Below are 144,179 nucleotides of genomic sequence, written 5' to 3'. Positions count from 1 at the left end.
TACGTGGGCAAAAAAATGTTGCAAAGCATCTTTATTATTCCAGTGAAGTGGAATTAAATATGTTATTAAATCTGCAGATGGTTACCTACTACAGAGGTGTCACAAACACTTTTGAGGTCCAAGAAATGATACGAGTGAATCTGCAGAGATTAGGGGAAAAAGAAAACAAAATGGGAAGAAACAAACAGAATTCGAATTTACTGAACTTATCATTAGACTGCAGAGCTGGGCGGGGTTAGCGGGCAGCGGGTCACATACTCAGTGGAAACATTCTTTAGTGGAACAAGAAGCAGAGGGGGAAGAGAGCAGTGGTTTCTGTCATTATTACCACCATCATCAATAAGTACTATTCCTTAGCCACTGAGGGACACTGAGGACACGGTTCTTGTCATCAAGAAGCTTACAGTCTATTTACTAAAACAAAACATGTATACACAGAAAGTATGACACATAACAAATTGGGCCAAATAGGTAATGTTTCATTCTTAGAAACTGCTTAGGATCTTCAAGTGACAAAAACATATCCGTCTTGCTGGACAGGAGCCACACAACAATGCTAGACTCAGAAAAATCGCTCCAAGTGGCCACATCATACAACTTACTCTAAGTCATCCAACTGTGCCGCAGGCTCACGTTTAAAGGAGAGCTGTGGTGTTAAGCTATTAGGAATTACTGCCCTAGAAGTGATTAAAGAACTGGCTTATGTGTTGTTTGGTTTAAAGTTGTCTATTTTCAGCCTTGTGCTGATTTGAGAGTTAATCGTCTGAAATGATGAGACTTTAAGTGCCTGAGCATATTTTATATTTATTTCGGAAAGCAGTATATTGGCTAAGGACTCTGTATCAGACTTCCTGGGTGAAGATCCCAGCTTTACACTTATTAGCTGTATAGCTGTGGCAAGCTCCTTAACCTCTCCAAACTTCGGTTTACTCATCTGTAAATGGGAATAATAATAGGACTTCCTGGTGCAATCTTAGTGAGATTTACATAAAATAGTCCAAAAAGTACTCAGTTTAAGGGATGACACACAGCCCTCAAAAATGTTTGCTTCCATTAACTGATATCAGGTAAGGTGGCTGAAAGCCAGAGTTGGCGTGGGACCGCCACTGTAAGGGATCAGGGTACTGCACAGGACGGTCTTCCACACTGATTGTGTTGAGCTCCATCTCCCCCATTCTCTGTGTTTAATGCAGTTGAGTGAATAGACTAAGGACAAGGAAGAGCTTCCTGACAATCTGCAGGGAGTAATATATGAAAACCCACTGCCGTCGAGTTTCCAAGGAGCACCTGGAGTAAATAATGATACATAGTAATATATGAGGAAACACTATATCTGATATGTCTGCTTAAAAATTATTTGTTTATAGGGAGTCCCTGGGTGGAGTAAATAGTTAAGCACTCAACTACTAGCTGAAAGGTTAGCAGTTCAAACCCACCCAGAGGTGCTTCAGAAGATAGGTCTGGCGATCTGCTTCCAAAAGTTCACAGCCTTGAAAACCCTATGGAGCAGTTCTGCTCTGCACACAGAGGGGTTGCCATGAGCCAGAATCGACTGGACAACAACTAACAACAACAATGGCTTCAGAAACCATCTAAACAAGTATAGAGTTGTTGTTGATGAATGAACAAATGAATGAATTGCAAAAATTACTTGTTCACACGTGCAAGAAGGGAATAAAAAGAAATTTGAAATTAGAAGCAAATAAGCACACTGGACCAAGATCAAGAATGGGTGAGACAAAGGGTAATAAAGATTAAGACAATGGGTAAGAGTGTGAGTTCAGGGAAATAATAAAATTACTTACAGAGAAAATGTTCTTAAAGATCCAGGGAGCTCAGGAAGAGCCTTTTGAGACTATGAGAATACAGCTTTATTTCTGTCTGCTACAAGACAGCTGCTTGTACGGTCTCCATTAAGCTGCTTACTAGGCTACTGTTCAGCTTTAAGGTGACTTTAGGAAGCCAGTTTCCTCAAAGATCAAAGTTGAAAAGGACACCCATGGGCAATGGATTGAGTGGGTCACCCCAACTCACAAACCCCAGCAATTAGTATTCTAGGAGAATTTAAGTGGTTTCTCATTCCAAAAAAAAAAAAGATAGCTGCTTATAGCTAAAAAATCGTGGGACCCAAAGGCAGTTAATTATGTCTATCTGAAAGAGAGTATTACAGGAGAGGAAGAGGAAGCTCTGATAAAAAGGTGTGACAGGTACAGAGGCAGGGAGGAGTTTAGAAGCCCATTCTATACAAAGCATTAATCTCCTGTCGAAGGCTAATGTGAAATGTTTGCTAAGAGCTCTCTAGTACAAAGTTCCTCTAAAGCTCTGCAGTTAACAACAAAGAATGTGTCTTCCCCAGAGGTCCCTGACTGTAGTAAAACGTTCATGGAGAGCTGGCCCCAGTCTAGGTTGTTTTCTTTGTTATGTGCCTTAAATGTGTGTTCCTTGACTGTCTCTCTCAGCAGTCTTTAAACTTCATGAGAACAGGCAATAGGTCTGTTTTTGTTCTCCATGGTACCAAAGTGCTATGTAACCAAGGTGTGAAGCACACAGTAAACCCACAATAAATATTTGTTGAATAAATGAGCAATGAACAAAAATGAGGGAGAACAGGAGTTTGACTGAGGACTGATTACTCACAGTCAACATTTCATGGAGACTTTTACCATTGGGCCTGAGTGTTGGCATTGCTTTAAATGTTTTCTTTACATTCTGCCAAATCTTTGGATCTCATAGGACTGAGAGAAGCGAGGCCCTATGAGCACCAGTCAGGAAGGAAACTTCCCTGTAAGTGCTGTTTTCAAGCTACCAACTGTCAGTCTCAGAGCACAAGGGTTAACCAAGTTAATCCTTTGAATCTTTTGCTTTCTAGAGGGAAATCAGCTAGAATAGCCTAAAAGGTATCTTCCAAATCTATTTAATAGGTAAAAATGTTTTAAACTACCTCATTAGACCAAAAAAAATAAACCTGTAGCCGTAGGGTCTATTCCGACTCATGGTGATCCCATGTGTTACAGAGTAGAACTGCTCCGTGGGTTTTTTTTTCTTGGCGGTAATCTTTATGGAAGATTGCCAGGTCCTTCTTCCAGTGTCACTGGGTAGGTTCGAACCACCATCCTTTAGGTTAGCAGCCTATCTCAAACTGTTTGGGTCATCCAAGGACACAAAAACCAAATTCACTGCCATCAAGTCAATTCTGACTCATAGCCACCCTACAGGACAGAGTAGAACTGCCCCATAGGGTTTCCAAGGAGTGGCGGGTAGATTTGAACTGCCAAGCTTTTTTAGCTCAGCAGCTGGGCTCTTAACCACCCCACCACAAGGGCTCCAACTATCTCATGAGCAAGTAATTATTACTTATGCTTTTTATTATAACAAAATTTCTTAATAATGGGAAAACCATAACAGCCTACTATATGTATGAGGAGCCCTGGTGGCACAGTGGTTAGGTGCTCAGCTGGTAACCGAAAGGGAGCCCCTCAAAGGGAGAAAGGTGTGGCAATCTGCTTCTGTAAAGATTACAGCCTTGGAACCCTATGGAGCAGTTCTACTGTGTCCTATAGGGTCTCTATGAGTCAGAATTGACTCCATGGGAATGGGTATGTAAGAGTGTACGTGTGTATATACGTATGTATGTAGTGGTAGAATTCTTGCCTTTCATGTGGGAGACCTGGATTCTATTTCTGGCCAACACATTTCATGCACAGCCACCACCATCTGTCAGTGGACGCTTGTCTATTGCTATGGTGCTGAACAGGTGTCAATGGAGCTTCCAGACTAAGAGGGACTAGGAATAAAGGCCTGGCGATCTACTTCCAAAAATCAGCCAATGGTGCATGTTCTTAGATGTGTGTTCCTTCCTCCCACAGAACTTCAGCATTCATCTTTATGACCATTTGACTGTCTCTCTCAACAGTCTTTAAACTTCATGATGGATCTTTGATGACACATGGATCTAGGATCACAACGGTCCAACCCACAACGAGTTGTGGAGATGGCGTAGGACTGGGCAGCGTTCCTTTACATTGAGCGTGGGTTGCCATGATTTGGGGGCTGACTCAATGGCACCTTACAACAAATGAGTACATACACGTGTAGACGTGTGTATGTATGTGTAGGTATATATACACATCCTATCTCAGGGTCAGTCACATTGTGGAAAGCCTAGCCTGTTGATCAACTCACTTCTAACCAGGCTCCATGATTCACCTGCTGGCAGCTACTTTTATTATTTGTATAGTGCCTTGCACATGGATGGCAGAAACATAGACCATGTGCCCCATGCCCCTGCCTTAAGTCCATATTAGATATTGCTGATCCATGATGGCACTTTCTCCTGAGTAATTCTCAATACGGTACCCCACCCGGCAACCAGCGATCAATTAAAGCTGGAATACAAGATGAAATTTCTTTGCCTTCTTGGTCTCAGAGGGAAATAATCAACCTCTGAAATATTTTAAGCTCTCTTTTCCATGACTTGCAGTGCAAAAGACATTTTGCTTCGAAACCCAGTACACACAGGTTTCACTAGATAATACTAGCTCATACATGTGTGATGTATTCTGATTTTCTCTTCTTTTCTTTTTTTAACGAATATTCATTTTTTTCTTCTTAAGAATCCTTTTTGCAATCTATTAATTTTATAACCTATCTAAAATATGGGTTACAACCCACAATTTGAGAAACCTTGCTCTGAAGGACTGTCTTTGCAAGTTCCAGATTCTAAGATCATAGCAAACATCACCAGGAACCTGTGCTAATTTTCTCAGTCGGATAGAGCATGTGCTAATGGGACCCGATCAGGGGCTGTTCCCCATGGGGACCTATTCGCTCTGATGTTGTCAGCGATCAGCAAATGCCTAGCTCTAAGTGAACATCTCACGAGGGCATGTCCCTGGCCATGGGCAGGGAGATAGGAGTGCACTTAGTCTTACCCAAGGAACAATTCAAAACACCCATCCTACCATGATGGGCCAAAAAACCACTCATACCACATAAAAGATAAACTCAATACAAGAAACTATTTTCAGTTTGCTGAAATCACATGTTCTCTTGCTCTTCTATTCCCTCTCTCTGGCTAATCCCTACTTATCACTCATCTTTGTAAGCCTTCCCTGACTGCCCCTTCACTCCATGACCCACCTTCTCCATCTTTGCCCAGGCTGAGTCAGGCATCCCTTCTCTTGACAAACCTCTAGTGTCCTGATTGCTAGGCTATATTTTGGAGTCCCTGGGTGATGCCCTGGTGGGGCGGTGGTTAAGTGTTCGCCTGCTAACCAAAAGGTCGGCAGTTCTAATCCACTAGCTTCTCCTTGGTGACCCTATGGGGCAATTCTACTCTGTCTTATAGGGTCTCTATGAGTTGCAATTGATTCGACGGCAATGGATGGGTAGTGCAAATGGTTAATGAGGTCATCTGCTAACCAAAAAGTTGGAGGTTTGTGTTTACTTAGAGGCACCTCAGAAAAAAGGCCTGGTAATCTCTCACAATCTAGTAGGCTACAAATTCAAATGCAGGGCATCAGCTCCAAGGGGAGACTTTCTCTTCTCAACTCTGAAGGAAGGTTCTCGTCATCAATTTTCCCCAGGTAGAGGAGCTTCTCAGTGCAGGGACTCCGAGTCCAAAGGACGCACGTTTCTGCCCTTCATTATTCGTGGTATGAGGTTCCCCTGACTCTCTGCTTGCTTCTCTTTTTTATATCTCAAAAGAGATTGGCTTAAGACACTATCTAATCTTGTAGACCTCATCAAGGTAAGTGCCACTAATCCATCTCATCACATCACAGTGACAGGATTTACAACACACAGGGAAATCACATCAGAAGACAAAACCGTAGACAATCATACAATACTGGGAATCATGACCTAGCCAAGGTGACATAGTTTGGGGGGACGCTACTCAATCCATGATACCCCCTAAGCAGTGACTCCCGCTTTCCCCTTCCTTCCAACTCCTAGTAACCAGTAATGAGCTTTGTTCTCTATAGATTTGCCTATTTCATGTAAGTGGGATAATACAATATTTGTCCCTTAGTAACTGGCTTATTTCACTCAGCATAATGTTTTCAAGGTTCATCCATATTGTAGCATGTATCAGGAGAAAAATATCTTCTTTATAAAACCATGGAGAGAGAAAAATATCTTTTCTCTAGATTGGAAAATACTAGAAAAACACTATTCTTTCCTAAACCATAATTGGAGGAATCCCTGAAAACAGGACAATAACAAAATTCTGGATCATGGATTTTATCATGAAATACTACCCTGGCAGACAGACCTTTTCTACAACTAAAAGAATCCTTAAATTCTGTGGGCAGGAGAATCATTACCACAAGGCCTGAAGTATTTCATCGTAATTAAACATAATTTTAAAACAGGAAAATCTGCTCACCTACAGGATTAGGACAAGCAGAAGGCCAAATGCAGGCAACATCTTGAGCCTTTTAAAAACAGCCAGCTGAAATATTCTAACCAAGAAAGGCATCATTTTACTTCCACTCCTGGGTTTTAAGGACTTGAAGGCCCGCATAAACCGAGAGCTGTCACTATAATTCAAGAATAATTGGGGCAAATGGTTGCTTAGCACGGGAACGAGACAGGACTGAGGAGACGGAAACTTCCAGCCTTGAATTGCTCTGGGATGCATGATCTTCACCTTAAATCCCAGCTGAACAGAATCTTCCCCCTCTTCTTGTCCCCTTGGCATAAATGGACCCCGAGAGGCCTACACATTTGTTGCCCTTTGATCTGCCAAACCTTAACTTTGATTAAGATTCATCTAACAGTGAACATTCACCCTGTGATGCACCCTCCACACACTCACATTTTCTCTCTCTTGCTCTTTCTCTTACACACACACACACACAAACTGCCACATCTGTTTTCCTTTTTCTTCCTTAAATAAACCTACTTCAATGCTGAAAACTGATACAAACTGAACTCTAAACCAAAAAACCAAACCCATTGCTGTAGTGTCAGTTCTGACTCAAAGCGACCCTATCATAAAATAATAAACCTATTTTAGCACTGAAAGAAGGGAAGAAAGAGGAAACAAAAAATAAAACAGATGTGGCTACTGAATTCTACCCACTAAATACTTAAACATATTTTTCCAAAAACAACATCTCTTTGCCCAGGGATGAAAGGGAGCTCATCCCAACTACCATCTTTCTTTGACTCAGTTTCTGCCCTCTCCCCACCCCCCAAAATTAATTAGGTAACTGTATAATAGCAGAATTATATAATATCAGAAAGACCAGCTGGGCCTTTGCTGCTCAGAGCATGATCTGGGGACCAGCACCATCAGCACTGCCCAGGCGCCTGTTAGAAATGCACAATCTCAGGCCCCACGGGGACCTACAAAATCAGCCTGCATTTTAACAAGATCCCACATGACTGACGCACAGGCTCCAGCTTGAGAGACATTGGTCTAGTCAGTACTTCTCAACCCTGGCTGCACAGGACAATCACCCAGGAGCTTCTAAAGCGACCCAAGTCAGGCCTCACCTGAGACCAAATTAATCAGAAATCTCTGGGAGCTGGTATTTTCTAAAAGCTCCCCAGGTGACTCTATGGTCCAGTCATAATTAGAAATGCTGCTTCTGTCAAACTCCCCTGTTTTACAGATAAAGAAATGGAATTGCAGAGAGGCTAAGTGACTTACCCAAGGTCATGCAGTTAGCCAGTGGGAGGGCTGACTTCAGTCCCTGGTGGTGCAAACGGTTAATGCACTCAGAAAGGTTGGAGGTTCGAGTCCACCCAGAAGCACACTGGAAGAAAGGCCTGGCAATCTACTTGTGAAAAATCAGCCATTAAAAACGCTATTGTCATAGATTGAATTACGTGCCCCAAGAATGTGTGTATCAACTTGGTTAGGCTATGATTCCCAGTATTCTGTGGTTGTCCTCCATTTTGAAATTGCAATTTTACGTTAAATAAGATTAGGGTGGGACTGTAACACCCTTATCAGGTCACATCCCTGATCCAATCAATGTAAAGGAAGTTTCCCTGGGATGTGACCTGCACCACCTTTCATCTCCAGAGCGATGAAAGGGAACCAAGCAGAGAGTTGGGGATCTCATACTACCAAGAAAGCACTGCCGGGAGCAGAGCTCATCCTTTGGACCTGGGGTCTCTGCGCCTGAGGAGCTCCTCGACCAGGGGAAGATTGAGGATGAGGACCTTCCTTCAGAGCCAACAGAGAGAGAAAGCCGTCCCCTGGAGCTGACACCCTGAATTTGGACTTGTAACCTACTAGACTGTGAGAAAACAAATTTTGAGAATTCACTCTTTTGTCTTTGAGCAGCTTCCTCATCCTGCCCCCACTCCCAGCTCTCATTTTTCAGGCTAGTCTTCACAAGGAACTGTACTATCTGGTGAGAGGACTCTAATGAGCAAGGATACGTTGACATTGGGGCCTTTTCATAGACTCAGTTGTCAGTGGCCTAGCCATCGTGAAACCAAGTTTTGCCTTTCTCCTGTAGCTGCAGTGCCTTGCTGTTTTTGTTACAGCTGGCAGGCCTAGGTCACCCTTGGATGTAAGCATTTTTCCATGGTTTAAAGGAAATGAAATATGTCCTGTCTTTTCATCTCTCCAAGTTATATTTTCACCTCTCCAAGTTATATTTTCACATATATTTCTATCAGGGTAGTGCATACCAAGGCTTTTATGTGGAGGAAAACTTACCCCATATTTTACAGGAGTAAGAAGGGCAAAATGGAGTGAAGGTGAATGGATACAAAAGGGGAAATCAGAATGGAAGGAGACAGGAAAGAAGAGGAAGAAGAAGAAAGGGAGACACTGTGGAGGAGAGAAATATGTGGTTATTAAAAATAAATCTAAAAACTCTGCTTTCCACTTCCTAGATTTTAATATCACGGAAACAGGGCTAAATTCTCTGAGACAGCTGCAAATGCAAGGACTAGTGTATTGGTTTCTTAGTGCTGCTGTAACAGAAATACCACAAGTGAATGGCTTTAACAGAAATTTATTTTCTCATAGTTTAAGAAGCTAAACATCCGAATTCAGGGCATCAGCTGTAGGGGAAATCTCTGCTCACTCTGGGGGAAAAGCCTTGTCTCAGCTTCTATGTTGTTCTTGTCAGGGTTCCTTGGTGGTCTCCACAGGGCACCTCTCTCCCTGAGTCATGGTTACTTCTCTGTGCCTAATCTGCTGTTTTCATATCTTAAAAGTGAATCCATTTAAGATACATTCGATAAGGAGCTCTGGTGGGGCAGTGGTTAAAGCGACTGACTGCTAAGGAAAGGTTTGAAACCATCAGTGTCTCCGTGGGAGAAAGATGTGGCACTCTACTTCTGTAGAGACTTACAGCCTTGGAAACTCTATGAGGTTGCTATGGGTCGGAATTGACTGACAGCAGGGGTATTTTTTGGCTTGCTACGCTGATATGGCCTCAAATGAGATTTGATCCCAAATGAGATTTCATCCACAGGTATAAACTGAAACCAAACCCGTTGCTGTGGAGTCAATTCCACCTCACAGTGACCTTATAAGACAGAGCAGAAATGCCCCACAGGGTTTCCAAGTCTATAATCATTACAGAAGCAGACTACCCCATCATTCTCCCTCGGAGCTGCTGGCGGGTTTGAACTGCTGACCTTCTGATTAGCATCGGAGAGCTTATCCACTGCATCACCAGGGCTCACAGGTATGGGGGTTAGGATTCCAGCACATATTTTAGGGGGGACACGACTCAGTCCATAATAGGAATGGGAAAGGTGACATTAGAGGTCCTTTTATTGAAATTGTGAGGAATCCCACTGCCAGGTCACTTGGCTGCTGTATTTGTGACAGAAGGGGCTGGCTGGGAGGTCCTGAGAGAAAGAAGGACCCCTCCCAGCCTCCACTCCAGGATCTGAGCTTCTCTAGAGAGTGGGCTTGAAGCTCTCCACCCACTCTCTACCCACAACTAGCCTTTCTCGCCCGATAGCTGGGTGGAAATAGGCTCAGTGTTTCTACTTACAATTCCATTCAGGCAGTCTTCGCATTTTGGAATGGACTCTGCCGAGGGAGATAATTTCAACTTGTCTTCTATTTTCAGCTTCCCTCTTATGTAGAAGGAAGCAAGCATCACCTAGCTCCAAAAAGTAATTTAGAAGTGGGATAGGTGGAAAAGGGGGAAGCCAGGCCAGTCCACAAACCTGCAGCGCCCAGAGGAATGAAGCTTTTATTTTTAACACTGGGATCAGTGAGGCTGACCTGTATGTCACTTCTTCCGTTGACAGAAATGACAAGCCTCGAAGGCCAAATCACAGAACTGAGCAGACGCCCTCTGAAGACTTTGCAGAGAAGAGCAGGTAGCAGTAGGTTACCCAGGTCCCCACCGTGGACAGGGATCATGTCTGGGTAAGGGTACACTTAGGCAGACTGCTAGGAAAGAACACATTCTGAGCATTACCTTCCGAACTTGGAAATTAGTCTGTCGGCAGACTAGACCATCCAGTTAACAAGAAAAATATGAGGGGGACTGCAGACTGAAGACCCCCGCAAAAGGAGAAAATTAGAAGAACATGTAGACAGAATTCAGAGGTGAGAGAGATAAAAGGACGGTCAGCACAGGGTTAAGGTTTGGGGTGTTGTATTTCAGTAGCTGTCCAACACATCACATTCCCTTGGTCGAATTGCCCAAGAGGAAGGTGATATTAAACGATGTAACCAAAAGGGATGGCTTAACATCATCATATATATTTTAAAAAATTTAGCTAGTCTCTGCTTTTTTTGATTCCATATTTTATTTCTACTACTCATTCCTCAAAACCATCAGCCCCCTAAATCATATTTGTCTGGCCAGCCTTATGATGACAAGTCTTCATATGCATAATACTACGTTAAATTTAATTTTATGCCTGAAACATTGAATGCTGGCACAGCTACATTATTATTATTATTTTGTCAAACCTTCACATTTTAATCTGCCATCTAGTCAGTGGACTGAAACACAGAGGAAACGCTTCAGATTATGACAGAGTTTAAACCCTACTCCACTAATTTTTTTTCTTATAAATGTGTCACCTAAATGTAAAACAGTGTGATGACTTATTATAGGTGAAGTAACTCCGTGGCTCAGTGATATGACGCTCCAGAGGAGCAGCTGTTCCACGGACTCCTCACACTGAGTTTACAGGCTAAGACAAACTAGGGAGACAGGCTTGATAACCTACTTCCGAAAAATTAGCTAATGAAAACCCTATGAATCACAGAGAATACTGTCCGATATAGTGCTGGAAGATAAGCCCCTTAGGTTGGAAGGCACCCAGAATACACAGCGGCTGCAACAATGGACTCAGTATACCAATGATCACAAAGATGGCACAGGATCTGGCAATGTTTTGTTCTATTGTACGTTGGATTGCAAATTAGTCAGGGTTGACTTGACAGCAACTAACAACATTCCTCAAGCCCACATCCACTCAGTCATCAGGGCCTGTCAAATTCAAAATCCTCTCCATCTGTCCTAGGCTGGATTCTCTAGAGAAGCAAAACCAGTGCAGCGTATAAATATATAGAGAGATTTATATCAAGGCAATGGCTCACGCGGTTGTAGAGGCTGGAATGTCCCAAGTCCATGGATCATGCTGAAGGCCACAGGGGCTGGCAAACCCAAGGCTGGCAGGTCAGACAGCAGGGCTCTTGCTCACATGCTGCAAAGACCAACAAATCCCAAGACTGGCAGGCAAGACTGCAGGTAAGTTGCTAGCTCAAGTCCCAGGAACTGGAGGTCCGATGAATAGGACCCAGCCGCAGGATCCAGAGTGAGCAAAAGCCCACAAGCCTTGCCAGAAAGTCCACTTATATTGTATCCAAGCTACTCCTCCAAGGAAATTCCCTTTCAACTGACTGGCTGGCTGCTCGCAAGAGATCTCATCATGGAGGTGATCACATTATATCAGATCTCATGATGGAGGTGATTACATCATTAAAAATTATCAAACTATATCATAACTGCCAAACCACTAAGGATCATGCCCCAGCCAAGTCGACACACAACCTTAACCACCACACCATTCCCATACACTTTCCTACTTGTAGCTCTCATCATCTCTCACTAGAACTAACACAACATCCTCCTTTTGGTCTCCTTACCTTTAGTCTTGCCCCCCTCAAATCCATGCTCCCCAGAACCTCCATAATATCTACCTAAAACATGAAACTAAACATTCACTCTCATTCTCAAGACCCTTCAATGTGCCTCACCCTCCACAGGCGAAAATCCAAACTTCTTAGTGTGTCACATGAGGAGTCTCCCCCATGCTGGCCCTCTCCACCTGCCCTCCATCTTCATTTCCTCTCCCATCACCACTCCAGTCACACTGCACTCCTGTTCACCCCCCATCTTGCTGTTTCAAGCTGCCATGCCTTTGTCTGTGTGATTCCTCTGTGGAAAAACCTTGGCTACAGTCCTTTAGGTCCCAATGTAGACATCCTTTCATTCAGAAAGCCTTCCAAGAATCCCAACCTTGGGCAAACTCATTACTTTGGGGTTCTCACAGCCACATTCATATCTCCTGCCCCCGACCCACTAGGTCATACTGAAACTCTGGTTCTTGAGGGCGAGACCCACTGCAAACACCTTTATACCCCCAGCACCTTGCATGAGGCCAGGCACACAGTAGGTGAGCTGCTGAAGAGAACTGAATAACCCTGTGAAGGAGGTCCTTTTAGTCTCATTTTACAGGTAAGGGAACCAAAACTCAGAGAGATGAATTAAATTGCCCCAAGTCGCATAGCTAGGAAGAAACTAAATTGGTATTCAAACCCAAATCTATTACTGTGTGGTGTGGTGGTTTAGAACATGGACTTTGGAGTCACAGTGCTGGGCTTATATACTGGCTTCAGCATTTACTACCTATACGACCTTGATCAAATCACTTGTATAGCCTCATCTGTAAAATGGGGTAATTTCAGAACCTCCATTGGAATCCCTGGGCAGCACAAATGGTTAAGCGTTCAGCTACTAACCAAAAGGTTGGTGCTTTGAACCCACTCAGAGGCACCTTTGAAGAAAGTCGTGGTGATCTGCTTCAGAAATACCACAGCCATGAAAACCGTGGAGAGCAGTTCTACAGTAGACACGTGGGGCCACCATGAGTCTGAATCTACTGGAAGGCAACTGGCGGTGGTGATCACAGAGATACTGTGCAGATTAAATAAAATGCCTACACAGCCCTTAGCTTGGTACCTGACGTAGCCTAAACACATATGTAAATTTCAAGGGAAGAAAGTTCTGACAAGTGAAAAATACCAATACAATGCAAGTTAAAAAAAAAAAAGTACGGCCACCAGCTTCAAAGCTTTTGCAGTGCAGAATTCACTAATGGCTATGCCAGAATAATCTTGGATATGATGTTTATTTGGCTGCTTCTGAGACTTCAAAAAAGTAAACAATAGAAAATAGTTAAACTGGCTGATAGGGTGATTGTGGCCAATTCTCAACACTGGGTTACTGAGAGCAACTCTAGGAGGAGCATGTGGAGACATTCTGGAAGATTCCAGAGGATGACAGTTAGTCCAGAGCAAGCTGCTCACCCCCTGCAGGAGAAGATGGGGAGCCCAGGGAGAAGGGAGCAGCAGAACCCTGGGACACCCTCCTGCCAGTCTCTACAGGAGGAGCTTGACTCCCCAGACAGAACTAAGCTTTGCCAAAACTCTTACTGACCACAGGTTATTGAACTCCACTTTGCCCAGAGGACCTGCTTAACTAATCTCAGTCTTCACGACTTCCAACAGAGCCAGCTGCTGACGATGGTAACTGGAAATGATTCTCTGCCCTTCTTGCCAGGATTTGAGTGAAAACCCACTCACAGTTCATTAAAATGCTATATAACCTTGTACATCCTGCCAGGCACCACCACAAAAACATACTTTTTTTTTTTTTTTAACTGACCTTACAAATCTAGTACCTATTCAACAGGTCATATCCAAGAGGCTCCATCACCCTTAGTAATGAGAATCCTCAGAAAAATAAATGAGCTGGGAAAGATGACACGCACATATGCTGACCACTTCTGTGAAGGGCTGAGGACTAGCCAGTCACAGTAACTACTGAAACTCTCAGAGCACTTCAGCAAAAACAATGATTTCATCAGCAGTTCTCACGTACAGGGTAGCATAGGTCAGAGGCCTGAAAGGGGCTCCACAGGTTCCTGATTTGAGGGATGTTACAGTTGCTGACCTATGCTCTGTCCCCAATGACCACTCTTGTTAAACCAGTAAACAAGCTTTGGATCAGTGAGACAGCATTTCCTGTAGGTGCGAGGGACACGGCTGTGTGAATGTGGGCCTGCAAGCAGCCGAATGCACTGCTTCTTTGGCTGTGGTGGGTCATCTGGACTGGGCTCCGTCAGCACTCACTTAACAACCAGCACTTAAGGACACGAAAAAAGAAGGGCTGACAACTTCACTCCACTAGGAGGGAGCCCCACTGGACACAAAACACGCAGAATTGCTCATGCCTGGCTTTAGCTGTCACAGCTACAAAGATGCCTCCCCACGAAACTGCAAGCACATCACTTTATAATCATGAGGTGCACACGGGGCACTTGGATTCATTCCAGAATCTGACCTGACCTTTCCTCTTAGCTTCCAACTGATGTCTCCAACCGCTTTTTAATGATTCTGCCAGTCAACCCTTCGATTCACAGCACAAGCCTCCCCACAAGATCGCCCCATCAGAGGTCACTACTCCTTTTCTCTACACTCTAAGCCCTTCCCTTGAACCTGCTTTTTACTGCTTAGCCTAATTTTGCCTTTTATTTAAGGAGGTTCTTAATTAGAATGTGCCCGTCCTGAAAACAGGGAATTGGGTCTATTGTGCTCACTCCTGTCTTCCAGTCACCACAGTAGCACCTGATGAGTAGTAGGGTCTCAGTAAATATCTTGAATGCTGGATGCCGTCTTCGGGCCATTAGATGGGCTATTCCTTCAGGGCCAGGAGCAAGACTCGTTCAGCTCTTTCTTCCTAGAGTTCCTGCCCCAGGTAGTGTCATATAAGCGGTCTCTCCACAACAATGATTGAATGAATGGGTGAGTCCCACTCAGATGTTCTGCTTTACCCCAAAACCAATTCAGAAATCAAATATGACCCTGAAAATATTTATTCCTCAATCAAGCTCCCCCTCAAGACTTGGCTCAAGATCATCTCTTAGAAACCTTTCCTGATGCCCTTTTTCTTCCCCCTCCCCAGGGGGGAGGACTACTCCTTCCTTTGAGCCTTCTATCTGAGCACCTATAATCTCGGGCTTGTCTTCTACTAGGCTATCTGCTAGTTACAGGCAGGAATTTTCTTATCTTTTTGCTTAACAGGGGGCTTGATGTGTAGTAGGTATCATTTCTTTAAAAGGTATCAGTTCTTTCCTATTGACCTGAGCTCAGACCTTACACTCTCCCTCTGCCTCTCGGCTACATCCAGTTAGTCTCTTTCTTCTCGATATCTCGTGCATCCATCCATTTCATTCTTCCATTCCATCCATGCATCCACTCATTCCTTTCTTTCCATTCTCTCAACCACCATTCTAACCCCTGAACTGCTGAAACCACTTCCTATTCAATCTTCCTACCCCTGGTGCCTCCCCCTTCAATCCATCCAATGTGCGATTACCAGGTTACTCATCCTACAGCATTATTTTGCAAAGAACATCTCCCTGCCCTAAAACTTTGATAATCCTTCACTGCCTACAGGGTAAAGTCTACACTCCCTGCCTTGGCCTTCAGAATCTGACAACCTGTGCCCTCAACCCTCCATTGCCAACTGTATCTTCCACTATCCATGCCATTAACACTTCTTAAATAATTCTGCTCCTTTCTCCCTGAATGAGCTGCCCACACTCATTCCAGTCTCAGTACTTCTTCTCCTTTCACTCTCCTCACTTACTTGTTGTCAAAATCCTCCTCCTGCCCAAGTCGTGACCTTCATTCAAGCCCAATTCAGGCCCCACCACCTCCACGAAACTCTCCCCATCACTCCAGCCTTGGAAGAAAGGGCTGCTCTTTTTAGTTACTATGAAGTTTCTTGTCTGGGCCTCTGCTTTGAAGCATATGTCATCATTTATTCTCATCATGCCACTGTTCTGTCACCCCACCTAGATTGTAAGCCTGTTGACGGGAGGGCCTGTGCCTGCTTTCATCCCTTTTTATAACTTCAACACCGAACACAGTGCCCTGAGCACAGCACACCCACCAGAGTGAGGGTCAAAAGAAGAAACTGGCAATTTGGAGGATCTGGGTTATCAGTCTTTATTTTCTTCCAATCTATCATAGGAAATGTAGATAATAGATATTCACTGTGATGGACATGCATTTCACCAGCAAGATAGATGCTTTTGGCAGAATCCAATGCTAGAGGCTCTATAAATATTTTATCAAACGAATGAATTCCAGGTTGGCAAGCATCCTCTGTTATCAAAGCCTAGAGACAGGAAGGGGAGGTGCTACAGCCATTCCAACCTAAAGAACTGCCACCATTCTCAACAACCATCAGAGCAGGCAGCTTCTCACATGGCTCCTAGTAACACGAGACCTGACACTCAGGAGAATCTTCCTACGGCCCTAGTAACTAACCAAAATCTTGTCTCTGTCCTTCTAAGGTTAGTCCAAGTGTTCTGATATAGGTCCCCCTCCTCCAACTAACACCATAAATTCTGTCCATGCAGATGGAAGATTAAGCAAATGACAGGATCAGCTGAGATGTTGCCATGGAAACATGGTGTGGTGGAGATTTCAGGAAACCCATCTGTTTTTAAATCGCTCTATAGACTTGCTCTAGAAACCCTGGTGGCATAGTGGTTAAGTGCTACAGCTACTAACCAAAGGGTCGGCAGTTCGAATCTACCAGGCACTCCTTGGAAACACTGTAGGGCAGTTCTACTCTGTCCTATAGGGTTGTTATGAGTCAGAATCGACTTGACAGCACTAGGTTTGGTTTGGTTTTGGTTTTATAGACTTGCTCTAGCTTTTACAGATCATGTAGCTCAGGTCCCCTGAAGCCTTCACTCCCACAGGACCTTCCAGCAGCCTCCCTCTCTTTCCTGCCCTCCAAATTTCAAACCTCACCCAGAAACCTTGCACCTTAGGGGCTAAAACGATGAACAGCTCTCATCTCCTAACATTTAGCGAAGTGAAGCCTGAACTAGCACCTCCATGATGAGAGCTAATGGTGCCATAGCAATAAGAGGAACCTTGTTGGGGTGGGAAGAGTTGGTGGGTTTGTGGAAGGGTAAGCATTTGCAATGGGTTCCTCTGCTGGACTTCAAAAGAAACAGCATTGTTTATTTGAACATTTCCTTTCTTTAATTCAAAAGGAAAAAAATATATAGTGATACTTCAATTAACAAAAAGGATGTATCTGAGAGGCACAATTTGTCGTCAGAAGGTTTAAGAGAAACAAAAAAAGGCAACACAGGATTCTGGGTAGACGTGGAGGTAGGCATGGATTCCCTTCTTTGCCATTCTTTCTTTGACATGACTCTCATGAGTCCCCACAACATTCTTGGCCCACTCTCTCCTCTCCTGAGTTGGCTTTTGCCTCACAGTCATCATAAAGTCTGAGAGTGCATTACTCACTCCCAAACAATTACATTGCACACTGCACCGATGAAGTCTGGAGGCACTATCCTTGGAGAATGGGCCTTGGCTTGTACTTGCAATAAATAATGTCTGTCTTAGTTACTTAATGCTGCTGTAACAGAAATACCACAAGTGGATGGCTTTAAAAAGCGGAAATTTGTTCTCTCATGGTTTAGGAGGCTAGAAGTTCAAATTCAGGGTGCAAGCTCTAGAAAAAGGCTCTCTCTCTGTCAGCTCTGGGGGAAGGTCCTTGTCTCCTTCTAACATCTGTGGGCCCAGTGTTCCTTGGAGATCTCCATGTGTCTTGGCATCAGTCTTAGCCCAGGCCCAGGCAGTTCTCAGTGCAGAGACTCTGGGTCCAAGGGACAGGCTCTGCTTCCAGCTCTTTCTTGGTTATAGAGAGGTTCTTCTCCTCTCTGGTCAATTCTCTCTCCTTTTATCTCTTGTAACATAAAAGATGTGACTCAAGCAAGGGTACTTGGGTAAGGGAGTGACTTAAATAAGGGTGTGACTTTAGTAAGGGTGTGACTCAAGATACATCCCATCCTAATCCTGCCTCATTAACATATAGAGGTTTAGGATTTACAACACATAAAATGGAAGATAACTATACAATATCACAAAATGGAGGTCAATTACATCAGATCATAAGGTGAAGGATAATTACACAATACTGGGAACCAGGGCCTAGTTAAGCTGACACATATTTGGGGGGACACAATTTAGTACAGAACAATATCCTTGCCTCTTTTTCTTTAGTTGAGCCCATCTTTAAACCTCTCTAGCCCTAATTTTTTTTTTTTTTAAATAGTCTCTTCACGGAAAATAGTCTCTTCATGGAAACTTAATATATATACCAAAAAAAAAAAACCAAACCCAGTGCTGTCAAGTCGATTCCGACTCATAGCAACCCTATAGGACCGAGTAGAACTGCCCCACAGAGTCTCCAAGGAGCACCTGGCAGATTCGAACTGCCGACCCTTTGGTTAGCAGCCGTAGTACTTAACCTCTACGCCACCAGGGTTTCCTAATATATATAACAGGAGAGAAAACTGGATTGTCTGATAAGTCTAGAGATTGGGGGCTGGAGTCTCACTCTCTCCACTCACCATCACCCTCCAGCCCTTGTCAGGTTCCAAGGGGCTTCTAGACTCCCCTCATGCACACTAGACTGGTTCTTTCTAAAGGGCCTTTCAGGTCTAGATTTAGGATCCCTGGGCTCCAATCCCAATCACTGCCCTGAGACTGTCAAGGTAATGCCTTTCTGGTTCCCAGCCTGGTTAACTACAAATCAGGGCTAGAAGCATATCTGAGACCCCTGCTAGCTCTGAAACTCTCTCCCTTAACAGGGCTCTGATGGTTAATAAATAAACAAAACGCCATTGCACTGAAGTAGACTATTAAGGGAGAATGATACTAGTCCTCTAGGATATCAGGTAGAGGGTGTCTTCCCAGGCTCAGAAATGTTTCATTACTTTATAGAGGATTCAATTTTGTTTTTTAGATTGAATCTAAATTAAATTTACGGGACTTTGCAAACAGTTCATACACTTGGCTGATAACTGAAAGGCTAGAGGTTCAGGTTAACCCAGAGGCACCTTGGAAGAAAGCGTTGGTGCCCTACTTCAGAAAAATCTGCCATTGAAAACCCTACGGAACACAGTTCCACTCTGACACACATGGGTCACCTTGAGTCAGAAGTGACTTGTTGGCAACTGGTGGTGGTGAGCCGTAACCTATGCTTCGGTGTCCCACTGGATAAAACTTGACAAATTCACCAATTCAGCCTCATTCAGCACATTTTTTTTTGCAAGTGACTTCCTGCAGTATGAAGTCGTTTGCTAATACTGCAAAACCAAATAAAAATGCTCAGAAATGATGAACTATGTTTAAGGAGGATAATGCCCTTGTTCTTAGGAAATATACATGGAAGTATTTAGTAGCAAAGGAGCTCGGTGTCTCCAATTTACTCTTGAATGGTCATAAAAATATGTACTCATATGTATACATATTTATTTTAAGAAAGGAGAAGGGAGTCAAAATGTAGACATTTGGTGAATCTGGGTAAAGGGCATACAGGAGCACCTCATACTATTCATGCCACTTTTCTCTAAGATTGAAATTAAACCAAAATAAAAATTACCCAAAAAAAAAAAAAACTTAGAAAAATACGAACTGAAATGTATTTTATTTTCCTCCCCAGCCCTTTCTGTAAACTTTCGGTCATAAACAAACAGAAAATAATATTTATGATATTAGAAACCCTGGTGGCATACTGGTTAAGATTTCAGCTACTAACGAAAAGGTCCACAGTTCAAATCCACCAGGTGCTCCTCAGAAATCCTGCGGGGCAGTTCTAGTCTGTTCCATAGGGTTGCGATGAGTCGTAATCGACTTGATGGCAACAGGTTTTTTATTTATATTTTCCTCCATGTAATTTTCTCTCCTCCTGTCCCCTCTCTCCTCCCTAATTCTGTTGTCAGAGGTACAGCTAAGAGTCTGCTTAACCACTGTTTACAGCTCTTCAGCTGCTCTTATCATACTTCCAGGAAGAAACACTACTGAATTTCTAGAGAATTTTTTTTATTTTTTCATCCATCTACAGTGACAATAGAAGCAGTCCCCTCGCATTTTATTTCACTTCTCCTTAGTCAGTGAAATATTTGCTAAGTATAAGCAATTATAAAAATTAAGAATACACTTTGCCTACGCTGTCAGTGCTCTATGCACATCCCCTTGGCTCTTAACCATTCCCATTTACACAAGAGTAAGGTAATGACTCCGACTCTCCCACCTCCCTTTTTCACTTATAAGGCCTGTGTGATTACATTGAACCCACCTGGGCAATCAGGATAAATTCCCCTATCAAGATCCTTAACTTAAGCATATCTGGTAAGTTCCTTTTACTGTGTAAGGTAACATATTTATAGGTTCCGGGGATTAAGATATGGACATCTGTGTGTGTTGTGGGGGGGGGGGGGGGAGTGGCTTTTTCTGCCTATCACAGTGATAGCCAATGCAGCCAGGAGCTGCTAAGCCATTATCAAAGCCTTAAATGATAGATAGCACTGGGTGTGGCTCAACTAGGTGTGGTTCAGACCAAGTAGAACCTACCCGCTCCTGTCTATTGTCCTCAAAGCACTGGGTGTGGCTCAAGCCAGTCAAACCCAGTTTACCATCCTTAATGCCGAAGAAAAAATATGCAATTTGTCTCAGTAAGACAGGGCTAGAGCCATTTTTCTTACAATCAAGACAGCGCCTCACCCAGCCCACTTCCCATAGTTCTTTCTTTTCCTCCTCAGAACCTCCTTAAAGAGAAACAGCTACCAGCTACCAGATGACCTTTAGTCATTAACTGCTTCATGTATGGTAAATTCTTTGCCCCTGGGTGGAGAGCTGACATGCTAACGAATGAAAATTACTAAATTGGGCCTTAGAAAACACTTACTCATTCTAAAACACTCCACATCTGCATGTGAGCCATTTTGTATTTTGAAACTGATCCTGCCTCTATTAACCAGCCTCAGCAAGTTGCTTGCAAGGCTGTCTCAGATGGCACACAGCCCCGTCCATCTCCTTGCTTGGCCAACCAATAAAGTTGTCTTTCGTTCTTCCTAACTGGGTCTCTGTCTTTTTGGCCCTGATAGAGCTATGCTGAGCAGAACCCGGAGTTCCCATCAACATTAGCGTCCTTGTGTGCCGTGAAAACCTATGTAGTCCATAATGTTTGTATGTACTTCCTTATGAGATGGTATAAAAAGTTCTGCCTCCCTTTGTTCGGGGAGCTTGATTTGAGGTATACGCCTCCTTGCTCCTTGCCTGTAAGCTTGAAATAAATGTTCTTCCTCACTTTGAGAAGCCACACTGAGCAGGACCTGCTTTGAATAACAGGAGTGGTCAAGGAGGGCCTCACTGAGAAGGTGACATTTGAGTCAAGACCTCCAAGTGGGGAAGGAGCATATCTGTGGCTATCTAGAAAAAGAGTGTTCCAGATAGAGGGAACAGCCTTAAGTGGGACTGGTGGGCTTTGCAAAACTGCAAGAGGTTCACATTGATGGAGCAGAAATGAGCTAGCTCAAAGAGGCAAAGGGGTGGGACAGGGCAAGACAGATCATGTAGGATGAGTACAAACTGGGGCTTTAATTCTGAATGTGATGGGAGTCATTGCACGGTTTCAAGCAGAGAGCTGACATGATCAGACCTACATTTTAACAGGGTCATTCTAGATGCTGTGCTGAGAATGGACTAATGGGGCCAAGTGCAGAAGCTCAGGAGCATCGATAAGAAGGAAACCAGGGTGGCCTGGACCAGGATGGTAGCAGTAAATGTGTTATATCATTCCATACACTTTTCACTACGTTGAAAATATTTCAAAAAGACAAAAAGATGAATGAAAAGGACCATGACTTTTGAAGGGATATTTAATCCAGTAGCATTCCTTCACGGAGGACCACACTGAAATGGCCTTGGGGACAGGACCTTTTGTATATCAAAGGCCTCCAGAAAAAGGCCTATCTATCTTCCCTGCTTTTGGCTAACTCCTTGCTTTAGACATCACTTCTTATAAGAAGCTTCCCTGACTCCCACCACCTCCTCCTCCTCCTCCCCGCCCCCCCCCCACATTTAGTGGGGTACTCTCACTCTGTGCTCCAACGGCATCCTGTCCCTCTTCATAGCACTGACATTGTGTTCCATGAGGGCAGAAAACGTGTCTATTTTATTGCCTGTCATGGTGTCTGGCATTTAGTAGGTGCTCAGTAAATATCTGTGTTATGAATGAACGACATTTGTAACACATTCTAAAGACGCACAAATGAAGCAGTCAGTTTCCAATGACTGTCAGAGGTTTACTTGAAAAGGAGACTTGATAGATGGGGCAGCATTCCTGAACTCACAGCACTGTAATTTTGGGGGTGGGGAGCACTGCTGTTTTTCATTCTTGATGGGGTGAGCCTTGGCCAGCACCCCAGGACACAAGACTTCACACTGCCCATGCCAGCTTCAGAGAAGACAATAGACTTTCTGATTTGCTCCCTCCTCCATTATTCTGCAACTTTAAGTTTCTTCCCTGCCTGGTGCCTCAGTGCCCAGAACTGGCCTCCAGGTCCCTGAAGAATACATACAATCCTCTTTTCATTACAACAAAGACTGCATTGTCCAGCACCACGCACACACCCATCCCTTTGCTTTCTGCTTCTCTCACTTTTCTACTTCCTCCCTTTTTTCTTTCCTGGATACCAGGGCAGCTCTAAGGAACACCCTCTTGCCCTGCTCCAGAACAGCTTGGGCATCCCAGTCCTTCTCCAGGTAGAGGGTAGGATGGGATTGGCTCAGTTTTGGCTGAGCACCAATCAGTTAAACTGAATCCATGCACCGCATAATACTCGGGCTCAGAAGCTCCAGCCCCATAACTACTGCAAAGGATAAAAATACCCATGTGTCTAGAGCAGAGTTTCTCAACCTTGATGCTATAACATTTTGGACAGGCTAATTCTTGGATGTGGGGGGCTGTCCTGTACACTGTAGAATGTTTTGTAGCATCCTGGTTTCTACTCACTAGATGCCAGCAGCAAACTGCTCCCCCGCCTCAAGTTGTGACATCCAAAACTGTCTCCAAACCAAAAAAAAAAAACCCAAACCCACTGCTGTTGAGTCAATTTTGACTCATAGAGACCCCACAGGACAGAGTAGAACTGCCCCATAGGGTTTCCAAGGAGTAAGTAGCTGGTGGATTCCAACTGCCGACCTTTTGGTTAGCAGCTGAGCTCTTAACCACTGCGACTTCAGATATTGTAAATGTCCTCTGGAAGGGGTGGGGAGGAATCACCCTTGGTTGAGAACTACTGATCTAAAGCCTTTAAAATGCACACAGAAATGTATCTATGGAACTGCATCTAGAAATTTATTCTGAGGACATTGCTGAGGATGTGCCTGAAAATTTAGCAAATGTAGAGCACTGTAGATAATCACAACTCCAACAAAATAACACCTAAATGCCCAAACCAAAACCAAGCCAGTCGCCTTCCAGTCAGTTCCAACTCATAGTGACCCCATGTGTTGCAGAGACCAGAACTGCACTCCATAGGGCTTTCAAAGCTGTGACCTTTCAGAAGCAGATCTCCAGACCTTTGTTTCAAGATGCCTACGAGTGGGTTTGAACCACTAACCTTTTTTTAGTAGTCAAATGCTTAACTGTTTGCACCAGGGACTCCCTTAACAGGTAGTTAAATACATCCAAACCTAGCAATAGTATGTTGTTCTTGATAGATGCCATGGAGTAGTCCCCCAATTCATGGTGACTCATGCACCATGGAACTAATTGCTGCCCAATCCTGCACCATCCCCGTAACTGGTTGCGAATCAGACCTTTGTGATCCATAGGGTTTCCATTGGCTGATTTTCAGAAGTAGATCACCAGGCCTTTCTTCCTAAACTAAAAAACCAAACCCACTGCTGCTGAGTTGATTCCAACTCATAGCGACCCTACAGGACCCTAGAGGAGCACCTGGAGGATTCGAACTGCCAACCTTTTGGTTAGCAGCTGTAGCTCTTAACCACTACACCACCACGGTTTCCATCCTTCTTCCTAGTCCCTCATAATCTGGAAGCTCCACTGAACTCTGTTCAGCATTATAGCAATATGCAAGCTTCCACTGCCAGACGGGCAGTGGCTGTGCCTGAGGTGCACTGGCCAGGAATCAAGCCCATGTCTCCTGCATGGAAGGTGAAAATTCTACCACTGAACCATCAGTGCCCCCCATTTAGAAGAGTGTACCCAAAACCTACTGCTCTTGAGTTGATTCCAACTCATAGTAACCCTGTAGGACAGAGTAGAACTGCCCCACAGGGTTTCAAACGTTGTAAATCTTTACAGAAGCAGACTGCCACATCTTTCTCCCGAGGAGTGGGGCGGCTGGTGGGTTCGAATCGCCAACACTTGCTTAGCAGCCAAGAGCTTAACCACTGCATCACCAGGACGCCTATGGAATCATATACCGCCTTGAAACACAATCCATGATCCATATCTATAGGAGTGAAAAGATGTCTATGATGTGTTAAGAGCTGATAAAGTAGAGTTACAGTATAATTGCACAGGGAAAAACCTGGAAGGATATAGACCAAAATATTAACAATAGTTACCTTTAAGGTGGAGAGACACAAGTAAGAATTCTTTTTTCTTTTGCTTGTTTGTATTGTCTAGGCTGTCTACCAAAATAAACAGATAAATAAACCCAGCTGCTGTCCAGTCGGCTCTGACTCAGTGACCCCATGTGTGTCAGAGTAGAACTGTGCCCCACAGGGTTTTCAGGGGCTGATGTTTAGGAAGCAGATCACCAGGCCTTTCTTCCCAGATGCCTCTGAGTAGACTTGAACCTCCGACCTTTCAGTTAGTAGCTGAGCATGTTAACCGTTTTGTACCACCCAGGAACACTGAATAAATATTACTTAATTTATAAGACCTTAAAATAAAACTCTTCAAAAAGAAAGAAAGCAGCCCCAGGTTTTGGACCAGAGTATGCTTGGTGCCCTTGTCTCAGGGACACAAAACCTCACAAACCCCTCCTCCCTGGGAGAAAAGTGGCCCCTTCTCTCCCTGCTCTTTGTTTCTCCCTGTACTTGAAAAGAATGTACTGCCTAAGAAAAACTGCCAAAAGGATGCCCTGGAGCCTTCCTATTCAGCATCTCCCCACCCTGTCTCCTTCTGCTCCGCCTACTCTATCTCACCCAGAATACAAATTAGGTTGTCGCTGTGTGCCTTTGAGTAGGTTCCAACTCACAGTGACCCCATCCAGGGGTGGATTATCCAATAGGCAAAGTAAGCATGGTGAACAATTTCACATTTTTTTTTTACTGCATCAAAGATTCTGCTTCTAGGTATGGCTGACATCTGTTACTCTCCCAACCCCACAGCACCTTCCTATAGAATCAAACCCTCTTTTCAAATTTACAATCCCTGACAAGGGTAGATGACCCAGTAAGCAAGGTAAGCATGGGCTTACTTGTGCCTAGTTACTAATTTGTAGTGAACGACTTCACATGAGTTTCTTTGAAGTGGTGAAATCCATGTGAAATTGTTCAGTACAGATGATCTGGTAAGCAGGGTAAGCACCATGCTAACCTTGCCTACCAGATAATCCACCCTTGTACAGGACAGAGGAGAATGCCCCACTTGGTGGCCTAGGCTGTAGCCTTTACAGGGACAGGCTACCACGTCTTTTTTCCCAAGGAGTGGCTGGTGGTTCAAACCACTGACCTTTCAGCTGGCAGCTGACGTTTAACCATTGTGCCACCAGGGTTCCTTATACAAATTATGGACTAATCTTCGCTTTCTACCATCTTCTCTCAGTTTGTCGTACTGCGGTGGCTTGCTATGATGCTGGAAGCTATGCAACTGGTATTTCAAATATAATTAGGTTTACCCATGGTGGACAGGTTTCAGCAGAGCTTCCAGAGTAAGACAGACTAGAAAGAAAGGCCTATCAATCTACTTCTGAAAATATACCAAGGAAAGCATTGTGATCACAATGGAATATTGTCTGACATAGTGCTGGGAGATGAGCCCCCTACATCTGAAGGCACTCAAAATACACAGGGGCCGAAACAATGCACTTGAGTATGCCAGTGATCGTGAAGATGGTGCAGGACTAGGCAATGTTTCGTTCTATTGTACATGCCCAAGTCACCACGAATTGGAGCCAATACCACTGCAACTAATAACAAATATCCATTCTGGAGAAATCTGCAATTCGACCATCAGCAATGCTTTAGAGATAGCAACAACAGGAGTGCTGAGGTCCCTAAACTCATTCCCTCTAGCTACCCCTGGCCCTACCAGGCTGCCCTTGGTTCTCCAAGAGCCTGCTCTCCACCAAAAAACAAACAAACCCATTGCCGTCAAGTCAATTCCGACTCATAGTGACCCTCTAGGACAGAGTAGAACTGTCCCCACAGAGTTTTCAAGGAGTACCTGGTGGAATTGAACTGCCAACCTTTACGGTTAGCAGCCATAGCACTTAACCACTATGCCACGAGGGTTCCCCCTGTTCTTCACAGCAGCCAATATTTCCTCTGAGCGTTCCAAATTCTCTAGGCCAAGAAGTGCAGGCTGTTGGCTCCCTCACTCCCTCACAGCCTGCCACTTCCCTGCTAATTAGCACCTGCAGCTCTGCCAGGGCGAGGTGGGAAGAAGAGATGAAGCACAAAACCATTGCTTCTGCCTCTTTCCAGCAGTGCCAGTGAAAGGGCTGCTGGGAAAGACACGGCAATCATTGGTTGGGGTGCATGTTTAGATATCCCCCCAATGCACTGGGTCACAACTGTCTGGTTTTCCTCAGGAGTAGCTTCCTTCCCGTTGACTCATTTCATTCAAGCCCTCCTTGAGAGCTGCCCGTAGGGATGGATTCTGGACAGGTGCTGCTGTGGATGCCCAGGTCGCTGGCTAGCCCAGTGGCTCTCCAGGTACTACAAAGGCAAGCACCCCCACAGGTGTACACAGGTGTGTGTGTACGTGTGTTGAGGGCAGATAAAGGAAAGTAGGAGAACAAGAGGAGTCTCTGAGTGGTGCAAAAGGTTAACATGCTCAGCTGCTATCCAAAAGCTTAGAAGTCCGAATCCACCCAGAGGTGCCTCGGAAGAAAAGCCTGGCAATCTACTTCCTAAAAATCAGCCATTAAAAACCCTATGGAGCACAGTTATGCTCTGACACACATGGGGTCACCTGGAGTTGGAATTGACTCGATGGCAACTGGTTTAGCGGGACAAGAAAGTCTTGTTAGCATATTGCACTGGGTTGGTCCTCAACTGTGTCTGTGCTCCTCTGTGGTCATCATGACCTTTACACTTCTGGGCATAAACCTGGCCCTAAAAGTAGTGATGTCTGGAGAGGTAGGAGGGTCGGGGGTCTCTGATTAACTCCAATGTGCCAGGTACAGTCTTGGCCTTCTTCTCAGAGCACCCAATCAATAAGCCTTATGTTCATCTGGGGTTGCTAACATGACCTCCATTGGACAGAACTGAGACAGAGGGCATCTGAGTTGCCTGCCCGAGGACACACAGCCAGGAAGGGGAGGCACTGAGAAGGTCCTGTTCTCCTCCTAAGCCCTCTCTTCCTTCCCTGCCCCCAGATTATGGGTTCCCCAAGAATTGAGCAAACTATCTTTCAAACAGCATCAAACATCTAACTCAATCAAGATAAGTTCTGTGATAAGAAAGTATGTCTTCAGGGCCAAGGCCCATGACTTAGGCAATTTTCTGGGAAAGAGGCCTTGAATCCCACTCATGATATCAGAGAATGCCAAGGACACATACGGAGGGTACGTTATTTCTGGGAAGGGACAATTTCATGGACCCCAAATTTAGTAGGGTCCTACTTGGTTTAATACTCTGCTGTTGGCGTCCTGAAAGTCTTAATAATTGTTGAACAAAGCGTCCTGCACTTTTACTTTGCACTAGAAAATCAGTTGCCATCGAGTTGATTCTGACTCATGGCAATCCCTTGTGTGTCAAAGTAGAATTCTCTTCTATAGGGTTTTCAGTGGCTGATTTTTTTTTTTTTTTGAAGTAGATTGCCAGGGCTTTCCTCCAAAGCACCTCCGAGTAGAGTCAAACGGTTAACCTTTTGGTTAGCAGCCAAGTGCTTTAACTGTTGTACTACCCAGGGACACCTGGGACTCCTATTTTGCACTAAAAAAAACCCAAAAACCAAAACCCATTGCCATCAAGTCAATTGATTCATGGCGACCTCATGTGTTAGAGAGTAGAACTGCTCCACAGGGCTTTCTTGCCTGTAATCTTTTATGTAAGCAGATTTCCAGGCTTTTCTTCCACGGTGTTACTGAATAGGTTCGAACTGCCAACCTTTAGTTTAATAGTCAATTATAAGCCATTTGCACCACTCAGGGACCTTGCATTTTGCACTACCAAAAAACCCACATCTATTGCCTTTTAGTTGATTCCAACTCACAATGACCCTATAAGGACAGAGTAGAACTGCCCCATAGGGTTTCCAAAGAGCGCCTGGTGGATTCGAACAGCCAACCTTTTGGTTAGCAGCTGAATGCTTAACCACTAGGCCAGCAGGGCTCCACCATTTTGCACTAAACCCTGTAAATTATGTAGCTGGTCCTGGTTCTGGGCAAGTGTCTTGGTAACCTTCTTTCTCCATTCCCCAGCCTCAATCATTTGTGTCAGGCCACAACTCCCCACAGCAGGGGGATGCTTTCCCAGCTAGTGTTTGAAACCAAAACCAAATAAACAAAAGGCCCAAATGCATGCAATTAGCCAATAAAGTCTCCTCCTCACGGAGACATGGTCCTCTCCTCCTCCCAACAAAGCTCTTGCTTCCCCCTTGTGACTCAGCTCCCCCCCAAATCCCTATCCCCAAAGTATTGCTGTCATATTTATATGACTCAGTTAAATGACCAGGGCTCTTTCCTCTCTTCCTGCTCTTGTACAATCTCTTACACTTTTCTTCTTGGTCACTGTTGGACGGTCTGTTTCCCCATCTCTGTCCTCCCATCCCCTGCTCCCGTGCTGCACACACACAGCTTTTCATTTGTGGTCCTCACGTTGCCCCACAATCTAAGGCGATCCTTTATTTGGGGTCCTCACAATGACTTACCCTATAAAGACCTACTAAACCCAGAAGCGCAATTTTTTTTTCCATCATCCTATCAAAGCTGAATGATTCTGTTTATTAAATAAAGCATGGAAGTGATGATACTGAATATAGATATACTAAGGGATAACGGATGATAACATATAAATGAATGCCCATTTACTGACCACAAACCAGTGAAAGGAATAAGATGTGGTAAGAATGAAGAATCAGGAAAAAGAGCAGCGAGAAGTGACCCATGGGTCTAGCTTTTCAACAAAGCAGTAGCACATCTCCTAGGTGGGAAGGCGCAAAATCAGCATTCCTGACTACCATCTGAACAGGACATTGGTGGTTCAGTGGTAGAATCCTCACCTTCCATGCGACAGACCTGGGTTTGATTCCCACCTGACGCACTTCACGCACAGCCAGCACCCGTGTGTCAGTGGACACTTGTGTGTTGCTATGATGCTGAACAGTTTTCAGTGGAGCTTTCAGACTAAGATGGAATAGGAAGAAAGGCCTGGCAATCTACTTGTGAAAATCAGCCAAGAAAACCCTATATAGATTACAGTGGTCTCCCTTTTTCATTCCTGAAATGTGGGTTTCCCCAAGAATTGACAAACTACCTTTCAAACAACATCAAATACCCAGTGCGATCAAGATAAGTTCTGTGATAATAAAGTAAGTCCTCGGGGCCAAGGACTTAGTTTACAACCAATCATGGGGATGGTGCAGGCCTGAGCAGCATTTTTTCCCACCGTTTATGGGGTCACCATGAGTTGTTGGGGGCCAACTCCTTGAAGGCAGCTAACAACACATCTGAGAGGATGGCTGAGCCTACGCCCCACAAGGGCCAAGGGGCGCAGATCAACACCCATATCCCTATCACTGTCACCAAGAGGGTGCGGATGTGGAAAAATCATCAGAGCTCGGCTATCAGGGCTATAACGGTCGGCAATGTCACCCAGCCACTCCAGCAGTGCCCACGGGGCTATAGCCCAAATCAATCCTCTGCCCCTTACCAGTTCTGCCACCTCAGCCTCTTCAAATACAACACATGGACAATCTTAGAACCAGTCCACAGTCCCTTATCCAAAAGCACTGGAGTCATAGATGATTCAAAATTCACAATTTTTCCAGATTTTAGCATACTCACTATCGTATATAATGCCCCTAATAATAGGTCTGTAAATGAGTATCCAGACCAAATAGGATAAATAGGTCAGATTTTTCTATCAAATGAAAGTCATTGGGTCAGGTTTTACCCCAAACTTAGTTAATAAATAATTTCATTTTCAAAGTTTTTTTGCTTGTTTTTCCCAGAGCTGTAGTTCAGACATTGTAACCCTATAAACAGGGTTGCTGTTGCATGGATTAAGAGTTAAAATACAGAAAGCACTTAGTACTATGCCTGGTACGTAGTAAGCACATAAGTGCTTGCTGTCCTAAATTACGAACATCTGTAGCCACCGATTTCCCCCATGAACTCCACCTTCCAGAACTAGATGTGCTGTTATACTTGCTTGGAATGACTTTTCCCTACTTCTGCCTGGATAACTCCCACTCATCTTTTCAAGGCAACTCAGGGTCACTCCCTCCAAGAAGGTATCCTGATCTTGCCTGTTCCTCTAGCCATGGTTGCACCTCTGGCCTACTTCTGTCCTGGCATTCACCCCACTGAGTTACCACTGGTCTGGGTCCCTCTCTTCTTCCAGATAGGGGCATCTTGTGGGTAGAAATTATAACTTGCTCACCTATGCACTCCCAGCAACTGGCACTCACTTGACACATTGCCACACATGTGTGGAAAACAGGATTTAATTAGACATTTAAATCTCTCAGCCTGCCTGTCCAAAGCAAGTGCGGAAAAGCACACCCCAAAAGGGTCCTCTTATGGCTCCTGAACCTGAGCACAGGTTTGCTGTTGTTATCAGGTGCTGCTGAGTCAGTTCCGACTCACAGCTACCCTATGTACAACAGAAGAAAACAATGCCCAGTCCTGCGCCATTCTCACAGTTGTTGCTGTATTTGAGCCCATTGTTGCAGCCACTGTGTCAATCCATCTCGTTGAGGGTCCTCCTCTTTTTCACTGACCCTCTACTTTACCAAGCTTTATGTCCGTCTCCAGGACTGGTTCCTTTCGATAACATGTCCAAAGTATGTGAGATGAAATCTCAGCATCCTCACTTCCAAGGAGTATTCTGGCTGTACTGCTTCCACAACAGATCTGTTTGTTCTTCTGGCAGTCCACGGTATATTCAATATTCTTCGCCAGCATCACAATTCAAAGGCATCAATTCTTCTTCAAGCTTCCTTATCCATTGTCCAGCTTTCACATGCTTATGAGACAACTGAAAATACCATGACTTGGGTCAGGTGCACCTTAGTCCTCAAAGTGACATCTTTACTTTCAACACTTTAAAGAAGTCTTTTGCAGCAGATTGCCCAATGCAATACTTCGTTTGATTTCTGGACTGCTGGTTTCATGGGCATTGATTGTGGATTCAAGTAAAATGAAATCCTTGAGAACTTCAATATTTTCTCCCTTTATTGATGCTACTTATTGGTCCAGTTGTGAGGGGTTTTGTTTTCTTTATGTTGAGGTGTAATCCATACTGAAGGCTGTGGTCTTTGATCTTCATCAGTAAGTGTTTCAAGTCCTCTTCACTTTCAGCAATCAAGGTTGTGTCATCTGCATAACGCAGGTTGTTAATGTCTTCCTCCAATCCTGATGCCCCATTCTTCTTCATATAAATCCAGCTTCCCAGAATGACACACACCTTTCCTGATGTTAAACTACTCAGTAGTCTCCTTTTTCCCCAAGGAGCTGGGGGCAGTTAGTAGGGGAAAGATGCTCTCCATTCTCCTCCCCCACGTTTCCTATGTGGAAGATGTGGCCAAAATTACCTCAGCCAATACTGAATACTAGGACACTTGGTGACATTTAACTGTGGGCTGTGGATCAGACAATAGCATTGTATTAAGGTCAAATTTCCTGGTTTTGATAACTGTGTTGTGGTTATACTCTTGTTCTTAGGAAATACATACTGAAGTATTTAGAGGTAAAAGGGCATGAAATCTCCAACTTATTCTCAAATGGTTCAGAAAAAAATAATACCCCCAAAACACATATACACACATATGTATGTATATATAGAGAAAATGACAAAGTAAATGGGACAAGATGTAAATTGGTCAATCTGGGTAGGTAGTATATATGTGAGTTCCTTGTACTGTTCTTACAACTGTTCTGTAAGTTTGAAATTATATATCAAAATTGAAAGTGACAATGAAAAATGTCCCCAGGGTTTAGGGATTGGTGTAGTAGAGATCTCATTCTCTTCACTTTTGTACATGTTTGAAGCTTTCTCTAATTAAAAAATAAATTACCTATACCATGCCTCAGATATAGCCAGAGTGACACTGACTTTGGGTTAACCCAGGAGGCTGTTGCTGTTGTTGGGTACCCTCAAGTTTATTCCGACTCCTAGTGGCCCCATGTGACAGAGTAGAACTGCCCGATAGGGTTTTCTAGGCTATAATCTCTACAGAAGCAGATTGCTAGGTCTTTCTCCTGCAGAGCCCCTGGGTGTGTTTGAAATGCCAACCTTGAGGCTAGTAGCTGAGTGCTTAACCACTGCACCACCTGGGCTCCCTCCCAAGAGCCTAGCCACTGTTTATAACACTATGGGAAAATGAATTGTGAGTTAGGAGCACTGCCTGAATGTGTGATGCTCTCCTCTACATCCGGTCCTCCCAGTTTCCAACACCAAAAATAAATAATAACTTTACAATTTTATTTTTATAATTTTTTTTCCTGATGATAAAATTTGTATTATTTCTTTCATGGGGGAAATCTTGCATAAAAACACAATTATAAACCAGAAATAAAAACAGTCTTCTAGACATACCTTGCCTCTATCACAAAAAGCTTCTATTAGGAGAAGTGAATTACCTCAAGCCCCAGAATTTAGATTGGGTTCTAATGTGCTTCTTTACATGATTTGGAGATAAATTTAAACAAGAATGACACACTAACTTGAAAGAAAGAAAGTTCTTATTCAATTAGAATAGGACTGTGAAGGGCTAAAAGCCAAAGACTGTATGCATTATATTGCCGTTGAGTTGATTCCGACTCACACCAACCCTATGCAGAGGTGATGTTAAAAATACTTGACAACCAAAGGGGTACCAACCAATCAAAACCAAGCAAACAGATGTAGATTTACGCCTTGCAACTGGGCCAGGCATTGACCCTTTAGCTTCTGGATGGCTGGGAATTCCAGGAGTCCCAGGAGAGGCAGCTGCTATTTGCTGTTTTAGTATTTTAACAACTTGAGAGCCACAGTGGGGCACACTGATTGAATACCAGCTCTGTACATGAGGGACTATTAGCTCTAATAACTGTGGCTTATTCTCAACCCTCAAGGGAGCTCTGCCAAGTTTAGGTTCATGTCAAGGCTATACTCAGAGGGTAGTGACTTCATTCCCCCCAGGACTCCAGATGGATTCAAGACTCTGGAGTAATTCGATATTGCTCAAAAATGCTAATGACTCACCTAATTTTCCAGTGCTGCAGAACTAAAAATAGTGAATTTGGGGGTGGGAGGTGGAAGGGGGTAGATATCCACAGTTGTTAATAAATACCTCCTTTTGCTTATAGGGACTCCAGGGCAAACAAATGCTTTCAGGGATACTAAAGTAAGTCCTAAGCTGAGAATAGAGATGAATTTCACTGTAACCATCTGCAAAAATCCCTTATGAACTTATTTACTAGAGTAGTGGATTGACAAACTACCCCACAGAATAGTTAAATTTTAGAAATTCAATCCTAATTTCATGCATGGAACTTTTATAGAAGAGTATTTTCCATTATGTAAAGGTCCCTGGGTGGCACAAATGGTTTGCTCTTGGTTACTAACCTAAAGGTTTGTGGTTCAAACTCATCCGGCAACACTGCCAGAGAAAGTCCTGGTCATCTGCTTTGGAAAGGTCACGACCTTGCAAACCATATGGAACACTTCTGCTTTGCCCACACGGGGTCCCCATGAGTCAAAACTGACGGGACAGCAACTAACAACATGCCTAGAGGACAGTACATTATGTAGTTACAGCTGGGGGCGGGACTCACAGCTCTTCTTTAGAGTTATAAAAGGCACAAGGGCAGGGACCAGGTCTTTGTTTTCTTACATGGTTCTTGGCCCAGGGCCATAAGTAATTAACGGCTTGCTCGATAACTGCTTCTTGATGGGGAGGAGGAAGATGCTATGCGAGATGGCCTTGCCCATTTGGGTCACAGGTTGTATTTCAGGGGGCCAAGTTAAAATCAACACAGTCCAAACGGCAAGTGTACGATGATATTAATATGACAGTTACACAGGAACGAAAGAAATTTAAATCTGAATTATAAACTCTTCTCGTTTCATTTCGTTTCTAAGACATTATCTGTTTCTTTTCTCCCCATTTCAGGGGCACTCTCCAGAAACTTCCATAACCCCTAAGACCTTGATTACCACATCAATATCACATACCTATAGGCAAAGTAATGACCTAGCTCCTAATCTGCCACCCAACAGCCACCCAGAGTGACATCGATCAAGCAGCCACCCTAAGTAGGTACTTTACATGCAGTATTTGCCTCAAAGGTTTTATACAATGTCTACACTGCAATCCAGCTCTACACATTCCTGATGTCTGCACTTCAAAAGAAGGTTTTCCATACTCTCTAGCCAAAAGCGATACTTTTGTTTCTCTTATAACATAGTTAACATCTTTCTCTTAAATAAGATACTTCCTTCTTAGGTTGGTTGTGCAAATAGAAGCTCCTGCTGGATGATGTTAAGTGAAGAGGCACCAGACTTTGAAATGCACTTTTCTTGAGTAAAATTTGAGGCTACAGAACAGAACCCTGGTTGTGATTTTATCACCGAGAGTCTGTGTCACCTCAATGATGAGGAAAACGACCAACTGAGAAAACTATTTATCAGTCTTTATCAGTCATGAGGCATCAGTGGTTCAGTGGTAGAATTCTCCCCTTCCACATGGGAGACCAGGTTGGATTCCTGGCCATGCACCTCAAGCGCAGTCACCACCTGTCATTCTGTGGAGATTTTCGTGTTGTTATAACGCTGAAGGGGTTTCACTGGAGCTTCTAGACTAAGACAGACCAGGAAGAAAGGCCTGATGATCTACTTCTGAAAATCAGCCAATGAAAACTCTGTGGATCACAACGGTCCAATCCACAACCAATCATGGGGATGGCACAGGGCCATGCAGGTCACCATGAGTCAGGGGCCGAAGGCCTCCATGGGGGACAGCGTGTCACCACAGAAAACCTTTGTGAGAACACATTCTAAGTCACTAGTTTTCTATCTTTTTTCTTTTTAATTCCATTCTAGGTACCTTCCCACAATGGAATTTAACAATTCCCTGTTCCCAGAATAACATTCCCCACACCCACTGCACCCCAACAAAGCCCACATAGGAAAGCAATAGAGAGCCCTGAAAACTCCCCTGTGCAGTTAGGGCGACTCGCGGGCATACGGGGTGTGCAGATTTCTGCGGCATTGAGAAAGGCATCTCTCTCCCTAGTCCTTCCCCAAAATTCACACGCAAAGTTCAATAAGAAGAAAAACATTTTCAATGTTAAGGGATAAAATGCAAACTTCCCGTAGAAAGAAAGGCCACATAGTGACTTAAACTCATTCATTCACTTGTTCTTCCATCCATTTAACCAGCACTCATGTGTTGAACATTCATCACGGAAAGGTGGGGTGCCATACCCTGGTGAGGCAGAAATGCCATCAAGGAGCTGAGAGCTTCAGGAAAAAGGCAGACTTCACAACACACTGTGGGGAGCCTTGGTGGCGCAGTGGTTAAGAGCTTGGCTGCTAACCAAAAGGTGGGCAGTTCAAATCACTAGCCACTCCTTGGAAACCCTATGGGGCAGCTCTACTCTGTCCTATAGGGTTACTATGAGTTGGAGTTGAATTGATGGCAAAGGGTTTGGTTTTTGGTTTTTTTTTTTTTGGTGGTGAGTGCAGGATTACAAACAGTGTAGGGGTTAGGAAATAGAGAGGAAGAGCCACTAAAATATAAAACAGAGACTAGAACCTTTTTGGAGTAGAAATGACACCAGAAGAGGGAAGGGCATGAGACGGACGGAAGGGCGGCCGTGGAGCAGAGTTGGCTGCCCAAGCAGCCATGCCCCCTTCTTCCTGCTTCCAGAGCCAGGGTTCTGTTTGGCTCTCTGTCCCTGCCTCATGTGGCTCAGTGGCCAGTTCTGGTTATGCCAAAGTAGCCAGGGTAACTTATTTCCTTGCCAATGATGAGTTTAAGAACACATACTTAACACAATCCTGCAAGTGAGACCTGAGAGGAAGTCAGCTTTGGGGTACCAGAAAAGATGTCCCTTCTGATAAAACAAGACTTCAGGAAGGGGTAGCCTCTCTCTTCTTCCATGGACATTGCTGTAACTCCAAGTGCTGCCTGGAACTGTAGGAACCATTTTGCAACCATGAGGAAAATTAAATGTAGACAAGGCCAATATGGCAGAAAAGAAACCTGCATTCTTAATGACATTGTTGGGTCAACCCAGAAATGCCGTATTTCAGGATTTCTTATCAGTGAGAGTAGGGATTTTCTTTATCATTTATGCCATCTGAAAGCTAAGTTTTGTGCTACTTACAGCCAAAGGCATCCTCCTAACTGATCCAGTTTGCTCCATAATATTGTAGAGGGCAGCCCTCTTCCCTGGTCCCTCCACCTTTTCTAGGTATCTATTAAACAGATAAGCTGAATTCCCAGGAGTTGTGCACAGAACCTCCTTGTTATTTTTCCCCAGCTCTATTCATGAATATAAAATTAATTTTCTAGCCCATGAATTAAACATCATTGCTGCTGGTTTAAAGATTTTAGCAACAGCCTTTTGTTGGCAAGAGAAGCAGAATCCCAGTATGTTCTAAAATAAGCTAAGAGGACTCAGAAGGTTAGGAAGGGAAGCAGAGGGGAGGAGGCCATTAAAAACAAAAATTGCAAAATCCCACTGCTGTCCAGCTTTTCTGAATTGACAGCCTACGGCTGGATTTGAGCTGGGGTGCTTCTATAACTTTAGTGTGCAGATCAATCACCTGGAGATCTTACTCACATGCAGGTACTGATTCAATAGGTCCACGGTGGGGACTGAGGTGCTGTATTTCTAACTAGCTCCCAGATGATGCTAATGTAGCTCATCTAAGTCCACACTTTGAGTGGCATGGTTGTAAGGCTCAGGTGGCTACAGCCATGGGGCTATCAATGTTTGTTCTAAGCCCCATGATGAGAGAAGTCTGTAGCCTGCTAGGACCCACAAAGTCCTCCAACCATTCCCAGTAAGCACCAGACCATGCAATGGCCCAAGCACCCACAGAAACAGAACCTGGTCAGGTTCTCTTCAAAGGACAAGAAAGAAATGGTGAGCTAGAGGTAGAAGCAGAGAGAACCAACCATTCCTAAATGTGCGCTAGTGAGAACCAGCTGTTTAAATGCAAGCTCAAGAGAGGAAGCATGTGTGCGTGCAAACACAAATGAGCCCGTGTGCACACACGTGCACTCACCTTTTAGGAATAAAAGAACATAACAGAGGAATAGAGAACAGAGGAAGAAAGGAGGAGGAGGAGGATAACACTCCGAGTCTGGGTTTACTATTAGACCCTCACGGTTTTTAGTATTTTAGCCTAAGAGGACAACAACTGTAAGTCTGTGAAATCAAATGCCTGATTAAGACATTACTCCTACCTTCCTCTCATCCCTGGCCACCCTGAGGCAAGGTGCCTGGGCCCGCTGCATAACTGCTTAGAGCAAGGGCTGGTTAGGCCAGCCGGAAGGTGTCTGCCCCAGAGTCCTCCCTTAAAAACTTCAGTCTTACTCATCCCACTAGCAAATGTCTGGTATGGCAAATGGGCTCCAGGTCATTTGGTGGGACTAGAAATCGCTGGTGTGTGATAGGCTGAGATCAGGGCCCAAGGGGAGGAGGAGGTGAGAGTCTGGTAGAGACTAAGAGTGTCCAGGGGTGGCCTCTCCACAGCCTGCACCTCCTCCAGCCTCAGCCTGGTCCTGGTGAACCTTCTGTGCCCTGGATCAGCGGCCTGCATTCCTCCCTCTTCCCAGGCTGCTCTCCAGCCACCCGGAACAATCAGTTCCTTGAACAGGCCTGTGTCTGTGTCTCTTTCACCCCTCTGGATTTTTGTTCATGCTGCTGCGTGCCTGGAACAAAGTCTCACCAAAACCCCTGTCAGCCAGCCCCGGAGCTCCTTTGGGCCTCAGTGCAGCGGCCAATCACTCTGGAGAGCCCCCCAAGTGGCGTTGCTTCTCCGGTCCCTACAGCGCTCTAGCTAATGCTGCCTTAGCAGTTACCCCCTGCTCTCTGATCTTTCAACTGGACTGTACGTGCCATGAAGTCAGGGATGGTGTCTTGTTTACTACTCTATCCAGTGCCTGGCAGATCATGGGGAAGTAATAAATATTAATTGAATAAATAAAGCAAATAATGGTGCTCAGCCCCAGCTATTAGCCAGAAACACCTAAATCAATCTCTTAACAAAGAAATTCTTTTTTTTGGCTGGAGATTCCAATTAAGGCCACTACCTGTTGTTGTTAGGTGCTGTAGTAATCCCACGTAACAGAGTTTTCTTGGCTATAATTTTTTGGAGCCCTGGTGGTACAGTGGTTAAGAACTTGGCTGCTAACCAAGAGGTTGGCAGAATGAATACATTAGCTGCTTGGAAACCCTATGGGGCAGTTCTACTCTGTCCTACAGGGTCACTATGAGTTGGATTCGACTCAACAGCAGTGTTTGGTTTGGTTTAATCTTTATGGGAGCAGATTGCTAAGTCCTTCTCCCACAGAGCCTCTGAGTGGGTTCAAACCACCAACCTTTCAGTTAGCAGCCAAGTGCTTAACCGTTTGGAACACCTAGTAAGAGCTAATCCACACTAACACGTTCTGTGCTACAATGGATGTCCTTACTTAAAGATAGATGCAAATTTGGTGCCACCTCTTCACTTGTGTGCTTAATGTCAAAGTCCTATCTTCAGAGTACAGATAGGAAACAGGTAGAGTTCTACTAAATTCACCCCAGAGGTTCAAACCTACCCTGGTCACACAGGATGTGATAGTATTAAGATCTCCCTAATCTCTGTTCAGAGCTCTGGTGGCACAGTGGTTAAAAGCTTAGCTGCCAACCAAAAGGTTAGCAGTTCAAATCCATCAGCCACTCCTCGGAAACCCTATGGGGCAGTCCTACTGTGTCCTATGCAGTCACTATAAGTTGGAATTGCCTTGAGAGCAACAGGTTTGGTGTCTTTTTGCAATCTGGGTTCCAAGTGCCTGGGTGGCACAAACTGTTAAGCACTCCACTTCTAACTGAAAGGTTAGCAGTTCAAATCCATCCAGGGGCACCTCAGAAGAAAGGCCTAGTGATCAGCTTCCAAAAGGTTACAGCCTTGAAAACCCTCTGGAACACAGTTCTACTCTGTACACCCAGGGTCACTGTGTGTAGGACTGGACTCTGTAGGAACTTTTTTTTTTTTTCAGTTTAGGGTGGGGGCCCCAGCTTTTGAAAAATTTTAAAGCTCCTCAAGTGATTGATGAGCAGCCATTTTTGAGAATCATAGCAATAAAAATAATGAATGAATTTGTGGATGAATGAATATGTGACTACATGCACAACCGTGAGTACCTCATAGCTTTCACACGTGAATTAGCAGTGGGCATTTACGAGGGAGGGCAGCCGGCACCTGTTGTTGGAGCCACCAGTCCATTGCCAGGGGAAATAAAATTGGTGACAAACTGCCTTTACCCATGACTAGGGCTCTCTGACAACCAGGGCTTTCTCCAGCCAGGCAGCTGACTGAGGCAAGACTTCCCAAAGGATGAACAAAATAGAGGACGAGTGAAGTGAAACACTAGGGGTGTGTGAACGAAGCTGGGCTCCAGGCCAAGCTCTTTACTGTGTTGTTTCTTTTAATTCTAACTGCGACCTGATGCTGGTTGTACTGTTTTTATTCCCGTTGTGCAGCTGGGAACACCAAGGTTGGGAAGCTTAACAGGTATGCCCAAGGCTATATGTGAGGGGCTGGGCTTTGAACCCAGACTCTCTGACTCCAAGCCCACACACTTAACCCTAAGGTTGTGCCACTTCCAGAGAAATCCAACATGTCACAGCAGAGGGGCATGTAAGCTCTGCATGCCAGGGACTACAGGATGGCAAAATAAGTGCTTGAGGAAGAAAATGCCACTCAAAAATGACACTGGCTTCTGTGAAACCTTTAAGAAACCACCATGGCCCTGACATTCTTTTGCAAATCTACTGATGGCTTTTTCAAGTAATTACTATAACTTTATGCAATACACAAAACTAGAAAAGGCAAGAACTAAAAGTTACGGCAAGGTCGTAGTCCAATATTTGGATTTAAAGGATGTGCCTTCTATTTGAGCCACATGAATTCAAAGTCCCAGGTCCATGACAAATCCAGTGCAAGTATCGTGACCCAGGCCCTGGCCTGGGAGGGAACGAGAGTAGATAGCACTGGGTGTCTACTCTGACAGGCGCTTTTATACAGGCCCCAATCATTACAGCAACCTGTCAGCTCAGAATTCTTGTCAATCCCATTTTACAGACAAGGAAACTGAGGCTCACAAACTATAAAGGGATGTGTCTGAGGTTGAACAACTAATCGGCAATGCCAGGATTCTAGCCCCGGTTTCTACTCTGCAGCACTGTTTCTCATTTCATGATCACAGTGCAGCTTGCAATGACCTTGACCAGTTTTTTTTTTTTAAAAAAAAACTGACTCAATAATACTAACCTCAACCTATATTTATACTTGCTGGGACTATTAAGCCAGCAAAAACACCATTTATTCTGTCTGGTTTTGCTGCACTCCACCCTTGGGTAAAGCTTTTAGGCTTTCAGTGCTTGTTCATTTATTCCAAATGTAAGAGTTGCTGCGACCCTAGGCTGCGGATGACAAGGCTTAAAAATGAACATTCATTCACGGTTTTAGTAGTCCACTTAGCACTAAAAAAAATTTTTTAAAAGATGTCCCAAAAGGGCAGGAGGGGGAATTACAAGTTGAAACTAAGACCTTAAGAGATTCAGAGAGATAATTCTATAGTAATTGCAACTGGCTGTGCTCAAAAAAAACACAAGTACTGAGGATCAGGTGAGTTGCCAGCTGAACAAAAAGATTCTTAGCTACAAAACAGTGATCTTCTTGGAGGAAGAAAATAGAAGAGGAAGAAGACAGGATGAAAGACAAAGAAAAGGACATGAGCAAGGGAGAAAGGAAAGGGGAGATGTGTTTTCTTCCATTTTTGGAGGTTTCAAGAAAGAACCCTTGTTTCCAAAGCCCAAACAAGCTTTTCCATGCCAGAGAGGGAATGAAGTCAAGTTCGATTATGCTGCGGGAGTGCCTTTTTTCCTTCTGTTAAGAAAAAGACCCAGTATTAGGACCAATAATAATGACAGCTAACAATTGCTGAACAACCAAGGGCCAGGCACTGTGCTAAGTGCTTTGCATATATTACCTAATTTAATTCTCATATCAACTTCATGAGCCAGTAGCATTAATATGTCTATTTTTGGGGGAAGAAAATGGGAGCTTAGAGATGTTCATCTGTCCAAGGCCACGGGGATGTCAAGTAAGTAGAGAGCAAGGACTCACATCCAGATCTGCCTCTCCACTGAGCTTTGGTCACCCTAGAAAACCTGGAGGCAAGACAGAAGTTCATGGCCACAAATTCTTGGGGCTTCTCAACAACCTTGGGGACTTGATGGAAAAAGAAGCACAACCCAACAAAGACATTAGGACCATCCTAAAACATGGATGGCTTATTTTTGTCTGATGCCTAACAAAAAGCAGCTCATCTTTGGGCAATTCTCAGAATTGGGCAGAATTTGACTGGTGGACACTGCCTTCCAAACCTCAGCCTCTCCTGACTCTCCAAATTGTCTGCCATCTCTTAGCTTCCTCGCCACAAGCTGAATTCCGCTCAGGATGGTCAAGATGCTCCAGCAACCAGTATGGCACCAGAGATTCCTGTACCAGCCTAAACAATGACCACATCTGCTGCCAGAAAAGATGGAAGAAGGCAGGCCAGCCCACTGAAGGGAGCACCAGGGCCGGACTGCTTTACATGCCCAGTACTGTCACTGAAGTTAATCCATGAGGAAAAAAATAAACAAAAACATGATGTCACCATGGGACATATTTTGAGAACTTGATGACATTTAGGGAGAAACCAGAAAAGTCCCTGGCATTTCTGGAAACCAACAGCCAGAACACTTGGAGGCAATCAGGAATAAACCACACTGGGAAGGAGCCGGAGACTTTTAGCTTGATTCTGTAACCACCGTTAAACACTCCCTTGCTCTACCCATCTTGGCATTCAGAGCATCGATTAACTGCTACTCTGGCCTAAGACTCTAAAAGCAGGCCCTTCTGTGAGCTCAAGCCTTCAGGTGAAGATTTTTTTTTTCTCCAGCTGGAGTCTGCTTTTTGGTCCTTGAAACTCATAAACTCCTGCCTCAAAACCTGAGGGCACCAAGAGCATTCTGTTCTGACAGCATGCCCACTCTGGAGTGGGAAGGATCAGAGGGAAAATAACGCTATAGCCCCAAGGAGAATCATAAAAAGCGGTGGGGGAGGCCAGCCAGTGGATGAGGCCAGACAGTGAACAAGTTGATGGCTCTTTCACAGATGACATTTTACTACCATGCAAATTACTCTCCACACACTGCACACCGAACACACCCTCTGCCAGGTGCACTGCATGGATGCCTCTTGTTTCTAGGGCAACCTCACCTGGGGTAGAGGGTGGCAAACAATGGATGGGCTAAGCCTATTTCCTTGACAACTCAGGTCCAGCAGGTGGATGAGCAGCCCTCTAATGCATGAACTCAGCCCTAAGCAAAACAGAGCCAATGGAGAGATAGAAGAAAAGGACATTCTGCAGAAGGGTGTGTGTGTGGGATTTGTGGGTCAAGGTATCAGGGCTTTTGAGACTGTGTCAGTGGTCCCCCTAGTCCCTCCAGTTGCCCTATATATCTTAGCCATCACTGCCACTGATCTTAGCTCATCTCCAACTGACCCTCATAGCTTTTCTCAAAAGATACCCATCAGTTAAGATCCATTTGTTTGCAATGTTTCTAAGCCACAATTTTAGACCTTAAAACTCTAACATCCACCATTGTCTGCTCCCTCTCATATATATGCTTTTCTTTCTTTCTTTAGTGGCAATGAAAGGCAAATAGGGAAAGACTCAAGATTCAGGGAACAGAGCTGATGAAGAATAGCTAAGGCATTCGGGGAGGTACAAGCATGAGATTTGGCAATTATCACAAGGGGAAACCAGATTCCTGCAGCATGTTGACTTCTCCCAGAAGGTGGGGGAGTTTGAGGCTGAGGGAGGTGTCCTTTGGCCAAAATCTTTTAGAACAAAGATTCTGTCTTCACCACCGAGGGCAGCCTGAAAAGGGCAGAAGTGACTTGGCAAACCTGGAGTGGGGGGTCTCATCCTTACTGTTCCTGGCTGGGTGCCAGGGTCAGCAGGGGTTCAGTGGCTGTAAGGAGTATAGCTTGTGGGTCCTGTGGAGCTCCAGGCACATAGGATATTTTAAGTGCTCACTCCTCCCCGAGCTCTCCCACACTGCAACATTGAAAATAAGACCTGATCCCTTAAAGACAGGTGGACTTTGAGGTCCGGCACACAGCACAGCCCCTGGAAGCTGGGGGAGAGAGGAGCTCGCTGGAGGCTCTGGGGCAATAAGGGCTTTTGTTGGCAAGGTGGGAGTGTGTCGGTTATGCCAGCGTTGAACTCTCTACAATCTAGTTGTTTGGAGATAAGAGATGGGAGGCAGACAGACTGAGAATTCAACCAATACTTAACAAAGATAGCTGGTAAAAAGGACACAGAATTGAAGAGGTACATTGAGAGGGGAAAGGATGAGGCAGGTGGTTACTGGCAGGTTTGGGGGAACTTTATAACCTTTCAATGATTCCCAAAGACCCCCTGCTGCTTTCACTATCCCTCAACTGTGCCTTCCTTCCCTCAGTCACACCCCCCTAAAAGGCACCCACGTTCTCAATGGGGTTGCTTCCTAGAGCAGGGGCTGCACGGGTTTCAAGAGAAGGCTTGGTGCCCCAGTGGCCCCATTAACTACCTAGGCATCTGAAGCTGGCATTCTACCAAATAAAAGGCTTTGTAGAAAACGGTCTCTCAATTTTCTTCCTTCCTCTTCCCCTCTGGCAATAAAAGTAGGTTGTGCTTCTCCTGCTCAGCTCCTTAGAGATCTCTGAAACCCGGGCTGAAAGGGTTTCTTGGACTACCTCGTCGAATTCTCAGCGGTGGACATCAATGCCTGCGCCTTTTGTCCTGGCTACCGCCGCTATGGAGACCCAGGTCAAAATCAGCTATTGGGAGCGGGGGTGGAGGAGGAGGAAGGTGCGAGGTGCTTCAGAGGTCTGTAACCTGGATCATGCAGGCAGGCATAGAGCCCCCCGGAGTCCTCCGTGGTGGTGGTGGGCTCCTGAGCTCCCTCCCTTGCCAGCAGGGGTGGGAGTGCAAGGAAGAAGGGTGGGGGGAGAGCCACAGGTGCGGGAAACATACCCACGTCGGCCAGAGGGGGACAAGGGCCTGGAGGGGAGCTTTGCACGGCCACAGTCGGAGCTTTCTGCTGCGTGCAAAGCGCTCTCGCTATGGGCTCGGTTTTCTGCTGGAGAAACTTCTAGGGTCGGAGAACTGGAACTAGGTATGGGAGATCACTGGCCGGGGCGAGAGGGCGGGAAGGGGCTGGGACGACGGTCTTGGAGAGGCGGGAAGGGAAGTGATTTCTTCTGTGCGAAAACGAAGACTCAATCCCTTGTCGGGTCTCTCCTCCCTCCTTCACTGCCTTTCTAGTCCTTAACTCGGCCCTAACGTCCTTGGCCGGCGGAGGAGACTAAGGAGCTGAGAGAGGCTGGGGAAGGCGGTGTTGCACGGGTGACACTACCATTCCACCTGTATTCCCTCGCTCAGAGCCGGGTTTAGATCGTGCCCAGCATCTCCCTTTGCGCGCCTCTGCGCACACCCGCGGCACCGCCAGACCCCGAGTCCTCCCCGCTCTCCATCAGGGAGCTGGCAAATGTGCTTCCTCAGGCAGACAGCCAGGGACGTAGAAGTTGAAAATACCTGGGTAGAAATACCTGCCGGTCCCAAAGGGCAGAGAACCGGATTCCCATTGGGCCAGGGTGCATGGAGGAGAGGTGAGGGGAGAGCGAGGGAGCTTCGCACCGCCCGCAGCCGAGACGCGACCAGCGACCCCGCGCGCCTCGCCGCCACCTACGCGGCGCGCCCAGGCCGCAGGGGGCGACAGCGGGACTCACCCCAGAGCAAAGTGAGCGGCTTGGCTTTGGGGATGAGCACCAGGGAGTACACGGCCCCCAGGTGGAGCAGACTCATCAGGACGACGTTCCTCCAGACGATGTTCTGGCGCTGCCCGCGGGCGTCCGGCCTCTTCTGGCCGCCGTCGCCCTCCGAGGTGTCGACCCGGGCACGAATTTCCTCCTTGGCATTGCAGAAGTGGACCTTCGTCCCGTCTGCGATAGGGCCTCGCATGGCTGGGGAGAGGTCGCCCCGGCTGCAGCGGCCGCGGTAGGCAGACACTCTCCTGCGCGGAGCTAGCCGGTGGGGGCGGGGACTTCTGCCAAAATTTTAGGGGGTTTTCTCCGCACCTCGGGTCCTTGCCTTCCCAGCCCTTCTCTGTGATTCCTTCTACCTTCAGGCTCTCAGCTTGGCCTAAAGATGCAAATCTAGGCGCCCTGCATCTGTTGCCGGCGTACCACCCATGCCACTGTCAGGGCGGAACTCAGCTGGGAGGAAGAGGTGAGTGCGAAGGGCGGGAGGGGGTAGGGGGTGGGAGGGATGAGGGAGGGGCTGTGGAAAGAGAGCGGAGAAAGCGTCGCGGGAGGGAGCACTCGGAGGGAGCCGGAGCAAAAAAAGACCTGCATAGCTACAGCCAATCAGCTTTGCCTGTGGGGCTCTTAAAGAGAAAGGCGCCCCTTGGCCTCCGCTGCCTGGGCTCCCCGGGACCAGAAGAGGGAGTCCGCTTGGTAGGCAGTTGGCAGCCTCCGCCCGGGGTGGGGTGAGGGTGGGAGGGGGGGGTGAGGGTGAGGGGTGGGTGGACGTGGTTCCTGGGCTAGGGAGCCTGCAGAGCAAGCGCACAGCACTTTTGTTTGTTTAATTGTTGTTTTCTCTACCACCCAAATACCTTTCCCCAGACTATCCCTTTTAAGAAGTCTTTTTTTTTTTTTTTCTTATGAAGCCACAGACCACCCATGTTGGGGAATTTAAAATACTTGCCCAGAGTCTCAGCACAAGGCCAGATCCGAGATGAGCATCAGAAGTCCCAGTTTCTGCCGGTTAGTAAGGCCCGCTGGACCAATTGAGGGGTGAAGGGCAACCGCTCAACTCTTAGGCATCGTGAATTATCCCCTGCTCGGGCCAGGCGCACCGTACCGGCTCAGTTTGTGCCCATTGGGTGATACATACATGATTCGGGGCCTGGTTAGTAGCCAACAGTGCCCCGTCCACTTAGCAGCCCATCAGCCGCACGCAAATTTTAAGCTTGTTAGCCGGCGCTTCTGGGAGCCTGGGAGGGCGCAAGCGGTTTGCAATCAGCTGCTTACCTAAATGTTGGCGTTGGAATCTACCCAGCGGCTCTGTGGAAGAAAGGCCTGGTGAACTGCTCCCTTAAGGAGTACAGCCAAGAAAACGCTATAGAGCAGTTCTACTCTGTAATACACGGGGTCACCATGAGTGGACTGACCTCCCTGGCAATGGGTTTTTGTTTCTAGCATGCTTCTGAAGAGCCTCCTTAGCTCTCAGTTAATGTAGCAATAATCTTAAAGTCAGCACCATTAAGAATGAGCCTAAAAAAAAAAAAAAAAAAAACTCACCCAGAACATTCTAAGGAAAACTAACCTGTGAAAATTTTGTGTCTGCCCATTTCTCCCCTCCTAGAGCAGATAATTTAGAGCTGCCCAGGGAGGGCTCTAGTTGCACAGAAAATGCAAAGATGGGTGAGCTGAACATGCCCTGGGCAGATGTGGCTGTACCTGCAGGTGGGTGACAAAAGTAAAAAAACTCAGGACTGGAAGCTGGGAGCTCTGTATCCTAGTTCCAACTCACTGTGACCCAGCTCAGCTCTCTGAGCACCCATTTCTTTACCTGGGATAGATTCCTTCCAGCTTGCAAATTCCATGAATGTGAGTTTTAAGGGGTGCCATTACATTGACATTATATGGACAAATGAAGTTGATTTTTGGATGACCCAGTGTTTTTCTCTCCAGGAGAGAGAAAAAAAAAAAAATTGCCAGGAACTGACTGCATGAAAGGGTTGTGCACGAGCAGACCTGAACCAGTGCATTCAACAGGATAAAACCGTATCTAATTTAAAACTGAATCAGGTATGTAGTTTGTAGAATTGGAGCCAGTAAGTCAGTGTTGTGGTGCTTCAGATAGAGCTGAAATTACTGAATGAAATGAAATTTACCTGGGAACCAGATAAATGTGGGTACTGTGTAATGGCTAGTGAGACAACAGAACACGAAACTGGAAGATGTGAATTACACCAGCCCGTTCAGTGCAAAATCTATAGTGAACCACTTTTTATTCTCATGTTCTCTCTGCTCCCCACTCCCATCAGACCCATGTACCCCCCCTTGACTCTTTGGCCTAGCCTGACCTTTCTCTGAGGTGGACTAGTTGCTCAGGCAAAAACATCTCTCTGAATTATTGTAAAGACTTACCCCACCCTCACTCTAACTATTCAGTCATTTGTTTGGCATTTGTTGGGCATGTGCTATGTGCCCAGACTGGTGGGCACAGGGGATACAACATCAAATATAGTCTCCGCCCTAAAGGAAATCCCTGTCTAGGAAGGAAGACCGATCAAATAAATGTAACCTCTTGGCTATGGCCTTGGAAATTTGGAAGGGCATTGGAAGATTTGGTTTATTACCAGAAAAATAATAAACTCCTCTTAGGCATCAGGCATACATACAAGTCCAGGAGAAGCAGCAAAATACTCTTTACTTATCCCTCTGTGTTTCTTTACATATTAGATAAGCTACTCTATTTGAATCTATCTTGCGTGAACATCATCCTGTCTTCCCTCCAATGAGTCATGCTGGGTGGGGCCAGTCCTTTCAGCTGGTTGTTCCCATGATGGAGGAGGGAATGTCTTAGAAGGGGCTGAAGGAAAATGACACCTTCAGATCCAGCTTCACAGTGAAGCATCTACAAGATACACTCTTCTCGCCCCATGGTGATATTCTTTATTTTATGAGCCAATCTCATAAGGTGACCTCAGGAGACAGTTTCAGTTAAAGGTTTAAAGAGTATCTCAGGGCCATAGTCTCTGGGAGACCTCTAGTCTCAGCTGGTCCAGTAAGTATGGACTTTTTAAGAATTTGAGTTCTGTTCCCTATTTTTCTCCTGTTTTTTCGGGATCCACCTATTGTGGCCCTGATCAGAATGATCGTTAGTGGTAGTGGGGCACCATCTAGTTCTTCTGGTCTCAAGGTAGATGCGGCTGCAGTTCATGTAGCCTGTTAGTCCCGTACACTCGTTTTTGGTTTCTGAGTCTTCGGTTTCCTTCTTTCTCTTTTGTTCCAGATGAGTAGAAACCGATAGTTGTATCTTAGACAGCTGCTCACAAGCTTTTAAGACCTTGGACACTACTCACCAAACTAGGATGTAGAACATAAACTTTATGAACTATATTATGCCAATTGACCGAGTTGTCCCATGAGACTATGATCAGACCATCTGCTGGGTGAGCAGAGTGGGAATTTGACAGAGAGCTAGAGAAAGGTGATGAAGGCTTCCAAGAGCTGTTGATTGGAATGAGAGAGGAAACTGACCAAGAGCAGTAGGTTGAGGTAGGGATGGGGGTTTGTAAGATGGGTTTGATGGAAGGACAAGGGAACCAGGTCATTGAGGGTGCTGGTGAGAGAGAAGCTTGAGTCCAGGCCGAGGAAGGGGGAAGGGAACGTAATCAGAAGGAAGCTAGGAACTCACAAAAAAGTAGAAGGATCAAAGGCAATTACGTTTGGAAAAGGTTGAAGAGCAGACTTCCTTCTATTTGTTAGGGAATGAGAATAAAGGAAGTAATGGGCACTGTGCTCCAAGAGTGGGATTTTAGTGTTAAGACCTACAGTGGTGGAAGAGTTTCCAGTACTCGAAGGTGAGGACAGGTGGCAGTCACTGGAGATGAGGAAGTTGCAGGATGGAGAGACTGAGGTATACTGGACAGGACTTCCACATGGGGGTTTGTCGTGGATTGAATTGTGTCCCTCCAAAATAGTGTCAACTTGGTTAGTCCATGATTCCCAGTATTGTGTGATTGTCTTCCATTTTGTGATTGCAATTTTATGTTAAAGAGGATAAGGGTGGGATTTTAACACCCTAAGGTCACATCCCTCATCCAACATAAAGGAAGTTTCCCTGGAATATGACCTCCACTACCTTTTATCTTACAAGAGATAAAAGGAGAGGGAAGGAAGTAGAGTGGGGACCTCACACCACCAAGAAAGCAGCACTGGGAGCAGAGCATGTCCTTTGAACCTGGGGTTCCTATGCAGAGATGCTCCTAGTCCAGGGGAAGACTGATGACGACCTTTCTCTAAGGCTGTCGGAGAAAGAGCAGAGCTTCCCCTGGAGCTGACAACCTGAATTTGGACTTCTAGCCTACTAGACTATGAGACTGGATTTCTCTTTGTCGACGCCATCCACTTATGGTATTTCTGTTGTAGCAGCACTAGATGACTAAGACAGGGTTGAAATAATGTAAGATGGTGTCCCTATTTAGCTAGAGAAGATCGTGAGTCAGGTACCCAAGGGATGGAAGGAGGCTTCCTAAAGAAGGACTGGCAGTAACTTCCAAATGTCAAAGGGCAGACCTTTTGGTTAGCAGCCGTAGCTCTTAAGCATTATGCTACCAGGGCTCCAAAGGACAGACGTAAGATTATAAATGTTGTTGTTGTTGTTAGGTGCTGTTGAGTTGGATACGAACTACAAAAGGGCAGCTCCAAGACGTCCCTGGAGAAAACCATCAGTCAGAATGTTTGATGGCACATTCTGGCAAGCAGTACGTACGCTGGAGTAGAAGTTGCTTCTGGTAGAGAGAATAGAAAGAAGACAGAAGATAGAAAGTGTTACTAATACCACCTACGAAAAACACGAGAGCTGCCTGGTGAGGCATGTCATCTGGCATGGTCAGGAGGGCTTCACAGACGCAGGGGCAGCAAACAAGGCCCTGAAAGATAGGGTTACTTGGCTGAGACCCCCCAAGTTGGATAATTGCATAAGGCTGAGAGATGGGAGTGTGTATGGCAAAGGAGATATGTCAGTATGTGGCATTTAGGTAAGACTGTACCCCTTCAAAGTGTGAATACCAAGATTTTTTTAAATTGTGACAAAAATATTGGTGAAGAAAATGCAGGCTTCAGAAAGGAAGTGAAGAGAAAGAAAAGATCCATTCTTGAAGTTAGTGATTTACAACAGTTGCCACCAAGTCTGTGCTCTTCTTAAGGAAATTTAGATTCTGAGTACAGGAGCTCCGTTGTTGTTGTTGTTGTTAGTTGCCATGGAGTAGATTCTGCCTGGTGAGACCCCCTGTGTGCAGAGAAGAACTGCTCCATAGGGTTTTCAGAAGCGGATCACTAGGCCTGTCTTCTGAAGCACCTCAGGATAGGTATAGTTCAGCTATAGTGTTGTAAAAATGGTTTGGGAACAATGACAGTTTCCTAGATCTCCAATTTCATCCTATGCAATATAGGTACTATACTAAGCTGTAGCTTTAAGATTTAAATGAGGTAATGTACATGAAAGAAACCCTGGTGGTGCAGTGGTTAAAGTGCTAACCAAAAAGTCAGTGATTAGTCAGTGGTTTGAATCCACCAGTGGCTCCAGAGGAGAAAGATGCGGCCGTCTGCTTCCATAAAGATTAACCTTGGAAACCCTGTGGGCCATTTCGACTCTGTCCTACAGGGTCACTGTAGGAATCAACTCGATGGCAATAGTTTTGGTTTTTTGGTTTAATGTACATGAAAGAACCTCCCTACCTGAGAAGTGGCACAGACTTGAGCAACTGTAGTTCACATGTCAGAGGTAAGTTAGTGCCGAGGAGCATGTAAACTGACTGGACTAGGCAGACCTATGCTGGGAACCCTGTCTATACAATTTACCTAATAATCTCAACATTAGTTTTTTCATGTGCAAAATGGAGATAGAACCATCTACCTCAAAGGATTTTTGTGAGAAATAAAGCGTAGCACAGTGTTTGGTATGTGGTAAGTGCTAAATAACACTTTCTGTTTCTAAATTGCTTTAGAGATGGACTGGATGCAGTTATGAAACCCACCTGGCCAGGAAGCCAGGGTGCTCCTGGTGGGTCCCAGACTGGGAGGAGAAGCATAACGGGGTGGTTTGGAGGGCTTCAGTCCTTGAAGGAATGAATTCTCACAGGACCAGGACTTGCATACTATGAGGAGAACCGTGAAATAAGATGACCTGCTCCCCCTTATCAGAGGGAATCATTTAGGTAGCATTTTTGGCACAAGAAATTGACTCAGCAGCATATGGATTTAAGGGGGAGGCGGATTTCCATTGGGTAAGGGGCATGGGCAACAACTTTAAATGAAAACACTCCTTCTTGCCCTCAAAGTACCCAAACCATTCACATGCTTTAGGATGATTCCTGGGGAGCATAAGGTTGAGGAGTTAGCCTCAAGGATTATAAGGAGTTTTAGTTTTGAGATACAGCGACACTATGGTTTAGTAGAAAATTAGTCTTCTTAGGTTTCGGTTACGGGAGGATCAGCATCCCTCTTTCTCTATTAAATGGATTAAAACAGTTTTCCCATCAAGATTTTATAGCACTGGATGAGGGGAGACATGTCCCTCTAAAATGAATACTCCTATTGCTTCGGATGTGGAGACAGTGAGAGGTTTCTTTTTAACAAAAATCCCAGCCTTGTTGCTTACGACCCTCCCCACATTTCCTGATCTCTCAATAGTGTGCTGCAGTTTGGCAGAGAAGACAGCATGCTGGAGGTAGCCAGATCAGTGTGCTGATTCGTAAGATAGACAGGAGGGTCTATTTAATGAAAAGCCCATTGAAGTACTGAAACCAACCCAAACCTAGTTCTTCTGTCAGAGATATGCTGCCTTTTGCACCTTTCCAAAGTATCTCAAGTTTCAATCAACTAAGATTCCTTCATTGAGTACATTTACTGCATCTCTTCTAGGAGCCAAGCACTGAGCACAGCTGCACTGACATAAGCATACGTGGCCCTGTGCTCGTGGAAGGCACAATGCAGTGGGAAAGGCAGAGTGAATCAAATAATGTTGAGTGCGGTCGAGTTAATTTTGACTCATAGCGACCCTATAGGACAGAGTAGAACTGCCCCATAGGGTTTCCTAGGCTGTAATCTTTACAGAAGCAGATCACCAGGTCTTTCCCATGGAGGGACTGGTGGGTTTAAACCACTGATCTTTCAGTTAGCAGCCAAGCACTTAACCATTGTGCCATCAGGGCTAAATCAACTACTTCTATAAACTATAGTGCTACGGGAGAATCACTAATCATCCTTTTAAAGAGCCAGTTATGGCATGTTATTGTTTGGCAATACCAACACCACATCCACCTTTAAGCAACACCTGGCTAGAAACAAGGTTCACAAACGGAACCACACTCCTCCCCACTCTGCCTGCTTCCTGCTCGCAAATGCCAGCTCTCTGAAATAAATTAACAGTCCCTATTATTGTGACAGAAGAAAGACAGTATTGACAAGGTTTTCCCCTCCCCAGTCTTCCAGCTCTCCAGTTCCCCTCCTCCCACCTCTCCAGTTCCCCTCCTCCCACGAACACCCACCCCATTTTCTTTTAGGATAGTTATTTTGGCTTCCAAGGACAGATAAACACAGAGAAACTCTTATTTCTAGGTATTAGCTGCTGTTATTGTTTGTTTCAATGATCTCTTTCTCTTCCTGCTGTGTCAATTATCACAGGCTGCTCTTAAAAGGTAAAGGCCCTGTTGTTCTCTAGTGGGGAGGAGTATTTGTAAAGAGAGTTCAGGAATGTCAAAAGGGTGACCCAGATTTGCAGCACCAGAGAAAAAAATAGTTCATTGTGAGAATCCTATGTAATCCCTCTGTTATGGATTGTGTCCTCCAAAAATACTGGCCATGATCCCCAGTATTGTGTGGTTGTCCTCCATTTTGTGATCTGATGTAATTATGTGTTGTAAATCCTAACCTCTTATGTTAATGAGGCAGGATTAGAGGCAGTTATATTAATAAGGCAGGACACAATCTACAGGATTAGGTTATATCTTGAATCAATGCCTTTTGAGATACAAAAGAAAGAAGACAGGAGGGACCTCCTACCACCAAGAAAGAAGAGCCAGGCGTGGACTTGGTTCCCTGTGCTTAATAACTCCTAGACCCAAAGACCTTCCCCCAGAGCTGACAGAGAGAGAAAGCCTTCCCCTGGAGCTGGGGCCCTGAATTTGGACTTCTAACCTCCTGAACTATGACAGAATAAATTTGTTTGTTAAAGCTATCCACCACCCACCATTCACTTGTGGTATTTCTGTTACAGTAGCATTAGATAACTAAGACATCGTCAAATCTAGCCTGGTCTTGATGTGGGGAAAAGGTATACAGAAAGGTTAATTTCATGGAAATGTATGTCATTAATGAGGAGGTCTGACTGCTTAAGGACCTCAAGGCCAAGCAAATCTATTTGCCTCAAGCCTTCAAATTGCAAACCATCTCTGTAATGCCTGCCCATTCATTTCGAACCAAGATTTTTTCATCTAGATTAGAAATCAAATTAAATCTGCAAGAGGGATAAAGGTATCCAAATAGACCTGAGTTTTTCTTGTTATCTTTCTTCAAAGCTTTGGTGCTTATCCAAATTTATTTTTGATTTGTTCTGTGCAATAGCACCATGGGAAAAGTAGATAATGTGTTACAGACTTCCAGAGCTAGACATGAAATTAGAGATCTCGTCCTAGCCACTCATTTGATAGATGGGAAATGAAGGCAGAAAGAAGTAACATGGTTTGACTAAATGGGAGAGGAGACACTAACACCCAGTTCCCTGGCTCCCAGCAGGGTGCTTTTCTACAACTGTCCCTCGTGAGGATATAATTTATAGCAGTTGGGATTAAGTGAGCTCCCTAGTAGCTTCTTATTGTCCCTACCTAAGTCTTCCCTCCAGAGTCCAAAACACTGGTACTGTAACTCTTCCCTGTAGTAAGCTATAGTTAGTACTTGGCTGTTTTGGCCTATTCTTTTCTCCCCTGTACCTTTTCCTTTGGAGAGCCACTCCATGTGGTCCTGGTGGGGCTTAAAACCACTGTGCTCAAACTAGGGTGACCATACTGCCTGGGCGGGCCAGTTGGAGTACTCCCCCTCCCCAGGCACAAAGCTTAGTCAGGTAGTGGGCATGGGACACAAACAACGCCAATCAGAGCTGCCTGTGAGTAGTATATGAATACTGTGAGAGGACTCTCTTTGTATACCACAAGCTGTGGAGATACAGGCTTCGGGCTGCAGGAACTGTCTTTCCCACTGTGTGAAAAGAATCTTATTGAAAAGAAGCCAACACACAATACTCAATGCTACCCATTATAATAATCACATTCCTCTTTTGTGGGAAATACCAAGTCTCTGCAGGCTTATAAAAGCAAAAAAAAAAAAAAAAACCAACAACAAACTAACAAAAAAACCCAAACCCAAAACAAAAAGCAGAAATCAAAACAAAACTCAGGATGTAGTTGCAATTACCTATCCTTACTTTGAGAAACAATATGGTTTTGTGAAAAAAGATGCGCTCACCAGACTTCCAGATTCCACTGCTTACCAGCTGCACTGGACAACTGGAATTAATCATTGAGCTCCTTGGGCAGATGTGAGGATTAAGAGAAATCTTAAACGCCTATATCAGCGCCTAGCTCAAGTAAATGTTGGATCCCTTCAATCAGTGTGTCCAAGCAGTATATACCAGGAGAGAACTCTTACTTTGTAAAGCCTGTTTAAACTGATCTGTTCTCACCCAAAGATCCCTTAAAGAAAAAAAGGTGGCCAGAGAAGGTCATTTGTTATTTGCAGAATTAGCCAGAGGGAAAGGAAACTATTTTTAGGTCACTTTTAGGAGGTAGTTGCTTTTCTTCTTTACTACTGAAATCTGTTTTGCATTCAATTCCACCTCGCCCTCCAGTCCTCCAAGAGTGGGTAGGTCCTTCTGGATGATGGGTGTTCATATACACTGGTTTTGATTGGACAAGGTACAAGATGAACTGATTTTTCGTCATCAGCCAAATCATACTTAATGGTCATCCTTAAGACCACTGATGGCTCTCTTACATTACATATTATACTCACACTACCCTCTTACTGTTCAGAAGGAAAAGACGTGGAACCTTCTTCTAATCAAACTTGAATCCATTCTGTTCCTATTATAGGCTCCCTACTGATTCATTTTACATTGCTTACCTGGAAACACATCTGTTTGGGCATGAAGTCTACACTGCAGTGTAAAAAGTACTTTACAAATATTTACTTAAGAAACAATAATAATATTAGGATGCCATTCTCCAGAGCCAAGAAATGTAATAGCCTTTAAAAGAGTAATAGCAGAGTTAGGTGTTTCTGACACAAACTTCATCAGGTTTAACTTAGCATATAAACTAAAAACCCACTGCCGTCGAGTTGATTCCGACTCATAGCGACCCTATAGAACAGAGTAGAACTGCCCTGTACAGTTTCCAAGGAGCGCCTGGCAGATTCGAACTGCTGACCTCTTGGTTAGCAGCCGTAGCTCTTAACCACTACACCACCAGGGTGTCCAACTTAGCATGTAAGAACTATAAATCCAACCAGCTTTTGTATCTTTTTTGAAATAGTAAGGTTTCCTTATTTCACAAGGCTTCTGAAGCCACCCCCTTCCTATCTGCAGAGTATAAAAGCCCACTGATACACAAGGGTGGTTTTAGAAAGGTCAATAAAAACCCATAGAAACCCAGAGCCCTTGAGTCTATTCCGACTCATAGCGACCCTATAGGGCAGAGTAGAACTGCCTTACAGAGCTCCCAAGGAGTGCCTGGTGAATTTGAACTGCCGGTCAGCAGCTGAACTCTTAACCAATATGCCACCAGGATTTCCAGAAAGGTCAAGGGATCAGGAAATTTTGCCACTAGCAATAAAAGCAGAGACAGGCCTAGCGGATTAACAATAGGCTTCTAGACCTATGGAATGTCAGCCAAATATCAAATGCAAGTTCAACAGAGTGCAGCGCCATAAAATAATGATTTCAGGCATTACTGAGTAATGATATTTGTACAAAGTCATTCTAGGTGTTCAGATGTAACAACATTAGCTTTGTTTGCTAAATAAATACTTCAGCAGATCTCTGGAAACATTAATCCAGAATGTAAAAAACACATACCACACTTAAAGTCTATTTCCTTTTGTTACATTTTATTAGCTTTTTCAAGAACTCCTTCAGCCTAAAACCTACTCATTTCACACCTCCTAGGGGAAAAAATAGGCAAACAGCTGGAAATTATTGTACAGGTTAAGCCCAAGCAGGCTAATATGCACACATGCAACATGAGCCTAAGAGACTGGCATGGTTACCAAAGCAGAGAAAAACAGATGCTACAGAAATCTAGAGGAAACAAATTGTGTACCAAAAAAATAGAAAAATAAAGCTAAACTGACATAGTTTGAACGATTTGGGGTGCTTATCTGTAAGATCAAACAGGTAACACTTTCTGGGTACAGGCAATCCTTTTTATCCGCATTTACTGAGTAATTTATCATATGTGACCTCTTTAGTACTTGATGAACATTCCCTATGGGTTTATTAGTGGCTATATTTGGGAATGCTGCTTCCACAGCAACGGCAAGACAAACCAGATGGGGAAGCATGCGTGCGCTCACACATAAATGTGCACAGTACATGCTAAATCTTCATGACAGCTCCAAACAAAGTCTCCACGATGGCAGCAAAGTCAACAGATGGCTTTGCAGTCATCTTTAGGTAATCCCACATCTGATTCAGGAGACTAGTTGTTAGAAAATCAGGGTATATCTGGTTGCCAGGAATTAATTCCACTGCCTCTTCCTGTGCTCCAAGATATGTGGGAATTTTCTCAACCCAAAGGCATATATAGGTTCATTGAACTCTCAACAATCAGATGTAGAACAGTTTTCATCAAATTTTTTCCATCCCCAAACTACTCAAACTACCTCCACCAGCTATACGCCATTACACAGGATTTTCAAGCAAGGGCGTAAAGGTACATCCATCCCACCCCAACCGAGAAGGTGGTATAAGAAAGGGAGGAGAGAACAGTCCTAACATAAAAAATCACCATCCCCAGAGATTCTGATACATATCCCCAGCCAACACCCTGGCCCACCATCAGCTTCCCTGATACTCCTTCCCTTGTTTTAAAATTAAGTACGTTCAAAAAAAAAAAAAAGAGGCTCAAAACATAAGAAGCAAAACTGAGCAGACCTGAAATTGAGAAACAATGACTGACCACTATATATAAAGTAATGGCAAAGGCAGAAAATATACCCATAACTTTCCAAAGCTAAACCAACACTTGTTATCATCCCCTAGATCTTTATATAAGGGTAGCAGACAGAATACAGAAGATCCTGAATTTTGCAGGCATGTACTGTAAGGCTTTCCAAGTTGAAAACATTAAAACAGATTCATTTAGAATATTAAGTTCTAATTTTTTCTGTTTTACAAACAGAAAACTTTTTGCAAGTAGCTTTATTTTTCTTCAGAGAAACTACTCTTTCCATAAACATTCTATTATCTTCATACTTTAGATACAAAACAATGTTTTAGAATCAGCTCATCTTACCTGATTGATATGAAACTTCTCCAAGGTTATAAGCAACACAGAGAAACAGGCTCCACAATGGAAAAAAAATCACAACGTTGTATTGAAAAAGGAGATTAACAACTGCTTAGATGTCAGTAGCAACAGGGCTCCACTGCCACCTAGTCTTGCTTCTTATCTTTTGGGAATTTGTTTCTTTGTAAACGAAGCCAATGATGCCATTGCCACGTCAAGGTAAACATGCAGACATAACAGAAATCTTAATTATAAGGACAGTGAATGAAAAAAATTACTAACAGCCAGTTGGCTGTTCAGACAGGGCCTTAGGCTGACAACACAGCCCAAGGTCAGGTCCAAAAGGGCAGCTGTCATTTCAGTGAGTAGGAGAACTGACTCACATTAGCAAACTCACAGGAGACTAATGAACAAGGTGCCAATATATCCATTTTATAGGTCTAGATGTTCCATTCTTCAGGCTCTAATATGCCTATATGCTACCAAGTAACTTTTTCAGTTTTTAAAAACTATTCTGAGCTATCAAATTGGGTTGGCTAATTTTTAAAGAGGAGCCCTGGTGGCGCAATACTTAGGTGCTCTCAGCTGCTAAACAAAAGGTTGGCAGTTCGAACTCACCCAGTGACTCTGTGGGAGAAAGACCTGGTGATCTGCTCCCATAAAGATTACAGCCTCAGAAACCCTATGGGGTAGTTCTCCTCTGTCACATGGGTTCACTATGTGTTGGAATCGAAGCACCCAACAATTTTTAAAAAGGAAGTTTTTATTCCACGAATAGGGAACCCAACAAAGGAAACTGGGCTGTTTTTGCAAACTCTCTCACTCAGGTTGTAGAAGCACCTGATGAACTAGTCTTAATCCTCAAAACAGTGTATCTATCTACATAGTGGTCACGGTGTTTGTTTTTAGGTTTTCCAATCCTCTTGTTGATTGTACAAATTAATGAAAAATGATTAGTATATAATTCTCCTTTCTCAAGATTCTATGGGACCACTAACTTTTGTTTATCACACTGTTCTTAAGACAGATTATAATGAAATCTCTTGACAGAAAAACTAGTTGAAAAATGTCTGGCTTTGATTTAGGAGTTTGACTGAAATTAAAGTTTTTTTTCTGAATTTAAACCTGAGAGCTATAGGTAATTAAAAAAAAAAAATGGGTGAATGAATTGAACTATAAAATGGAGACAATTCAATCTTGAAACTCAAATAGAATATTGAAAACATTTATTAATAGATAAAAGTTCAATGTATTCTACAGAATGAAAATGCTGTCTTTTCCTACAGATATTTAAAGCTAGTGGCCCCAGTTTTCATTAATATTCATTAAAATCTATGAATAGCTTCTATATTTGGTTATTTGATCAGGACCACGGTGAAACCTAAAACACAAAATATAGGGATTAAACTAAACCTTGAGCAGCTGTTAAAAAAAAAAAAGAAGACTATACACACATTAAATAGGATTACACGCTTTAATCTGATTGACATGGAGGGAGGTGGAAGGACATGAAAGAAATTTAGTTTTAGTTCTTCTCTATGCGTAACCAGATGCTCTTTCCAGAAAGCATACTGAGCTTTTAAAAACTACATTTTATCATACTTCAGGAAACCATACTATGTGTAATCCAGGAAATATACTATTTGCAGAATAGGAAAATCATCATGAGATTAAAACGGAAGATTAAAACAAACAAAAAAGCACCAGGGTCTTGGGCAGTTCTAAGGTGAGTATATCTGCAGAAATAGTATAAATGCTCTTGACTGGTTGCTATGGAAACATGCTAGTGAGGATTGATACTTGGTCCATATCTTATCATTTTTCTAAACATGTTTCTTTGGAAAATGGCAATATTGGCAGGGAGTGAAGCTGTCCTTTTAGACACCCAGCTTATTAGCCTGGGTGAGAACAACTTTGAGAACTGGCATGAAAGCAGAGGTCTCACTGAAGTTGCTGGTGCTGACTATGTGGGTATGGATGGTCAATCCTTCTGGGTAGTTTCTCGTTTCAATGCTCCTTGCAATGTTGTGTAAACCATTGATGATTGCTGGTGACAGCTGAAATAAAGGTAAAGCCAAGAGAAAGAATTAAATTAAGGGAGAATTTCCTATAAGACTTTGTATAAACATTAAACCCAGATATCCAAAAGGGCCCTGGAATAAACATTATAAAAACTGTATAAACCGTTAAGCACTTCTAGAAATAGCTTCTAGCACCAAGGACTATTTAAGTTATAAAACAGGCCATGACAAAATAATTTATGTGAGGAAATTATTTATAAAACTCTAAATATATAAGCCAGGTATTTTCCTACTTTAGAAAGGAAGCCAGATTTCCTCATCATGTGTTTACACTCTAATGTCTCTCTCCACTTAAAAGCTTAAATTCTTCAATTATTTTATATATAACCTCATACCTTTAAAAATTTTCCTTATGCGCATGAAGGAGGTTAAAGACTCTAAGTCATACCTTAAAGTAAGGGCCCAATTTAGTCTAAAATTTTGTTCATAATACAGACTCTAAACTTTTGGTCTACTTCCTTTCAGCAAGGCAACAGGCCTCCTCATGTATTCAACTCATCCATTCTTCATTGCTTTTTATAATTCTCACTGTCAACTCTCAAAACTTGTAGTTTTTTTTTTCCATGTCATTACTTAGAATACATAGCTATACTTTTGAGAGAGGACTTTACTTCGATGAGGCCACACCACTTTCATTGTTTATGTCAACTTTCGCTGGTTTGGTTCTCAAGAGAGAAATGGCTGTCTTCATCTGACAGGATTGGGTGTGGGGAATGGGGTGAAAGAGTGCTGAAACACACAAATATAAAAAGAAGAGTCCCAGTTCTTTTCTTCTCTCTTATCCCAGTGCTTTCATTAATAAAATAAAACTGTTCTAGAAAGAAATAAAGAGGTGGGACAAAGAACAGACGCAATGCATTTACTCCTTGCTGCTATCTTCACAGTTGCAGCACGTTAAACTGTTCGTCTTGTGGCTACATTTGGCTTTGCCTTTGTGTAACAGCTATTCTAGACAAAAGGAGCAGGAGTTTTTGACTATGAGAAAGACTATAGATTCAGTCTCTGAGAAATGGAGTATCTACTCACTCTCTAATTTCTTGATTCAAGGGACATATAAAACATACAGAAGAGGGTCAATTACCTTAATGCCAATACAGGGCAGTTTGTATTTTTATTCATTGTTATAAGAAAGGGAAAAATTATACTCTCACTCACACACACACACACACACACACTGTTCTATACCCTCCTCCTCAATGAATGAAATTTAAAATTGCATTCTAATTGCCATGACAATTTTGCCTCTAAGCATATTGACAGTGCTGATGAGACACTTATTTTACAAAGTTAGGGGCCACTTCCGTATTAGCAACTAGGAATAGATGATTAGCATAAATCCTTCTTTTTCCCAAACTTACTGTCTGTTCCCTAAGTTTATCATATAGAAACTCCAAACGTTTGCTGGCATCATCCAGTTTCCTCTTGGTTTGCTGCAGGAGAGGAAAAACAGATATGTTACATTTAAACATTAACTTTTTTTATCCAAAAAACTTGCCATATCTCATTTTACTAAACCTTGAAATAAAGATGTCGAACAGATTAACTTTATAAGAAATGGAGGCAACTATGATGAAGAAACTATAGCCGAGAAAACGACGACCAAGAAAGGAGCCCTGATGGCACAATAGTTAAGCACCCGGCTGCTTACCAAAAGGTCAGCTGTTCAAACCCACCAGCCACTCCATGGGAGAAAGATGTGGCGGTCTGCTTCCATAAAGATTAGCCTTGGAAACCCTATGGGGCAGTTCTACTCTGTCCTGGGTTGCTATGAGTCGAAACTGACTTAAGGGCAACAGGTTTTGGATGACCAAGAAACTTATACAACGTATTGGAACAGAGATCAAAAAAAAAAAAAAAAAACCCTCCAACCAGTTGCCCTCGAGTCAATTCCAACTCAGAGATGCCATGTGTGTCAGTGTAGAATAATGCTCCATACAGTTTTCAATGGCTATGATCTTTCTGAAGTAGATCTCCAGGACTTTCTTCCATGGGGCCTCTGGGTGGATAGGAACTGCCAACCTTTAGGTTAGTAGTTAAGAGCTTAACCACTTATACCACTTATGACTCAACAGAGATCAGAGCTCTATTAAAAGGGGGAAGAGATGTTGGTTGGATTTCATGTGGACTGCAAACTCACTTGTCAAAGTGTGTGTGTATGCAACTGCACTATATCCAGAAGCAGCAGGAAGGGCCATCTAGAGGTAGTAATGGGTCTGTCAAAAATACTATTTATAAACTTATTCACATTTGGTATGTTTAATTCTGCCCCTTTCTAACCCTTTAAAGCACCAAGGAAAAAAGAAAATTATATTCTGGCTACTTATGGTAACTAAGATGTAAGTAGTAAAGTGAGTTCTTAAATTAAGGATTTTTTCCCCGATCCTATTAGTAAATGAGAAAACCAAACCAAACCTGTTGCTGTCAAGTCTATAACTATAGTGAGATGAAACTATTCCAAAACTAGAATGTAGTTTTAAAATTACTATATAATTAACTTAATGTTAATGTCTATTACACAATAAACATATGAGTGACACCATTTTTTCAATATTTCTTGAGTGCCAACTATATGCCAGGTGCTGGGTACACATTTTGTGTCTCAAGGAGGTCACATTCTAGTGGGTGGGGAAAAGATTCTAAATAAACAAGTAATGTATCATATGTCACATGGTGATAAATGCTGTGAAGAAACATTGACAGAGTAAAGGTAAAGGGGCTGGAAGTACTGGGGGTGGATGTTACTTCATAGAGGTGAAAAAGGCCTGACAACTAAAGTGACATTTGAGCAGAGACCTGGAATGAATAAGGAATGCAGGTATGTGGGGGAAAAGTTGTAGGCAGAAGGAAAAGAAAATAAAAGTCCCTGACGCCGAAAATCTCTTGGTGTTTGAGAAAGGAAGGTCAGTGTGTCTGAAAAGAAAGAGATGAGGCCATCAAGGAGTAAGATTGTGCTATAAAATTATTTTGTGCTGTTTGGACATAACTAAAGTAAAAATGAAAATAAAGCCCTGCTGTAAAAATTATTCCAACTATTGATTAAATGGACTTTTGTGTAGAACTCTTACAGTCCATGCTCACTGTTAATCCCATCTAGCCACCAGCAGGACCCTACCTCAAGGGGCTGGGGCAAGTGGACAGGATATCAGAACTTCTCCCTCAACTAGTTACAGGGATTACATAAACAGTTTGGTTTACTTGGTTTCGTTCTTTCCCAGGGCTCCTGGGTACCCAGAATTTCTTGGAGAGGATGGTACAGTGACCTGTTGTTGCTGGTATTAGCTGCCCTCGAGTCAATTTCGACTCATAGTGACCCCATGTAACAGAGCAGAAGTGTCCCACAGGGTTTCCTAGGCTGTAATCTTTACAGAAGCAAACTGCCAGGTCTTTCACCTGCAGAGCCTATAGGTGGGCTAGAACCGCCAAACTTTTGGTTAGCAGCTAAGCACATAACCATTTGTGCCACCAGGGCTCCCAGAGGAGGTTAAACCTCAACAAAAAGTTATGAGCTGGGCCATGCACTGTGTGTCCTTCCAACTTCTCTATACCTGGCTCATACCTGAAAAGGAATGAAGTTTTGCCACATTCTTAACAGAACTCCTCTATTTTTGAATGACTATGGCCCGTTTGCAGCCCTGGTGGCATAGTCGTTAAGAGCTTAACTGCTAACCAAAAGGTCGGCAGTTCAAATCCACCAGCTGCTCCCTGGAAACCCTATGTGGGCAGTTCTACTCTGTCCTATAGGGTTGCTATGAGTTGGAATCGACTCCACTGCAATGGTTTGTTTTTTTTTTAATGGCCCGTCTATTTAGGGTATGCATAGGGAATAATGTAAATCTGGTTATCAGTTTCATATGCTCCTTTGGTTCCCAGCCTGGGTTTCCATTATTCCCAGAATGCCAGATGCTAAGGTTTGTGTTAACCCTTCTCTGCTGCTGTTTTCTTAACACTGTCAGTGCAGGGAATTGCTTTCCACAAGGCCAGCAGAAGGCTGCACATACTAATACTCAATAGTGGATGAAACAACAAATTCCAGAAGCTGTTTTTTAAGCACACAAGTGGCCAGTATCTAAATAAACATATTCAATGTTTGTTGGCAGAAACTGAAATTTCATTCAAAACAAGACTGGCTTTGTGGAAATTCTGCTGTTGCTGACACATAGGCATCCTTACCTAGTAAAATCAATTGCTTTAATTATAAGTCCAATATCTAAAACACTTAACTATTTTTTAAGATATTTGCAAAGTTATGTTAGCTCAGGAAAAAAAAATCTGAATTTCCTGTATGCAATTATTATGCTCTATTTATGTGTCTAACATATTGGATACTGATGAGAGGCAATACAGCAGAGTGGTTAAGAGCACGGATCCTAGAGTAGATTGTCTGTGTTCCAATTCTAGCTCTGACCTTGAGTATTACTTACCTGTTCTTTGCCTTAATTTTCTCACTTATAAAATAAAGATGGCAAATCCATCTCCTATAGGGTTGTTGTGAAGATTAAATAAATTTATATATAAAAACTGATTTTTTTTTATATTTATATATATGCATATATATGTACATTTATATATGTAAAGCAAACTATAAGTGCTAGCTTTATTACCTTTGTAGACATTTTTCAGAAACGTTTATCTTGTAGGACTTCAAGCAATTAATTATAGAAATGCTCCATATTTTAAGTAAGGAAAATGAGAGGAAAAAATACATACGGGATCTGTGGCTGAAGAGAGGCAGCGCTGAATAAGATCCTCAAATGTGGTCTTTAGAATGAGGTGCTCATCTGGAATGGGTTTCTTGGTAATTTTCTCTGTTGGCAAAGACTGTACATGCTGGAAGAAATAATAGTGCCAGAAATGACCAGAAGCTACCTATACATAAAGCTCTATGTGATAAACAGAAACCAACAACCTTGTAGATTAAAAAAAAAAACAAAAACAAAAACCATTGCCGTTGAGTCTCAATTCTGACTCATAGCGACCATATTCAAAACCAAATGAAATTGTAATATGTGAAATCACTTGGGTTAAGTAAAAATGAGAACCAGGGATCTAGTAGAAGGTACAAGCACTCCTCCTACAGCTTGAATTTTCATAAACAAGATTGAATGTAAGTAACTGATTAATTAGGGAACATGTGACAATTATTGTATATAACCGATAAGAAATAAACCTGTGCCAGCATGAAATAAAAATTACAAGGAATTGGAACACACAGCTGGCTGGTTAGAGTGGTTGCTTGCTATGCATGCTGGCTCATTTTTGTTTCTCCTGGCATTCTTCTATTCTTTGGATTACTCTTAGAGGTTGGTAACTGGGCTATTATCAAAACTGCAAGATTAAGCCATAGGTTAAGATAGAAGAGATCATGATGTTGTTGAGTGTACAGATAGAAGAAAAACAAAGAAGCAACATTTAAGCTCTGATTTATTAGCTTGTTCTTATTCATTTGTTAGTTTGCTCATTTGTTCAAAAAATACTAGGCATTAATTATGTGCCAGGCACTGGGTAGGTAATGATGAGCCAATACAAAAAGGATCTCAGCCCTGAGGAAGTCTACAGGCTAATGGAAGATACAGAAAGTAAATGATGTCATAAATGTATATGAAATAGCAAGTGTGGTAAGTTAACCCTCAGTGGAACCAAAAGATAATTTAACTGGATTTGACTGAAGGCAGGGGAAGGTCTCTTGAGGAAATGATACCTGAAGGATAAGTAGAAGTTTTTTTTTTTTTTAACCAGTTAAGTGGAGAATGAAAAGCATTCCTGACAGAAGGGAAAACATATACAAAACAAGAATCACGATACAAGGGAATAAAAGGATACCAATATGTCGGGAGCAGAGAGAGAGCAAGGAAGAGTACAGTCTGAGGCCTTCCAGACAATGTTAAGTATTTTGGTCTTTATCCTGAGAACAATGGGAAACTGTAATGTTTTAAGCAAAGAGGAGACAAGAGCACATTAAAGATGGATCAGATACTGGCAGACCCATTAGGGGTCTGATGCACAGTGTAGAAATTGTAGAGAAGGAAGATTGAGGAGTTATTTTAAAGGAGTATCAACAATATTTGGTGACAGATTTGAAAGAGAAATCAAAGAGTATATAAAGATGACTCCCCAGTTTTTGGCTGGATCAAATAGAAAGGATTATGGTGTCATTCTCTGAAACAGGAAACACTGCAAGAAGACCAGGCTTGGTACAAGAATATGATTTAGGTTTTGGACATGTTGAGTCGGAGGTTCCTCAAACACACTCAAGTAGGCAGGCAGCTGCGGCTCTGGTTCTATGAGTAGAACATAAGCACCAGGTCTCAACGAACATGAGAGGCTGGGTACCTTCCCAAAATAACTTAAGATTTGTAATCATAAAAACAGACAAACAACACATTCTTTATTATTTATATTCATGCATAAAAAGCAAGTCTTCCCACCTCCATCAAAACACCTTTTTTGTAAGGCAACTTTTAATACTGAGAAGTTCGTTAACTATCTCTTTATAGCAAAGTATTCTCTAGTGACAGAGATACAGTGTTTACAAATTTGACTTTAAGGAGTCAAAGACAGAGAGTAGAGCTAGTTTCTACTTGGGTAGGAGTTTGCTTCATCTTCTTAGGGTAACCTTTGACCCAAGTTTAATTATCATGAAAAGATGAATATATTTATCTTTGTCTAAGTCAGTTATATGAAAAAGTGTTAGATTTTTCATCTTCTAGGACCTTCTGAAAGAGCCATCTGTACGTCAAAAGCAGTAGAAAATTTTATTTCCATCCAAAGATAAGGCTGTATTCTTTGCTCTTACTCATATACACGATAAGATATAACTCATCACATTTTTATTTTACACTTTGGAAACAGCTTCTGCTTAGCAACTTAGGATGCAGAGGTGATATAACTGACCTTAAACTGTGGCTAGTGATGAAGTCAAGTGAAATATTCCAATTGCCAAGTTATAGTAAACATACATGATGCAAACATATAACCCTCTTCTGCAGAGTTTGTATGTGGCCTTATATGTGAAAGACAATATATAAATGGTCTATCTTTTAAAAAGGGTTGCCATTTTTTATTTAGGTTGTCTAAGTTGAAACTAAATTAAGATATATATAATCAAAAAAGATAAATACATTATCTTTTAAAGTTAACACATTAAAGCAATAGAGCCATCTCCCCATTCCACTTCCACAGATTTACTGTTACCTGGATGGTATTTCCAATAGGAGCCCCCGGGGCACCTTCAATATTGGGCTTTGAAAAAGATGGTGGCATGCCTGGTTGAGCAAGGGGTTGCTGTATGCCATGGAAGGGCTGGCCACCTGAAAGATGTGGCTGTGGGAATGAAGCTTGGTTTGACAGTGGTACTGGAGCTGAAGGTTGTTGCTGCAGCATCTGCGACTGCGGGTCACCCAAAGGGTTCATGATTGGTGACGTGATAGGAACAGGAGGCATAAAGTTTTCAGGCATCTTTTAAAAGACGGAAATAAAAAACACCAAGAGTAAGAATGACAAGGACAGCAACATTTCCTCAGCTTTACATAAGGGAGTTAAACTATATTCATGGTAAAATTATTATTTAATAGTAGTAAAAACCCATTTTTCAAATGAAATCTTATAAAGAATTCTACAAAAAAACATATAAAAGTAGAGCTAATCTGGCTAAGGCAGGGGGTGGGTAGGAAGTTCAAACCCAGACTTCTGTCTCGCCTGGCCCTCCCATACTTGCCCTTATAACAGGGAGCCAAAACTGTGGTGTTTTTGAAAATGAGTGTCAAAATCTGGAGAATTCTATCCAGCAATACTAGAACCTGAAGTGTCAATCTTGTCAATTCAATCACACGAAAAGTAGATCAGATTTCTGTGTTACTAACCTAAATTGGGGGCAACTAGGAGTTAAAAACAAAACAAACAAACTTAGAAAAAGGCTCAGGAAAAACAAAGAATCTTACTTTATGCTCTTACAGCTCTCAACGGTTACTGACATCTAAATAATGATCAGCTATGGGCCATTTCTTCATTCACATTATACAACCAATCCTCATTATTCGTGGAGTCTGTATTTGCAAAGTTGCCTATTCACTAAGATAGATTTGTAATCCCAACATCAATACCCATGGCACTTTTGCAATCCTTCATGGACATGCAAAGTGGCAAAAAATGTAAGGTGCCTAACGCGCATGCTCCCAGCTGAGGTCAAACAAGGTGACACGTTTTGTTTCAGCTCTCATGATGTAAATGAGTGAACTTTTCACTCTCTACTTAGCGTCACATTTTGTGCATTTTTGTGCTTTTCGCTGGTGATTTTGCTGTTTAAAATGGCTCCCTAAGAGTAGTGCTGAAATGCTGTCTAGTGTTCCTAAGCACAAGAAGGCTGTTATGTGCTTCATGGAGAAAATGTGTGGGTCAGATAAGCTTCATTCAGGTAAAATTTAGTGCTGTTGGTCTGGAGTTCAATGTTAATGATTCAATGGTATATATCAAATAAAAAAAAAGGTGTCCTTAAATAGAAACATACATAAAACAAGGTTATATATTGATCAATTGATGAAAATGTGATCAGGAGCAATGGTTCAGTATTAACTAATTCAGTGTCTGCAGCAATTTTATCGAACACAACTACCACGAATAACAAGATTTTACTGTATGTGATAAATAGTCCAAAATATAATTACCAAATTAATGAATAATGTTAAAACCCAAAGAGCTAAAATAATTCCTTAAAAAAAGCCCACATCATTTGAGAAGGCTGAAACTGTGTTTCATACTTTTTTGAAGGTCTACTGGGAATTCACACCTTGCCTCCTAAAAGGGCTTTACTTCATATTGCCATCATCAGACTAAGGCTTTTCTACTTTCTTTCTTTCCCTACTAGGTTAGCTGTATGTTTAAATACACTTGAAATACACCAGTCAGTAGCTTTGCCTTTAACAGGACCAGTGAAGTGTGGTGTGCTTCAACGGGCTACATGATTAACAGAATCTAGATGGACAGGCATAAATCTTTTTCTAGTACCTTCTTCTTGGGTACTCTGTTCAAAGCTGGAGGATCATTCCAACCATTCTGCGGACCTGTAACAGATAAGAGAAAGCATTTCCTTTAGAATTCTGAAATGAAGAAAATGAAATTGTATCCATCATGTAACACCTTGAGATTCTGCCTTGAACCTGAAATAACTGTTACAAAGGTTTTACCAGCTGAGCATGGGGAATCTCTCTGTAGTCCTGGATTCTCAAACTCATGACCTCTAATAGTCATAGGCCTTGGCTTAGGAGGCAAAATACCTTGCCATTACTTCCACTTAAAGTGAAAGAGCTGTGCTAAATGTACACATACTGAAGTCTTTATACTGGTGTATAACCTTCAAAGATCAGTTTATATTCTCACCTAATAAAGAATAATGAAATCAACTGAGTTTGCTAACAAAAAAAAAAAAGAATTCTGATATATTCAACACATAAAAGAATCCAAAGCAGCAATCTCCTATTTCTCAAGAAAGCAATTCCACATAAGCAGTTCAGTATAATCTAATGCTGAACGTGGTAAACATGGTACCACAAATGCTAAACATGGTTAAAAAACAAAAACAAAAGAACCCTCAAACCCACTGCTGAGTTGATTCTGACTCCTGGTAACCCCACGTGTTTTCAGAGTAGAACTGAACTTCATAGGGTTTTCACTGGTTGCAATCATATGGAAGTAGACTGCCAGACCTTTCTTCCTGGTGGTGCTGGGTGGATTCTAACTGCTAACCTTTTGGTTAGCAGCCAAGAGCTAACCATTTGTGCCACCCAAGGACCTAAACATGGTAGGAACACTTAAAAAAAAACAAAAGACAAAACCGAACAGAGCTTAACTGTATAACATCAATAATTATCATTTTTGCTTTGGGAATTACTTACAAAGTAGACAAGCATTCAAATATCTGTGCTAAATTTTTTTTAATGCCACATGGAAAAAAAAAAGTCCCAGGCTTGCAACAAATACAAAATTAAACTTTTGTCAACTTCAGTAAGTTTCCTCTCTTTAAAACAAAACAAAACCATCACCTTAAAGTAAGAAATTTAAAGCTATTTGTATTATCGTGTAAATTCAATCAGTTCTAAAATTTGATTCGATTAAGAAGCTCAAGGGAAAATGATACTGATCAGATATAGGATATCATTAGCTTTGAAGTTCGCATGCATTATTGTGAATGTCCATTCATTAATCATATTCAATGATTCAAAGATTTCTAAACGTGTATTTTATAACCAATTCACCTTCCAACATAGGTGCCTGGTCTTGGATAGGTTGATTTTCTGTAGACAAAAGGTAAACATCACTTAAATAATATTACCCCCAAAGAATTCTAAACTCTACTTATTTTATAATCATTTCTTTTCCCTTCCTCAACCCACAGAAAGAGCAAACTAATTTCATACGTGAATAAAACTTACTTTTTAACCAAGTCACGTGAAATGCCTTCTTTCTAATTTATAATCAGTTTTGGGCAATAGTGAACTCATAAAAGTTGTGTTAGATCCAATTAACTCTTAAACATTTTATTATACTGTCTTATTTAGAATATCAGTATCTCCCTAATTGTCTGCATAGATTATTATTTTTTTTTTACTGACCAATGAAGCCCAGGAATATCGCTGAGGGAACTGCACTTCCTATCATGTTAGATTCATTTTGTTATTATTTACAGCTGTGAATCCAAGTCACCTGGGGATCTTGTTAAAATGCAGATTCTAATTCAGTAGGTATTGGGACAAGACCTGAGATTCTGTATGTCCAAGTTAGCTCCCAGGTGATGCTAATGCTGCTGGTCCAAAAATCTCACTAAGTAGTGGAATTTAAGGAGAAATGGAGGAATTATTCTACACTGCCCTGTAGACTTCTGCACTGCATTTGTTAAAGATAAGAATGTTAGACAATCTTAACACCGTGGTGCCACTTTTCGCTGTGACATTTGGAAGGCCCCAATGGCCTGCACTCAGTAGAAACTACAATTTCTAGAGTCACATCGTGAATGAGTATAAATGAGAACGGGCCCAGTAAATATGTAACCATATTATATGGTTGTTTCTGTAAGAATACATGGATTTGGAGAGGGAGTAAGCACAAGTCCCCCTAGAAAGTCCTACTTCTCTTCATAGAACTGAAGCTTCTGGCGGTGGAGGAGGGGAAAGGAGGCTGAAAGCTTAAACTGTTATGGATTGAATTGTGTCCCCCAAAAATATGTGTTGTAAATCCTAACTCTTATATCTGTGGTTATAATCCCATTTAGGAATGGGTTTTCTTCGTTATGTTAATGAGACAGTATTAGTATAGGATGTATTTTAAGTTAATCTCTTCTGAGATATAAAAGAGCAGATTATGCAAGGAAGCACAATCGGAGGAAAAGATGCTCGTCAAGGAACCTAAGAATGGAAGCTGAAGAGATAAGGACCTTCCCCCAGAGCAGACACAGAGAGCCTTCCACTAGAGCTAGCACCCTGAATCCAGACAAATCTGTCTTGGGAGAGAGACAGAATGCTCCTTAGAAGCAAGGATGGCGAGACTTCATCTCACATACTTTGGACATGTTATCAGGAGGGCCCAGTTCCTGTAGAAGGACATCTTGCTTGGTAAAAAAGAGGAAGCCCCTCAATGAGATGGTCTGACACAGTGGCTGCAAAAATGGGCTCAAATGTAACAATTGTGAGGATGGGGCAGGACTGGGCAGTGTTTTTGTTCTGTTGCACAAAGGGTCTCTGAGTCAGAACCAACTCAGTGGTACCTAACAACAGCAATAACAGACTTCTAAACTGTGAGAAAATAAATTTCTGTTTATTAATGCCACCCACCTGTTGTATTTCTGTTACAGAAGCACTAGATAAGAAACAAACCAATTCCAAGATTGTCAGATATTTAGAGTCAGGCCAGGCTCAGGCTCATATCAAAAGTGTGCAGTGCAGGTGTATCATATGCACGTACAACTTATGTGAATTTAAGCAGCTTCACTTGGGGAAGAAGGAACAAGAGAACATTGCAATTAAAATAGTAAGTTCAATTCAGTTTGGGTTCTAGTCAAGAAGCACGTGCCCCAGAGAAACTGTGAGGCGGGAGAGGTACTCTCATAGCTTGAAATCTCATTGTGCTTAGTGTGATCACAGTGTTTACAGACAGATGGTTTTCACACAATACGGCCCCTAAACACAAGCCAACTTCCTTATCAGGGCCTTAACTGAAAAAAGGAATGATCAAGGATAACTGAGTGAGTATAAGTGATTTTGTTTTTACCTCAAATGATGACTTCACAACGTAGCTCCCCATGCGAGATAGAACTCCATGGCGCTACAGTTCACACACACCTGGGGAGTCTGTCGTGCAGGTGCATTAGGAAGTGGGCCAGACTGTTTGCTCAGCCCACATTTCACCAGATTTGTAGCTACTGATGCACTCACTCTCTAGCATCAGACTGCAAGGTACCCAATATATTACAAACCTAAAAGTGTCATAAATACCCTGGGCTTGGCCCTTTTTTCAGGGAACAGTCTGAAAAGCATGCCCTCCTCTCTCACCCCATGAGAAGAATGAGCAGAAGATGAATGCAGTTTTTCCCCTAACCTCTTGCGGCAGAGACTTAAGCCCTGGGCATTAAGGCCTGGGAGAGTATCCTGGCTCAACAAATTATCAGCAGCACAAAGGATATGGGAAGAAATTTCAATGACCCCTTGGTAAAATGACACCAAAGTCATATAATAAAATCAAATTTAAAGTTAGTTCTAAGTCAAACAGGAGAGAAACCTAATGAAATTAGAACCAAAGAGACTCTGCACAGGAACATATAGCCAATGGGCTAACTTGAAGGGGGCAAAGTCTGCTGAATGAAAAAAAAAAAAAAAGAAGAAGGTAATAAATGTATAAAAATCAAAGTCCTAAATATACACCTGAATCCTAACCTCAGACCATGGAATAGATTAGCCATATGTTTTACTTCAACCTAGATGATTCCTGTTCAAATCTCTTTATTGATTCAATGCAGAGTTTTGTCTTCACTATAATTCTAAATCCTTTTAGTGTTTTTGCTTTTATGATTTTAAATAGGTTATTTAAATATGACATTTTAAAAACATAATTCAAATAACCTCTCTAGTTGGTAACACAAGCTACACAAAAAACATCTACAGGAGACGGTACCAAGAAGGTCCATTATAGATGTGGAAAATGATACTCCTGGTCAACATTAAAAAAAAAAAAAAAAATCAAAATAGCACAGTCTAATATTGGATATAATTTTCTCATAAAAGTGTAAAAAGGGGATAATCTCTTTTTTAAAAAACTCTTTCAAAAAACTATAAAGGGGGATAAATGTCTTACTCTCTTTTTTAAACATTACATGCACTTAAAAGCATGGAATAATGGTGCAGGGCATAATATTAAGAAAAAAAAATCAAGATGTAAAGCTGTGTGTGTATGTGATATCCCAATTCTTTAAAAATGCATGCATGTTAACATAGTTTATAGAGAAAATGTTCTACGTTCTACTTTGGTGAGTAGCACCTGGAGTCTTAAAAGCTTGTGAGCGGCCATCTAGAATACTCCACTGGCCTCATTCCTTCAGGAGCAAGGAAGAATGAAGAAAACCAAAGATACAAGGGAAAGATTAATCCAAAGGACTAATGGACCACAACTACCACAACCTCCATCAGCCTGAGTCTAGCACAACTAGATGGTACCCAGCTGCCACTACCAACTGCTCTGATAGGTATCACAACAGAAGCTCCTGAACAGAGTTGAAGAAAAACATAAAACAAAATTCTAACTCATAAAAAAAAATCAGACTTACTGGCCTGACAAGACTGGAGAAACCCCGGGAGTGTGGGCCCTGGACACCCTTTTAGCTCAGTAATGAAGTCACTCCTGAGGTTCACCCTTCAGCCAAAGATTAGACAGGCCCAGAAAACAAAATGAGACTAAAGGGGCACACCAGCCCAGAGGCAAGGAGTAGAAGGCAGGAGGGGACAGCAAAACTGGTAATAGGGAACCCAAAGTTAAGAAAGGAGAATGCTGATACGTGAAGTTGTTAACCAATGTCATAAAACAATATGTGTACTAATTTGTACCAATTGTTTAATGAGAAGCTAGAAGCTAGTCCTGTAAACCTGTACCTAAAGTACAAAAAAAAAAAAAAATGCAGGCATGTGCACACATATACATATGAACATACATGTACATATATGGTTCTGATTTCATTTGGTTTCCCTTGCATTTAACTCAGAACTTTGAATTTGATTTTGTTATGACTTTGGTGTCGCTTTACCAAGAGGTCATCTATTTTATGTGTGTGTGTGTGTATATATATGTATGCATATGTATGTGTCTGTGTATGAAGAAAATAAACTTTAATAGTGGTAATATTTGGGTTGCAGAACTATAGATAATTTTAATTTTCTTTTTTACATCCTTCTTAGGTCTTTCAAATATACTTTCTACAGTAAAAATAATAAAAATCAGGGAGAAATTAATTTTAAAAAGTGAATATGGCATGTCACTGGATACTACAGACCCTTATCCACCTTAGTGTAGAGATAAGTCCTCCACAGGATCATAGGGGAAGGGAGAGGGAACTGCTGGCCTCTCATGCAAGAGCAGAACTACACACCATGGTAACTCTCCAAGTCCACTTCTCACTGGAATTTTCTTAGGTACTTTTACAGGAGCATAATGCACTGGCTAAGATACTTGGAAAAAAGTTATTAGTGCCGATGGCATGAAGACTGCTGGCTAGAACATAATTTGAGATGGCAAGATTACAGCATCCCTATCAATCATATACCACGCCTTTCTCCTACAGCCCAGCATGTCACATTTAAAAAGGGGAAGTCACAAATTTATGGAGTACAATTTAAAAAGATATGAACTCTTGAAGTCATTTTATACTGACACAAGATAAAATGGAATTGTCCAAAGAAAAGTAAAGAAGCTATCATGCTCTTTTCCTTTATTTGAAAAGTTAAAACGAGGTACTATCATTTAGCTAAGGAATGTTTATGGAAATTAAAAAAAAAAATTCAGGACATCATTTCATGAGACATAAAATATTAAGCCCCTTTTCAAGGCTCTTCTGTGTGAAGAAGCAAAAGACTGTATACTTAAATTTACATTTCCATTGTTTAACAAAGTCAATAATGTTCATGCAAAGACAGCTTCATAATAGCGTCCTCATTTTATCAGAAAACAAATTGTGAGTAAAATCTGGGATCTGCCTATTTGAAAGTTCTTTCCCTTATTAACAAGCATACAATAAACCAGGGACCCCTGACTGGCAGTATCCTACTTATCCTAAACAGTGAGACAGGGAAAACTTCCTGCTTTCCTGTGCTGCCACCACTGGCACAACACTGCACTAACCTACCTCAGGCTGTCATTTCCTTATACCTGGAACTGAGAGAGCCTGTTTTTGTTGCCTCTGATTCTGCCATGCCGCCCACACTCTATCTTGCAAGGCCACCTCCAGATTACTGTCCCTTAAGCACCACTCTGACCACACCACTCAGAAGATCAAAAACACTTCACTGAAACCTTTTCTCTTATTGTATGAAGTATAAAGTTCTTGCACTGGCACTCAGACTCCAAAATTAGGCCCAAATTTTTTATGCCAACTTATAATAGGGCTATGAACTGTTCACTAGAAATGTACTGTCCTTTTCTGCCTCCTTCCCAACTCTTCTGTCTGGAATAATTCTGATTACAGACTGAACAGTTACTCATTAAGAATTTACTGAAAGAATGTTTTGCTGACTGCAACATTAGCCTCTCAAACCCTGGGCATAGAAATTTTGTAGTTTACTAATAGTTCAGAGGGCTTGAAAAATCTGTAGTGCCTGCCAGGAATTGTCCACTGGACAACTGGAAATTTCTAAGTCCTGTAGAGAATCATCACCTAAAGTAGTTAAGACACATTAGAACAAAGGTAAATTTTTCATTCATAATTATTCATATAACCTGAGCAAAATTTTTAGAAAATCTAAAAATAAAATACAGTAAAGTTGTAACTGTTAAGATATAAGACTGTTAACATGCAAGAGGTAGCAAAGCAGGTAGGCTTAGTGCATGCCAAACACTGAAAAATGTTTGGCTTCTTCATATTAGTCACTGTTTCTCAGCCAGGTTAGAACATTCTCTTACCCGTTATATAAGCAAAGATTTTACCCTGGCCAACTGCACGTAATTTCTAATAATTTTTGCTTAAGGAGAAAAAATAAACATGCAAATATTTAACTTAGATGATAAAGTAATGTTTCCTAGAACAGTGTTGCTAGATGACTTTTGAAATTCCACCAAAGACAGCTATTTCTATTTCTATCACCCACAACAGGACTAGACTACCTCGTATAGAAGAATGAACACGAGCTTTGAGGACTGAGACACCAGGATTTATACCCCAACTCAGAGACTACTATTATATGCAGTCCTGAGAGCACCACATAACTCTTAAGGAGATTCATCTTCCTCAAATGCAAGGTTTTTAAAAATAATTATTCCTATATCTCCGGATTGTGAGGTTTAAAAAAAAATATGGCAAGTGTTAGTATGCTAGTAGTAGTATGCTATACTACTACTGAGTCGGAATCAACTTTATGGCAATGGGTTACGGGTTTTAGTATGCTATATGCTAACATATAACTACTCAATAAATGTTGATTCCTTTCCCTACCTCCCTGAACCACTTTTTAATTGGAGGGTTACTTGAACCCATGTTTCCTCTTTCTCTCAAGAACTCTATTACCCAACTATTCAGAATGGATCCTGTCTTCACTCATCCAGATTTAAAAAGATAATCTGCAGAACTCTACAAATAAATTACCATTCCTCTCCAAAATATTAAACTATCTGTAGCATATTACTGAAATTTTATTCATGCAGTAAAAGATGATGCATTATGTGTGTGTGTATGAGATTTTTGGTACTTTGGACTTAATTACATACCAAAGAAGGGAGGAGATATGTGTACAATTCTGGGAACAAATACCCACAAAACTTTAAAAGTACTAACATTTAAAAAATACTTTAGCAGGGCGGGGCCAAGATGGCGGACTAGGGAGACGCTACCTCGGATCCCTCTCGCAACAAAGACTTGGAAAAACAAGTGAATCAATCAAGTACATAACAATCTACTAACCCTGAACAACAAACACAGATTTAGAGACGGAAAACGAACAAATACGGGGAAGCAGCGATTGTTTTCGGAGCCTGGAGCCAGCGTCCCAGTCAGGTAACCTTTGGTGCCCGATTTAGGGCAGAGCCCAGGGGAGCTGACGGCGCAAACAAGGGGCCCAGCCCTACTGCCCTGAACTCATCCCGGGAAGGGGCCCAGCCGGTTCGCACGGGTGGCGTGACGACGCAGCCGGTGGGAGAAGTCCCTGGGAGGCAGTGACTGGTCTTGGAGCTGGGAGAGCAGCGTCCCAGCCGGGGAACCCTCCCAACGGGCATTTGACTGGGCGCTGTCATGGTGCAAGCACGGACAGCTGCTCCACTCCCCTGAACTAACCCCGGGAGGGGGCCCACCTGGTCCGCGGGGGCGGCACGGCGACAGCTGGCAGGAGGAGAAGTCCCCGGGAGGCAGCGACTGATTTTGGAGCCGGGAGTAAAGCATCCCAGCAGGGGAAACTTCATGCTAGGATTCAGACTGACAGTGGGTCGCTTCAGAGGGCCAGACCCCCGGGGGCAATCTCCACACAGCCAGCACACATAGGCGACACGCCCCGCGGGAATCTCAGATATAATAGTCATTCCAAGCAAGACAAGCAACTCTGGCTATATTCTGAGGTGCTACTCTCCTATCTCTCTGATCCCTCCCCCACCCTTCCCAGGCGGCATCATTAACATTGGAATTGCCTGAGCCAGAGGGAGAACGGCTCCGGCTCTGGCTCCGGCTCCGCGGCGGCTTTGTATTCCCCGCCCCCCCCCTGTTTTTTTTCTTCTTTTGGTCTTTTCCTAACCCACTCTTTCGGCCTGAGAAAAGGAACAACAACAACAACAAAAAAACCCAGGGACCAAAAATCCACCCCTAATTGGACTAAAAACACAGAACCAGCTACAGCCAAGCATATATAATCCAAATCCCAGACTTTCAACCTTACAGGGAACGAGGTGGCAGGTATAACCCAAAGGGAATTCTGATAGGGATCTAACTGCATTTTATTTTAGCGGATTTTCTGGAAAAACTAGTTTCCCAGTGAAGGCTCGGAGACAGCAGTCCATATCAAACCACATAAAGAAGCAGACCATGACAGCTTCTACAACCCCCCAAACAAAAGAATCAAAATCTTTCCCAAATGAAGATACAATCCTGGAATTATCAGATACAGAACATAAAAAACTAATTTTACACAATGCTTCAAGACATCACAAAGGAAATAAGGCAAACTGCAGAAAAAGCCAAGGAACACACTGATAAAACTGTTGAAGAACTCAAAAAGATTGTTCAAGAACATAGTGGAAAAATTAATAAGTTGCAAGAATGCATAGAGAGACAGCATGTAGAAATCCAAAAGATTAACAATAAAATTACAGAATTTGACAACGCAATAGGAAGTCAGAGGAGCAGACTCGAGCAATTAGAATGTAGACTGCGACATCTGGAGGACCAGGGAATCAACACCAACATAGCTGAAAAAAAAATCAGATAAAAGAATTTAAAAAAATGAAGAAACCCTAAGAATCATGTGGGACTCTATCAAGAAGGATAACTTGCGGGTGATTGGAGTCCCAGAACAGGGAGGGAGGACAGAAAACACAGAGAAAACAGTTGAAGATCTCCTGACAGAAAACTTCCCTGACATCATGAAAGATGAAAGAATATCTATCCAAGATGCTCATCGAACCCCATTTAAGACTGATCCAAAAAGAAAAACACCAAGACATATTATCATGAAACTCGCCAAAACCAAAGATAAAGAGAAAAATTTTAAAAGCAGCCAGGGAGAAAAGAAAGGTTTCCTTCAAGGGAGAATCAATAAGTTCAGACTACTCAGCAGAAACCATGCAGGCAAGAAGGGAATGGGACGACATATACAGAGCACTGAAGGAGAAAAACTGCCAGCCAAGGATCATATATCCAGCAAAACTCTCTCTGAAATATGAAGGCGAAATTAAGATATTTACAGATAAACACAAGTTTAGAGAATTTGCAAAAACCAAACCAAAGCTACAAGAAATACTAAAGGATATTGTTTGGTCAGAAAACCAATAATATCAGATACCAGCACAACACAAGGTCACAAAACAGAACGTCCTGATATCAACTCAAATAGGGAAATCACAAAAACAAATTAAGATTAATTAAAAAAAAAAAAAAAAAAACTCATAACAGGGAATCACGGATGTCAATATGTAAAAAATCAAAAAGAGGGACTAAATACAGGAGGCATAGAACTGCCATATGGAGAGGGATACAAGGCGATATAGAACAATACAAGTTAGGTTTTTACTTAGAAAAATAGGGGTAAATAATAAGGTAACCACAAAGAGGTATAACAACTCCATAACTCAAGATAAAAGCCAAGAAAAACGTAACGACTCAACAAACATAAAGTCAAACACTACGAAAACGAGGATCTCACAATTTACTAAGAAAAACGTCTCAGCACAAAAAAGTATGTGGAAAAATGAAAATGTCAACGACACACATAAAAAGGCATCAAAATGACAACACTAAACACTTATTTATCTATAATTACGCTGAATGTAAATGGACTAAATGCACAAATTAAGAGACAGAGAGTCTCGGACTGGATAAAGAAACACGATCCGTCTATATGCTGCCTACAAGAGACACACCTTAGATTTAGAGACACAAACAAACTAAAACTCAAAGGATGGAAAAAAATATATCAAGCAAACAATAAGCAAAAAAGAAGAGGAGTAGCAATATTAATTTCTGACAAAATAGACTTTAGACTTAAATCCGCCACAAAGGATAAAGAAGGACACTACATAATGATAAAAGGGACAATTGATCAGGAAGACATAACCATATTAAATATTTATGCACCCAATGACAGGGCTGCAAGATACATAAATCAAATTTTAACAGAATTGAAAAGTGAGATAGACACCTCCACAATTATAGTAGGAGACTTCAACACACCACTTTTGGAGAAGGACAGGACATCCAGTGAGAAACTCAATAGAGACACGGAAGACCTAATTACAACAATCAACCAACTTGACCTCATTGACTTATACAGAACTCTCCACCCAACTGCTGCAAAGTACACTTTTTTTTCTAGCGCACATGGACCATTCTCTAGAATAGACCACATATTAGGTCATAAAACAAACCTTTGCAGAGTCCAAAACATCAAAATATTACAAAGCATCTTCTCAGACCACAAGGCAATAAAACTAGAGATCAATAACAGAAAAACTAGGGAAAAGAAATCAAATACTTGGAAACTGAACAATACCCTCCTGAAAAAAGACTGGGTTATAGAAGACATCAAGGAGGGAATAAGCAAATTCATAGAATGCAACGAGAATGAAAAGACTTCCTATCAAAACTTCTGGGACACAGCAAAAGCAGTGCTCAGAGGCCAATTTATATCAGTAAATGCACACATACAAAAAGAAGAAAGAGCCAAAATCAGAGAACTGTCCCTACGACTTGAACAAATAGAAAGTGAGCAACAAAAGAATCCATCAGGCACCAGAAGAAAACAAATAATAAAAATTAGAGCTGAACTAAATGAATTAGAGAACAGAAAAACAATTGAAAGAATTAACAAAGCCAAAAGCTGGTTCTTTGAAAAAATTAACAAAATTGAAAAACCATTGGCTAGACTGACTAAAGAAATACAGCAAAGGAAACAAATAACCCGAATAAGAAACGAAAAGGACCACATCACAACAGAACCAACTGAAATTAAAAGAATCATATCAGATTATTACGAAAAATTGTACTCTTAACAGATTTGCAAACCTAGGAGAAATGGATAATTCCTGGAAAAACACTACCTACCTAAACTAACACATTCAGAAGTAGAACAACTAAATAGACCCATAACAAGAAAAAGAGATTGAAACGGTAATCAAAAAACTTCCAAAAAAAAAAGCCCTGGCCCGGACGGCTTCACTGCAGAGTTCTACCAAACTTTCAGAGAAGACTTAACACCACTACTAATGAAGGTATTTCAAAGCATAGAAAATGACAGAATACTACCCAACTCATTCTAGGAAGCCACCATCTCCCTGATACCAAAACCAGGTAAAGACATTACAAAAAAAGAAAATTACAGACCTATATCCCTCATGAACATAGATGCAAAAATCCTCAACAAAATTCTAGCCAACAGAATACAGCAACACATCAAAAAAATAATTCACCCTGATCAAGTGGGATTTATACCAGGTATGCAAGGCTGCTTTAATATCAGAAAAACCATTAATGTAATCCATCACACAAATAAAACAAAAGACAAAAACCACATGATCTTATCAATAGATGCAGAAAAGGCATTTGACAAAGTCCAACACCCATTTATGATAAAAACTCTCACCAAAATAGGAATTGAAGGAAAATTCCTCAACATAATAAAGGGCATCTATGCAAAGCCAACAGCCAATATCACTCTAAATGGAGAGAACCTGAAAGCATTTCCCTTGAGAACGGGAACCAGACAAGGATGCCCTTTATCACCGCTCTTATTCAACATCGTGCTAGAAGTCCTAGCCAGGGCAATTAGGCTAGACAAAGAAATAAAAGGCATCCGGATTGCCAAGGAGGAAGTAAAATTATCTCTATTTGCAGATGACATGATCTTTTACACAGAAAACCCTAAGGAATCCTCCAGAAAACTACTGAAACTAATAGAAGAGTTTGGCAGAGTCTCAGGTTATAAAATAAACATACAAAAATCACCTGGATTCCTCTACATCAACAAAAAGAACACCGAAGAGGAAATAACCAAATCAATACCATTCACAGTAGCCCCCAAGAAGATAAAATACTTAGGAATAAATCTTACCAAGGATGTAAAAGACCTATACAAAGAAAACTACAAAGCTCTACTACAAGAAATTCAAAAGGACATACTTCAGTGGAAAAACATACCTTGCTCATGGATAGGAAGACTTAACATAGTAAAAATGTCTATTCTACCAAAAGCCACCTATACATACAATGCACTTCCGATCCAAATTCCAATGTCATTTTTTAATGTGATAGAGAAACAAATCACCAATTTCATATGGAAGGGAAAGAAGCCTCGGATAAGCAAAGCATTACTGAAAAAGAAGAAGAAAGTGGGAGGCCTCCCTCTACCTGACTTCAGAAGCTATTATACAGCCACAGTAGTCAAAACAGCCTGGTACTGGTACAACAACAGGTATATAGACCAATGGAACAGAATTGAGAACCCAGATATGAATCCATCCACGTATGAGCAGCTGATATTTGACAAAGGACCAGTGTCAGTTAACTGGGGAAAAGACAGTCTTTTTAACAAATGGTGCTGGCATAACTGGATATCCATCTGCAAAAAAATGAAACAGGACCCATACCTCACACCATGCAGAAAAACTAACTCCAAGTGGATCAAAGACCTAAACATAAAGACTAAAACGATAAAGATCATGGAAGAAAAAATAGGGACAACTCTAGGAGCCCTAATACAAGGCATAAACAGAATACAAAACATTACCAAAAATGATGAAGAGAAACCAGATAACTGGGAGCTCCTAAAAATCAAACACCTATGCTCATCTAAAGACTTCACCAAAAGAGCAAAAAGACCACCTACAGACTGGGAAAGAATTTCCAGCTATGACATCTCCGACCAGCACCTGATCTCTAAAATCTACATGATTCTGTCAAAACTCAACCACAAAAAGACAAACAACCCAATCAAGAAGTGGGCAAAGGATATGAACACACACTTCACTAAAGAAGATATTCAGGCAGCTAACTGATACATGAGAAAATGCTCTCGATCATTAGCCATTAGAGAAATGCAAATTAAAACTACAATGAGATTCCATGTCACTCCAACAAGGCTGGCATTAATCCAAAAAACACAAAATAATAAATGTTGGAGAGGCTGCGGAGAGATTGGAACTCTTATACACTGCTGGTGGGAATGTAAAATGGTACAACCACTTGGAAATGTATCTGGCGTTATCTTAAACAGTTAGAAATAGAACTACCATACAACCCAAAAATCCCACTCCTCGGAATATACCCTAGAGATACAAGAGCCTTCACACAAACAGATATATGCACACCCATGTTTATTGCAGCTCTGTTTATAATAGCAAAAAGCTGGAAGCAACCAAGGTGTCCATCAACGAATGAATGGGTAAATAAATTGTGGTATATTCACACAATGGAATACTGCGCATCGATAAGAACAGTGACGAATCTGTGAAACATTTCATAACATGGAGGAACCTGGAAGGCATTATGCTGAGCGAAATTAGTCAGAGGCAAAAGGACAAATATTGTATAAGACCACTATTATAAGATCTTGAGAAATAGTAAAAACTGAGAAGAACACATACTTTTGTGGTTACGAGGGGGGGAGGGAGGGAGGGAGGGAGAGGGTTTTTTATTGATTAATTAGCAGATAAGAACTGCTTTAGGTGAAGGGAAAGACAATACTCAATACATGGAAGGTCAGCTCAACTGGACTGGACCAAAAGCAAAGAAGTTTCCGGGCTAAAATGAATGCTTCAAAGGTCAGCGGAGCAAGGGCGGGGGTTCGGGGACCATGGTTTAAGGGGACTTCTAAGTCAATTGGCAAAATAATTCTATTATGAAAACATTCTGCATCCCACTTTGAAATGTGACATCTGGGGTCTTAAATGCTGACAAGCGGCCATCTAAGATGCATCAATTGGTCTCAACCCACCTGGAGCAAAGGAGAATGAAGAACACCAAGGTCACACGACAACTAAGTGCCCAAGAGACAGAAAGGGCCACATGATCTAGAGACCTACATCATCCTGAGACCTGAAGAACTAGTTGGTGCCTAGGCGGCCACAATCGATGACTGCCCTGACAGGGAGCACAACAGAGAACCCCTGAGGGAGCAGGAGAACAGTGGGATGCAGACCCCAAATTCTCACAAAAAGACCATACTTAATGGTCTGACTGAGACTAGAGGAATCCCGGTGGTCATGGTCCCCAAACCTTCTGTTGGCCCAGGACAGGAACCATTCCCGAAGACAACTCATCAGACATGGAAGGGACTGGACAGTGGGTAGGAGAGAGATGCTGATGAAGAGTGAGCTATTTGTATCAGGTGGACACTTGAGACTGTGTTGGCATCTCCTGTCTGGAGGGGGGATGGGAGGATAGAGAGAGTGGGAAGCTGGCAAAATTGTCACGAAAGGAGAGACTGGAAGGGCTGACTCATTAGGGGGAGAGCAAGTGGGAGTATGGAGTAAGATGTATGTAAACTTATACATGACAGACTGACTTGATTTGTAAACGTTCACTTGAAGCTCAATAAAAGTTAATAAAAAAAATACTTTATATCTATTTTTTTGGTCATATTATTAGAAAATACCACCTCTTTAATAGATTCTATTTTATGATAGGTGAGTTCAGTAATTAAAGCTACTGCTTAGCACATAAAATAAAGGAAAATATATACTCTCAGGAACAACAGCAGGCTATCACAGATGGCTTAGTAGTAAGGGCAAAGCAGGCCCTCTAGACTACAGGGTCACTATGAGTCAGAACTGACTCGACGGCACTGGATTTGGTTTGGTTTTTAGTTCAAAACCATCAGTTATAATCTGAAAGGGAACCTATTTCCAAATGCTAAAAAGCACAGAGCTCTAACTTTGAATGAGGTTTTCTGTAATCACAATGAACATTTAAAAAAAAGCGCTTACGATATAGCAGTTATTGTCCCTAAATACTTTTAATATATAAATATATATAATCCTCTTTATGAGCTTATGAGATAGGTACCATTTTCTATAAAGAAACAGAAGCTTAAAGGAGTAGGTAACTTACACAAGTCACATAGCTAGGAGGTGGCAGAGCTGAGATACAAAGCCAGGCAGTCTAATTCCATACTCTTAACCATGACGTTAGTGGTTCTCATCCCTGACTCATTGTCCCCATTTAATAGCATATATTTTTTAGAACCATTTTACTATCCTGAAATAAGAATCAGATTATATAATCTATCCATAAAAAGGTTACTATAATGCTTTAAGTATAATATATGAAAAATAAAAATAATTTATGTAACATGTATATTTCACTATAAAAACAATTTATAAAACTATGATTTTAATTAGAAATGTTCAGGCACAACTACACTAGGAGACAAAAAACGTATGCTTAGAAATTTCCAGAATGCCCTAGAGGGCAGTATCACCCTAATGGAGAATCACCGCACTATTGTACACTGACTTTCTGCTGTCTTACAGGCTCTTTTTGTCCGAGTTGTGTTCTCTCATTTTTTTCTTATTGAGATCACTCCTTACTTTTACAAATAAAATTATAAGATTTGTACAACCTCATTAAAGACACTGTATTCCTTAATTTCCAAGAATGAGTTTCAGCCACAAATAGTTTTATAAATGGAAAACTTCTCAATAAGGATACAGAGCATAACTTTGCTCAGTAAAGAAATCAGTGTCAATTAAACCTGGTCCCAACTACCAGGTAATTGCCAATTAGCTTCTTACCACTTATTTTAGGTGCAATGGCAGATGATACGCTTTTATCTTTTTAGAGCTCTACAGCTTTCCTCATTTAGCAACTATGTTCCTTGTGGGAGGATCAGACTTTCAGAAGCACTCACAGAATTAGTTATAAAAACCGATCAACACCTCACAGTATCCAGTATACAAACAGTTAGAGATAACTCCCCTCCATCCACCCATCCATCCATTCATGAAAATATAAAGGAGGGAGCCAAACCAAATCCCTTTCAAGCGCAGACCTGTTCTTTGGGACGCAGGCAGCTCACTGGCATCAGGCAGTGTACCTGTTGTTCCAGGAGGCAGTGCATAAGCTGAAGATGATGGTGGAGCTCCTGGTCCGCCATGCTGGAAGGATGCTCCAGAGGAAGGGGGAGGAGGGAAAGAAGCAGCAGGGCTGGAGGTAGGTGGAGAGGCCTGGTGCTGTGCTGCATATAGCTGAGACTGCCCAGAATAGGAAGAAGCAGAAGATATGTAAGGGGTGTTAGGGTAAGCGTTTGAAGCAGGAGGAGCGACAGGCTGCTGAGGTCGATACATTGCTGACCCCCCTGTTCCGAACGAATACTGCTGGGCTGGTTGATAAGCTACACCGAGGAGAAGAAACAGAAATTTTAATTAGTTACAAGTTTATTCAAGTGCAACAAAAACCCAAGAAGTTATCTCATTCTATGGAAATTATTTTTAATCATTCTTCTGATAACAACAAGCTATAACCAAAAGCTAATACTTATGTTTTTGATGGTTCAGTGCCCTAAATACGCTTAGTCTCATTAGGTCCAATATTTGAAAACCATCATCCCCAGGGTTGCTCTGGCTGTGAAAGTCTTTGAATCATCAGACTCAAGAACTGTAAGACTAATCCTCTGAGATTTTCCTGTTCCTGGAAAAAAAACTATAGTGATACCTACTAGCCACCAGATGGAACAATGCTGGCATTACACACCCAAAGCACTCCCTTTACAGTAAAGAGATTCTGTTTGGCTGCGGCTCGAAGCCTCGTCTCCATAAAAACTATATGAGCACTATTATCATAAGCCAAGTATCTTCTCCAACAACTAGCAGAATCACCAGTTACTCAAATTCTGAGTTTGAGCACAGTTCTGAACCAAGAGTCAACCCTCTATGATCCCTGACAAAACAATTACTGTATTAGACATACTATACGTAGCTGGAAACTCTGGTGGCACAGTGGTTAACAGTTCAGCTGCTAACCAAAAGGTCGGCAGTTTGAATCTACCAGATGCTCTTTGGAAAGTCTATGGGGCAGTTCTATGCTGTCCTGTAGGGTTGCTATGAGTTGGAATCGACTTGATGGCAATGGGTTTGCATTTTTTTTTTTAATATGTTGTTTGGTCAGTAAACAATCAGGCAGCAACTAATTTTTTAATGCAAAGGCCTGAACCCAGATTAAAAAACCCAGCTGCCATCAAATTAATTCTGACACATGGCAACCCCATGTGTTTCAGATTAGAACTGTGCTCCACAGGGTTTTCAATGGCTGTGATTTTTCAGAAGTACTGTAGATCACCAGGCTTTTCTTCCAAGGCACCCCTGAGGAGATTCGAATGGCCAAACTTTCAGTTAGTAGGCGAGCACTTAACCATTTGCACCACCCAGGGACTCTGAATTCAGATTAGAGAGATCATAATACCATTGCATCCTGTGTGACCAGGGTGGGTATGAACCTCTAGAGCGAATTCAGTAGAACTGTACTGTTTCCTATCAGTACTTTGAAGACAGAACCTTCACATTAAGCACATGAGCAAGAGGTTCCACCAAATCTGTATCCATGTTAAGTAAGAATGTCCACTGTAGCACAAAACATGCTAGTTTGGATTAGCTCTCACTAGGCAGTGGCCTCTTGTTTATTTAGACATAACATTTTCCCCTCTGAGGGCTTTTTATTACCTCTCCATTTAAACTTCAAAATAGTGATCATTTCTTACTTTCCAAGTGAATACGTTATTTAAAAAAAAAAAAAAGCCCTCTAAGAGCATTTTTTCCAAAACTGGTTTTGTGTCATCTTTCCTGAACAAAAAGAATATGTACTAAATAATTTCAAAAATTCTGCTTTTTAATACCAAAATCATAGGACAACTGACACTCTTTAATAGGTCTTAGCAATGACCCAAGAACAAGAACCAATTGTTCTGAACAGACTGACTCAGGGCACTGCATCTTATTAGCATGTTGATTAGGCCACCTCTTTGGGAAACCATGTTTCACTATAGCAGAGTCCTATACAGAATGGTTCTTACTTGTCAAATCTGATCTGACCAAGGATTTAGAGCTTCAAAGTAAACGCTCGCTACGTTAGATCAGACCTGCTGCTCTGAAAGGACTTCAGGGTCACGCTACTTACGCTGTGGCTGTGGATAAGGCGGTACCTGGGTGTGCATATGACCTGGAGATGTGGGTAGCTGAGCGGCAGTATTTGGATTAACATTTCCATGCATTATGAAACCTGGAGGTGGAGGATTTTCTCCCTAGGAAATGAGAATATAGTAAGAAGGAGGATTACATTTGGAATCAGAAACTTTACCAGACGGGCTTATAATTTTCTAAATGGAGTTCTTACGTTTATTTAAAAAAAAAAAAAAACTTTATTGCATTCTGCACATTCTGTCTTCTTTAGAACACCACACTGCCTGAGCAACACATTCTGAGTGGTTTTAAACATCAGACAGGTCCAAAGTAATAATTGCAGTGAATGGCAATGGATGCTAACAGCCTCATAAGATAGAGTATCAATGATATTCCTAAGTCACCAGGGTTTTCCATCTATAATAAATCCCATCCACTACTCCATACTCTGAAAACATAAATACAAATGCCATAAAGGGAACTTCGGCTTCTCTTCAATTTATGCAGCGCACACACACACACACACACACACACACACGCACACACAAAAAGCCACGTTCGGTGAAATCAGACTTTTAAACCACTGTTAGAATCTTGGTTGATGCTTTTCTAGCTCAAGTCAATTTAGAACTGCAAAAGGAGAAAGAGGGATAAGGAAATAAATTAATTGTGCTAAAAACGGCTTCTTGCATCCTAAAAGCATTAAAATGCAATAAGCTGGCAGAATTGGAGAAAGGGAATTTAAGGAAGGACGGTTAGTGAATATATACCTATATATAAGTGAGCAGAATTCTGCTCAAAGAGGAATAATGAAGGATATACCTGTGTGTCAGAGGGAGAGGCTGCAGGTGGATGGCTGGGAAGGGCAGTAGGAGTTTTGTTACTCCAGGTAGTGACAGTAGGGGCAATTCTAACCTGAATTGAACAAAGAAATACCAATCACAGAAAATAAAAAATGAAAACGTTAAAAGAAGGAAGAAAAAAAAAAAAACCTAAAAGGTATTAGTTGCCAGATGCAAAGCAAAAAATAAGAGCAACAAGAAAGCATACATTCGTCAAGTGATTGCATTCAGGGTAGCTGGAATTTCCAAAGAAAAACATATACTCACAACCAAAAGGAAGGAAGGCAGTAAGTGAAAAATAAGTATGAAAACTTAAATCAAAGCACAAAGAACAATGCCATTCAAATGTCAAGAATAAGGGGGGAAGCTAGGTTCTATAAGTAGGGGAGAAAAGAATACATTCTGGAAAAAAAGATAATTGAGTAAACTGATTTTTAAAGCATTAATAGTATGCATGCTATCATTAGATCTGTAAACATACTGTTATAAGATGTTCCCTTTTCTGGATTTCATTAGAGCCACAAAAATCACATTAGTCTCATCTGAGGCTTAAAAATCATACAATCTGATAACATTAAAGCTGAAAGGGCATAAAGCATTATCCAGTCTAATCCCCACGCTGTACCACTGAGAAAACCAAGGCCTACAGAAGCAAAGGGGCTTGCGAAGGACCATACAACTCATTGAACTGATACCAGGTCTCCTGATTCCTAAGGCAGTGTTTTGTACATCACACCATGTGACTTGCCCTAGAGTCCAGTAGTTTTTAAGTTTTTTAAAAAAAATACTTTTGTCAAGTAAATCTTTGTTAAAACTCTTATAAAACAGATAAATGTGTTGGTTGAAGTGGGGGTGGAGCTCTTACTAATCTGGCCTCATTTAACCCCTCTACCCATCTATAAACACAGTTTTAAAATCATGAGCCACTGTCTTCATTCATTCAACATATAATTCAACATATTCTTGACGTTAATCAAGAAAATCACTATTTATGATTTATTTTTCTTTTTTAATATGAGTTTGATAAGTCAAAGTATAACAAAAGTCTTCTAATGTTTTTACCTTTTTCCAGAAAGACAGATAAAACCCAAGCACATAGTGAATATTCTCTGCTGGTAGAGATGTAGAAAATGCCTTGCTTCAGTACCCTGACAGACAGTGTGGGCTAACACAAGGTACTTGGAGGGTCTAATCCCAACTTGGCTCCTAACAGACATGCAACACTGAGAAATTCAAGCTCCGTGTCTTAAAACTCTGGTTGGCATGTGACCTCTGTACTTCTAAATTTTTCTGTCCAAGATATTATGTGTCCCACTTACTATGTCATAGACTTTTTAACTCTAGTTGTAAGCTCCATGGGAGCAGGGGGGCATTTGGTCTATTTTGTTCTCCACTGTACCCTCAATAGCTAGAGTTCAGGCATTCACAGTAGGCTTTCAACAAATATTTGTCAAATGAATGAAAAAATTACAGAATCTTTTAGATAAGTTACATTTGAATGTAATCTACCCAGATTAAGTATCAATCAAAAGTACAACAGACATAATTTTTTTTCCCATGATTTTATATTTACTTTTGTTACCATCAGTTGTAAAAAGACCCCTCCAATCCTATCAGCAATTTGTTCTATTTTACAATAGGCAGATTATCTCTTTACTATGTTATGAAAAATACTTTTCATTTTAGAACATGAAGGTTATCTACTGGTTTCTAAATGAAATACTGAAAGATAATAAGAGGCCACACTTCATGCCACTTAACTTTTGGTAATTTTAGTACATGAAAACATTTTTTCTGCACTATTTTCTTCAACAGGGGCAGGTATTTCTAAAAATTTTTTCATTAAAATTGATTTTTTAAAAGGGTCTTAATTTTCAAAGTCCTGAATCCATAAACAGTTTAAAAACAAAACAAAATGTTTTAAAGATCAACATTTCTGGGTGGCAACCTTCCTTTCTTTTTACTTGTCTATACCTTCTCAATTATGGACAGTGAATACATGTTACTTTTATAATTTGGGAAAATGCTTTTTAAAAACCATAATTATGGGTACTATTAACACAGAGTAAAACCCTCCAATTTTCTGCAAAGACACTTATGTAAGAGTATGTATATTACAATACCACAGCAGAAACTAATAAATTCAAGAGCCTAGAGAAAATAACAGATTGACAATGACATAATAAATACCAATAACCTCTTTATTTATTGCTGTAACTTGCTTTTTATCAATCCCCATGACCTACAACTTCATAAGCCTTGGGTCAATTTCTTCTCTCTAACACCCAAAGACAAGATTTGTACACTGGAAACTATTGTTCTGTTACAGAAGACACACTAAACGTATGTTAATGATTTAGAGAAAAGAATAACCAAACAAGACTGTTTTCTAAAAACATTTTATAAAATTAACTAAATCACCCACAAGACTGTTTCTGTTATTTACTTACTGCCTGTTAGATCAATCATATTGTAGATGTTTCAAGAATATATGTACAAGGGAAGATTAAGTGATGGAAAAATAAGGCAAAATCTCCGTAGTTAAAAATTACTTTATATTTAAGATCTAATTTGCATGACCAGATTAAAGGGATGATTTAGAAAGGTAGATCATAAATACTACTTTTAAGAATCTAGAAAGTACGACTACTAAAACAATACGATATCTAGCTTTCGGCCTATCAGAGAAGGACTCCTGCCCAACAAACTAAAACCATTGCTTTCAATGTCATTGTTAGGTGCTGTCAAGTCGGTTCCGACTCATAGCGTCACTATGTACAACAGAACACAATGTTTTCCAGTCCTGCGCCATCCTTACAATTGTTGAATAGAAATACACAAACGTGCCCACTTCACCTGGACCAGGTCACTCACATGGGGATAATATTGTTGAGCTGGAACTCTTGGCATCTGTGTGTGGCCTACAGCTGGTCCAGGCCTGCCCTTGGGCAGCTGGTGCCTCTCATAAGGAATTTTGGGCGTTTCATGTCTTGGTATGGGCTCTGCTTGTGCTCTACAAAGTCTGTCACGAAGCTGAACAATATTTGCCTATAAAGAAGCAGTAGAAGAAAACAAAGCAAATTGTTACAGTTCACCTAACTATATGACAGCGTGATGGTTTTCTTAAAGTAAAACCAAGAGACCATTCAAAAGACCCCATTTTGTTCTTATACTCACATTCGTGGTTACAAATATTCAAGAAAGACCTCAAAGGTCCATGACATTGAGCAATTTGTAATTTAACTGAGGCAGAAATTTGAATTATGTCCACTGCACAGTTAGCATGCAAGGTCAATGCTTTCTACTGTTTTCTTGTGCTTTGAATAATGCTTACAAAACACACAAGTAATTAAAAAACAAAAACACAGCTTTCTTTTTAGATCCCAAAAGAGAGTCACCTGCTAAAGATTGTGATGGAAGAAAATGGTTATCTACGACAGAGATGGAATTAAAAAAGAGATGTTTGAAATAAAAGAGTAAGATGTTAAACTCAGGGTAGCTTATACAGATGTAGAGTTAAATATGAGTTGGCCATATATATTTATATATATATATATGTTCTAAGCATCATCTAAAAACAACGAAAGCAATGTGATAAAATGTTTCAGCAAGAGTTGACTTTAATATCTTAAAATTTTTTCTATTGCTACAAATTCCTTAAATGTTTAAAGGGTCTGTAAAAAAGACAACAAATCACAGCAGACTGATGGCAGAAGCAGATACGTAAATCCAGCTGTCCTCTACTAACCCAGACATTAAACAGACTTGCAAAAATGTAAAACACTGCACACTTCTCACTATTTTTTGTTTTTTTTTTGAAAATACAGTTTTTCATAAAAATATTACATTAACATATTTTCTTAGTCATCTACTGCTGCTATAACAGAAATACCAAAAGTAGACGGCTTTAACAAACAGAAGTTTATTCTCTCACAGCCTAGTAGGCTAGAAGTCCAAATTCAGGGCATCCACTCCAGGGGAAGGCTTTCTCTGTCAGCTCTAGAGGAAGGTTATTGTCATCAATCTTCCCCGCAACCAGGAGCCTCTCCATACAGGAAACCCAGGTCCAAAAGACTCACTCTGCTCCCAGTGCTACTTTCTTGGTGGTATGAAGTCCCCCACTTTGTGCTCACTTCCCTTTCCTTTTATCTCTTGTAAGAAAAAAAAAAAAAAAATTTTTTTTTTCTTTTTTTAAGATAAAAAATGGTGCAGACCATACACCCCAGGGAAACTCCCTTTACATTGGATCAGGGATGTGACCTTAGTAAGGGTGTTACAACCCTACCCTAATCCTCTTTAACATAAAATTACAATCACAAAATGGAGGACAGCCACACAATACTGGGAACCATGGCCTAACTAAGCTGACGCGTATTTTGGGGGGGACACAATTCAATCCATGACACATATAATTGGTTTATTATTGCTATCTTTAAAATGAATTAATAAATTCTTATTTAAAATTTCAAAAAAAAAGTTTGAAGGGTCATTTAAACTTTTTAGGTATACTTTCCAGCCTTTCATGGAGGAAAATTACACACTAGAGTCCAAAGAAAAGCACGAATAATAATATACAGAAAAACGTATATGGTTACAAAAAAGTGGTACTAAAAATAAGGGTTAGAGGTTCTTAAGGTGTTAAGATAAAGGGTCTCATAATATTTTTTTTATCTGAATATAATAATGAAACCTTATTAGGAAAAAAGTCTTAAAAAACCACTATGCTAACATAAACAAAAAGACCATGTTTCTATCCTACCTAGGATTCTTATCAGCAATTTAGAAAGATACAAGCTGAATTCAACAGCTAAATGTACACAAAACCAATTAGACAGCCATACCTCCATAGCCCTGGAGCATGTAAGTATTTTTACTCAAGGTTTAGATAGAATTGACAGAAAATAAAATTTATTGATAATTCTCTAGAACTGACAAAACACTGAAAACATGTGACTAAAATAAGTCTATTAAAAACAGGATAAAGCTAATATGAAAAATAATGGAACAAGAAATACATGCAAGGTTCAAAAGCAAGACACAAAATACACTGACCAGATGTAAATATCATACTTGTAGAAAAGTCTCCACAACTCCTAGCCATGCTCCATTGCTGGGGTTAGGTTTCCCTCTTCTGGGTGCTCCCACAGTACTACTACCTCTGTCATAGTCATTATCACACACTTGGATTTCCCAGGTTTACTTGTCTATAGCCATCTTGTGTTTGTAAGCCCCCTGAGGGCAAGGATCTTGGCAATCTTTTACTCATTGCTATATGCCCAGCCACTTGTTGAAATGAATTAAATTGAAATAAATATCATGAAAAAGTCTGAGTTTCATCATACACTAAATAAGTACAACAAATTAGGAGTGAAATGTAGTTCCCTCTGCACTGAATACTTTAAAAACATACTTGCCCACAGACAGTATCATACTTAAATGGCATATACGATGAATTTCTTCATTTACGCCTGGGCTGACACGTGGCAATTTAAAAATCACACCATGCAACACAACCCCATGTGTTCAATCAACATTTACAGCTTTTCAACATAAATAATTCCTGCAACAAACCATAGATGCAGAAACTGCATCTGGCTTAAGAAACAAAAAGCTGTCTTTTTTTTTAATCATTTATTTTCCTCAAACACTATGCTCCTTTAGTAAACAGTGATCTATTATATTGCAATAACAACCTAACTCTCCGGGTACATCTAAAATGATCGTTGAGGAACTGTCAATAACATTCACCTAGAGTTAAAAAAGGTGACAGAAATTCAACTGCTCCAAAACATTCCTCCAACTAGTATGTTCATGTCTAACACCAAGTGCTATCTATGGGACTCATACATTAAAATAAAGAAGAAAAACTGTCAGTTCTAATTACCTGGTTGGTGTTTTCTGGAAGAAAAGCCAGGGCTGCAGCAATACTGCCCTGGGCTGCTAACAAACTGGCATACTGACTCATCTTCTCAGCCAAAAGTACACCTACAGTATTAGCGTCCATGGTTTGAGTGAGTTGTACAGCTTTTCGCAGGATGACAACTTTCTCGATCAGATCCTAAATGAGGAAAAAAAAAAGATTGTCAGAAACAGATAGATATCGAGGCCATGTACATAAAGCAGGAAAAGCTAAAATGAGGAGTTCCTAAAACTTTCCAAAACCTACTAAAAGTACAGTAATTACAACAAAAGGGCAAACAATCCAATTAAAAACATGAGCAAAGGACTTGAACAGATATTTCTCCAAACAAGATGTACAAATGCCCAGTAAGAACAGGAAAAGATTTTCAACATCATTAGTCATTAGGGAAATCACAAATCAGAAAATCAAAACAGAACACAGCATATCAAAACCACAACAAGATACCACCTCACCACCTCTCAGAAACCGAAAACCCAAACCCACTGCTGTCGAGTCAATTCCGACTCATAGCGACCCTATAGGACAGAATGGAACTGCCCCATACGTTTTCCAAGGAGCTGCTGATGGATTTGAACTGTTAAACTTTTGGTTAGCAGCTATGCCCTTAACCACTGTGGCACCAGGGACCCTAGCCCCATCTAGGATGGCTATTATCCAAAAATTAATGAAATAAAGGGAAAACAACAAGTGTTGGCAGTGATGGGGAGAAATTGGAACCCTAGTGTATTGCTGGTAGGAATATAGAATGGGGCAGCCACTACAGAAAACATTTTGGTGGTTCCTCAAAAAGTTAAACATAGAGGGCAAGGATGAGAAGGCAGGAGGGGACAGGAAGGGTGGACAAATGGAAATGTGGAACCTAAGGTTGAGAAGGGGAGAATGTTGACACATTGCAGGGTTGGCAAGCAATGTCACAAAACAATAGGCATATTAACTCTTTAATGGGAAACTATTTTGCTCTGTAAACCTTCATTCAAAGCACAATTAAAAAAAAAAAAAGGAAAAAATGGGGCTGTGTATGAGGGTGAATTTCTAAAAAAAATTAAGCATAGAATTACCATATATCCCAGCAATTCTACTCCTAGGCATATACCCAAAATAACTGAGAGCGGGGGCTCAAAGACATACTGCTACATTGAAGTTCACTGCAGCATAATTCACAATAGTTAAGACATAGAAACAACTCAAATGCCCACCAGCAGATGAATGGATAAACAAAATATGGTGTGTATGTATACACACACATACAAATGGAATATTATTCAGCCATAAAGAGAAATGCAGTTCTTGATCCATGCTACAACACAGATTAACTGTGAAAACATTATGCTACGTGAAATGAGCTAGACCGAAAGGAGAAATATTGTATGATGCCACTTAGATGAAATATCTACAGCAGACAAATGCATAGAGACAAAAGTTTTATTAGTGGCTACCAGGGGCTTAGGAGAGGAGGAATGGGAATTACTGCTGAAGGGATACTGAGTTTCTGTCTGGGGTGATGTAAAACTTTTAGAAATGGGTAACGGTGATGGTTGCACAACGTGGTGAATGTAATTAATATCACTGAATTATACACCTAAAAATGGTTACAATGGCAAAATTTATGTTATACGTATTTTACCAAAATTAAAAAAAAAAAAAAGTGTACAGCACCTATTATCATTCCTCTTAAAAAGGTCTGGAATAGTTCGTCACTATCTAGGTATTTAAAAAAACACATAATGAGGAAGGCCTCTTACTCATGAATAAGGCATAGGTTACCCTCTTCTCCTAAACATCCTTAAACTGCGAGATACCTGTCTTGTGAGCTAATACAGGCAAAAATATCCATTTGAACCAGGTGAGAAGTAAAACGCTGAAGGCAGCAAGCAGCTTCCAGCAGTTACAGGAGAACTGTGAGCGAAAACATCCTACTGTCCATACTATAAAAATCTTACTACTCTGAGGTGACCCGCAGACAAAGGGACAGGACTTTCGTCTAAATGGGCATATCATTTAACCCGAAATTTCTCATGTTGTTCTTGAACACGAATTCTTATCGTAGTGTATCGATCCACAAGTGTGAAACAAGTGTGTTTTTCCCCCAGAAATACTTAGCAGGAAAACTTTGATTTCCTACTTGGTTTTCAGTTTAAATACAAGGCCTTTAAAGCAACAACTCTATAGAGAAAATCTCTTTCCAAAAAGAAAAAGGAAATATTATGCCGAAATATGATATTATGCCTCCAACTCCTTACCCCACACTGCTTCTTCCTTTTACCCAGGCAAGCATGGTCACTAGAGGTAAAAAGAGGAACAGGAGGGAAAAGAGGTAAACCCTTGGGCTCTTTTTAGTGCCTTGCCACATACTTCCCCAAACAAAGTGCCAAACTACAACCTCAATCTCACAAAGTGCTGCAACACCATTTCAAAAGATGATACATATAATAACCTAGAAAAAGAACTCCTAGAATATCATGTGTTAATTAGCAGAGTGCAAGCAATGACGTTCTAGAACAAATAAATTTCTAGACTACAACTTGATCATATGTAGGGAGAAAGACGACCCTAAAAATAAGTACATTTTGTTTCAAAGATACTAACCTGAAGGGACAAGGGGTTGCTTCCATCTTGAGCTTTAGTCCAACATGCAACTAGTTTCTCTACATTTCCCGCACAAATATAGCAGAGACATGCCTGAGTCTGCAGGAGGCTGTCGCCCTCACGTTCGAGCCTGGTTCCCAAAAGATCTACGGATCAAAAGGAAAACGAAATGAGATTATACTCCAGGCAATCTATACACGAGGTCATGAGCATCCTAATAATTTCAGAAGTATGGATTATTTTTTTTCAGCAAATTCTTCTTTGCTAAATGAATAAAAGTGGGTGCCAAACTGTATATAATAAACTATTTCATCAGATTCTATACCTAGCTGTATAATTTATGATAGTTATATTTTAAAAAACAAAAAGGAAAAATATGTAAGAAAAAACCATAATAAACTTTTTATTCCATTTTGTCACATCAGATGTTTTTGTGAACATCAGACTGAAACACGGCACATTTGAAATAAACTACTAAATGGCAGCTAGGTCTAGTATAAATTATCTGATTAAAAAAGTTAGTATCATGTAATTTTTGTATCCTCATAATACTTTGAAGCTAGAAAATGTTTTCACAATAGCTGCCTTACAGCTCTTTTTTTGCAGATAATAATTATTCTTCAGCCACCAGTTTAGTCATGACCTTTAACGGTAATTTCTACTAAAATGTTATAATTACTATTTTTATCACTGTTATATATTCTTAGTTATTATAGAGTCACAGCCCAACTCACGGCAACTCCATGCACAATCAAACAAAATGCTGCCAGGTCCTGAGCATTCCCCATGATCAACTGCTGATCAGAACACTGAGAGCCAGAGTTTTTTTTTTTTAATTGTACTTTAGATGAAGGCTTACAGAACGAACTAGCTTCTCACTGAACAGTTAGTACACATATTGTTTTATGACACTGGTTAACAACCCCATGACATGTCAACACTCTCCCTTCTCGACCTTGGGTTCCCTATTACCAGCTTTCCTATCCTCTCCTGTCTTCTAGTCCTTGTCCCTGGGCTGTTGTGCCCCTTTAGTCTCATTTTGTTTTATGGGCCTGTCTAATCTTTGCATGAAATGTGAACATCAGAAGAGACTTCATTACTGAGATAAAAGGGTATCCATGGGCCATACTCTTGGGGTTTCTCTAGTCTCAGGCTGGTAAGTCTGGACTTTTTTTTTTTTTTTTATTGTATTCAGATAAAGGTTTCAGACCCAACTAGTTTCTCATTAAACAGTTATTACACATATTGTTTTAGGACATTGGTTAACAACCCCATGACATGTCAACACTCTCCCTTCTCAACGCTGGGTTCCCTATTACCAGCTTTTCTGTCCCCTCTGCCTGGGCTGGTGTGCCCCTTTAGTCTCACTTTGTTTTATGGGCCTGTCCAATCTTTGGTTCAACGGTGAACCTCAGGAGTGACTTCATTACTGAGCTGAAAGGGTGTCCAGGGTCCACACTCTCAGGATTTCTCCAGTCTCTGTCAGGCCAGCAAGTCTGTTTTTTTTTTGTGAGTTAGAATTTTGTTCTACATTTTTCTCCAGCTCTGTCTGGGACTCTATCGTGATCCCTTTCACAGCAGTCAGTGGTGATAGCTGGGAACCATCCAGTTATACTGGACTCAGGCTGGTGGAGGCCATGGTAGTTGTGGTCCATTAGTCCTCTGGACTAATCTTACCCTTGTGTCTTTAGTTTTCTTCATTCTCCATTGCTCTCAACAGGGGTGAGACCAGTGGAGTATCTTAGAAGCCCCTCACAGTTCAAGACTCCAGATGCTACTCACCAAAGGAGAATGTAGAACATTTTCTTTATAAACTATGTTATGCCAATTTAGCTAGATGTTCCCCAAGACCATGGTCCTTATGGCCCTCAGCCCAGCAATTTGGTCCCTCAGGGAAACTGGATGTGTCTATGGAGCTTCCATGACCGTGCCTTGTACAAGTTGTACTCGCTTCCCTCATACTGTGTACTGTCTTACCCTTCACCAAACTTACCACTTACCTATTGTCAATTTAGTGTTTTCCCATCCCCACCCCTCCCCTCCTTTGTAACCATCAAAGATTGTTTTTTTTGTGTATGTAAACCTTCTCGTGAGTTTTTACAGTAGTGGTCTCATACGATATCTGTCATGATTAACTTATTTCACTCCGCAAAATGCCCTCCAGATTGATCCATGTTATGAGATGCTTTGTAGATTCATCATTGGTCTTTATCGTTGCATAGTACTCCAGTCTGTGTAAGTACCATAGTTTATCCATTCATCTGTTCTTGGGCATCTAGGTTGTTTCCATCTTTTTGCTATTGTGAACAATGCTGCAATGAACACAGGTGTGCATATGTCTATTCGTGTGACGAGTCTCCTTTCTCTAGGATACATTCCTAGGAGTGGGACTCCTGGATCATATGGTATTTCTATTTCTAGCTTTCTAAGGAAGCACCATACCGTTCTCCAAAATGGTTGTATCGTTTTGCATTATGACCAGCAGTGCATAAGAGTTCTAATCTCCCCACAGCCCCTCCAGCACTTGTTATTTCCTGTTTTTTTTGATTCGTGCGGGTAATGCCGGGGTGAGATGGTATCTCATTGTGGTTCTGATTTGCATTTCTCTAATGGCTAGTGATCCCCAGCATTTCCTTATATGTCTGTTGGCTGCTTGAATGTCTTCTTTGGTGAAGTGTCTGTTCATTTTCTTTGCTCATTTTTCAATTAACTTATTTGTCTTTTTATTGTAGAGGTGCTGGATTTTCTTGTAGATTTTAGAGATTAGACCTTTGTCTGATTTGTAATAGTCAGAATTTTTTCCCAATCTGTAGGTTCTCTTTTGGCAAAGCCTTTTGAGAAGCCTAAGTGTTAATTTTTAGAAGATCCCAGTTATTTAGCTTATCTTCTCAAGTTTTTGTGTTGTTGGTTATGGTTTGTATCCTGTTAATGCTGTGTATTAGGGCCTCTAGCATTGATCCTATTTTTTCTTCTATGAACTTTTTAGTTTTTGGCTTTATATTTAGGTATTTGATACATTTTGAATTAGTTTTTGTACACAGTGTGAAGTATGAGTCCTGTTTCATTTTTTTACAAATGGGACATCAGTTTTGCCAGCACCATTTATTAAAAAGACTCTTTTTTCCCATCTGATGGACTTTGGGCCCTTGTCAAAGATCAGGTGACCGAAGGTGGATTGATTTACATCTGGGTTCTCAATTGTGTTCCACTAGTCAATGTATTTGTTGTTGTACCAGTACCAGGTTATTTTGAGTACCGTAGCCGTATAGTAGGTTCTGATGTCAGATAGTGTGAGTCCTCCTACTTTATTCTTCTTCAATAGTGCTTTACTTATCCGGGGCTTCTTCCCTTTCCATATAAAGTTAAAGATTAGTTTTTCCATCTCTTTAAAGAATTTGTTGGTATTTGGATTGGGATCGTATTGTTTTTGTAAATCGGTTTGGGTAGAATTGTCATTTTCACAATGTTGAGTCTACCTATCCATGAACATGGTATGGTCTTCTACTTATGTAGCTCTCTCTTGGTTTCCTGCAGCAGTGTTTTGTAGTATTCTTTGTATAGGTCTTCTACATCCCTGGTTAGATTCATTGCTGAGTATTTTATTTTTTTTAGGGGCTATTATAAATGGTATTGTTTTCCTGATTTCATTTGCATCGTTCTCTTTTAGGTGTATCCAAATGATTATTGTATATCTTTTATCCTGCTACTCTGCTGAATCTACCAGTTGCAGTTTTCTCATGGAATTCTTAAGACTTTCTATGTATAGTATAGTATCATCTGCAAAACAGAGACAGTTTAACTTCTTCATTACCAATTTGGATGCCCTTAATTTCTCTTTCCTGCCCTATTGCTCTAGTTAGGACTTCTAGCACAATGGTAAATAGGAGTAGTGATATAGGGCATCCTCGTCTTGTTCATTTTCTCAAGGGGAATGTTTTCAGCCTCTCTCCATAAAGAATGATGTTGGCTGTTGGTTTTGCATAGATGCCCTTTATTATGTTGAGGAATTTCCCTTCTATACCTAGTTTTTATCAGGAATGGGTGTTGGGCTTTGTTAAATGCCTTTTCTGCATCAACTGAGATGATCGTGTGATTCTCTCCTTTCATTTATGTGGTAGATTACACTGATTGATTTTCTAACATTGAAACATCCTTGCTTATGCTGTATGAATCCTACTTGGTTGTGGTGTATTATTTTTTTTATATGATGCTGAATTCCACTGACTAGAATTTTGTTGAGAATTTTTGCATCTATCTTCATGAGAGATAATAATGTGTAATTTTCTTTTTTTCGTGGTGCCTTTGCCTGGTTTGGGTATCAGGGTTATGCTGACTTCATAGAATGAATTCTGAAGTGTTGCTTCCTTTTCTATGTTCTGAAATAGTTTGAGTAGTACCGGTGTAAACTCTTCTCTGAATGTCTGGTAGAATCCTTCAGTGAAGCTGTCTGGTCCAGGGCTTTTTTTCGTTGGGAGTTTAGTATTATTATTACCTTTTCAACCTCTTCTCTTGTCATGAGTCTGTTCAGATTTTCAACATCATTTTGTGTTAGTTTGGGTAGGTAGTGTGTTTCTAGAAATTTGTCCATTTCCTCTAGGTTTTCAGATTTGTTGGAGAATAGTTTTTCATAATACTCTATTAGGATCCTTTTTATTTCATTTGGGTCTGTTGTAATATTCCCCATTTCATTTCTTATATTAGATTATTTGCATCCTCTCCTGGTTTTCTCTTATTGGTTTGGCCTGTGGTTTGTCAATTTTGTTGATCCTTTCAAAGAACCAACTTTTGGTTCTGTTGCTTCTATTTTTTTTTTTCCAGTCTGCATTTATTTCTGCTCTGATCTTTATTATCTCCTTTCTTCTGGTGGCTGTAGGCTTTTTTGCTCTCCTCTTTCTATTTGTTCGGGTTGTACAGCTAATGTTTTGACTTTGCCCCTTTCTTCTTTTTTGATGTGTACATCTATTGCTATAAGTTGACCTCTGAGGACCGCATCTGCTGTGTCCCAAAGGTTTTGGTATGATGTGTTTTCATTCTCGTTTGACTCTAGGAATTTTTTGATTCCATCTCTGATTTCTTCTATTTCCCATTGGTTTTTAAGTAGGGTGTTATTCAGTTTCCATGTAATTGGTTTTTTTTCCTTGCTCTTCCTATGGTTAATTTCTACATTGATGTCAATGTTTTCGACTTTGTTGAGGGTTGCTCTGTGACCTAAGATATGGTCTATTCTGAAGAATGTTCCAGGTGCATTGGAAAAGAATGTACCCTTTGAAGCTGTTGGGTGGACTGTTCTATATATGTCTATGAGGTCAAGTTGGCTGACTGTACCCTTTAGTTCTTCTGTATCTTTGCTAAGTTTCTTTATAGATGTTCCATCCTTTACAGAGAGTGGTGTGTTGAAGTCTCCTAGTATTATTGTGGAACTGTTAATTTCTCTTTTCAGTCCTGTTTTATGTACTTTGGAGCCCTGTCATTGGGTGCATGGATGTTTATTGTGCTTATGTCTTGATGACAGATTGTCCCTTTAGTCATTATATAGTGCCCTTCTTTGTCTTTTATGGTAGATTTTATTTTAAAGTCTACTTTATCTGAGATTAGTATTGCCACTCCTGCTATTTTTTGGCAGCTGTTTGCTTGATACATTTTTTTCCCATCCTTTGATTTTTAATAAATTTATGTCTGTTTTCTAATGTGTGTCTCTTGTAGACAGCATATTGATGGATCCTGTTTTTTTTTTTTAATCCATTCTGCTACTGTCTCTTTATGCATGCACTTAAATCACTTACATTCAGTGTAATTGTTGATAGGTGTGAATTTATTGGTGTCATTTTATAGTAACTTTTTTTTGTGGAGCTGCCGTTTTCTCTGTTCTTACTCTCCTATGTGGTATTCATTTTGTTTGTGGATTTTTTTTTTCCACTTCTTTCGTTTTTGTAGATTTTGTTTTTACTGAGATATTATGTTTTTGTTCATTATTTTGATGAGTAGGTTTGTTAACTTTCTTTTTGGTTACCTTGAAATTTACCCTTATTTTCTCAGGTTTGAACCAGTCTATTATTACTTGGTATTGCCTTGCCTTCCTCTCCATTAGAAAGTTCTATACCTACACCACTTGTTCCCTTTTTTATCGTTCTGACATTATTGTCATTTACAGATTAACCTCTCTGGTTCCCTTCTGTAAATCTTTTGGTTTTGGATAGTCCTTGAGAGCTCATTTCCTAGGCTGGTATCTGGCTGGTACAGTCTTGTGTTCTAAATTCAGGCTGTAGTCTGATGTTGTTTGTTCTCAAATCAAAGCACTCCCTTTAATAATTCTTGTAAGAATTATTACATATTACATATTCCCTTAATTTCTGTTTATCTGGAAACGTCCTAATTTCACCATCATATTTGAACAAGAGTTTTATATTATTCTTGGTTGGCAATTTTTTTTTTTTTCCCCAAGGTTTTATATATGTCATCCCATGGCCTTCTTGCCTGCATGGTTTCTGCTGAATAATCAGAACTTAGCCTTATTGTTTCTCCTCTGTGACTTTTCATTTTTCTCAAGCTCCTGTCAGGATTCTTTCTTTGTCTTTGGTTTCAGTGAGTGTGGTTATGATATGCCTTGATGATTTTCTGTTGGGGTCTATCTTATATGGGGTTCACCGAGCTTCTTGGATGGTCGGCTTTTCATCTTTTATAATATTAGGAAGTTTTCTGTGAGCAATTCTTCAATGATCTCTGTGTTTTCTGTTTCTCCTCCTGTTCCGGAACTCCGATCACTCACCAATTTTTGCTTTTGATTGTATTCCACATAATTCTCTGGGTTTCTTCATTTTTCTTCATTCTTTTTTTAAATTTTTCCTCAGAGTTGTATCCACGTGTTCATCTTCAATTGCATTGATTCTATCTTCCATCTTTTCAAACCTGCTCCTCAGCCCTTCTATAACACTGTCCATTTCCAAAATCTTGTTTATCTTTTGGATTTCTAATTGCTGTTTTTGTATGATTTCTACTTGTAGAATTTATTTTGGTATTTTGTTCCTGTATTATTTTTCTGAATTCTCCCATTTTTTTGGTCTATATTTGTCATGAATTTGTCTATTTTTTCCTCATTTCTGTCTGCTTTTTTGCTTCGATTCTTGAATAGCCAAATATTAGCGATCTGAATTCCCTATCAGTTAGTTTTACTGCCTTTTCTTCTACTGGAAAGTCATCAGGTGTTTTATTTTGGATGCCTACTGGAACCATCCTGTCCTGCTTTTTTATATGTTTTGATATTGTCTACTGTCTTCAGGACATTCAGTAGTTATTTTCTTCATCTATTGATCACAGATTTATTTTGTCCTGCTTTTTTGTTTTATTTGTTTACGTCTGAGCAGGTGGGTTGTGCATTCTTTGTTGTTTGCTCGTCTGTGGTCATGATACTTTTCACCTCCTTGTTCGATGGGCAAGGCCAGTCGCTCAGCTATGGTGCAGGGCAGGTCCAGCTGAAGGGGAGGGGCTGAGATGGGCTGCGTACAGCACGTAGTATGGTTGATATGGTGGGCCAGGAATCAGAGAAGGGCAGGTTCTGGCAGGCTGTGCCTGTGCTGCTCGGGGGGGGTGATATTCAGTGTAGAGTGCAGGTAGGCAGGAAGGAGTGGGGGAGTTGTGTGGAGCTAAGATGGGTATGGGGAAGAGTGGAGAGAGGTGAGAGAAACAGGAGCCAAAAGGAAAGAAACAAGTACTAAGGGAGCTTTCCACTGGAGTGGAGAGAGGAGAAACTGAGAAATGGAGAAAAACAAAAAGGAATAAAAAAAAGAAAAAAAAAAATAAAGAAAGAAAGAAAAATTAGAAAAAGAGAGCCCCCAGGAATCCCACCAGTACAGCTGCAAAGACCAGGGAAGTGGCTCCCAAGCCACACAGTACAGCCTGGCTAGAATGGGTAGAGGTGTCACACAGCAGCAGGTATTCAGGAGACAGGAAAAGAAGGTAAATATAGAGAAACAAGAACCCAAGATATAAAGGAAAAGAAAAAAAAAAAATGTCCCTCAGGGATCCTACTGGCATAGCAACACAGACAGGGGCAATGGCTCCCAAGCCGCACAGTACACCCCGGCTAGTAGGGGATCCCAAGCTGCAAATAAAACAAAATAAACCAACAAAGAAAAGAAAAAAAACAACCCCCCCCACCCCATGCAAGAAAAAAGCCCCAGGTTTCCCACCAATGTGGTGGCGCAGACCAGGGAAGCAGTTCCCCAGTCAAGCAGTGCTTCACAGTCTTTTTAGAAGCAAAGGTGGCACACAGAGCAAGGTGTTCCAGAGAAAGGAGGGGGAGGTTGTGAGAGGTGCTAAAGAAACCAACAGAAGCAGAAAAAAGCAACACCAACAACAAACAAATGGCACTCAGGAAGACAGACAGTGTGGGTGGGACAAATCCAAGTGGCATGGGGCTAAAGCGAGTGCCTCCTGGCCAAGAGACTGTGGCCAGTGGGAAGCAGAAGAGGCCGAGCAGGGAAGAAGAAAGGTGAGGAGTGGGAAAGTATATATCGCTGGTTACTAGGTCTCCTGCTGGGACCTCTGTGACACTCCTTTCCCATACTGCCTGTCTGCTGATCTCCAGTGTGGGCAGGGTGAATCCAAGCAGCATGGACCCTGCACTTCCCAGCCAGCTGAGCTACTGCAGTCAGCTATGAAGCAGGGGGTGGTTGAGCAGGGGGGAGGAGGATAGGGGGTGGAAAACATATATCACTGTTACTGGGTGTAGTGTCTCCTGCTGGTATCTCCGTGAAGCTGGCGCTTTCATCTATAATGCCCTGTTGGCTCCACCCTCCTGATCCAGAGTTTTCACTGGCTGATTTTTTGAAAGCCTTTCTTCTTTGTTTCAAACTAACATTTATTACCTGAGAGCTGTTTATTATGCAACATTTTACAGATGAGTTAACTGAGGATCAAAAAATAATTTTTCTTAGGTCATACACTTAATTGTAGGCAAGGACGAGATTCCAATCCCAGTCTATCTGAAACTCAAATCATTAAACAATATTTTTACAAATAATGAATAGGTATGGAGAAGTAATGTATTTAGGAATTCTGAGAAAAGTATTCAAATAACTTCTTTTTTCTATTTGTGATTAGTAGGTTAACAAAAATAAAATTTGTCATTAATTTTATTTGAAATACACCACGCCGTATTTGTAATGTATTAAATATAAAGTTCATTTTCTTACCACAGAGGGCTGAAAATTCATCTGGTTTAGCGTAAGTCAATACCGCAGCTAAAGCCTCTCTCCAGTTGTTAAGGTCACAAGACTCAACAATCTCTTTCCAGTTCTTCATCACCACTGCAGTGATCAGCTTGGGAAAAGAAAACAAAGGATAAGAATTAATGCCTTTTATGTATTAATAAAAATTTTAACTGTGGCTATTTAATCCTATCTTTTTTAAAAACTGTTATTCATAGTATTTTTTGCAGAATGAAGCAGCAGCAAAGTGTAGTATATCTTTGAACCAGCTGAAATAATATATATTATTTTTCCTTCCCCACCAAAAAAAAAAAAAAAAAACCCACACAAACATATTTTATAAAGTGCTGAGAAGGAAAAGTAACAATTAGCTTTATCAAGAAGGAAAATGCACTGCAGGCCAAGGGAACAATAAACGCCGAGTCCCAAGGGAGAAAGAACATGGAATGTGTGAAGAACTGGGACAGCCAGTGTGGCTAAAATACAACGGGTGGGAGTGACATGAGATGAGGCTGAGGAGGATAATAGGAACTCACTGCTGGTGGGACTGAATACTGGTATAACTTTTATAGAAAGTAATTTAATAATATCAAACAGGAGCTATAAAAATGTTCAAATCCTCTGCCCCAGAAATTCTGGTGCTAGGAATTCAGCCTAATTCAACAATCAGAAATTTGCATAAATCTTTAAGCACAAACCAAAAGAAAGAAAAACCAAACCCATTGCCGCTGAGTTGATCCCAACTCATAGCGACCCTATAGGACAGAGTGGAGCTGCCCCATAGGATTTCCAGGGAGTGGCTGGTGGATTCAAACTGTGGTCCTTTTGGTTAGCAGCCAAGTTTTTCACCACTGCGCCAAGGAGGGTGTTTATCACTGTGTTATCTTTATTAATAAAATACTGGAAACTAAACATAGAAATACAAGAGAATACAATCTTACTGTAGAATATTACAGAGCAATTTAAAATTTTTGTAAGAACTTTTAATGATGTGGGAAAATGCTCATGATGTAAATTAACAACATCAAGAAACAAAACCACACATAAAGATATACGATCCTGATTCTGATAAAAAAAATTCTACAGATACATACAAAGGAGTATGGAAAGATACACACCAATCTGATGGCAGAATTATGGAATGTCAAAAATTTTATCTTTAAATTTTTCTATGCTTTAACTTTTCTATAATGAAATACAAAAAGTATTTTAAATTATACATGCAAAGGACAAAAATTGGAATAATCACACCAAAATGCCAACAATGACTATTTCTGGGTCATGGAATTAAAAACGAACTTTTGATCTTTACTGTTTTCTGCATTTCAATTTTTTATAATAAGTTTATCACTTTTATAATAAAAAATAAATGTGATTACTTATCGGTTTAATCGTTTAAAAATAAACTGTTGGTTTATCTTTAAAATAACATACCCTGGTAATTTTGCTTTGGGATTTTGCAAAGTATTTTTTCTGGGTTCGAGCCAAGAGTTCTTGTCCACCTGCTATGGCCAGTATAATGGCATCTGCCATGCGGTTATCATGTAAACAAAGGTCAACGGCACTCTCAAAGTTACCTGTCAGCAAAGCCTGAGTAATTAAACCATCAATATCTGCAACAAGGAAACATAATACACCCAAGTTAAATAAGGTTTTTTTGTTACCAAAAAAAAAAAAAAAAAAAAACACAGACTACACACACACAACAGAGAATGCAATGCAAATTTCTGAATAATGTTAATGGTAGATTAACTTCCAACACAAGCTGCTGATATTTATAAAAGAGATCTGTGGGAGTATACTGAGAGATATATAAAATAACACATTTTCTGGACTGCTTGAATTGGATTAATTAAGATCATTACATAGTTTCCATCACTTAGGTCTGACAGAAACAACCATCACTTCCAGGGCACTGATTACGTATACTAAACGCTAACTGAGTTCTTCCTTATCATCTTTCTACCACCTTTGACAGAACATTTCTAACTTAAATTTAGGGATTATTTGTTATGCTTTCGACTGGTTTTTAAGGAAAAAAAAAAAAAATCAACACCAACAGGTACTTACCCTCACTGATAGAAATATTAAATGTTCCTGCAGCTGAGGGTAAAAATTCAGATTCTTGTTTTTCCTCTTTAATTCTCTAAAGGGATGGAAAGGGTAGCAATTTAGCTAGAATAAAACAATGAAATAATTTACTGGTAAAACAAACCTATACATGATTATGGAAAATAAAACTCACCTACTGACTAGATGACACTCTAAGTCCAGAAAAGTTCTCAGATCCAAGTTTTCAATAAGATATATAACCTCCCTAAGTATTAATTCCCATGATATAATCATAAATAAAATATGTCATCAGGAATAATGTAAAAAAATTTAAGTGTAAAGAAAAAAAATTAAGTGCGCATGTCCATTACTGGTAGCTCAGAAATTATTTAAGCTGAAGAATCTTTATTTTCTAAGATACATCAATTAAGAGTGACTTAAAACATGTAAAATGTGCATTTTTTAATCATACCATATTTAGATTTTAAAACAACCCTGCTTCTACACATCCTAAAATTCCTATGTAGTAGGTTTAGTTATACGGTCTTTTTATTTTAACTGAATCAGTCATGGAAAAAAATCACTAGATGTCCTTAGTATAAAAGCAATACAAACAGCTTGCTTATGAACATACTCAAATTCAACTATACATTGTGTTCTCTCTAATTAGTCCAACTTGGAATGGCAGGAAGGTCTAGTAAAAATATGTGTAATTCTGCTATCAATTTAAGACTACTTGCAAGGCTGATTAAAAACAAATTCAATATTTTCTTTAGAAAAAAAGAGATGAGACGCATTTCACTGGTGAATACTTTAAATGCTTTATCTCTCACACACAGAAATTCAAAAAAAAAAATATCCAAGAGATTAGGGAATTTTTAAATAATAATTTAGCTTTCTTACACGAGATAAAATATCTTCTGTGCTTGTGTTACCTAGACATCTGAATGTAAGCTCCTAGTATTCAAGGTCAGGGGCACTTCTGGACTGGGAAATTTTAGTGCAGAGCATAATGCCTAATTAAATAATGCCTAATTAACACTGACCATTACAGGAGAACAACTATAACCCTAATTCCGTTTCCCCAAGTAAAGAGAAGCATTTAGGAATTTATAAACTCAAGTAGAAAAATTGACATTATTAAGGTATTCACTTTAAGGAATACACCAGAGGTAATGATCTGACTATACTCACCAACAAGCATAACAAAAAAAAGTACTTTTCCTTCTTCTAACTCAGTATTTTTCAAACTTGCTTTCTAAAAACAACAACAAACCTTTATTTATGGACTTCTGAAATATATATAATAAAATGTATTGAATACTTTTTAATACGTAAGCTACTATGTTTGATAAATAATAGTACTATTAAGGAGAAAATTTTTTCAAGCACTCTGAAACTACACATTGATGACTACTGTTTTTATAAATATTTACTATTCTTACCTATTAAATTTATGAGTGTCTTTTCAAATGCTCTTCTATTTGATAACACAGTTAATCTAACTGTACATGATTAAAAGTACGTTTCTTTAACATGGCCTAATACGGATAAACTTTTTGGCAAGGTTTTATCGCTATCCTTTATTCCTTTGTTAAATAAATGCTAGGAGCTCTACTTCTAACGGAAATGTTTTTTATAGTTATCTTATAATAGTCTAAATTTACTGATGAATTATTTTTATAATTTCACAAAAGATTTTAAGAAACATTCTACAAAATCAGGATATCCCCACACCACAAAGAACATTGAAAAAGTCAGAGTGAGATGAGAAACAAGAACTTGCTGATCACTTTTCCAAGATGAAATGCAATTAGAAAGCAAGAAAAGGAAGTTACAGAATTATATATTAGTGGTTTAAAAAAAAACAAAATTAAAAGGAAAAAATTAGTAACACAATACTGTGTTCAAGGACTCTTTTTAACTACAAAATTGCCAGATAGGACTCAAAGCTAGTTTATAGCAAAGCATGACAGTTTAGTGAAGTATTCTTGGACCCGAAGTTTAGAACTAACTCAGAGTGGTCCCTAAATACTAACGCATCAAGGAAAAAAACATTAACTTTACATGCAATGCAATGTGGATTCCCAAACAAAATCTGTTTTCAGTTTGATATCCTGATATCTATCTACCAAATTAAGCCCAACTCACCTCAACTGTTAATTTTAAAACATTTAATCCAGAAGCTAGGCCAAAAAACTAAAGCGTTCAGAGATGATACTTCTCTCAGTTTAGATAAACAGATTCCTACCCTAGACATTTATAAGAAAGTAATATACTCCAACTGTACTTTCGAAGAAGTAGTCAAGATAACTTTCCCTATTTCAATGTTAAGCAATTCTGAGATACATAAGTGTATATTTGTCCAATATAATTAAAAGTGAAAATAAATAAATAAATAAGTACCTCTCCCAAGAGCTGCTCTTCAGCAGCAGGGCTTTCCTCCCCATCACTCTGTGCTACTTGGTCAGAGTCTTTAAGAGCCTTTGGTACACAAAACAATTACAGACGAAGTTGAAGAATGTAGCATTAAAAAGTTATTAGTGAACAAGGAAGATAAAAGACCCAACCAACAACATTCAGAGCTAGTTTAATCATAAGAAGCAGTATTGAGCAATTTTATTTGAGAAAAACCACTAGAGGAAAAGCAAAGAGCAATATTGTTAACACCTTCCCTTTCTTTCCTACCAAATATCCCTCAACAACAAAGATCTTTACCTTAATTCAGAAACCTATCCTGATCAATCATTGATTTAGTTTTTCTTCTTTTGCGAAACTCAAACACTTCAAGAGAAAAGAAGGCTCTACCAGCTAAACTGAGAATTATCATTAAAATGAGAATTATTAATTTACTAAAATATCTAGAAGCATTTACTTTTACACAGTTAAACAACAGAAGAAACACATTTCTTATTTCTTCATCATTCTTCTTATTTGTTATGACCCAAACCAATATTTTAGAATGCAGATATTTTTAAAGGCCTTCTTACCACATCAGGTCCATCCATTTTGTTCAAGGCCAAAGCAATCTGGAATAAAAATAACAACTCAACTACTAAATGGAATTCTATTTCAGGGTACACAGAAAATGTTCACCTCTCTTGCTCCATTCTCACTGACAAAATTCACAAAAGTTCAGATGACGGATAGTGTGCTTAAGAAATATCTGTGCAGAACTGGTTCTCAATAGTTCTAGTTTCATTCGCATGGAGTTCTACTGCTGAGATGCTATCCCACTCTGCTGTTCACTCACAAAACTAATCTCAAAAAACAAACACATTCTCTTCTACTTTGTTTCAAATAAATTAACTATAACTAATTTAAAAAAATATTTCTTCAGGTACTCATTATGGAAAGAACTGCTATTAGAAGTATTCTTATAATCAGATTCTATTTCCGCATTTTTGCTATCAGGCATGCAGCAAAACCTTCATATTAATCTCTTGCAAATCTAAAAAAGTTATAGCACCAACTTTAGACTAATAATAAAGTTAAATGTAAAAACTCTGAAGAATCGGCAAAGACAAACAGCCAGGAAGCAGTGGGACTGTGATGTGACCCTAATTAGATCTATATGACTTGAAAGGGGTACTAATCTTCAGTGTGCATGGCACTGCCTAGAGTGCAAAGTAAACAACCTGTACCAGATACACAACTCTGAAATACTACAGGAAACTTTAGTCATTTTCAAAGACTGAGGATGAGCTAACACAGTAAATGAACCTAAACTATTTCCTTCAACGTTTTCCAACGTCAGGGTGTCTTTACTGTGGTTGTTGATGTTGATGTGAACAGTGTGGAATAACAAAAACATGGTCTCTTTAAGAGAAGAAAACCATAAAATTAGAGTATGATTTCCCCTTTCTAAAACGGAATCTTAATAAACTACTCCTGCTCTAGAGCTTGTTAGCTGGACCAAGTAAGCTAAGATAGAGAACTCCAGTTTACATTTTCCTATGCTTTGCGTTTGTCTCAGAAGTTATATCCTTCCTCTCTCCATTCAAGCTTCAAAGAGATAAACACCTTCAAATGTTCAATATCCACCACCTGTATCTTTTTAAAAAGAAAATTCCAACCTCAATGCCTGTATTAGCATTTTAGAGAACTACATCAAACTTTCTTGGCGCCCGTAAACCAGTTGCCATTGAGCTGACTCTGACTCATGATGACTCTGTCACAGTAAAACTGTGCTCACAGGGTTTTCAGTGGCTGATTTTTCAGAAGTAGACTGCCAAGCCTTTCATCTAAGGTGTTCCTGGGTGGGCCTGAACTTCATCCTTTTGGTTAGCAGCCAAATGTTCTAACCATTTGCACAACTCAGGGACTCCATTATGCCGTTATTTTAATAACTCAGTAATTGTTTTGCAGAGTTCTTGGGCCAAAAGAAATGCCTTATAGTTTTGTTTATTAAGTAGTTAGGTTCGAACAACTTCATAGTAGTAGTTAGTGTGGTATCTGGCAGATGTTACTTTACCGTTGAAAAATTCGTGCCCCTGCAAATTCCTGTGGCACCCCAGGGCACCTGAACACATGGTTTGAGAATTGTGGACTAAAGGCATAAACACAGATAAAATGGAAAATCGAAAGAACTTAAATAATACCCTATTCTTTATCACTTAAGCTATAGTGAACACAGAGTGACCTTCAACAGTTTATCTCTCTTTCCCCCCAGGGTCGCTGGTTGTACAACCTTATTAAAATCTGTATTATTTCCAGTGGTTGAGGCTCACAGTTTCTAATCTTTCAAGGTCCAGTTCTCCCTGACATAATTCTTTAAATCAAGCTTGAATTAAAGGTGCTTCTGGTCAGTTAAGTGCTCAACTACTAGCCAAAAGGCTGGCAGTTCAAAACCACCTAGAAGCACCTTGGAAGAGAGGCCTGAAGGTCTGCTTCCAAAAGGTCACAGCCTTAAAAACCCTATGGAGTAGTTCTGCTCTGCACACATGGGGTCACCATGAGTTGGAATTGACTCACCAGCAACTAACAACAAAAACAACTGGTGGCTTTAAACCCAGGTAAATGTGGAGTTTCACATTTAACGATATGTGTTCAAAATTTTGGCAACCGAGCACATGCTTTTATTAAATGTTTACTGACTGAGATGATCTGGATAAAAATTTATTTAAAAAATGCATACTACATAAATGTTTTATTTGCATAAGCACCACAGCCATTTCACCTCCAAAAATTTACCTTCTTTCCTAGGTCTTCTTTTCTGTATCCTAGAAGTTCAAGGTATTTTCCACGAGAGTCATCCTCAAAGTTTACCTTTTAAAAAAGACATACTCTTGAAAATAAAAGACTTGCCTTTAAAGGCCTAATTTTTATAACAATTAAATAAATCGCAAGTACAATCATTATACATATCTAAAGCCTATTATTATCAATTAGAAACCTTACTATGAGAAAAAACCCAAAGAATATTTTTTTGCTTGAATAAGTTATTTTTCCAATATAACTTATTTAATATAATAGTAATCAATTATTTCTGGTTGAATAAAGCTTATTTTTGAACCATAATTTTTATAAACACAAACTAACTCATGTCCATAAACTATATGCATGCAACATTCTCACTATGTGGAACATCCAGTGTCCTGAAATCTCTTTCCCCAAATTAATAATTACAAAATATAAAAATAAATTCTGTAATTGTAGAATTTAAGCCCATTATTAATTATATTCAAGATCTTTTTGGAAAATTCTGTATATAAAACAGACATTGCAGTGGAAGCAAAATAACCAACCAGGAAATTTTATTTGTTATTCTACTGTCATAAATGTGACCCAGTAAAAGGAATTTTTTTCTCTCTTTTTTGGGGGGAGAGATAATGCTTTTTTTTTTTTTAATTATACTTTAGATGAAGGTTTACAGAACAAACCAGCTTCTCATTAAACAGTTAGTACACATATTGTTTTATGGCATTAGTTAACAACATCAAGACATGTCAACACTCTCCCTTCTCAACCTTAGGTTCCCCGTTAACCAGCTTTCCTGTCCCCTCCTACCTTCTAGTGCTTGCCCCTGGGCTGGTGTGCCCCTTTAATCTCATTTTGTTTTATGGGCCCGTCTAATCTTTGGCTGAAGGTGAATCTCTCTCTTTTTAAAGGCAAGATAAGAACTGCCCCCACCCTCTTCCCTCTTTTCCCATTTCCTTAACCGAATCTATTATAAAAATTAAATATTCTATGTTCTAATTTTAAAATGGGTCCACTGAAAATTACCTCTCACCTAAATACATTTAATACGTTGTTTATTGCTTATTTTAAAAAAGTACTTCATATTCCAAAGCAGATATAGAAGAATTCCTGACATACAAAGCTAGGCAATGTGCTCTTTGTGAGGTTTCTTAAATTTCAAAGGTTCCTGAAATCATACTCTTTCAATTGTTTCTTTAATGAATGCAATTGGGAACAGTTAAGTTTGCAAATAATGAAGCGAAAGTTTTAAATACCAACGGTAATTACCTTCAAAAAAGACCACACATTTTTCTCAAACTCAGTCTGAGATGCTTCAATTTTTTTCTGACAATAACTGACAAATCCTTGTGACTGCACGACTTGCTGAAGTTGGTCAGATCGGCTGAGGAATTCTTTTTCTGTTACAACTTGGCTAATGAACACTTGGTGGTGGTGCTGCTGCTGCTCAGCTCCCTGCTGAGACAGTATTTTGACATTCTCAAAGGTAACCAGTTTGCCTCCAAACTATAAAAGAATAAACAAATGAATATAATCAGTTTGAACCACAAGGATGTGGCAAAAAAAAGTGCAATGGAAATCTGTTAAAGAACAGACTGAAGCCTAAACGTATAAAAATTAGAATAAAATTAGCTGATACACTCTCCCACGCACCGCAATCTGGCCTCCGCAAAAAACAAACCAAACCCGTTACCATCAGGTCAATTCCGGCTCGTGCCAACCCTATAGGACAGAGTAGAACTGCCCCATAGGGTTTCCAAGGAGCAGCTGAGCTCTTAACCACTGTGCCACCAGGGCTCCAACCTTCAATTACTCTCTTGTTCTGCACACAATCCACCTTCTAGATACATATATTATTGACTGTGCCCCTAAATTTCACTGACTTGTTTTTACTACCTTCCACATACTCAATGCTACTTATCTTCCAAGGCTCAGCAAATGCCACCTCTCCATAAATCTTTCTCAGATGCCTTCAGCACATTATATACGTATCTTTTGATTCAACTTTTAGCTATGTGTACTTGTCTCACCTAAGTTGTTTTAGGGCAGGCCCTGTGTCTGCTTTATTCTTGTATCTCTTATAATACCTACTACGTTACCTTTTACATGGCAAGTAGATAGTTAATATCATAAAAAATAAATTTAGGGGAAGAAGGAAACAGGACTAAATTCGGTTCTTCACAGTAATGTTTCATATGAGGATTACAGGCTTTACATAAACTTATTTTATTAAATGTCTAATATGTTCAAGACGTGTGTTATGCCAGGCACTGCAGGAAATACCAAGACATAAGAAAACACAAACTGCTATCCTTAAGGAACTGAATATGACAATGAAATTAAACACAACAGGCACACATAAGAGCTAAACGAGGCACAGATAGTACCACACATAGTATGTAATTTCACATAAGGACAAAATCACTGAATTCTAGGGACACCGGGTAAAATTGTACATAGAAGCAAGGTCTAAACTGGGTTTCACAAGATGATTAAGTTTATTCATTTTACTTGGTTCTGCAGCAAATATTACAATAATGAGAATGTTGTTTGTTAATTGTTACTTTTTTTTTAAATCAGCCTAAACAAAGCACTGAAGACATATTACTACTGAATATAATACAACTATATAATAAGAGAACTTAGCAATGTAAAAATAATAATAGTGTAACTTACAAAAACTGGAAGGACAGAAGGATGTAGGAATGTACTGATTCAATATTGCACAGGAGTGTTTCAATTAATACTATATAAAGTTGTTATATCAAGACATGCGTGTTTAGGTAAATTATTTACATTAATAAAGGTAATCACAAGAATAACTACACAAATTCCAAAACGTCAATGATGGTAACCTAAAGATATTGGAGGGGGACATTGACATTCTACCCCTCACGAATCCATACAGCATACAGAGAGGAGGGAATTTCCATTTTATTCTCTAAAAGACGGAAGAGCAGAGAAAGAAAACTTTCAGCCTCTCTCTGCCCCTCACTCTCCTGGGAGAGGACTTACTAAATGACAGTGATTTCCAGAGAATAAAGATGCACGCTTGGAGCATACTTCAGGGCTTCTTTTTGTATCTGTCACCCTGCATAGAGCTCTAGTCCATGTAGATAAGCTGCCTGTCCCTTCAAAGAAGGCCCTACGTTACCTAGATTTGCCTCTGATGGTTGCCACAGGGGTGAAATTCAAAAACTATTTATTAAATTAGACATTAAGCATACAGAGGCAAACAAAACAAAGCCCCAGCTCCCATGAAACCCATATTCTAGTTGCTTATGAGGTCCACTGTTGTTGCACATATACACTATAGCCTCCAAACCGGCTTTTGGTAGCACAAAAGCTGATGTATTTACTTGATTTCAAACTCATACAAGGAAGAAAGGAATGTTATTTATGGAGCTTCTGTCTTCAATTTGGGAGCGGGGGGAGAGGGCTTTCTGTAGTTTGATTTTTTTAGCCACGTGCATATATAATTTTATGATAAAAATATTTTAATTACTCAGAGAAGGAAAGAACTAGTTTGATGAATGATTGGGAATATAAAAAGTGGCGAAGAAAGTGGAAAGTCACAAGCAAAGGCTAAGATTCAAAGCAGGAGTGTAAACAGTAAAAAAGATAAGAGAGATGTGAAATTAAATCCAGAGAGGATTCTTAGGAGTGACATAATCAAAGGACTATTTTAGGATGACTAATCTGGAGTATGTATATGAATTAGAAGAAGAAAAGATAAGTAATAGACATGTAATCATGCTATTTTAAAAGTTCGGGTGTGAAAAGATGAAAATTAGGCAGAGGATCAGCATTGTAAAAAGGAAGACATAAATTTAAAAGACTTATGAAGAGATCAACGGTTGGACCTGAGGAACAAATAGGGGAGGCCAAAGGAAGAGTTCTGAGCCTAGTTACTAGAAGAATGATGGCAATAACTCAAATAACAGTATTTGCAGTTTGGGGAAAGGTGAGTACACAGAATTATACGACGTGTATAATTCTGTGATGATGATAAAAAATGGGATGGAGTGAACAACGTAAGTTTACTATCTAAATAAAATGACAAGGGTAACACCTAAATTACAGGCATTATATATCATAATACGCATATATATCACTATATATCATTATGTACATTAAGGATTTGATTAAACCAGCAGTATAATTATGGGATAGCTGTAAGTTATGTAATTGTGTAACATTAGACAAATTATTTACCCTCTCTGTGCCTCTTTATTCACCTGTAAAATAGGGGTAAGAGCAGTAGCTATTTTAAAAGGTGGTTGTGAGAATTAACTGAATTAATGTGTGCAGAATGCTTAGAGCAGTACCTGGCACATAGTAAATAATACAGTTTAGTTATTAATAATAGTATCAATGAAATTTTATTGTACCTGTAGGTTGTTGGGGGAAAGTGATACAAGATTGGACAATATTTTTAAAAACAGTAGTGAACTAAGAATATTTAGCAAAAGACTCTTTACTTCTTTTACCTGGTCCACGAGGTTGACCAGAATTTTCTTAAGCCGCAGTCTGAGGATCATTGCTAAACTGGCAAAGGTGTTCCTTGCGCTCTTCATATATGTTCACTTTCCCCGGATTCTGATTGTCTCTTCCCTCTAATAACCTGAATCTGGTCATATCTTTAGCTCTAACTATCAGTTTGTGGGTAACAGAGGACATAGAAACATCCTAAAAACTATCAGGGCACAGAAAAACACGTCAAACAGTATCATGAGGATGCAATCAGCCAAATCTAGAACGTGGTTGATTCTATGTAACAAGTAACCAAATTTATTCAACATATACATATCATGGGGATGAAACAGGGAGGAGAATGAATTATTATAGATTAAAATATACTTAAGAGGAATATCCACTAAAAGCAAAAAAGACATTTTTTTGTGATAACCAAGAACATGAATTAGGTACAATATCGTTAGGTACGATATTGAGGAATTACTGGTAATTTTATTGCATATGATATCAGTATTGCAGTTATACTAAAAATAAAACGACAATATATAGAATATATATATATACACACACATACATGAGTGTGTATGTAATGTATATATATTTATGATACTGTGAAGGCTGGGTGGGGTGGAGTAGAAGGGGAAGGAAGAGAAAATGACAATAATTGTTGAATCTGGATAATGGATATATGGGTGTTAATTATTTACTATTTTTTCTATTCAGGGACATGTTTAAAATTTTCCACAATAAAAAGCTAAAAGGAAGGGAATGAGAGAGGAGGGAGGGCCTCCCCTCAACAAAAAAAAAGAAGGAAGAAGAAAAAGAACTTTAGGAAAAGGGGGAGAAGGGGAATAGGTCCCACTTTTTCTAAGGAACCACTTTGAATGATGTAAAACACACAAAGACCTCTCAAATATAAACTTCTTTCATTTGAGTGATCCTATAATAACAATTTACTATGAAAAGTCCTTTCTGCCCATAGGCCATAAAACAAAATCCACCTACTGAGAAGGAAGCACCAACAGGCCTTCGGATCCACTTGGGTGGCTTCTTCAGAGGCAGCACTATACTATGCTGAGCAGTCTGCTGTGGAATTTGTAATGGAGGAAGGGGTTGTCCTGTGCCGAAAGGATCCAGATTCCCAAAAGATGATGAAAGCTTAAGAAAACAATAACGTGAGAATCTGTAACTTATACAAGACTATAGTGCATTTTTTCTCATCATATCCAAATTTTTAAATAATTATCCAACTAAACAGCATTGTTGATCTGTAAAGTCATTTTCAAAATAATCACACAATACAATTATTTTTTTCAGATGTTACAATCAAATCTTTAACACGTCCTTCTTACCTTGTCAACTTGTTTCTGCCTTAAACCATCAGTGCTCCCTCCCATGATGGAATAAACACTGATACGCCCATCAAAAGAAGCAGCTGATAAGACAGCAGGATTTCGGGGGCACCACTGAATATCGAAACACCATTGTGTATTAGTGGGAAGTTCATATAACACCTAAGCCCAAAAAAAAAAAAGTCAGAAAAGGGTATAGCTGCTTTATAACCAAAACAACTAAATTAATATGATCAACTAGCTAAATTAAAACATTTCCTTTTAGAAAGTATCTTTAGCCAGGAAAAACAGCACTAAGATTTTAAAAATACAAGAATAGACCATTACGACAGCCTATTATGATAAACAGGAATGCTACTTAAAAAGATTCAACCACATTCAAAACAAGCACATCTTAAAAACTAAAGTTTTTCTGTTTTTATTGAAATGATATTAGTGGATGCATCTGAAACACCAGAAAACTCTGAGTCAACTTGTCAAACTCCCAAAGATCAATGGTGTACTGCCCAGCTGTGTATGCCTGCCAAGACTCAACCATATTTAGACCTTTTATCTGAAGACGAAGTTTTAAAAATAATCCTGAGAGGGAAGAATTCACTGAGAAATCTGGCATTTAGTCAAGAAAGAAAATGTGTGCACACCATTCCTATTGCTGCAGTCATAATACATAATCATAACAACCTTTCTTTATAAAGAAAAGAACAAGAACTACAGAAAATGACTGATATAAAACCTTTACAATATTATGATTTTTTTCTAACTCAAAATGTAGTGGTAACTGCTCCTCAAAGGAGCATAAGGTTTTGTGGCTTCAAGAAATAAGTCAAATGAGCTTAACCTGGGTTTCATGTGACACTAAAATATGTTTTATTTTACAAGAAAACTGAATTAAGTAAAAAGGTACTCAGCCTTCTCATGTCTATGATGCTTAAAGTGGCTGATAAGACTAATTACTCTCAGCTTGACGATACTGACCAACACTTGTCTATTCCTAATTTCCCTTTGAATAAAAAATCTACTAGGTACAGCACACACTGAAGTTCATTTAGTTTCTTCCTTCAAAGTCCAAGAACACACAACTAATCACATGCGAAAATTAATTTTACCAAATTACATAACAAGAAAATTATGACAGACAAGTAATAGAATAAGAATTTTGAACTTACTTGGTAAGGCATGGTATAAAATGCAAGATTTTTATTATTTATTCTACAAGTCATATGAGTATACAAGTCATATATAAGTTATATTCTTTCTCCTGTTTCCCCCTAACCTTAATGTTTCTATGTTCTTCCTGACATTGCTGCACCTGAAAATTTTAAACCAGAATCCAAATGACTAAAGTGCTTGTTTTTATTTTATCAGGCTAGATTTTTAAAAATCTATTGAAGATACTCTTATAGTTTCACTAGCATTCCACCAGGGTAACTTAAAAGGCTATATTGTAAGCACTTGCAATAGCCTACTTCAATTCAGAAAAGATAAAAGTCCAGTTTAAAAATTAAAGTCTACAGTCTTTTGCCCACTACCGAAAAGGGAAACTATTTAATATTGAAATAGTTAAAGGAGTTTTAACACACAACCCAAAGCAAATAAAATTATATTTATACAGATTTTAAATTTAAAAAGGCAGAATTTCTACAAGCAGGACATATGACAAACGTTATTTTACAAAGTAAGTATTACATGTGAAATAAGTCAAATTAAATATTTTCGAGTATAGGTAAACTCATTTGAAAATGTGGGGCCAATTATGAGTTTCAAATGTAATATGTAAGAACTGAATTTTCTGGCTGAAACAGCTGAGTTTAGATAATGTTTCTGGTAAAATCTCCGTTGGATTAACATTTCACATACACTTCGTCCACCTTCACGTGTCGTTAGTTGTAATAATACACTAAGACTCCACGTGGGAAATTTCTTATTTAACTGGACATAAAATACCATAATGACTGTAAGGTTTACAAACACTTCTTCCCCGTACCTCTCCTGTGTTTGGGTTGGAGCAGAGAATTTTAGCATCTTTTCCGCAGCTCAGCAACAATTCAGGATCTGCCATGCTCCACGCAATTGCCAAAATCCCCCTGTAAAAACACAAAGAAATAAAGAAATTTTTAATCTTGAGGAAAGTATATTTTAAATTATTTCTGCCTAGACTTTGGACACTTACACACTACTGACAGAAGTAAACATTAATACAATCTTCCCAGAAGGCAATTTAGTAATTTGTATGCTCTTTGATCATTGCAAGGATGTAGGGTATTCACTATGGTGTAGAATGCATGATAGCAAAAATAAAAACAAATTAATTGTCCAACAACCTGGACTGTGTAACGATAAATTACAGCTGATCTTTGGATGGGAAAATGTATACAACATTAAAAATTATGTTGTAGAAATCTATTTCTTACTGTTATATAGTGTCCACAATTAATAAAAAAAGCTTAACTATATGAATTAATTACACATTTGTATTAAAATTATATAGATATATTATAATCATGTTATAAGTTACATTAATTATTTAAATCATGGGGCTTTATGTGTGTATGTAAATAAATCAGATATACACAATGTTTTACCTATGTTGACTATTTCACATTTTCTTTTTGTTTACATTCTCGAGCTTTTATTATTAGAGAAATACTTCCTTCATAAGCAATTTTTTTTAATTAAAAAAAAAAAAAACTAAAAATTTGCCTCACAAAGAAGCATTAGCGATTTAACTACCAACATCTGGTTTTATAGTTCTTTTTGTGGTTTAATAAACTTTTGGATTTTTTTTAACCCTCAATATTACAAAAGTAGTATTTTTTAAATAAAAGATTCTGAAAATTCAGATTAACACAAAGAAAATAAAAATCTCCTGTATCTCACCATCCAGAGAAAACCACTATTTACATTTTGTCTCTTCTATATTCCTGCTTTTTTTTTTTTATTAAGAGCAGAATTAAAAGATGAAGAAGGAAAGCCAACATTATTATACAATTAAAAAAAAAAAATACTAGGAACTAGAATAGAATAAGTGGGTACTTCTTCAAACACAACAAAAACTTAGGAGTCCCTGGGTGGCACCAATGGTTAAGGACTGGATTACCAACCGAAAGGCTGGTGGTTCAAACCTATCCGGAGACACCTCAGAAGTAGGGCCTAGTGATGTTCCCAAAAGGTCGTAGTCTTAAAAACCCTAGAGAGCAGTTCTGCTCTGCACATATGAGATCACCAAGAGTCGGCATCGACTCGCAGAAACTAACGCCTAACAACAATTAACAACATAATAAATTTCAAGGGCTGTCCCAAAGCATTATGGTATACTAGAATATTGATATTTTAATTATTACTTGAAAATCCTTTAACACATTTTTGTGCTGTTATAATTTGCCTACGTTTCTTGGTATAGAAAAGCAGATAACTATTGCTAAAAATAAAATGCAGTATTATAGAAACAAACCATTTATCCTAATTTTTAAAAGAGACAAAGCAAATTTCCTAAAATTCAAAAGGAAAAATAAATAAATAAAAGCCTATCTAATAATTCAGAGTAATGTGTAAATGCATTAAAAAAAATAAATCCAGTTCCTTGGAAAAGCCGCATGATACCTGGCATGGTTTTCAAGGACACGGAGTGGAGAGGTGGCAAATCGAAGATCCCACATCTGGACCACAGGTAACCTGTCATCCTCAGAGGCAAGGACCATCTGGGTAGCAATGTCAGGATGCCAGGCCAATCCAGAACAATGCATCTGCAGATGGTTAAGGCTCACATTTTATCAATCACATTACATTACGAAAGGCCAAAATGAAATGGAGGAATATACCTTCATTGACACAAACAGTAAAAAACATCTGCTCAGGCCTAGCTTATTTAAAAAAAAACTAAAACCATTAAATTCTACTGAAGTCTTAAAACTGCAATGTTTGAGTGTTTTCAATTCATCCAGCTATTTGGTACATATAGAACCACTCTGGGTCAGAGTAATTCTACACCAAAAATGGGTTTTACTGTCAAAATTGTAACTAGGGAAAAGGTTTATACAAAAACATTTATATCATTTAAATTTACATAAATTTAAAATGCAATACTTTCAGAAAAATGAAAAAAAGATAAAGGACTATTAAAAAAAAAAAAACCCCGAAAACAAAAACGCCTTTCCTCCATCAGGAAAATTAAGGCAAAATGTCTAAAGCAACAACTACTATTTAAATTTTTACATGGGATAAACCAATATTTTTACTAAGAATTACCTGAAAGTTCGGATTCTAGTAAATGTTCCAGAAGATGACTGAAAAGTTTATTCTACGTTTTATTCCACTGAAACTTTTATTTTAAAAATCCTGACTAACTTGGAAAACAACACCCTGAAGAAATATTCTTCTTAAGAGTTTCTGTTGCTACTATGGTTGTTTTTAAAGTTATGTATGTATTCCCTGAATTAGGCGAACTCATTTTGGAGTATGTCAAACTAATCAATGCGATTAAAACCAAGCAAACAAAACAAGGCTCCTACTTGTGTCCAAGTTATTTTAATGCACCTGATGACAGAATATCAAGTAACCCGTAAGGCTGAGAATTTAATGTGTTATAGAGCAACACATACTAGAAAGTACCTAAATTAGCGGAAGAGACAAAACCAGGAGTTTGGAGGCTATAAGATAAGAAAAATGAAAATAAAATTACTAGTAGGAAATTTTACATTCTAGGAAAAGCTAAGAATGAATTAAGAAGTTGCTGCAATGCTCTGAAACAGCTTGTTATTGTTAGGGGCCATTAAGTCAGTTCCATCTCTTAGCAATCCTACATACCACACAATGAAACACTCCCCGGTCCTGCGCCATGCTCACAATCATTATACTTGAGTCTACTGTTGTAGCCACTGTGTCAATCCATCTCATTCAGGGTCTGCCTCTTTTCCGCTGACCCTGTACTTTACCAAGCATGAGGTCCTTCTCCAAGGACAGGTTCTTCCTGACAACATGTCCCAAATATGTAAGATGCAGTCTTGCCATCCTTGCTCCTAAGGAGCATTCTGGTTGTACTTCTTCCAAGACAGATTTGTTCATTCTTTTGGCAAAAACACAAAAACCAAACCCAGTGCCATCGAGTATATTCAATATTCTTCACCAACACCACAATTCAAAGGTGTCGTCAATTCTTTGGTCTTCCTTATTCACTGTCCAGCTTTTGCATGCATATGAGGCGACTGAAAACACCATGGCTTGAGTCAGGCGCACCTTAGTCTTCAAGGTGACATCTTTGCTTTTCAACACTTTAAAGAGGCACTTTTTAGCAGATTTGCCCAACACAACGCGTCTTTTGATTTCTTGACTGCTGCTTCCATGAGTGTTGACTGTACATCCAAGTAAAATGAAATCCTTGACAATCTTTTCTCCACTTATCATGATGTTGCTTATTGGTCCAGTTGTGAGGATTTTTGTTTTATGTTGAGGTGTAATCCATACTGAAGGCTGTGTCTTTGATCTTCATCAGTCAGTGCTTCAAGTCCTCTTCACTTTCAGCAAGCAAGGTTGTGTCACCTGCATAATGCAAGTTGTTAATGAGTCCTCCTCCAATCTTGATGCCACGTTCTTCTTCATACAGTCCAGTTTCTCCGATTATTTGCTCAGCATACAGATCAAATAGGTATGGTGAAGGGATACAATCCTGATGCACACCTTTCCTGACTTTAAACCACTCAGTATCCCCTGGTTCTGCTGAACAAATGCCTCTTGATCTATGTACAGGTTCCTCACGAGCACAATTAAGTGTTCCAGAATTCCCATTCTTTGCAATGTTATCCATAATTTGGTGTGATCTACGCAGTCGAATACTTCTGGATAGTCAATAAAACATAGGTACACATTCAGGTATTCTCTGCTTTCAGCTAGGATCCATCTGACAACAGCAACGATATTCCTGGTTCCATGTCCTCTTTTAAATCCCACCTGAATTTCTGGCAGTTCCCTATCGATATGCTGCTGTAGCCACTTTTGAATGATCTTCAGCAAAATATTGCTTGCGTGTGATATTAATGATATTGTTCAATAATTTCTGAATTCGGTTGGATCACCTTTCTTGGGAATAGGTATAAATATGGATCTCTTCCAGACAGTTGGCCAGATAGCTATCTTCCAAATTTCTTATAGAGATGAGTGAGCACTTCCAGCGCTGCATCTGTTTGTTGAAACATCTCCAATGATGTTTTGCCAATTCCTGGGCCCTTGATTTCTGCAATGCCTTCAGTGCAGCTTGAACTTCTTCCTTCAGTACCATCGGTTCCTGATCATATGCTACCTCTTGAAATGGCTGAACGTCGACCAATTCTTTTTTGGTATAATGACTCTGTACATTCCTTCCATGTTCTTTTGATGCTTCCAGCATCCTTTAATATTTTCCTCAAAGAATTCTTCACTACTGCAACTCAAGGCTTGAATTTTTTCTTCAGTTGTTTCAGCTTGAGAAATGCTGAGCGTGTTCTTCTCTTTTGGTTTTCTATCTCCAGTTCTTTGCACATGTCATTATAATATTTTACTTTGTCTTCTCGAGCTGCCCTTTGAAATTGTCTATTCAGTTCTTTTACTTAATCATTTCTTCCTTTTGCTTTAGCTGCTTGATGTTCAAGAGCAAGTTTCAGAGTCTCTTCTGACATCCATTTTGGTCTTTTCTTTCTTTCCTGTCTTTTTTAAATGACCTCTTGTTTTCTTCATGTATGATATCCTTGATGTCATTCCACAACTTGTCTGGTCTTCGGTTATCAGTGTTCAATGCGTCAAATCTATTCTTGAGATGGTCACTAAATTCAGGTGCGATATACTGAAGGTCGTACTTTGGCTCTGGTGGGCTTGTTCTAATTTTCTTCAGTTTCAACTTGAATGCGGATATGAGCAATTGATGGTATATTCCACAAGCAGCCCCTGGTCTTGTTCTGACTGATGATACTGAGCTTTTCCATCATCTTTTTCCACAGATGTGGTTGATTTGATTCCTGTGTATTCCATCTGGTGAGGTCCATTTGTACTATTGCCATTTATGTCGGTGAAAAAGGTATTTGCAATGAAGAAGTCGTTGGTCTTGCAAAATTCTATCATGCAATCTCCGGCACTGTTTCTATCACCAAAGCCATATTTTCCAAATACCGATTCTTCTTCGTTTCCAACTTTCACATTCCAATCGCCATTGATTATTAATGCACCCTGACTGCTTGTTCGATCAATTTCAGACTGCAAAAACTGGTAAAAATCTTCAATTTCTTCGTCTTTGGCCTTAGTGATTGGTGTGTAAATTTGAATAATAGCTGTATTAATGCTCTTCCTTGTAGCCATATGGATATTATTTCTCACTGACAGCGTTTACTTCAGGATAGATCTTGAAACGTTCTTTTTGACAATGAATGCAACACTATTCCTCTTCAATTTGTCATTCCCATCATAGTAGACCGTACGATTGTCTGATTCAAAATGGCCAATACCAGTCCATTTCGGCTCACTAAATGCCTAGGATATTGATGCTTATGTGTTCCATTTCATTTTTGACAATTTCCAATTTTCCTAGATTCATACTTCATACATTCCTGTTCTGGTTATTAATGGATGTTTGTAGCTGTTTCTTCTCATTTTGAGTCACACCACATCAGCAAAGGAAGGTCTCAAAAGCTTGACTCTACCCATGTCATTAAGACTGACTCTACTTTGAGGAAGGAGCCCTTCCCTAGTTATCTTTTGAGTACCTTCCAACCTGGGGGGCTCATCTTCCAGCACTATATCTGACAATGTTCCGCTGTTATTCATAAGGTTTTCACTGGCTAACTCTTTTCAGAAGTAGACTGCCAGGTCTTTCTTCCCAGTCTGTCTTACTCTGGAAGCTTAACTGACCTGTCTGCCATGGGTGACCCTGCTGGTATCTGAATACCTGTGGCATAACTTCCAGCATCACAGCAACATGCAAGCCCCCACGGTACAAACTAAGACACCTGGGGGTTGAAATAGCTAGCAAAGCAAAAAATCAACATATTAGTTTCTTGATTAACTAATGGCTTGAGTCAGGCGCAACTTAGTCTTCATTTCATCATTAAAAATAACCAACACGGTATGTTATTAACTTTATTATTTTCTCCAAGGGGAAAACCTTTCATTTTAACATGATGATCAATGAGAAGATGGGATTTGCCATTACAAAAATTTTGTTGCCAACTGTCAAACAATATAGGAAAACCTACACCAGAAATGAAACATGTTTGTCTCAAATCAATCACACACTTACCCTGTTATTATGATCACTGACTTTGATGATAGGTTCATTTTTTCTAAGGTCCCACACAGTGGCCCGGCCACTAGGACTCGCTGATGCTAAAATATGCTGGACTTGTCTATTCCATGCAATGCAGCTGATGTCTTCTGGGGGCTATAAGGAATAAACTATTAAAAATCATTTCTCTATTTTAATCAAATTTAACTACAAAATCTGATTTCCTTTTAAAAAAAATGGATGACTTAAAAATCTGATATTTTACTCCACAAATTTGCTTTATATTCCCATATTCTCAAAATGTATAATTCAGTTTAAAGTACATGTACATGCCACTTTAAATATTTCATCTTGTTAAATATTGTCTCATTCAGCAAGGATTTACCGAGCTCCTACAATAAACCAAGCACTGTTCCTTTATTTTGCAAGTGTTACAAGGTAGATCACATACCACAAGGTAGATGGTTGATATGATGGACAACTAGACAGAGCAAAAGTTAAGGTCTAGACTGTTAGAAAAATACCTTTATAAACGGTAGAACATATGTTACCATTATGCTACCTCTCAAATTGCCAAAATGCTAAGGACAAGTTTAATGGTTCCAAATTGAATAGTCTATACAACATAAAGAAACTCAAGGAGGAAGGGGAAGGATTGTTCTTACTCAATCTATACATAGGGAATATACAGAAAAAGAGGTTGAGACTTCTTTTTCTTTAGAAGACATTTCCTTTTCTACTTTACGATTTTTATTTAATGGCTGGATGTTGTTCAAAGAAAGAGTAGCTATCACACAGAATACAAAAATAGTCATATCTAAGGAAATTATTAATGATTTTTGTCCATCTAGGTCACTTCTGTATGCCTAGTATACAGAACAGTGTGTGGCAGGTGGTAATCACTGAATAAGTATCGGCTGTCAAATAAAAGACTCACTAATGCTTTGAAGAAGTGTATTTGTTAATATTTTACTACACAGAAGGAAAATCAGTGACATCTAAAAGGTAATTTTAAACATATTTTGCATGAAAAACTTATAACTGAAATAAATACAGAAGAACTATTTCTGGCTGGTTTTTCTTCAGATTTCTTAATCAAAATCAATGAAATACCTGTGTTTTGGCTCCTGGTGTCATTGGAGTTGCAAAATTGTTTAGATCCCAAATATAGATTTCAGATTCATTAGCACCAGAGGCTACAAGATTAGTCTGTAATAAAAAATAACTAAATAGCATTTATGAATACTTACAAGAACTCAGAATAACTCAGTTCAGAGCTAGAAAGATCTGTTATAGTTTTAGTTTATACAATTGTTCCACTTAATTAACAAAGCAAAACACATGCATGAAATCACCCTTCCTAAATAATTACCCATTACAATTCTTAAGCAAAATTGTTTTTTTTTTAGAAAAATGTACTATAATAAAGGCATTAACAAAGAACAATTATATAGATAAGTCCTAAAAAAATGAACCATAAAACCACGTAGGGATTATCATTTGTGGCTTTGCATCTCTGGAAGGGATTCTGATTGTGGATAACAACAAAAGGTTATCAATTATCCCTTTAAGACAAAAAGCTAAATCCTAAAACAAAAGGTATCTTTTTCAGGATACCTCAAAGCCAGGTTTTGGAGGCAAACAAGACAGGGCTAGCAAAATCTCTTGTCGTAAATCTCTATTTCTACTTCTTTTACACTCAACCTTGTTCCATGTGGTAATATTTCTAAGCTACCATAGATTAGCCTCCATCCTTCACTGTCATTCTCACATATTCTCGTCTAATCAAATGGCAAGTAAGTATGAAGAGAGAGGAATTCTATGGTAGCAGTCACATATAATCTAAGACTATAAAACCTGTTGCTGTTGAGTTGATTCCGATTCGTAGTGACCCTACAGGATAGTGTAGAACTGCTCCATAGGGTTTCTAAGGAGCAGCTGGTGGATTTGAAAAGCCAACCTTTTGGTTAACAGCCGAGCTCTTAACTACTGCACTACCAGAGCTCCCATAAAGCAAGACACTTTTACCAAAAAAGCTAATGAACCTAATTAACAAAGGAATCAGCTATCCAATCTAAAAAGACACCAAAAACTGTAGACATGAAGAAGTTTGGGTTTCTGTATTTCTATATACTATCTATTCATAATATAAAAAAATAATTATTTAAAAGTTTACTATAATATTCATTTGTGGTTTTTATAGCCTAGTAACCTATTAGTTCAAGATCTTTACTAACCTGTGCATTTATATAATGACTATTTAGTTATGTTTATAAAAACAATAGTGGGAAATTATAGAATCTTAACTGCCCATGTATAAAATTTGCATTATATTTGTGTTAAGTATGTTTCTACATATTTGATAGAGTAGTAATCCCTTTGTCATAAGAACAGAATATCTAAATTAAATAAAACAAAGAATTAACACGGACACCACAGCACCAGCTAGATAGTGGTTATACATGCTGGAATGGCACAAACTTTTCAAAGCCGAGGCTTCTAATCTATGGGGCTAATGTTAAAAAAAAAAAAAAAAAAATCCAATCAGTTGGCAGTGAAACCTCCAGTCTTCTAGAATCAAACCTTTCAGTCTTATCCCTGAGCTAGTACTGCTTACCCTGAACCCAACTCTGTACTCATTCCTCAAACATACACCACTCACTACTCAACAACCTGCAGAGCCAACATTTTTAGTTTTCAGTTCCAAGACTGAGGCATAGTAAATTCATATACTTATCTCAAAACAGAGCTGTACATATTTCTAGAATTATTAAGAAACATCAAAGTCTAACCTGGAAAATGTTCACATCCAAGGCTCTCACTGGGCCAGTATGCTTGTCATTCTGGGCGATTACAACTTCCTTGTCTCCAGCTATAATTTTAGAAGGATCATAGAGAATAATATTTCCATTTTCACCACCTGCAATCAGAACTCCGGAGACATTTCCTTTTGAATTCATCTTATGGGGCCCCCAAATCAACTTGTGGTACCTTTAAGATAAAATGAGTAAAATAACTCATTCTTGAAGTAAAAAAAAAAAAAAAAAAGAATTGAAATTATAATTTAATTGTTTATGCTTTCATAAATACTCCAAAAACAGTGCTGTCCTCCTAATAATGGTATGTAGCTTCGATGAAACGGCATTTTAATTTTTATTCAAATAATATCAGCATATTTGATTTTACAGTCCTCTGCTCATTGTTAGAGAGTGAAATCTTCTGTTGAGGTAATATACAATGACAAAGTATACTTGATTTGTGTGTCAAAAAATACGGGCTTGAGGATGGTTTTACCATTTAGAAACTGTGAGGCCCTGGACAAGTTAATTTTCCTAAGCTATCTTTGGTTCACTTGTTAAGATGGAATTATCAACCACTTCCCTTGAAAAATAAGTGAACTCTATTTGACTATAGAAGTACTCACGAACAAGTAATCTGTTAAATAGTAAAGATGTTAAAGCTGAAATTTTCTAAGAAAAATAATATATTACGACACTAGAAAAGTAACATCAAAATTCTATTACAACAAGTACCCCTACTAGTGGAGAATAAAATATTACGGTCTGGCATGGAGATGCAATATAAAGGTGGCACAAGTACACACAGTGTGCCCTGAGAAAAACTCCTATGCAAAAGGAGTTTGCACTGAGAGGGTTTACATATTCTCTTAAGAATATGCAAGGTCCCATAAGACACCATGAGTTGAGCTATATTCTTTTAGCTAAGGTAAATCTTTTCACCAAAATCTGCCAAGTTACTGAAGCAATAAAGCTTATTTTATTACTTAAATAAAAATGTCCTTTGTCTGTATTACAATAGGGCGGAAGTACTTAGAAATGTGGTCCAAATACCTACTGTATCAGAAATCGTGTCAACAAAATTCTGTGAGATACATTTTTAAATACAGATAATCACAAAGAAGAAAATAAAAATTCCCTACAGAGACAACTACTATTAACGTTTTAATATACAGTCAACTAGTCCTTTTTCTAGTCATACCTACCCATTCTTGTAAACTGGTAAAATAAGGATGGAAAAAAGTAACTCCACTATACCATGAAGGAGGAAAAAATAGTAGAAACCAGAGTCTCTCTTACCCTACATGTAACAGTAATAATAAAATCAGGAGAATATATAAACACTTCTTTTACTTCACAAGAAATTGACTCGTATGCTTTTTCACAAAATATTTTACCTCACTGATGGCATTCCCTACAGTTTGTAGTAACAGCACAATTGTGGATAAACTAGGGCTCACGTACAAAATCAATCACAGTTAAATAATCACATGAATTTAAAGCAGAACCTCATACCTGTGAGAAGATGAGAAAGTGGCACAAGATTTCATATCCAAGGATGGGTCAGAAAGGTCTAATTCAAATATCTCAAGGGAAGCATTGGTACTAAATGTTGCATCCAACTGCTGAGCGGATGTTCCTATAGAAAATATATTTAAGGTAACTACATACGCAAAAATAACAGAGAAAACCACACAAAATCAAAATTTAAAGCATGTTTTTCTATTATGTCACTCATGAATGCTGTATTAGCAGCTGAAATCTCAGCACATGTCATCGAGCAGATGCTTAAATTACAACAGAAATGAGATTCTGGCACAATTAGACATGGCTGGGAGATGATGTTTGAAAGTATAGTTTGTAAGGGTAAAAACAACCCAGTGCCGAGTTTGTTAAGGGTAGCACAGATTATTTTTAAGCCTATAGATTTTTTTTAAGGGCTCTCTGTAAAAAAAGAGCACCATGATTTACTATATTTGCTTATAATCGTAATGACAAAAGCCAAACTCTTTTTACATAAAGTACTGGCATCGAAGTTGCCTTTCATTCATTCAAATTGATATTAACTGTCTTTTACATGTCAGCCATGGTGCTTAATATTAGAAAAATAACAATGGGCAAAACACAATCCCTGTGAAGTGAGAAGACACTATATATGTAATATATCATGACCAATGCTATGAAGTACAGGGTGATACGGGAACACAGAGAAAGGTTACTGAACTCAGCAGATAGAGAGGATAGAATATCTTACCAGGGAACAACAGGCATTCCAGAAGATGAGGCTTGAACTGAATCTTAACGGACAAGCCAAATAAGCCAGATACAGAAGAGATAAGGTTAAAAAAAAAAAACAAAAACTTACCTGTAGCTAGGTAAATGGGATGATTCTGGGCAGGGCTCCATGCCTGCATGGCAGTGCGATCTACTTCCTTTAACTTCATCCTGCTAAAGAGAATATTCCACATAGAATGTATTGAACACGTAACACAGAACACAGAAACAGGATTTACATAGAAACATACTGAACAAGTCACTGCAACGTTAAAAACACCAACGCACCAGTGAATTAAATTGGTTTAGGTGTCATTTGTAAAAATAAGAACAACTTGTTTAACTATGTTTAGACCTTACATAAAACGAGGGCTAGTCTAATTGTTCATAGATTGTAGCCCTTCAGCTAAAAAATCAGTTTGGAAAAAAAAATCATAAAAAAGTACGGGACAGTACATGAGAAATTAACTTTGATACACAATGTGTTTCTTAAACAAGGATGGGTGACAATGTACCAGGGTAAGAGAAGTCACATAATAAACAAGGTACGTCTCCCTGGGCCAGCTGTACTCAACGGTAAGCCAAAAAAAAAACAAACTCATTGCCCTCAAGTCGATTTCGACTCATAGCGACCCTAAAACAGACTTCTACAGAGAAGAATACACGAAGTCCAGATTTTTAAGATAAAGCAGAAATTTTTAGGAAACTGGTCACTTCAAGTCACAATCCCACATAACCAAACCCGTTGCTGTCTAATCCATTCCAACTCATGGCGACCCTGTAGGACAGAGTAGAACTAGCCCCACAGGGTTTCCATGGAACAGCTGGTGTATTTGAACAGTCGACCTTTTGGTTAGCAGCCACTGTGCCACCAGGGCTCCACAATCCTGCATACCACTTGCTTATATATTCTGCTTTGTCATTAAAGAGGCATGGTGCTATACCTTTAAAAAAAAAAAGTCTTTGTTATTTTTATATAGATAACATATTCAAATGACTTAAAATCAAACAACGTAAAAACTGAGAAGTCTTGCTCCTGTACCTACCCCCAAGTCTGTTTCTCCCATCCTCATTTTTATTAGTTTGTGTGTATCCTTTCAGGTTTTTAAAATATAATTCTTTCTCCCTAGCATTTGATGTAAACATAAATTTAATGTAAATAAATATAATTAAATAAAAATATAAATTTAAGTATACATATTTGTATCTTTCCACCTAGCATAATGAAGCACTGTTCTATACCCCTTTGGGTGCCTGTGATATGAACATCCCCCTCTCTTTCTCACAATGGCATAGTATTCCATTGTAAAGATATATCATACTTTACTCAGAATCCTACTAATGAATACCTGAGTTGTTTCAATTCTTTCGCTATTTTTGTAAATAAACTGAAATGGCCGTATATGAATGTTATTTCATACATGGGCAGAGATAACTATAAAATCCCAAAAGTAAAACTGTTGGGTCAAATGATAAATATAATTTTAATTTTGACGAATATTGCCAAGTTGCCCTCCATAGCAACTGCACCTACTCACATTCTCGAGAGTAATACGATTATCTGTTGCCCCCCAGTCTCACTACATTGTACTGTCACACTTTTAGATTTTTACCAACATGATATGTGGAAAATATAAGTTCTTTGTAGTTATAATTTACATTTCTCCTACTCTAAGTAATGATGTGTATCTTTTTATGATTATGGGTCATCCATATTTCTGTCACCTGTTTATTCATGTCTATTTGTATCACTTGCCCATTCTTGTAGACTTTGTCTTACTGATTTCTAAAAATTCTCTATTTTAGGATTAACCTTTTGTCTGTGATACAAGCAGCAAATACTTTTTCCAGATTCTCTCTTGACTTTGCTTATGTGTATTTTTTTTACCTTTCAGAAGATTTTTATATAGTCTAATTTGTCGGTTTTTTTCTTTTTTTAATGGCTTCTAAATTTTGATTAGTTAGAAAAGCATTCTCCATTCCAAGGTTATGAAGAAATTCACCTATATATTCCCTTTAGTATATCCTTTACATTTAAATTTCGACCTACCTGGAGTATAACCAGAGCCCTGGTGGAATGGTGGTTAAATGATACTGCTGCTAAGCAAAAGGTCAGCTGCTCCTTGGAAATCTTTTATGGCAGTTCTACTCTGTCCTCTGGGGTTGCTATAGGTTGGAACTGACTCGACAACAGTGGGCTTGGTTTTGGGGTTTGGAGTATATCTTGGTATACAACGTGAGTTCAAAGTTTATTTCTTCTTGTTGCTCTAAAACCATTGATTTAAAAGTTTATCCTTTTCCTAATAATTTTAGATATGACCTTTATCATGCAATAAATTCCTGTACTGAGGTTTATTTCTGGATTTACTATCTCATTCCTCATGCTAGTTTATTTGCATGCTAAGTACTATACTCCTTTATATTTACTGTTGTTAGGTACAGTCAAGTGGATTTTGACTCATATTGACCTCACGTGACAGAGTAGAATTGCCTGGTAGCGTTTTTTAGGTTGTAGTCTTTATGGGGGCCCATTGCCAGGCCTTTCTCCCATGGAGCCGCTGGGTGGGTTGGAACCACCATCCTTTTGGTTCGCAGCCGAGTGCTTAACAGTTGCACCACCAGAGCTCCTATATTGCTTTAAATACTGAGCTTTGTATAAGTGACAATTTTAATAACCCCTTCCAACTGCTTTTTATTTTTTTTTCCAATTTCCCTTGCTATTACTGTGGTCTTTCATTACATTATTTTTCTGCTTGTCATTGTCTATATGATGACTAATGATTTCTTTATATTAATTTTTTACCCTGTGTACCTTACTGAATTATCTTATTGGAATAGTTTTTCAGTAGATTCTTTTGAGTTTTTTCAACACTCACACCACCTGCCAATAGTGACACTTCACGGGGAAACAAGTTACCTACTTGTATCAAACTCTTTTTCTTCTAGTTTCTCACTCTGGTCTGAGTTGGCTAGTATTTGTAGCACTATATTAAGTAGTAGTGATAATAGTGAGATTTCTTGTCTTGCTCCTTACTTTATTAGGGATGCATAGCATAACTTCATTGAGCATGATTTAGAGGTTTGAGATATACATGTGTATATACATAGATGTAAATGTATATATAATGCTAAGAAAACAGCCATCAATTGTTTTATTAACGCTACTTTTGAAGTCTATGTGCTGATTTTTGTCACTTCTTTAAAATAATTTGTTTGTTGTTGTTGAAAATGTACACAGAAAAACATACACCAATTCAGTTTCTACATGTACAGTTCAATGACATTACATCCTTCAGGCTGTGCAACTATTCTCACCCTCCTTTTCTGAATTATTCCTCCACCATTAACATGAACTCACTGCCCCTTAAATTTGTTCTTTAACCTCTCAAGTTGCTGTTGTCAATTTGATCCCACGCATAGTTCTTTAAAAGGGCAAAATGCTCAAGGCAGGCATTCTTTACTAAGCTAAATTACTGTTTGACTTAAAGAAGGCCTCAGGGGATATTTTTGGTTTTAAGTTTAACCATTACCACAGGGCAACTGTTCTGGGGTTTCATCCAGCCTCTAGGACTACAGAAAGTATGCATTCCGTAAGAACTGTCAAATGCTTTTCATTTGGCAACGGGAGGTAGCTTTATGATTTTTCTCCTTAGGTCTATCAGCAAGGCAAAAAAAAAAAAAAAAAAATACTAATAGATTTCTTAATATTGAGCCATTTTTTCATTCCTGGAATAAACTCCTCTTGACCATGATGTTATTATTTAACTAATGTGCTTAAGATTTTTGCTTCTAAAGTCATAAGTGAACTTGTGCCTACAGTTTTCTTTTGTGCACTTTTGGTCAGGTTTTGATACCAATGTTACCACTTGCTTCATAGTTTTCCTTCTTTTTCTAGGCTCTGGAACATTTTCAATAGTAGCACTGGAATTATCAGTTCTTTAAAGATTTAGCAGAATTCTCCTGTGAAATATCTGGGCCTGGTGCTTTTTTGGGAGAGCGGCTCCGTTGATAATTTTCTCTATTTCTTCTATGGAAACTGATCTGTTTGAATTTTTTCTATCTTCTGGGGTCATTTTTTGTAAATTATAGGTTCCTGCGATAATGATTTATTTTTATAAAGATTTTCTAATTCATTTGTATAGACCTGAATAATGTAGATTCATGATTGTTTTAATTTTTGTTACGAACAGTTATATTTGCCCCCATTTGTATCATGCATGTATGTATGTATACACACACACACACACACACGCATACATACATATGTCTCTGCCTAATCCCCCCTTTTAAAAAATAGTTTAGCTAGTGGTTTATCTGTGTTACTAATTTTTTTCAAAGAATCAACTTTTGGATTTATTAGTTCTGATCTTTTGCTTCCTAATTCATTAATTTCTGCTTTTATTTTTTATTAATTCCTACCTTCTATCTTCTTTTGATTTAGTTTGTTCTTATAACTTTTGAGTTAAATGCTTAACTCATTCATTTTTATTCCTTCTTCTTTATTGATGTAAGCGTTTAAGGCTTTAACTTTTCCCCAGGTACTGTTTTTACTATATCCCATTGATTCCTAACGTTTTCATTATTGTGGTCATCCATACATTCTACAATTTTCATTTATATTTCTCTGATGATCAAAGATTTGTTTATGAATTTTTTTAAATATCCAATTGGAGTGGGCTTTATATTTACTGCATTGTGATTTTTCTGTGATACTTCTCTTCTTTTTAAATTTACTGTTTTACATAAAAAACGCACATGGTATACATTTTCTGCCAAATGTGCAATGCCCTTGCACATTATCATCTAGTGCTGCTAGAACAGAAATACCACAAGTGAATGGCTTTAACAAAGAGAAATTCATCCTCTCACAGTCTAGGAGGCTAGAAGGCTGAACTCAGGGTGTCAGCTCCAGGGGAAGTCTTTCTCTCTATTTAGGCTCTGGGGGAAGGTCCTTGTCATCAATCTTCCCCTGATCTAGGAGCTTCTCAGTACAGGGACCCTGGGTCCAAAGGACACACTATGCTCCCAGTGATCCTTCTTGGTGGTACGAAGTCCTGTCTCTCTGCTCATGTGTCTCTTACATCTCGAAGAGATTGGTTTAAAATACAATCTATACCTGTAGATTAGGTCCTGGCTCATTAACATAGCTGCCTCTAATCCCACCTCATTAACATCATAGAGATAGAATCTACAACACACAGGAAAATTACATCAGATGACAAAATGGTGGACAATCACACAATACCAGGAATCATGGCCTAGGCAATTTGATACATATTTTGGGGGGACACAATTCAATCCATGGTAGCACACTATGTGCATTATATGTGTGGGCATGTTTCTACATGGGCGCATTGTTTGTGAAAAAGTACACTATTGGTATTTTCTTTGGAGTTAATATATAGTGAGTTTTTGTGAATGTTCCATGGGACCTGAAAAGGGGTGTTCACTATTTTCAGGGTCCAGAGTTCAACACATATTAATCGAATCTACTTTATTGTTTAGATAGTCTATATTCTTTTTTGTCCACTTGATCTGTCTTGGACCATGAACAGTGAATTAAAGTCTCCTACTACTAATGCACTGTGCCTACTTTTCCTGGTAGCTCCTAAAATGTCTTTTTTATCAAAGTTACTTTGTTATTTAATACATAGTTATTTTGTACATAGAATTTCAAAATGTTAAGTTTACTGTCAAACGCAAACTCTGGTTTTATGAAGTATCCTTGTCTCAAGTAATGCCTTTTGGCCTAAATTCCACCTTGTCTCATTTTCAGATCAATACCCTGGCTTTCTTTTTACTGGCATTTATGTGTATGCTTTTGCCTTTTCAATTTTTGGACACTTTGTTTTCACTGTCTATATTGAATTGGCATATAATCAGATTTTTGCTTGGTGATTCAATTCAAAAATCTTTTTAAAAGGTTAGCTAAGGCCATTTACCGATAGGACCGAAACACTTGGTCATAGTTCTATCATATTTTGCGATGCTTGGTTTTAGCTTTTTAAAAAGTCTTCCACTCTATTGTCTGTTTTCTTTTTGTGTGCATATTCATAATTTTTCTGATATTTGGGGTAATTTTTATTTTTGTTCTAGTGGTTCTTTATAGTTCTGTCTTTGTAACCATAATTTTAAATAATTTTATTTAATATCCTTATCCCTTTATTTCTTTACGTAGTAACTACTGACTCCCTACCATGAACACTAATGAAATTAGTTTGCATAATCTTCCTACTGCCCCTCTTTCACTACACAATTATAGTCAATACTATTATCTTTCTTAGTGTTTACCTTCGTGCTGTTAAATATGCTTATACTTCTACTAACGGATTTGTCAGCTTTAAATGATGTCCTCTGTCTCCCAGCCACTACAGATAAGGCAATCTGCAAACTCATTCTACCACTTTCTTCCCACTCCCTACTTCCCTTAATTTATTAGTTGCATTACCAATTCCTACATTATTAAGACATTGAACATTAGTATTTTCATCTTTCTTCCTTATTCCCACTTTTGTTTTAGTCTCAGGTCTGTGGTCAAATACACTCAACGCTCTCCAAAAGTACTTCTGCCAGTCTCTCTAGTCATCTCTACCGGACTAAGTTCATCTTCCAAACATTTCCTTAAGAACTTAAGAGGGCCTTAGACACTCGACGACACTGGGTTGTTTTGGGTAGATACACAATAAGGAGCCCTGGTGGGGCAGTGGTTTAAGTGGTCAGCTGCTAACCAAAAGGTTGGTAGTTCGAACTCACCAGTCGCTTTGCAGGAAAAAGATGTGGCAGTCTGCTTCTGTAAAGACTTACAGTCTTGGAAACCCTATAGGGTTTCTGTGAGTCAGAAATGACTCAATGTCAGTGGGTTTGGTAGACTAACAATACGCCTAAGTTCTTATAGGTTCAAAACTGTATATAGCCTCTATATTTGGAGAACATTTTATAGAAGATAAAATTAAGATAAAGAAAGATCAAATTGTCTGTACGAGCTAGCAAGGGTAAAGCCAAGTTGTTCCTTCCAACAAGTTTAGGTATGAAATTTTCAATCATAGGAGAAGTACTAACATTTATAGAAAATAATTAATGGCAATGCAATTATCATGCATGGCGAAATCAAAAAAGGAAATATATTTTAGAAATTGTGCTAAGTTAGGGAAAATGGGATTAGGAGGTTATAGCCTAGATTTGAGTACTGGCTCTGCTATTTACAAGCTATACTACCTCTGATACCTTATTAAACCTCTCTGGGACTCAGTTTCTCCATTAATAAAATGGCAATAAGATGACTACCTCATGGGATATTAGATGGTTTAAATGAGACAATATATTTTAGAGGGCTGCAGAATGCCTAGCATATAGATTAACACTTGTTTTAATATGTTAGCTATTTTTTAAAAAAAACTATTTCTACCATGAGATTAAGCAAGAAAACTTCATGTGTCGTTTTCTAAGATTATTCTGGGTAAAAAAAAAAATTTCACTTTTCTGAGAAGCAAAAAAGGAGCCTATATTCTTTGCATGAAATGTCGTCTTCTTTCTTTAGCTAAACTTTCTGACCTAGTCTTTGATAATTAGTTCACGTCCCAGCTCCTTAATGAAAATTGCCCTGATGACCCAATCCACACTAATCTTAATAATCTCTTAACTGTTTATATTTGCTTGTACCAGACTTCAAAGATTTTATAATAACAAAGCATCTTACCCCACCTTAACTAAAAAATTTACAACTTTCTGTTAGCACATATTGTTTATATATTTTCCAACTGCCTCTACCAACTGTTTAATGTGTCATCTTGTCCCATTAATTAGACAAAATGTCTTTTTTTAATCAGGTATTACAACTTTTACCCTTTTGACACTCAATCGTTTAGCGCTGGGTGAGGTAAGAAGAAAGTTTTATTTGATTTTACATGCTTATATTTAGAGGGATATAAACAGACTGATGAACTAGAAAGACTAGTTTTAGGTAAAACATTTAATTTTAAAATTCTTAACTTTTTGAAGGATCTTTTCCTATTTAAAAAAAATAGGAGAAAGTACGATTGGGGGAAAAAGGTTTTATAAAATGCCTTCAAAATGATTTCTAAAAGAAAAAAAAAGTGATACATTTATTTAAAAAAAAAAATTGGAGAGAACTACAGGATCTCTAAGGCCAAAGGTACACAGGACTACCTAACTCATGAATGCTTAGTTACTGTGTAACATTTACTGAAAAAAGAAGAGAATTGACAAAAACATAAAATGGCTAAAAAGGAATTCAAAGCATTTATAAAAATGAATTTCTTCGTCTTAGTATTCGATGTTCCACCGGAAGCAGTTTCACTTATTAACCTGTCCTGAACACAAAAGATAAAGAATAACTGCTCTTTATAGTTTACAAATTTCTTCCTATTCTTGTTATTAGTTTCAGAAAAGAATCTGTTATACAAAATTAAGCAGTATAATTCCAAACTCATCCACAAAAGCTGTGGCTATGCATAACATAAACAACTACAGAAACTTTTCAAGTTACCCAAAAGTTCTTCAAGTCTACAAGCCTTTTCCAGAGCTGTAACTAAGATGTGATTGCAAATGAGTACATGAAAAAAAAAAAAAAAGCCACACTGAAAAAAGAGTCTGCTTTAGCCAACTCTAGAACAGTCGTTATGCACAGGAATCGTAGGATATTCTGGCACAAGGACCAGCTTCTAATTACCGATTAAATACTGTTACAGCTGCTGTCAAAGACAACCGAATTTTTTTGTAATTAAAAAAAAAAAAATCATTTTTAGAGGAAGGATTTGTCACAGACCATCGCATCGGCGCAACTTCAAAAAGTCCTGTGGCCAATGAGTTCCTTGAGTTCACAGCACAGGCAATATTGTGATTTATTTTACAACCGCTGCGTAATTTCACTTCTTAATATAACAACTCACTAGCAAAAACCTGCAACAGTTTATGATACTTCCTTCGAAATATAGGTTGCTACTGACGACTACTGTCCTTAAAATAATCCAATCCTGGTTAATAGCCTTCCCTTCAAACCTCCAAGCCTTTAAAACAGACAACGGCTCAAATACAAACAAAAAATCACAAACTAAAGTCAACCAAATAACCCTGAGGTTTGTTTCCTTCCACCGCCCTTGGGGACCGCACCTCTTTGTGCACAAGAGTTCAAAGGTCTCCTAACCTCATACCCCAGTAACCTGCCCAGCTGGGACTCCCGGCAGGACACCCCGTCGTAAGCCTCCGGGGAGCTCCGGTCGTTTCCACGGCGGCGAAGGCGGGCAGGCGCAATCCCCGAAGCAGTGCCGACGCCAGACGTTGTCAGGCCGGGCCCCAAACGAAGATCAGAGGCGCGCCGCCAGAGAGACCGGGCCTCGGGCCCGCTGGGACCAGTAGGGGCCGAGGCCGGAATCCGAGCTTTGGGACCCGGCTCTACCTTGAGGTCCCGGGACCAGAGATGAGAGGAGGCAAGAAGAGGCGGACTCACCCGGCGGGGACCCTCGGCAACCGGGTCCTGCGTTAGCGTGGAGTCCGTCAACTCACCCAGCATTCGCCGCTGCCACTCCTCCCGGCCCGGGGCCACCTCCACGTTCCGCTCCAACGTGGCAGCCGCAGCCCCGCCCGGCCGGCCGACGCTTCCGGGAGCGACGCCCCGCCCCGCCCGCTCCTGTCCGCGGCCTGCCGCTGCACTTCCGGTAGCGGCGCGGGGAGCAGGGCCAGGTCGGGGCTGCGAGTGTGGCGCCGCTGCTCCAGGGCTGATTCCAACGCCGCACGAGCCCTTGAGTTTAGGGCAGGTCGTTGAGGGGCGGTGCGCAGGGCCTTAACGCGGTGGCCAGAACTACGGGAAATGGAAAGGTTTTGCTGGGTGTTCCCGTCAGGAGGTCCACAGGAACGCCACGTAGCACTCAAGTCCTGTAGACGTCAGCACTAACACTGCCTACGCCAGACAAAACCACGTGAAAATCGGGCTGCAAGGGCCTTACTGTCATAATTTGTGATTGAGTCTCTTAAAATTGCTTACTTGGTTCTGCCACACTGCGTTTCAAGAGGACGTGTTTAAAACTAAACGATCTGGTCGTATATACCCAAAGGCTGTGGTGCAAAATACTCGTTTACCTCTTCCCAAAAATGTCCGAATATATAACACCAATAAAAGTTGCCATCCAGACTCATGGCGACTCCATATAGAACTGCCCTCCATATGGTTCTTATGGCTCTGACCTTTCGGAAGCAGAGATCACTGGGCCGTCCAAGGCGCCTCTAGTGTGGTTGTAACTGCCAACCTTAGTAGCCCGGTGCTTAACTGTTTAGACAACCCAAGGACTCCACCCAAATGCATAAGGGAACTGAAATGGCAGCTATTTGTTACTCCAGAGGCATAGATGGGGTGAGACTGAGATATATTAGCACTCACCCTCTGCCACTGGCACCCTACTAGCTTCACCAGTCTGACATCCAGAACGCTCCTTAGAAGCATGGATGTCAACACTTGTCTCATATACTTTGGACATGGTATCAGTAGTGGCCAATCCCTGGAGGACAGCATGTTTGGTACAGTGAAGAGGAAGACCCTCAATGAGATGGATTGGCAGTGGCTACGATGGGCTCAAGCATAACAACTATGGCACATGACCAGGCAGTGTTTCATTCCATTGTACATAGGGTCACTTATTCACAACCCACCAGATGGCACCTACCTACCTAGAATTCTTCTGATCTAGTTTAGGAACTATTTTATAAAAAAGCTAGTAAAGCCAGAGGAAAATGACTTGCTACAGTAGAATGAGACTCAATCCAGGTCTTGCAACTCCTAGGCCAGTTCTCTTCTCCATTACTATCATTCAAATTCAACTGCCTTTCCAAAGCCTTTTCTAGCACCTTCACTGATATTTTTCTTGTAAGTAAAATATAAGTACTAATGAGTACAAATATTTTTTATTCTCATTGCACTCAAGAGCCTGTGATTCAGTTAAAAAAAA

At 40.0% G+C, this 144,179-nt stretch overlaps 2 protein-coding genes across 21 annotated transcripts in view; both read right to left on the bottom strand.

Moving 5' to 3' along the window:
• The window catches only part of SCD5 (stearoyl-CoA desaturase 5), a 165,430-nt gene extending 119,388 nt beyond the window's left edge, over positions 1 to 46,042 (bottom strand). Inside the window, exon 1 of the mRNA XM_003414120.4 lies at positions 45,581 to 46,042. Coding sequence (XP_003414168.2) covers positions 45,581 to 45,812 — 232 coding nt within the window. The 5' untranslated portion in view covers positions 45,813 to 46,042. The remainder of the gene's footprint in view (positions 1 to 45,580) is intronic.
• Positions 46,043 to 59,606: 13,564 nt separating this feature from the next.
• Positions 59,607 to 142,802, bottom strand: SEC31A (SEC31 homolog A, COPII coat complex component). Of its 20 annotated transcripts, none has more exons than XM_010594099.3 (29): positions 142,688 to 142,802; positions 133,313 to 133,395; positions 132,463 to 132,586; positions 130,942 to 131,140; positions 129,263 to 129,358; positions 128,165 to 128,305; positions 123,508 to 123,650; positions 121,892 to 121,991; positions 119,908 to 120,069; positions 119,561 to 119,713; positions 115,349 to 115,585; positions 114,074 to 114,148; positions 111,871 to 111,909; positions 111,287 to 111,364; positions 108,899 to 108,974; positions 108,263 to 108,441; positions 106,814 to 106,940; positions 97,623 to 97,768; positions 94,998 to 95,171; positions 91,988 to 92,161; positions 89,094 to 89,186; positions 88,270 to 88,393; positions 86,150 to 86,491; positions 70,475 to 70,513; positions 69,228 to 69,283; positions 67,419 to 67,682; positions 64,935 to 65,054; positions 61,586 to 61,657; positions 59,607 to 60,203 (listed from the first exon to the last, which is right to left on the bottom strand). In XM_010594099.3, the coding sequence occupies exons 2-29, from the start codon at positions 133,389 to 133,391 to the stop codon at positions 60,024 to 60,026; spliced, it is 3,792 nt and encodes a 1,263-aa protein (XP_010592401.1). In that variant the 5' UTR covers positions 133,392 to 133,395; positions 142,688 to 142,802; the 3' UTR covers positions 59,607 to 60,023. The 20 variants fall into 20 exon arrangements, with proteins under 20 accessions (XP_010592401.1, XP_023409080.1, XP_023409082.1 ...); XM_023553312.2 differs by having other exon boundaries at positions 133,313 to 133,392; positions 142,688 to 142,795; XM_023553314.2 differs by having other exon boundaries at positions 133,313 to 133,392; positions 142,744 to 142,766.
• Between the last annotated feature and the right edge of the window lie 1,377 nt (positions 142,803 to 144,179).

The sequence above is a fragment of the Loxodonta africana genome, chromosome 5 (genome assembly GCF_030014295.1).
Source record: "Loxodonta africana isolate mLoxAfr1 chromosome 5, mLoxAfr1.hap2, whole genome shotgun sequence".
NCBI classification, from domain to species: domain Eukaryota; kingdom Metazoa; phylum Chordata; class Mammalia; order Proboscidea; family Elephantidae; genus Loxodonta; species Loxodonta africana.
This window is presented reverse-complemented; position numbering and strand designations above follow the sequence as displayed.

Coding starts and splice junctions, on each gene's coding strand:
- SEC31A (XM_010594097.3), bottom strand. Junction 121,992..123,507: donor GTCCTTGAAAACCATGCCAG/GTATCATGCGGC, acceptor GTGTTTTTACAG/GGGGATTTTGGCAATTGCGT. Junction 67,683..69,227: donor ACAGAGTACCCAAGAAGAAG/GTACTAGAAAAA, acceptor GTCTTTTAAAAG/ATGCCTGAAAACTTTATGCC.